The sequence below is a fragment of the Brassica napus genome, chromosome C6 (genome assembly GCF_020379485.1).
Source record: "Brassica napus cultivar Da-Ae chromosome C6, Da-Ae, whole genome shotgun sequence".
Taxonomy (NCBI): Eukaryota; Viridiplantae; Streptophyta; class Magnoliopsida; order Brassicales; family Brassicaceae; genus Brassica; species Brassica napus.
The window spans coordinates 23708859-23850564 of record NC_063449.1 but is presented as its reverse complement, the minus strand read 5'-3'; the positions used below and the strand labels follow the sequence as shown (position 1 = coordinate 23850564).

Sequence of the window (141706 nt, the reverse complement as noted above, 5' to 3'; positions counted from 1 at the left end):
TATTTTCGTCACCATCATCTTAAAAGAAAGGTCTTGAGAAAAATCAAATGCGTCTTTATCTCTTCAGTTTTATTTATTTATTTGAGAACTGATATTCAATTAAAACAAAGAGGTGTATAATATTACATCCCCAATGGGGCATATTCGATGGAGACTTCAAATAAAAATCCTAGTATTATAATAGCCCAGATTTTTATATCAACGAAACCAGTTGCCCATATTAGTATCCCATTGGATAGAATCACGAAGATGCCCATCAAAACCCAATCAAGTAGAGGCCCATCAAAACCCAATCAAGTAGAGGAAAAGTCAATTCTGGAAAATACATGCAGACTTTGGTTTTGTCGAAGATTGATGAAGATCCGAGAGATGGAGTGCACGAAAGAAATCATCTGCTAAATTGGCAAACCAGGAAGCATCAGGAGGTAAAGTACCAAACTTGCATCAACTAAGAGGAGAGATTAGGATTAGAATCCCGAAGACCTGATATTTTATTCCAGATAGTAGAGTCTATCAATCGCAAGACATGAGAAAATTAAGAACAAAGTCTCGAAATATTTCTCGATTAGATCGGAGACTGGTTATCTGGTGGGAATAAATCACTGGAAAACAGACTCTAGCTGATTATCAAGCAAATCTACAGCAACATTTGTTTCATAATCAAGCAGCTATCAACACAGAATAATCTGTTGCCGACAATCGAAAAAAGACTGTAGAAATCTACGGAATGATTTAGAAGGAAAAAGTGATGATCTTCACTGAATTGAACTCACTTATTTATAGGTGTAAATCCACAACAATTTGAGATAGGAGATGTATGGAATGAGACGTCTTGGATGAGTGGGTCGGTGATATTAATGAAAACATTAATTGTATTTAATAAATCTAACAGAGAACAGTAACGCCGCAGTTTTTTCTCAGCGAGAGGAAGAAGAAACATGTCATAACCTAAGTCAAATAATGTTTTTCGTACAGACCAACTTTAAAAATAATAGTCTTGCTGTATGGCCCATCCTAAGTCAAACTTCTTGGTTTTTTAGCAAGCCCAAATTAAACTTATCCCATTAATTGAAACACATCACTTTGGAGTTGACGGACACGTGTCGAGACTAGAACACTCGACTTAATGACGTGGCGCTGAGGTGTCTTCACAGAAGAGATACCAACATTTTTTTATATATATAGATAGATTTGTTTGATAATAATTTTTATTTGTACATAATATTATATTAAAATTTTATAACTTGATGCAGTTTGATGTAATTGTACTATTCATAATATTTATTTTTGTTAATTTATTATTAATTTTATGATATTTTATTTTCTTGAAAATTGAACTCTCGGAAATTTTATATTTGACTAAACTAATTAAGATAATACTATATTAAAAAATTGTTTTATATAATATATACAATATATTTCAGTTTGTGTTTTTATTTTCACCACAAAGAAACAACAACCATTGTAATTAGTTAATTTAAATTGATTTTAAATGCAGTGGTAGAATCTGTAAATAAAAATAAATACCAGAAAAATACTTAATTTATTGTAAATGCAATGACTAAATGTGTAAAAAAAATGAAGTATTTAATATGATATGCATGTTTTCAAATAATTCTCATTTATTATGTTATCCATGTTTCCAAACAGTACCAAAATGTACTTTAGTTTTAATAATATACTAGACCTTGACCGTGCGACCGCACATGTATTTAATTTTATGCTTTAATTTTTTGTTTGTACATAATGTTATATTTGTAAATGTAGTTGTATAAAATCGAGTAATTTTTTTTTTTTGTGTTTTAACGTAAAATGTATTACTAATATTGAGTATAGATCCAACATTTATATAATTAGATCCATGTCTAAGATATATGGCGAACAAATTTTTAAAATAAAAAGTATGATAAATAGACAATTATGAGTTAGTATGCTATTTTTAAATGGTACATTAGTTATAACATTTGTAAGAAAATAAAATGATTGTTAACTTCTATCTAATTTGGAACAAGTAAAAATTAAGATTTAAATCTGTAAGAAAATAAAATGAAAATTTAAATTTGATGTAACTAATAAAAAATTATAAATAAAAATTAAGTTTGTATTAAAGATAATTTTGGTTAGAGAGAATATAGGAAATAGTTTGATAGTTGATATTTATGGTCTAAATTTCGTATGAAAAGTGTCAATTATGGATATATTTTATACGTTAAATTTTCAGAAATTTTAAGTTGTTTAATCTGCAAGTCAAAGGGAAAGTCAAGGGGAAGGAATAATTGCTGTAACTAATTATGTGATTTAGTAACATGTAAGATATTATGTGATTTAGTAACTAATTATTGTTTTTGTGTGTTTTAGTTTCCAAATCTTATTGTTATAATAAATATTCCTTATTAGTTATGCAATTTTTATATGGAAATATAATAGGATCAAATATCGCAATTAAGTAGGTGTTATTTTTTGGATATATTTTATACATTAATTTTTGAAATTTAAACCTGACTGATCCGTAAGTTAACATTATGATTTTGGAAAAATCGATTTGTGTATACTGATTATCATTACATTTTATAGTTGTTAATATTATATATATAGGATATATTTCTATTGTTTGTATGAATTAATACAAAACTAAACATATAAATATTGTAGAATTGATGTTTGAGATTTTGTTTGTTTATAAAGGATAGAAAATCGATTTGTATAAGCTAAGAAGTGAGAAATGGAACCATTGATTCAGTAAGATGTGTATATAAATTGAGGTATTTAGGAATAATACTTATTGGTTGTTGAATATGATAATGGAGGCGTGGAATTTTAATGTTGTAACGTTTTTTAAATTAAAAATACATTAATTTAACTAATCCATTATTTGGAAGATATCAAGATCCTGAAAGAGAGTTTCACCCGATCAGAGTTTATCTATGTACCACGAACGCAAAATTCAAAGGCGGATAGTCTAGCATGCAGTGCTAGAAAGCAATCGTCTTTCGTCGTTCACATGGATGCAGATCACCCGGTTTGGTTTACATAGGCAGTATGAGTATGTATTGTTGATGACAAAAAAAAGAGCTAATGCATTAATTAAACTGTAAAGGACAAAATATCTTTAAATATAAGTTTAGTTAATATCTTAGTGGCATTGAAGTGTAAATAATTTGCAAAACTAAGGGATGATTTAAATTTGTATTCCTCTTTTAATAGATTAGATATAAATGTCCACTCCAAAGAATAATAGTTACTAGAATGGACAATGAAGTGGATTTGTGTTACCAAAAAAAAGAAGGGAAAATTGTTTTTTTAGAGCAAAAAAATGATAATTATGTCCCTTTAGACAAATCATGTATACTTTATGTCTCATTAGGCTAAGTATTTTCAAAATGACAATAATGCTCTTAAAATTGTAATTTTTAAATATAATAAATAATGGGTTCGATCAAGCGGGATCGATCGATCCGAAATTACAAGGTCGAACGGATCGATCGATCCTAATCATTATGAAGAAAAAAAAACGCGGAGCATATACTGATCGACATGGTCCATTTCACTCGATCGACAAAGGTCGATTTCATACAGATCGACCGATCTCGAATTATAGACCGATCGATCTCGTGCCCAGGTACGTATTCCAAATCGATTTCTTGGTTTTCTTCGGTTATATTCGGTTTGATTCCCACTTGATTTGAACCGACCAAACACGATTTCAACTCTTTAAACTCGATTTCTTTGAGATGAAACCCATAATTTCTCATCTCCTTCACGAACAAAGGGCGAGAAAATCAAAGTCTCAAGTTCATAAACCCTAACTCACTCAATTTCACACTGATTTGGTAGAAATAATGTGAAATTTTGTTAACAATCAATGGAATATAGAAGACGGCGTGAGAAGAATGTTACCACGTTTTTTTTTCGTTTTGTTTTTTTTTTAAATCGATTTTTTCAAAATATGAAAGTGAATATTCCCAAGTATTTTATTTCCATATTTTTAGGAACTGATTTTTTATCCGTAGAATACATCTAATCTGTAAAAATCGGTTTCTACAGGTTTTTAGAATTATAGTAATGTGTAGATTTTGATTTCTACATGTTTTAGATTTACAGTAAATCTGTAGAAGTTGGTTTCTACGTGTTTTAGATTTATATTAATGTGTAGATTTTGATTTCTAAAGATTTTAGATATGTAGGTTAAGCGCGGAGTGTGTATTCAAAATATTTTAAGAATACTCTTATTTACGTAGATCACGTATTCTAAACATTGTAGATTCAATAAAAAAATGGATTTCATTTTCTACTTCGTAGCTCTACTTCGTAGAATGCTATTTCTACTTTATTTAGAACAAAATCTGAAAATTATGATTTAAAAAACTACCACTAAGTTCATATAGGTATTTTATCAATAGTTACTATTTTTCTATTTTTTTTTTGTTTGTAAAACTATTTATTAAATTTACTTTCAAAAATATTAAAGGATATTATAGACAAAAATATTGCAAAATAGATATTAGTCTAAAATGAAATAGTTATCATTTTTTGCTTTAAAAAAACAATTTTCCCAAAAAAAAATGGGGCGGGTTTTGTTTTCTTGATGTTAAAATGGAGTAAACACCCAAAAAAATCAAAGAATTGAAAACCATTTCACTACGGCCCGGCGAGGTCCATTGGACACGAATGCTAATGGCATATGGAGTAATTAAAAGGTAGCTTGCGGGGTAGAACTGTGATGTAAAGTCCACAACATAATTGGTTTAATTGGTCTCACATCATATAACGGGACCCACTGTCTGTGCCATCGTCGGAAAGTTTCCGACGGAAACTAAACCTCCCCTAAAGGTGATTTCGTCGTACGGGTCAGCTCGGCTTGATTTTTCAAATCTGCGTGATTTGAGGAATCGAGTGGGGGGTGGATGAGTTTGGACCGGGCCCTCTTTTGATCTTCATTTGGTCTTGAATTTTAGCACGTAACCCAACCTTCTTCCACTAAAATTCTCAGTCTCTTAGTATATTTTTAGAATTTGCCATTATCCATCTATTTCTGAATTATATTTTCTGGTTTACTCAAATAAATATGAAGCACTAACATATAAGAATTTAGTATAGCAATTTCAGTAGTTAGTGGAGTTTTCGAATAAAATTATTATATAATGTGTTTGTTTCAAGCAAGCTCACACTTTGCTTCATATTTCATTACTTTCACAGACTTTCTCCTCTTTTTTATTGTTTCGCCTATTGTCAAGACATAAGAAGTGCCGAGAGGTGCTAGTGCACGTAACATAACAGACTAACAAAAAGAAGACTTTCTTAATAATGTTCAAATATCTATCTTTTATCAAAGACATGCATATTTATATTACACACATTGAAAGTTTATGATATGAAAATTATATCAACAGTTTATAATTAGATGATATCATTTACTGAGGTTTTTAGCCAGTCACGCCTATAATTTTAATTAGGTTTTATGATATTTTTCTTGTGAAATAACCTAAACGTAACTGGTTTAGGGTATCTTCAGAATATTGCATATAAATGCCGTCGATACTGGTGGGAATGAACGAAAAAAGGAAAGACACCTAGGGAGCTCTCTCATCAGTGTCTTAGCTGGCTCACTCCACTCCTATATGAAACATCGTTATCGTCCTTTGCAGTTTGCTCATATTTATTACTTTTCTTTCCTCAAAACAACAAATGAAAACTATCGTGGCACCACCAAATAAAGTTACTTTGAAATTAATGCATGTTTTTGTATTTATTCATCTAAGTGAAGATATAAATGAATGTTTCTTACTTCATCTTAATAAATGTTTTCAAGTTTACTTGGCCTTTTCTGGTAATATATTTGTTTCCCTATTATTGATATCCCATATATAATTGAAGATTTTTTTAAAAATTAAAACATTAATTTTGTGTTAATTAAAAAAAACCTACGTGGCACTTCTAATTGCCTTCTAAATCATATTTTTAAGAATTCTAGAGCACCTAATATAAATCATAGTTTAATATAACGTTGTCACATATTTCCATAACTATGTATCATATCAAAAGTCGTTTTTTTTGTCATACCCGTATTAAGACCAACGAGTACCTTATATATCAGTTCTTTGTGTATTATGAGTAAGGTTCTTGCCTGTTAAACGTTTCTTTCAAAAGCTGAACCTACACCAAAGATAAATGAAGAACAAATCACATGATTATTAAACAAATCAAAGAAGACTGTTGCGAATGTGACTCTTTTTGGATATAAATATATATTAAGTACAATCCGTCTAAATCCATTAAAAACCGAGGAGTAAACAAAAAAGGAATCGTACAAACTGTTCATTATTATTAGGTTCATCACATACGAGTTGAGTAAACTGGAATTTCTACATTAGTTGAATTTTTGTTATTCTACGTTGAAGACAACAATATAATTGGAACTCTATAAAATATACTCGAGTGGACATTCAATCTCCTATACAATATAACATATAGTAAGAACGAGTATGTATTTAACTAATCAAAAAATCCTTTTATATTGTATACAAAAAAAATATTTCAAAACCATATCAGTATAAAACATAATTAATATACGGTTTGTCTGTTATTAATGTTTGTTAAGTCATTTTAATTCAAAATGAACCAAACCATAATCAATCAAATACTTTTGGTGGTTTCGGTTAGAATGCATAAACTTTTTTATATCAGTGATTTACGCACAATATAGAATAATAGAATTTAGGTAAGTATAATTTATATTTTTCGCTATTAAAAGAAACAAATAAATACAGAATATTTATGTATATATCTAACTAGAAAGTCACCAAACGATCGTATATATCAAATATTTATGCTTGGTACACAATTCTTCATTAGGTAAATATGGAAATTTATATTGAAGACTAAATATGACTTCAGAACTAAGAAATGAATTGCCTAAATTTTTTTGGTAGTTAAGGAAAACGCTAATAATGTGCTTTTGTAATAGTTAATGATAATGAATGTATCACGTAAACATAACTATCAGTCTTATATAAACTAGACCTGAGTATTCGAGTCCCAATCGGATTTCGAATTTGTCCAATTGAGTTTCGATTTTTCGGGTTTATCAAAATTATCCCAATTCGGGTTAAATAGAAGTTTGGTTTGAGACCGGTTTGGGTTCTATCGAGTTCGAGCCGGAGTGTAACCGCTATATATTGACATAATTGTATTTTGAGCAACTGTAACTTATTTACTAAATGAAAGCAATATATTTATTTACCAGACACGAGTTCAAACAAAGCAGAATCTTAAATCCTAATAAGGTATAATATTAGTGTGTATAAGTTTCAATTGAATGGTTAACTTTTTCCAAATTATATTTTATTTTTAGATTAGTTATTAACCTCAACACTAACAATACCGAAGCCCCGTACCAAGATCTCAAAATTATATTTTATTTTTAGATTAGTTATTGGTACGGGGCTTCGGTATTGTTAGTGTTGAGGTTAATAACTAAAAAAATTATAATCTGTAATTTGTGCTAATTAAAAAGTGTGACTTTATAATTGGAATGAAATTTTGCTTACGTGGTGACTTTATAATCAATTGAAAATTTTATTGGTCCAAAATTAAATTGCTAGAGAATATGATATTATATAGTATGCCCATTATGGACCATTCATTTATCAAATTGAAATTTATTATATATTCTTTCTTTAAATAAAACCTACGGAATTACCTAATATGATTAAAATATATATGGAAATTAATGATTTTAAATAATAAAGATTTGATAAGAATCTGTATACTTTTATCATTTTTGTTTATTTCTTTATTATTAAAATAAATTACACAATTACATTAATCAAATAAAAAAACTAGATATTTTTGTATATGTTGTATTTTGAATTTTTTAAAACGAGTATAAATTACTAAAACTGTTAAAAGTCTCGCATAAACTTTTGTGATCAAGGTTTGATTTTTTTTTCTATATTAAGATATAATGATTATAAGACCATGTGAATAAATGATTTTTTTAATAGGTTTTTATGTTAATATATATATATATATATATTTCATATCATTTAAATTAAATTATACATCATATGAAAATACATATCATATGAAAATACATACTTTTTTTGTCATCAACTTATACAGACTCATACCGGCTAGGTAAACCAAACCGGGATATCTTGATCCATGTGAATGACGAAAGACATACTTATATTTTCATATTTTCATTAAACATATATTGAAAAGTTAATATTTTAATTTTGAAATCTTCATGGTTTTCTTAAATGATTATAAATTATTAAAACTACTAAACATCCCACATTGAAAAAAATCGTTGGTGTAAAATTTTGTAACACAAATATGCAAATAATCATAAAATTATATAAGTAGAAACCTCATTTAATAAATATCCATATTAAAAGTATACTATATATCTATATTAATATCATTTAAATTTAATTATATATCATATACCATAGATAAGATTGATTGTTTTGATTTATTTACCCTAAAATAATTGTGAATTAACAAAAATGATCGTTTGATCTATATGCACACGCTAATTTATTACATAATAGTAATTGATTTCTTAGTTATTTAGTATATATACTTATTATTTTATTATTTCAAAATATGTAGAAAACATAAAATAAGTAATAAATATAAAATATTTATTCTGCAAAAGGTGCAGATCTTAACCTATGTTTGTATCTCTTTAATAATTTTAAATCTTAAACATTTTCTAAATCTCATACCAAAACAAACAAACAAAATGAGAGTAAACTCCAAAATCAATATTTATATCGAGCAATAACCAAAATGAAAAAGAGACACAAAAAGAAAAAAATATTGAAGATACATAGGATTGGCACGTGAACGTAAACTTCTCACGACCATAATTAACTTTTAAATTTCTAAATCATGGTATAAAATTGAGCTGACATAGTTTCATTGTAACCAAATAGTAGACGTGGAATTCGTCGGCCTAAACGTTAAGAACGTTCTTATGCGATAAATGATTTTTTGACCTAAAACATTTTTTAAAATTGGATCAACTCATCTGTAAATAAATTATGTAATTAACAAAAAGTTAAAAAAAAATAAGGGCCAAACTATTAATTTGATCAACAATATAAATTTATTTTTCCATACAATATTTCTTAAATAATTTTCATATAAATTTAACATGCGCAAGGCGCAGGTCTTATCCTAGTTAAGAGGGTGTTATTGGTTTCTGCATTTTAATGGATTTGTAAATCCAAACTAAATGTAGTGTTATTGGTTCTATTATTTTAAAATTCACATTCAAATCCATAGTTATTGGTTTTATGATTTTAATATAAATTTTAGAATCATGTGTTATTCAATAATAAAGATTTGTGTATGGATTTAATTTGAAACTGGATTTGATTGGATTTGTAACTATTTTAAAGAGTAAAATACAAGTGATCAAATTTTGGGCTTAACCTTGTTATTTGGGTTGGATTTGTTTTATATTGTTTTTTTTCATTCTTTATAGTTTTGTGTCCCAACAAACATCGGTTGATGCATTACTTCAAATTTTATACATTGTTTTTTGTTCATGTTAAAAACATGCACTAAGCACATGTCCATACAAACATATTGTATAATGTATACGATAATGAAAAAGAGATAGCAACGAGAGATGTATTCCATATGAACGTATCCCCACCAATTGTGTGCGACCAGCTTTTGATGCTTAGCAAAATAAAAAGAGGCAAGAAAGATGATGAATGGTGGAGAAGATGAAGTCGTCGATAAGTTCCGAGAATACTCCTATGAGATTTCTGAAAAGATGACAAGTAAATTTGTTTTGTCAGAGATTTTTACTTTTGATCCGATCAAATTTCCGATAACATGGTGAATAGTTTGATCCGAATTTTCTGAGGAGATGCCGTGAAAAGTTTGTGACAATCCATGTTCTTGGAAGTTGCAGTCGGAGAACATAATGTTCTCTTGTAGTGCTTTATTTAGGTCTAGTTACAAATCCATTGATTTATAACAATTCATTTATTTGATTTTAAAATACTCGTATCAATAATTCTCAAATCTATTTATTTGATTTGAAAATCACTGGATTTATGGAAGATTTCTAAATATAAGAAGAATTTATAAATCCACTAAACTACCAGAACCAATAACCCCCACTTAGATATACTAGCGAATCATGTTTCATTTTCTTCTAGTAATCATAAATTGTGTAATTGGTAACCATCATAGAAAAATCAGGAATTATAATGCAAATTTGTAGAGAATTATAATGCAATTTTGTTCCTTCTTAATTTTGATAAAGAATCATCATTTCTCATCGTTTCTAAAATTTTATTCATATTCATTATTTTCCTATATATTCCTGATGTTTTTATGATGGTTATCGGAATTCTCTCCTAATCCAGAAATAACCATTGATAATACATTTTCAAGGCATAAATGTTTTTTTACTATACAAACAGAAATTGGAAACATGAGACAGTCCAACTAGAAAGAACCCACAAAGTAATATTTAGTTTAATCATGTAACTATATAAAATGTTAATTAAAGAAACTTTCAAATGAAGTAGTGTTCCAAAAAAAAAAACAAAAAAAAAACTTTCAAATGCACAGACGTTACATACTATAACAGATGATAAAGTAATGACGGTTACAAATTAGAATGGACTAAATAGTTTATTAGCGAAAAAAAGATATACATGTAATTTAGTGGTTTCTGTCATTACTCAAATTCAAACCTACATATTGCATGAAAAATAAACATATTCGGACCAGTTGATGAGTTGAAATGCTAAAATAGTGTTGTGGTAAACTTACTAACCTAATTATATATTAAGCGGTTTAATGTAAATAGGAAATCATAGTTTTTTTTTACAACAAATAGAAAATCATAGTTAGTCACCTCACATCTGATCAAAACATATTGCAGTTCTCTCCAGATGCAGTATACTTATGTCATAAACTGCACATTAGCTCACTGTGGAGTTAGCTGTTAGTCAAATCCAAAGTCATAATGCACAGAATCTAATACATTTGTAACACAATCTCTGAAACAAATGACACATCGAATGAATCTTTAATTACAATATCTTAATATAGGCTTCTCTTTTATCTTTAAGCTACTAGTACTACTTATGAAATATTTAAATGAGATTAAAAAAGAAAGTAATATTTCCAAGGCAGTGAGACATAAACACTGCAGGTTACTATCTCTTCATTTGCATCTTGCAGTGCTTGGTTTTCTGACTTACATAATTTTATAATCAGATAAAGATACCGTTTTAAAATCAAGAATACTATCAAATATTATATAAAAACCAAAATTTGATTCCAAAAAAACAACTTTTTACTTTTAAATTTTGTTTTTCCATCAACTGTCTTGTCTCATACCCTAATAAAAAAAATTTTCTTCTTTCTCTAGCAACTGCCTACAAAGAACAAAGAGGAGAAAAAACTTTTGGGTCACAAGCCAAGCACATAAGACATTTGTTGTGGTTGTCTTTGCTTATTAAGCCAGACTCTCAAGTCACAAAGAAGTGGAAGAAACTATCCCAAAAGCAACCAACACATTTCTCTCTCTCTTTCTCTGTCTCTCTTCCATGGACTTGCAACTGAAGCTATGGAGAAGTCAGCAGCAGAATGAGTCAGAAGAACAAAGCTCTGCAGCTAAGATATCAAACTTTTTCTTAGATCAGATTCGATCCCAAACTGCAAGTTCTGCTGCTGCTCTACCTCTCTTTGTCCCTGAACCCACCTTATCTCCCTCAGTCTCATGTTTCTCTCCTAACACGTCCTCTTCCAGGTTTCTCAGTAAGTGGTTCCTTCTTTTCAAAAGGGCAAAAGACTATTTCACTCAAATGTTGAAGTTATTAATGCTCATTCGTTTATCTGGGTTTTGTCTATCTTTTTAGAGATGGGAAACTTATTTAGCTTGGCACAATGGCAAGAACTTGAGCTACAAGCACTGATCTACAGATACATGTTGGCTGGTGCTTCTGTTCCTCAAGAGCTTCTCTTACCCATCCAGAAAAGTCTATTTCAATCTCCTTTGAATTTCCTTCACCATCCTCAGCAACAGAACTTCCCTCATCACCAACCTTGTGAGTCTCTCTCTCCCTCTTGTTTATGCTTCCTTGGAAAATATCTAAAAACTCTAACTTATAGACTCACTAAAGAATAAAGTCAATACATCTATCCGCAAAAGGCTACTTTGCAATACAGCGAGAACTTAACCTCCTTTGTAGAACATCTATGAGAAACAGAAAGAACAAAACAAGTTGGGTTTATTAAACATTCTTAATCATTGTCTTGAGTTAGATTTTTTTTTTTTGGTTGATAGTAAGTTAGAAGCAAACATGGTACTAATGAATATATACACACTGATATTAAAAAAACAGGGCATTGGGGAAGAGGAGCAATGGATCCTGAGCCAGGGAGGTGCAAGAGAACAGACGGGAAGAAATGGAGATGTTCTAGAGATGTAGTAGGCGGTCACAAGTATTGCGACCGCCACATCCACCGTGGTCGAAACCGTTCAAGAAAGCCTGTGGAAACTGCCAAACCCGCCACCGCAACCGCCGCATCTTCCTTTGTCTTAGGCGAGGATCTTGGTCATGGACCAAACAATCTCTTCTTCTCATCTGACTCTTCACATTCTTCAACTAAACATCTCCACCTTACTAGTCATCAAAGGTACACAAAAAAAACTCAGTTTAATTGAAGTCATTATACGCTTTGGTGGAGAATATTGAGATTTAAGACAAGTGTTTTGTTTTTCATAATAACGGAAGACTAATTACAAAGGAAAGCCCTACATGACAGTAGATAAATCTGTTGAAATTATTAAAACTCCCTGTTGTTTGGGATTTGAGAATAGTTATTGCACTGTGAAGTGATGCTGTGAGGAAGGGGTAATGTTGGCAATTGGGTGACAGAGATACTTATCATTATTTTGTGAAAAAATAATAAAAAACTTTCTTATTTTCCTTCTTTGTTGAGAGAGACAATGATAACACTTGGATTTGATAGAATCTATTTTTTTTACTAGTTGGGTGAGGCTTTTCAATCAGAGGAGTAGAAAGAGAGAGAGAGAGAGATGTATACTAGATAATGACATTGGTAAGACCTCACTGAAAGCTGACCAAACCTGCATAGAAGAAAAACAAAAGCTTTAAGATTCTGCAATCACTTCCCCTAAGACCACATTTCATAAAGAAGAAAAAACAACTCAAGTTATTGATTTATTTATCTAGCTCAATCCCGTTTGATAGTGGAAAATCATGTGCCATTAGTAGGACATGTTTATTGACTTAATCATACTTTATACTCTACTTAAACGGAGCAAAAAGTTTTGAATCTTTTTTTTTTTGACAATGTTCATGTCTTGTTCTAATTATAAAAGATGTGAGTTTTGTCTCTCACAGTTGTTCTTCAGGGATGAAACAAGAAAGTAACAAAAAGAGGCCATATGAAGCTCACAGTGGACTCATCAATGGAAGATCAGATGATGGTAACACCCTGAGGCCTTTCTTTGACGACTGGCCACGATCATCTGATTCTACCTCAAGTCCAATGAGCTCATCCAATTGTCATCTGTCCATCTCCATGCCCGGTAACACTTCATCAGACGTCTCTCTAAAACTTTCCACAGGCGATGAAGTAGAAGAAGCCAACAACAATGAGAGGGAGCAGCAACAAAACATGAATTGGTGGAGCAGTGGAGGGAATCACCACAACATGGGTGGACCATTGGCTGAAGCCTTGAGGTCAGCCTCTTCAACGTCAAGTGTTCTTCATCAAATGGGAATCTCAGCTCAAGTCTTTCATTGAAGAAAATGTTACACAACCCAAATCAAGTGATCCTCTTCTAAGCTTTCCTTTGAGACTGCAACTTTCTGCAGATGTCTTTCTCTGTGTTTCAGTGATGTTGTGAGTCCCTCTGCAGAAATATATGTAACAAAGTTTGAGACATGTATAAGCAATGGAACTTTATTTTTATAATCAAGACTAATATGATACTCTTCAAGTCCACTCTATGAGATATCCTTAATGCATTCAAAGCTGCTTATCAGTCTTTTAAGTTTTGAGTTACAATGTGAATGATTCAGGAACAGTCATTGAAGCTTATTATGTTACTCTCCACTAACAGAATTAGGCATCGGCATATAAACAGTTAAACGAAAACCGAACCGAGAACTAACTGAAAAACTAAAATATATGCATGGTTTTTATGTTTTTGAAATCGAAAATCGAACCAAAAACCGAATTCATACCTAAATGTGTAGAATACAGTTTTGCCTAAAACATTAATTCTTATCAGTTTTAAATTTACCAAATATTTCTAAAATCATTTTCTATATTTAATAAGAAGTCACTTAAATGACTTTTGCTTAGGTGTCAATCATGGAGAGAGTTTAAGAAAAATTGTTATAATTTGATTAGTTGAACTTTATAATTATTTTAATTAGATCTAAAATAAAAGATAAGCATAAAACTAATTAATACCACTTACCAAATAGCCAAAATGATATAACAAATAATAATTTATAGTAACTAATTGTCAAAATTATAGAAAATGTAGTAATGTTTGATTGTTTATTTGTATATTTATTTACTACATAAAATAATTACTAGAATCGATATAACGATTTCATATTCTTATATAATCCTTTTATATATTAAATGAGAAGTCACTTAAATGAATTTTGCTTAGGTGTCAATCATTGAGAGAGTTTAAGAAAAAATGTTATAATTTGATTGGTTGAACTTTTTAATTATTTTAATTAGATATAAAAGGTAAGTGAAGAACTAATTAATATCACTTACCAAATAGCCTAAATGATATTACAAATAATAATTTATGGTAACTAATTGTCAAAATTGTAGAAACTGTAGTAATGCTTGATTGTTTATTTGTATATTTATATACTACATAAAATAATTACTAGAATCGATATAACGATTTCACATTCTTATATAAAACATTATATTTGTATATAAAGAATGATATTAATTATTAATGTCTTATAATGTCCATATATGTCTTATAGGTCATTTATAAAACAATTAAAACATTTATAAAATTATTTATCATGGCTTACAAAATTATTTTATCTGAATTTTAAATTATTTATATGTGTTTATAAAAAATTTATAAAAATATAAAAAAAATTCTCCTATATATTAAACGAGAAGTCACTTACGTGATTTTTGTCGATCATTTGTGAAAGATTAAGAAAATTGTTATTATGATTTGTTTGGTCGATAAATTATATTACAAATAATTATTTATGAAACTAATTGTTGAAATTATATAAAGAATAATAATGTTTGATCAATTCTTTTTTATTTATTTATAAACTAAATAATAATATGAACGAAACTTTTTCTATTTTTTTAATTATTTTAATTAGATATAAAATAAAAAGTAAGTCTAAAAATAATTATTATAACTTGCCACATAATCTAAATGATATTACAAATAATAATTAATGGTAGCTAATTTTCAAAGTTATAGAAAGTGTAATAATGTTTGATCAACTCTTTTTATATTTATATACTACATAAAATAATGAATAGAAAATAATTTATAGAAATCAATATAATGATTTCATATTCATATAAAAATATATTCGTATCTATAATAATAATTAATCTCTTATAATAACCATATATGCTTCATAAATAATTAGATTTTGAAGATTGGATGGATTATATTTAATGAAAATGTGAGAAATTTGATTTTAAAAATGTTTACATTTAAGTCAGATAATATAGTGAATAAGTGGTAATGTTATGATTGAAAAGAATTCTAAGATGGATTTTTGTTTTATTGATTGTAAGTTTTGTATTATAATTTAAAAATAGAAATAAATATTTAGCAAAAAATATATAAAAAATTAGGAAAACATTAGCAAAATTTAATAAAAAGAACAAAATGATATTGAAAAAAATAAAAAAGACCGAAGAAGATGCATATTATGTCTTAGTGAAGTTAATTTGATAATTACATATATAATTCCACAAGCATTTGTTATTAATAAATATTCATCAGTTACTTTTACATCAAATTTATTGAAACTTTACGACTGTTTTTTTAACTATTTGAAGTTAAAAGTTATATTTAATGTTTCTAATTATTATTCAAAACTTATAACATTGTATACATAATATATATTTTTATACGACCTGAACGTGAAACTTCCCCTCGTCTATATCAAATCTCTCTATCTGACTTGCAACACTTTCATCAACCTTCAAACACCAACCAATCTGGAGGGTTATGCCGGGCATTTTCAATGGGAGAAGCAGCCTGAAAAAGATGCTCAACAATTCCAAATTTAAATACAGCTCGAACAACAACACACCATAAAGAAATCTGTATCGAGCAATTCAGAAACCAGATGTTATCAATCCCATGCTACTCTAGGATATGTTGTTGAAACCAAATATTTATCCCTACTAAGAACCAAATATGCATTTCGAAAATCTCTGTTATTAGATCGTAAGTCAAGATTCGTAACTCCGCATCTATCATCAACAATCGACTCCAAGTGAAGCAATAAATCCATAACGGAATCAATCGCGAAGATGATAGATCGATCGAAGCAATACACAGATAGTCTGAAATCGAGATCCGAGCAGATCTACGGCGGCTCAATCCGGCGGAATAACCAACCGAAGAGCAAGATGAATCAAGCTCGATCCGGCGGATTAACCGAAGAGCGAGATGTAAATGAGCTCCATCAGATTCAACAGAAGAAAGGATCGATGAACTGAGATTTGATCTCAGTTGCTCTGGTACCATTTTAGAATATATGATTTATCCAGAACAAACCGTTTGATATGAACCAAAACACTAAGGAGGGATTATTGGGAAATGAATTTGTGTAGAGTTTGTGAATTTTGAGAGTTGATAGATTTAAAAAAGTTATGTGGATTGTGAAAATTTATATATATTGACTTATGAAATTTGATCATAACTTTTTAAGATTGAGATAGATTTTCATGAATTTGTATTACCTCTTTTCTATCATTTTTTGTAAAATAAATATAGAATATATTTATTTTCTAAATCATATAGCATGATTATTTATTTTTTGCTTTCAAATTAAAAAAAAAAATAATACTGATACATACAAAATTGAACAATTTTCTTAAATAGCCATTTTAAAATATTTTATCACAAAAAGAATATTAAAAAAAAGAAAATGACCGAAAGAAGTTTCATTAAAAATATAAAAGACTATTTTACCCCTTACGGTATATATGTATAAGTAATAAAAAATAAAAAAATAAAAAGTTGTTTTTATATTTTCTTTTTAAATTCAAACATTTTTATAATTTTTATAAGATTTCTATTTTATAAAAAAAATATTTTTTTCAAATTTTCTTTTTGAAATTCGAAAATGTTTTTTGAAAATATTTTAAAAAATTTATATTTTAAAATTATTAAGATTTGTAAATGTAATTATTATTATTTATATTTAAAAAATATGTAATATTTTTAAAAATAATTTATGTAGAGTTTGTGAATTTTGAGAGTTGATAGATTTAAAAAAGTTATGTGGATTGTGAAAAGATATATAAATTGACTTATGAAATTTGATCATAACTTTTTAAGATTGATATAGATTTTCATGAATTTGTATTACCTCTTTTTTATCATTTTTTGTAAAATAAATATAGAATATATTTATTTTCTAAATCATATAGCATGATTATTTATTTTTTGCTTTCAAATTAAAAAAAAACAATACTGATACATACAAAATTGAACAATTATATATTCAAAATTGTAAACGTATATAAATTTAATGAATTATAGTTTTGAACATATAATTTAGATTTAAGGTGCAATAGATATTTGGTAAGAATAATCATTTTCTTTTCTAGTATTTTTATCACAAGGATTTTGAAAATCACATGGATACATATAATATTTTGAAAGTTGAGTCTTATGAGTAAAAATGAATAGAATTCATCTCCCAATAACACTAGATTTAGGTAGAATTAGAGAATCAATAATAACTAAACTTTTTGAATAACAAGAAATTTGAATGGATTTTGAAAATTCTTAAACCAATAATAATGGATTCTACTAAGATTTTTGAAATCCAAGAACCAATAACAATGGATTCTTAAAATTCACAAACTCTACACAAATTCATCTCCCAATAACCCCCCTAAACCAATATGTATTTTCTAATAAATGTCATTGTTATCTCTTATTTGAAACATAAATAAGAGATTAAAAAAAGTCTCTTATTTTCTTTAACTCCTTAGTTTTGAATTCTCTAATCCAGGATACTAATTGGATCATCTGATTCCTACCCTAACTATCCGATATCCAAAAGAACTAATACCTGAAATGCTCACAGATCTAGATTCACTACTGAACAGAAATTTCATCAAATTTTTTGTTTTGTTTTTTCAAGGGACGGGTCGTGTTTCTTTTTTAGGCCAAGCAAACACAATTTCGAAAACAGTGTTTTGATTTTAACGCAAATATATGTTAGTCCATTGTTTTATTTAGTTGACTCTCACTTTCGTTTCAATGTTTGTTTTTGATAGATGGAATTCTTTGACAACCCACCAGACTTCGGCGCCGCCTCCACCTTGGGGGGGAGTTGGTCCTTCGCCTTCATCGGGCTCTCGGGCTCTTCACAGTTGGCGGGGTGATTTACATTCTGATGGAAGGGCCGGCAGCAGACGACTCAGAAAGTCACCCCCATGGGGACATCGAGATGTTCGGTGCTGCTCCATAGTACTATGACGCCTATATAAAATATAATAAATTACTATTTATTTTATAGACAAAGAATCATATCAATATTAACATATGTTCTGTATTTAGATAATTATAATCTAAACAAATAAGTTATCATTTTATATTTTGGCTTTTCAGTTCTTTGTTATTAAGACCTAAAATGTTAGAAGTGTAGTTATAATTTTTTACATTTTTCCCAGAATAACGGTTGGCATGTCGTTGTGGACTTGTTTTATTGATGGTATGTTTTGTATTACCATTTAGAAAGAGAAATAAATATTTAGCAAAAAAATATGTAAAAAATTAGGAAAACATTAGCAAAAATGTAATAAAAAGAACTAAATGATATTGAAAAAAAATAAAAAAGACCGAAGAAAGATGCATAATATGTCTTGGTGAAGTTAATTTGATAATTACATATATAATTCCACAAGCATTTGTTATTAATAAATATTCATCAGTTATTTTTATAGAAACTTTACGACTGATTTTTAAACTATTTGAAGTTAAAAATTATATTTTAATGTTTCTAATTATTATTTAAAACTTATAACATTGTATACATAATATATATTTTATACGATATTTGTATCCGCGAATTTTCGAGCAACCACCTAGTACTAATTATAAACCGAATTATCCAAAAAAATGAATGATTGAAGTATTCTTTTTATCCAAAATATTTAGAATTATCATAAAGAACCGACTGCATGTAGTAAATGTAGTAATTTTGACTAGAGAAATCCGGTATAATCTAAACCGAGACAATTTCCAAAAAAAAAACACTTAAACCACTCCGAACCAGCTGATTTCCGGTTTAAAGTAAACAATCTGTCAGGTCAACCTTAAAATTAAACTCGCTGGCTCTTCTTCAAGTCTTCACCGTCTGAAATTTCGTGCTGAAAGTTTCATTTGTCTGATTGAAGGTTCCTTTAGGTACAAACAATCCTCAAAGTTCGTTCAGCTGCTTCGGAAGTTTGATTGAGCTGTTTGTGCAGATAATGAAGTATGTGAAGCCATTGAAGTTACTAATACTAGGTGATGCGTTGAAGACGACAAAAGTGTCAGTCCCTGGTCGGTTCCTAGGGTTAGATGTTGGTGATAAGTATGTCGGTTTAGCTGTTTCAGATCCTTCTAACATGATTGCTTCACCACTGAGGTACATTTTACCTTTTTAAGTTTTAGTCAAATTGTTCAATCAGATATTAGTTGAAATGTTTACTTCTCTCTTGTAGTGTTCTGCTCAGGAAGAAAACAAACATTGACTTGATGGCTACTGATTTCCAGAACCTGGTAGGTTGCTTGTTCTTGTGTTTTAGCTGTAGCCAGATTGTAAGTAGATGCTAAACAAGCATACAGTGTTAAGAAGTGTAGAAACCACCATTTATAAGCTGTTTAATCTTTTTTAGATGTTTTTAGTTTCTCCTTGAAACTTTACTATTAAGTTATATGATCCAACACTAGTTTCTTGACATTGTATATAATCTACCAACATTCAACAAGTAGACTTATGAATTCTGTTCGGGTACTGCCCTTTTACTCGTTGCAGGTCAAAGCATTTTCTGTATCGGGCTTAGTGGTTGGTTATCCATTTGGCAAACTGAACAATGTTGAAGACGTAAGTTTTTTTCCCCTCACTGAATTGCTAAGTATGTGTCCTCTTGACTAGCACTTATAACTAGAAAGTGGAGTTTTCAAATTGGAACAGGTTGTCACTGTGAATCTTTTCATTGAGGAACTTCGTAAAACCGAGAAACTCAAGGATGCGAAATACACATATTGGGACGAGCGGTTATCATCAAAGGTATATAGTTTATTCGGGCTTAGAAATCTTGCAAGTTATATCAAACATAAGTGTTAGCATATAATCACTTTACTTATAAGCTATAAGATCTCATGTAATACTGTTCCACAGACTGTTGAGCTGATGCTGAAGCCCTTGAAGCTGCATCCGGTTCAAGAGAAGACAATGTTGGACAAGTTTGCCGCTGTAGTTATCCTTCAGGTACGGTCACTCATTTCTGCATTGGTATGAGACTATTTGATGAGTCTGTCTTCTATTCGCCTCCTTTCTTGCTTGGAAACCACTTTTATATTTTGATTATTACTTGCAGGAGTACTTAGATTACGCAAACAGGTATGTGAACGGTGAGCCAGCAGAGTAAAAGGGAAACGTGTAATGACAAATTTGGCTTGATTGTAACATTTCTCTATAAGAGCTAGTTTTAGATATATGAATATTTTGATGTTTGTTTGCTTGTGACATTATCTTTTGTGTACAAAGATATCTTCCATTAAACAAAATAGTATTTTACCCTTAAGCATTAGAAAAATCATTCTTTAATAGTGCATCATGCGACATCTTAGCTCACTTTTAATTGAAATGACCTGAATAGAGAGTCTAATACGAAATTTAAAGGTAAGATCCATGTGGAGTGTTTCCTCTCCTCATTGCAAAGTTCCAACAGTCTTGTTGATTTCCTCCAGTTTCTTCATCCTTAATCTCTCGCTTTCAGCCAGTAGCTGCCAAACAAAGGTCACTAACACACTTTAGATCTGCTCTAAGAATATTCTACAAAGCTTCAAGTCTTTGAATATGGTTTGGACCATATTACCTCCATTAACATGGAAACAAGGTGAGTTTTCTCTTTGTTCTTTTCGTTGAAAGCTTCCAATGTCTCTTTGTATTCCTTCTCCTGGTCCACATCATTCTCTTCTGTTAAGCAGAACTACAAAGTTCACAAAACATTTTTAAAAAAATATTCTGAAAGAACCTTCTTCTGACAGCTTTGAGCCAAAGATTTGATATCTCGATTCGCCATGTCGATTTTCTTCCTCACCATTCCAACTTCTTTTCTCATTGGATCTCCCATTATCTCCAGTTCCTGTTTTTAGTTACAACATTATCAACTTCTTTATGTCACCATGTCTAAACCAAATAAAGGCTTTGATGTACTTACTTCCAATGTTTGAGTCAAGCATCTTGTAGCTTCCTCAGCAAAACCGAGCCTCTGTTGAACTTTTTCCTTAACAGTCATCTTCTTCCTCTCTATCTCTTCTTCTCTTGCTTGAAACCTAGACACAGTCACTTTCCACATCTCTTCTTCTTCGTTCTCCTCCATTGGAAGCTTACCGTTGATATTGCCTCCAGAACCTGCAGCAGGAGCAGCTCCCAAGTTCTTGCTACTCATTCTTGTCTTTCTTTCTTTGTTAATTACAACAAGTCTCTCATGTCTTTCCCAACATCTATTTATGGTTACTTTAAAAGTGTCTTTTGCTTTTGCTTCAATTCAATCTTCTGAAACGTAATTGCTTTGCTTTTACACCATTCCAAAATCAAACCAAGCAATCCCGCCAAAAGTAAAAGTTATAAAATCAATTTTGGTGGAGCCCAATCTGATGATCAAAGATGAGCTTTTCTTCAACAGTGATGCAATCTTTGTTGAGAAGGAAAATAACTTTAATTTATACATACTACTAGACTTTTGAGAACTTAAAAAGGATTTTATATGATACATTACAACAACGTTTACATCTGAATGCTTCTTCTACCAGAAAATTTTCTTGTCTTTTCTTAATGAACCTTGCTTAGCTTAGAACAACTCAAACTCAAGATGATCACCTATGGCTTTACATTCAAGATACCTATCATCATTGCCTCCAGGCGAACCTGGTCCACCTCCAAACTCATACAAATCAGGCAGCTCAGGCGGTATTGCGCACCGGATCAGAGCCCAGTTCAACCCTTCAAAGAAAGGATGTCTTTTGATCTCTGCTGAACCTTTCTCTGACCCGAACCGGTTCTCTGGTTCCTTAACCAGAAGCCCTCTGATCAAATCCTTCGCCTGGAAGCTCACCAGCGGGCTATCTGGAAACTTGACGTTCTGCAGGACAACATTAGCCAAAGTCTCGTCGTTGTTGTAACCTTTGAAAGGTGTTTTCCCGTACAAAAGCTCGTAAAGAAGAACCCCGAACGTCCACCAGTCAACCGCAGCGCCGTGTCCTTCTCCTTTGATGATCTCCGGAGCTAAGTACTCGTGTGTTCCCACAAAGGAGTTGGATCTCGCTTCTGTTGGCTCAGCCACGAGCTGAGGCAATGATCTCTTCAAGCGTTGTTGGATCCTCGAAGATTGATCAGCTCTTTTCGGTTTTCCACCTTGTTGTTGGTTTGAGGAGAGCCTTGGGCTGAAACACGAAACCTGGCAAGATGGTTCGGTGATGCAGAATGGTTGTATGCAGCTGGAGGTGTTGTATGGACCTGACACTCTCGCGGGATCGTTCCCTGGAGGAGAAGTTGACCTGAGAAGAGTAGGGTTCACTGCACAACGGAGTGAGAGGTCGAAGTCCGTAAGCATAATGTGTCCATCTTCACGGACTAGAATGTTCTCAGGCTTCAGATCTCGGTATATAACACCAAGCATGTGCAAATACTCCAATGCAAGTAGAATCTCCGCAACATAGAACCTGAAAACCAAATTTTAATCATCAGTTTTTAAGTAAGATCTAGATGGCGCGAGTGAAGAAGACAATCTTTTACCTTGCTGCAGGTTCAGGGAAACATCTGCCTAGCTGTTTCTGTCTAAGCACATGAAGATCTCCTCCGGGACAATACTCCATGACTAAGCAAGACAAGTTATCCGAAGTAAACTGCGCGTATAGTGTAGGAAGGAAAGGATGGTCCAACATTTTGAGTATATCACGTTCAGCTTGTGCCCTTGGACTCTTTTTCCTTCTTGCCAAGAACTCGTTGTCCATCACCTTTATGGCAAACAAGCAGTTTGTACCAATCAGCTCGGCGAGATAGACTGTTCCTATGTCTCCGCAACCGAGTTTCTTGAGAAGGTTGAAGCGTCGTAATCCTAAAGAGCCGTATTGCAACTTGACGTGCTTGATCGCTTCCCATCTCACATCCATCGACATGTGAGGCTTGTTCCCACAGCTAAACCTGCTTATATTGCTCCCTTCACTCATGCTTGTGCTCCAGCTGTAATCTCCAAGACTGTCTTTTGAGCTCAGGGAGAATTCGAATTTCTCACTTGAAGTTGGATTATTCTCTGCTTCCTTCTCATCTCTTGCGATGTTACCACTGTCTTTACTCGAGGTAACAGCTTGTTTCATGACGACGATCTCAGCTTCAGAGCCAGAGGAGTTCTCATCTGCTACTTGATTAGCTTCTTTACCAACGTTATTTGAAATAGAGCTCAAACTGTCTGAGCATAACTGAGGATCATGACTAGTGGTATAAGAGGGAGGAGGTGGGTTATCTATGCTGGTGCTCTTCAACGAAGAGTGACATCTTTGGCAGATGAGTTTCTTTGAAGTAGACTCTAAGGAAGTCTCGCTTTCTCCATCCTTCTTCGTTGTGTTAGTTACAGAAACGATCCCGATCTTTAACTTCTTTTTTACCAAAATCTTCTTCTTCGGCTGCTGCTTAGGACGTGGAATCATTCTTGTTACCTTGCGTACTGTTTTGCTCTTCTCTGTTCCTGAGCTAGCTGCGTTATCCAACTTCCCTTTCTGCTCCATATCCAGAGTGGAAGAGAGAGCTTTCTCTTCAAGCTCCCTCGCATTATCTATCTTACTAGAATCAGAAGGCAGTGATGTAACATGTTTGTCTATTTCTTTCACATCATCTTCAAGAGAGGTAACGTTTTCATCTAACTCTATCTCAGAATCTCCACTGTCAGAACTCAGACAAGACTTGTTGGATTGATGCAACGGCTTAATCTCCTGCATTTCATTTCCCAAACTGGTTCCAGCTTGAGATAGCTCATAGATGGTGTCAGAAGGCTCTTCAAACCGCGGAGGTACACACCTTGAAGAACTTGGTTTATCTTGTTCCGGCATTAAAGGCATCTCAACCAAGCTTGCTTTACCCTTGGACCTTCTACTAGATTCATTCGAAACCTGGATATACAAACTCTTGATCCTGTCTGCTTCCGAGACCCTCGGAGACGCAGCTGCTGATTTGGACAACCGTTTCTGAGCAGCCATCTCAGAGGCCTTGGAAATGCAACGGTCCCTCAGAGCCTGCTTCAAAGAGACTGAATCAGAGAGACCAAAAACTCTAGGGGACTGAGGCGTCCCCGGTTTCTTCATGGCGATTCTATTTGAAGGGCTTGTGGTCCTGCTTGGACCAGCACTCGCGCTTGTTGCAATGTTATGGAAAGAAGAGCTCAGTAGCCTGGTTGATGGTGGTTTCAAAGGTATAGATTGAAAAAGCTTATCAATGTCATACTCAAGAGAACCATGATACTCTCGCTGCTTCCCCTCCAAATCTTTGCTTGATGATCCCAAAACAGATTTACCATAATGTTTTGCTAATCTGACTTCATCCTTCTCTTCCACAATCTCACATGAACCCATTGCAACAGGCTTTTTGCACAGTATCTAAAACTCTGAGGAATCAAAGTTACGCATAGTCATTTATCTTCTTCTGTGATATGTTTCTAAACTTGTGCAACAATCAGAGGTACCTGAAAAAAGAACAAGACAAAGAAAAAAAACTTGTAAAGAACAGAACAGTCACAATGAAAGTGAGCAACTTCAATGTGTGTAGATTGATAAGAAATAAGAAAAAGAAGTAAACTTTAAAAAAGGAAGTGGAGAAGCCAAAAGATGAAGCAAACAGATCTACAAAAGGGCTGCAAATTAATAGGTTATAGGTCACAATCATGAAACCCTACACAACATAAGATTTTAAAGAAGACATTTTTTTATAAAAAAAAAAAGGCAGAGTCTTTGGAAAGTAAAGATTAGTTGAGTAATGGGAACAGAAACAATTATTTACACCAAAAAATCAAACCGCGTTAGAAGAAGAATGGTTGAAGTAAGTCTCAGATCTCATGAATTGAATATATTAGGAAACAAAGACTATAGTAGCTGAAGCAAGGAGTGATGAATCGATTTAATCCAATTAATTACAATAAATTAACAAGAAATATTCCACAAGCAAATCTCAAATGTGAAACAAAGATAAACCCAGAAAATTAAAACAAATTAATTACAAACGGAAACTGGACAAAGGCCAGTGAGAGAACAACACCACATAGAGAAAATGAAAGGTCAGAAAAAAAAGAAGGAAAAACCCACCAGAGAAACCTCCTGAATACGGTCCCCAAATCTCATGATAAAGCAATCAAAGAGAGTTACAGTAGAAGATAAAGTGCAAATGAAGAATAATGGTTTAGAAAAAAAAATCTAAAAGAAGAGGGATTACCCAGAAAGGAGGTAAGGCTCATGAGATACTTCAAAAATCGAGGAAAGTGTGAAGCTCAAATAAACCCTAAATGGCTTTAAGCTTGAAGAAGATCCAGAGAGAAGGATTTTAAAGTTTTTTTCTTTTTAATTTATGGGGCTTGGTGTAATTTTTTGTTTTTGGTGAATAGTGTTAAAGAGATGATCAAGTTGAAAAAAAAAACATGGTGGGCCCCATAGCATATATTTGCGAGTCTTTCATTTTATATGCGTCAGAAAATAATACTCCATTGCATACTTCAAGAGATATTTACACTATTAACATCAGAATATCTATATTCAAAATTTTACCTGGATTTTCAAAATAATTAAACATTAAATTTGAATCAACGTACAGTGTATATAGAAGGAAATAGAAGAACTTCTTCATTTGTAATTCACAAAACGAAATGAATTGCACTTGTCTAGCCATTATCTGATACTTATATATAGTCATGTCATAGAACAGTTACAGTTATAGAATTCACCGAAGAATTTTCTTGGATGATTCAGGCTTTGAAAGTTAAAAGCATTTCAAACGGGGCAGATTAAACAGATCATGCAGATCAAATAGGACAAGTACAGACCTAACAAGATAAGTGCAGATCATACGGGATAAATGCAAATCAAGCGGATTATGCAGGAAAGAAGCAGATCAAACCGGTCAAATAATTTATTATAACTTATGAATGACAAAATCAGTTCAAAACTATAGATTATATATTAAAACAACAAAAATCACACCTAGATATCTAAACAAATATCTTAGATGCTATAAGATCGGCTGAAATACATGTAAATGTTTTATAAGATACTTACTTCTTTTATTTTCTTTTTAGGTGATCAAGATTTTCTTGAGAGAACCGGTAGGTTACACTAATATTGAACTTTTGGTTAAATTTACCACCGGGAAACTCTCTACCAGTGGGTGTAAGATATTTGAAACGGTAATTAGTCATGAAAATTATTTGATCGTACAACTCAATAAATACATGTTCTCGGTTAAGATTTCATTTAAAATTGTCTTCTCTCAATAGATTTACAAAATTTCAATCATTTACCTATATATTAACTATTTTAAAACATAAAAAAAATATTAACTACTTACCCTTGTTGATATTTATGTAGGAAGATTTATATCTTCTAGGAAGAAAATGTTGTGTTTTGTCGGCGATTGAACGTCATGCTTATAATTTTTAAACAACACAAACAATATTAGTGTAAACTATATAGTTTGATCTAATCATTGTACATTATTTATAAAATCAGATAAATATATTTTAAAGTTAAGTGTTTGTAACAAAATTATTTATTATCAAAAAGAAGAAAAACAGATCAACACCACCAAATGTTAGCAGATGAGATTTGCATGCCGTTTTTTCCACAAAAAAGACAAAAATATTAAACTGTATGCAGATCTCCTGCTTAAACTGTTTTTGTAAATAGAAAAACGTGAATGGTGAATGTATCGCAGAAGAACTGCACTTGCCCAGCCCTTCCATTCATAACCTCAATAATTTACTTCCATAATCATGAGTCCATCTGACCAGAGTCAAAATGCCAAAAAGATTTCCCATCATTTTCTCAAATAGTGACTAGCAATGAATTTTATTTCCCACGCTAACACCACCCTGAGTGACCTCCCAAAGTTGTGTATAAAAAGATGCGAATATAAAAAAATGTAGAGCTATATTGTCAGAACAAGACAGGCACCCCAATGCGCAGATAATTTTCATAATGCTTTAAGACAACATTTGCGCTTTCTCTACTTTATTTGTGTGAATATACTTGATTTAGAAAAGCACTGTTTTTGTTTGCCTTTCAAATTCATAATATGACTTCAAACGGTAGGCTATAACAGTACTGAACATACAATTAAGAATGGCGCCTGTTACCAAATAGGGAAACACTGATGACTTAACGAAAGATATGCTCAAATTTAAGCAGACAGGAAAAATTAATATCAGCATAATGTGAGATTAAAAAAGAAAAATTATGTCTCGGTAAGACATTGAGTTATTTAAACTCCACCACCGTGTGTTTGCCCAAAAAGAGGTTGCGTCTTTTTATTTGTTTTCAGGTTATGAATTGATAAAACTATGATCGAGATGAATATAACACTTTAACTTTGCATCTAGCAAAAAGCCTAAATCATAGTTGGAACGTGGAGTTTGCAAATAATAGACTTCATAGGCCCTTGAGAACCATTGAGCCTAGGATTCCGCTTTTTGCGCCTTTAATCTCTCCCACCTTGCTTTTCTAATCCCAAAATTATATTTTTAAACATTAATTAACATGAATTAGATTTCTTGCTTATGGAAATATATTATGAGTTGACAAAAAATAGTCAAGAAAAACTATTTGACGCAGCGGAACCAAATTGTATATTTTGGAAGGAAAATATTCAAATCTGCCATCCTTAATCTTGCATAGCTGCAACACCCTAATGTGTGGGATCAAGCCAATATGAAAGATATATCGAATACTGCTTATATAATTAACTGTATGGTAAACTAATTAACTTCTAAATGGAAACGTGGTAAAGAATTAAAGGTAGATAAAATTATGTTAACTCGCAGGGATAGTGGAGAGAACAATATAGACACTATAAATTGAGATTTCACAAGCAAGTGTGACCACATTTATAAGTAATTTAAATGGGATATGAAATAACTTTGAACTATATAACTACTGATACTATATAGCATAGATGATTGCTCCATAGTCACAAGGATCTATGCATCTAAGATTTCAAAAACCACTTTGTGTGATCAAACTAGCCAAAAACCATCATTTATGATCGATCTCCTAACTCTAGATGTGATTTGAATTCCTAAAGAGCAATAAGTACAAGATCTAATAAAAGTTTTAGGGCTTGAATTATTTGCCGCTACTATCCGCAAACGCATCATCTGCGGGTGATAGCGATCTTTAGCGTTTTAAAACAATCACAAAAACGTCATATACTGTTTTACACCGTCTCAAACTTCTCAAAATCAAAAACTAATTTCATCTAGTATTTATGGTTGCAGATGGTGGTTGCAGGAAAATAAAACATTATTTTAAGTAAAAGTTATATAAATGTAAAATATGTTTTAATATTTTTAAATTTAGATAATATAAATACTAAGATATATTAGTATATATATATTAATTTATATTATAAAAGTTTAAAGCAAACTATTTACTATAATTGTTTCAACATTAATATACATATATACATATACAAACCCAGACATAAATTATAAAAGTTCAGTACTATGATTTTATAAATATAATTTTTATATATTTACTATTTTGTTATTGGATTTTAAAATTATCATTTTATAATAATTTTTTTAGTTTATTAAATATTTTTTATTAATTAACTTTTGCATATGTGGATAATTTTAAAATAATTTTTTTAGTTTATTAAATATTTTTTATTAATTAACTTTTGCATATGTGGATAAATTAGTCAAAAATAACTCGTAAACACAATAATTTTTAAACGTTGTGTCAATCATATGAAATGCTTAATATATTTTGAAAATCCACATTCGAAAACTTTCACATCCGCAAACTTCCGCAATCGCTGCGGCCACGGAAGTATTCATCATATTTACTCAATAGTTGTCACTCGCATAGATATCTCTATCTCAATCAAAATCACATAGGCATGCCTACCTAACAAGCATTTACATCAAATCAAACCATGAGAAATCCAGAGAAGAGTTTATTAGGATTTTGAAATACTTTTTTTTTTCTGCAACAGAATCTTTAAATATAATCATTCTCGAAATTTTGCATCATTTTGCATAATTTGATCGTTTTGTTTTTCTTGTTTCATTTCAAACATTTCACTTTATAGTTTCTATATAACTTTTTTATGGACCTGAGGTGTTCCAAGCCAAAGCCCCAGACTATGAAAAATTTGAAGTTTCTCTCCTATTATTCATCGTTGTGTTACATCAGATTATATAGGACAAGCCCTTACACATTTTTTTTTGACAAGCCGTTACACAATATCAGGAACATATATTATATACAAGATTGCAATCTATCTTAAACGAATAACAAAATATGTTATACTAGATGATAAATGGTTTTTGCAACACTACAATTTTTATCGATCGTAAAATTATGAATACAAATGTTGGTCTCTTAAATCTATCATCGTTGTTGAAGAGTTAACATATTACAGTTTATTTTAATTATTTTTAAGACTTCATATGCACAAAAATAAATTAAGTTTTGAGGCTTACACAAATCACCAAAACCAAATAGGCAACATCGACTGTAAAATTACGAAAGGAGATTATGTTTTTTGTTCTCGATTTGTTTACAGTTGACTCTAAATAAGTGATTTCATTTTTACCTCTATAAAGTTGTTCTTTTGTTCTCGTTTGTGTTTAATTAATATGAGTTTTGTTTCTTTTTAAACTTCTTTTATGGATGACAAAAAAAAATAAAATAAATAAACTTCTTTTATGAATTTGGTGAATTACATAAGTGTCAATTAAAAAAGATGGACATCTGTAAAAATTAGTTGCACTCCATACTTATCTAAGAATCAAAATTTTGAAAAAAATCATCGGAAAACTATTCACAGGTTAGTGTTCAAATCTAATATATCAAACTGTTATAGAATATAAGTGCAGACTCGAAATATAAATGTCTGTCTAGTATACATATTCACCAGTTCGGTTTAAAAATCATCTAATTCTAGAACAACAATACAAATTATTTATTTTATTAACCTACGCTTTTGAGGTTTAGTTACTTAAGATTATACTGATAATAAATATATATAATACTTTATCATTTTAATATATGTAAATTATGTATAAACTAATAAGTTTGATTTATTAAATGATAAACCAGAAAACTTATAATAAACAGTTCAAATCTCTTATTCTTACAATTATAATAGCTAGATAGGGTATTAGGAAGAATAAATATTAGACGAATGATCAAATATCTCATTCTTCGAACAAACTCAAAAAGAGGAGATTGAAATCTTGTCATGATATTTCATTAAAATCTTTATAGTAATAAAAATCAAGACTAAATTATTTAATCTGAATGAAATAATATATATATATATATAGTGTTTTCAACATTAAAAAACACTTCGATTTGAATAAATATATTTCTGAGATTGTCAGGATCAAATAACATATTAAAAACCACCGAAGTGGGGATCAATAAGTTAAAACAGGCTCGAAATTCCTTGTGTAACATTCCCGATAAGCTTTTAGTGAAAATTGTTGGAACTCGTTTTTGACAAAATGGTTTTAGATCATTTGTGGTACGTTTCCGAGCGAAAACGTTCGTTGGAATAACCGGGTGTTGTACACTATGAAGTAGTGTAACTACTTGTCAAAATAAGAGTTGTTGTGAATGAGAAATGGAGATCCAATGTGAGAGTTTTATAATTTATAAAACTTTAGATTTTGCTAAGTATAAAACCTAGCAAATGTCTCACAATGAATATTTGGGTTTGAATGTGGATTTATACTTAAATCTTATTCATGAAAATTTTATATGTTTGTCTTCATATAAAATCTAACCCATTAAAGAAAATGTTATTGGTATTTGATTTATTCAAATTTACAATATTTTTTTTTGACTGTTAACGTTATGAAAATGGTCAAAAAGAATCAATATTCTTTATGACATTTGACGTGATTCAATGCTCCACTTATGACTTAGTGTTGGACCCTTTTAGTTGATTATAAAAGGGAAGCAAGTCATATTCTCTAGAATACACATCCAATACATAAAAAAATCCACTTTCTTCTTTTTTTTTTTTTTTTGTGTCTGAGAGTATAACATAGAAATAGGTTCGACAGGCTTTGGTTCTGAAGTGCTGTGAGACTGAAGATATATGCAGTTGTATCCTGGGATTCTTAAACGTATCAAACCGGCACACTACGGACGTTTAAAGGATTAAGGAAAGAGATCTAATCTCGACTCTGCTTCAACCTAGTTCTTTTCCAAACTACGGTATTATATTGTTGTATTTTTTATTCATGTTATTTTTAAATTTTTGTTTTACATATCAAATTTGCCTATCTAATAAATTTGGTGCTTACAAAAATGTCAGGAACTGAAGTGTGGATGGTACGTGTAACATCTTGACTTGACCCATGGCTACCTTCTCTCAGAGTAATAGATTCTATATAACTTATGGTAGTTAAAATGTTTAATGACTTCATTATGTGACTAGGAGACTATGATTCAAATACTCTCCCTGCTTTTTAAGTTATCCTCTATGTATTAATCATGCAGTAACGTGACGTCACTAAGATATTATTATAATCTTTAGAAAAATAAATTGGTCCACACAAATATACATTATACTTTTTATTAAACTAATTATCAAATTGATTATTAGTGTACAAAAGAATATTTTCAATTATTTCCTTAAATAAAAGTTACCGAATTACCTAATATAGTTAACATATATATGACAATTAATGATTATGAATAATAAATATTTGATAACAATTTTTGTATCCTATTTTTTTTGTTTAATGTTATATTATTAAAACAACTACAACTTACTAAAAATGGTAAAAGTCTCACATTAAAAAATTTGTGATCAATAGTTTTATTTTTTTTGTTCAAACAAGATAAAAATGATCATAAATCATAAATAGATGAGACTTCATATTCATATACGATTTATGATCATTTGTATATTGCTTTAAAAAAAATTAAATCATTGATCACAAAATTTTCAATGTGAGACTTTCACCATTTTTAGTAAGTTATAGTCGTTTTAAAATATTCAAAATATAACAAATAATTCTTATATGTTATATTTTTAATATTGTTTAAAAAAATGAAGTCTCATTAACAGATTTTCATATTATATATATATATATATTAATATTGCTTAAATTAAATTATATACTATATAAAATATATAAAGATTAATTTCAAAATTTGCATTGAAAAATTATTGAGATCTTAATATTTTAATTTTGAAATTTGTATTGATAAATTTCATATTAAAAGTTTTGTGATTAACAGTTTAAATTTTTGTTACAGTAAATATAATAATGTTAATAAAATCATATGAGTAGGAAGTGTTAATAATAAATATTTATATTAAAATATACTATATATATATATATATATATCTATGTCAATATCACTAAATTTTTATTATATACCATATAAATTAAATAAAATGATTGTTTTGATTATTTATCAAAAACATGATTGTAAATAAACAAAATATATTGGTATTGATTTATGTGCTTACTCTAATGTATATACTTTTATGTATACAAATTATTTTTTAAATAGGTGATTTCTAATATGTTATTTGATCGTGACAATCTAAAAAATACACTTCTTCAAATCGAAGTGATTTTTAATATTAGAAGAAGTATATATATATATATAAAAATTATTCATTCCGATTAAATATTTTTGTCTTGATTTTTATTCCTAAATAATGAAATATCATGACAAGATTCCAATCACCCCTTTTTGATTTTGTTTGAAGAATGAGAGATTTGATCATTCGTCTACTATTTGTTTCTTCATAATATTCTATCTAACTATTATAATTGTAAGAATGAGATATTTGAACTATTTATTATAAGTTTTCTGATTTATCATTTAATAAATAAAAAGTCATTATTTTATACATAATTTACATATATTTGCATGGTAAAGTATTATATATATTTTTTATCATATAAGAGTAACTAAACCTCAAAAGCGTAGGTTAATTAAATAAGTAATTTGTTTTGTTGATCTACAATTAGATGATTTTTAGACCGAACTGGTGAACATATACTAGACAGACATTTATATTTCGAGTCTGCACTTATATTCTATAACAGCTTGATATATTAGATGTGAACACTAACCTGTGAATAGAGTTTGCCGATGATTTTCTTCAAAAATTTGATTTTGAGTTATGTATCTAGAGTGAAACTAATTTTTACAGATGTCCATCTTTTTAAATTTACACTTATGTAATTCACCAAATTCACAGAAGAAGTTATAAAAAAATAAACAAAACTCATATCAGTGAAACAAAAATGAGAAGGAAAACACAGTTTTATAGAAGTAGAAAATGAAATCACTTATGCAGAGTTAATAGTAAAAAATTCGAGAGTAGAAAACCTAATCTCATTTCGTCATTTTACTATTGATGTTGCATATTTGGTATTTGCAATTTGTGTCTATTTGCAATTTGTGTCAGCTGCAAATTTTTTTTTTATATGGATATAAAGTCTTAAAAATAATTAAAATGAGTTGTAACACATTAACCCTTCAACAATGATGATACATTTAAGAGACCAACATTTGTATTCGTCATTTTACAATCGATAAAGATTGTAGTGTTTCAAAATGTTAAAACCATTTAATGAACAAACATTAGTATAAAAACTCATTTTGCACATGCACTCTGTTATCTTCTAGTAGTTATTTATTATAGACGTCGAAAGGACTACGTTAAATCTCCCCAAGATCAGCGTGGACTTTAGTTTAGAAATTAGAATCACGATTTTTTTTTTTGAAAAGGAAAGAAAGAATATAGTGTATATTATGTATGAATGTTAAATTATTGCGTCGACGACAAACCAGAAACAACGGTGCAGAAGAACAAATGATTTCGAGTTATATTTATAAGTTGGATAATTAAACAAAACAATATCAATGGGAGCTATAAGATCTGAGAGAATCCGAGGAAGATGATATGTATAGAATAATAGAGGGAAAATCTAATTTGTTTTCCTTTTCACAAAAAAAAAGAGTCTAATTTGTTTTGGTTGAATAAAAAAGGAACAAGCTAGAGAATAAGGAAACCAGTATTGGTTTCACATGTTTGTGTCGACAGGCCATACCCCCCATGAAAGGCCTCCTTGGCGTTTTTGTCTTGGTATGCACCTAATCCACCCACCAAAACTCAATTTGGTTTTCCCCTCTATTGTGTTATACATATATCATCTTCCTTTGATTAAAACTTCATCTGCATCCGTCCCATGACAACTTCCTTTCTGGTTTTCATGATCGGTTGACGGTTACAATGTGTTAAAGACTTGCTTTTGGATGTGTTGGGTCAATCCTATCTTCTATATTTAGTTTTATGGTAGTTTGTGGTGGTCATTGTTGGGATGGATTTACATCCTCTCTCAATGCCCACTAGATCCTGCGCGGATATGAATTTTCAGTTTTTAAATATTTATTTTATTAAATGATGTATTTGTAATATTCGTTCATATTATATTCATTAAGTAAATATTTTTTTTGCATCTTAAACTATCTATTTTTTACGAATGTGTAATATCATATAAAATATAAAAAAAATGAGTATAAAGTTAATTAGATAATTTTTAAAACAGAAAATTTTCTTTCGTGTGCGATATCATATAAATAATGATCCACCCAGTTAACAAAAATCATGATTATTTTATGTGTAATTTTTTTATTTTGACCATTTTCTTAAAACTATATTAAATTTTACATATTTTAATTAGAATATTTTTAATATTTTTACCTTTTTATTTGAAATGCAACTCAAATAGCAAAATATTTAAAAAATATTTTTAGAATTTGTTTGAAAAATATGAAAATTATATTTTAAATTAAAATTATCCTAAAATATGATAAGTTGTGATGTAAACGAAAACTCTAATTATGTCAAAAATAATGACATTCAATGATAATAACAATTTTAATTGATTATTTTTTAAAAAATACATTTACAAAAATATTGTTTGAAAGAAAATTCATTTATCTTTCAAATATAAAATGAAAATATTATAATTAAATAATACAAAATATAAATAAAAACCATAAATTTAGCAAATGACAACTGAGTTATATTATGCTAAAAACATTTTTCTAACAATTTATCAAATGACAAATGAGTTATGAGCAAATAATACCATATAATTTTTAAAAACATAGTCATTCTTAATATTTTTTGAATAAATAATTATTTTTAAATTTAATCAGCTGAAAGTAATATTCGTACAATTGTGTGAGTCAAATTCTAGTTTTATTGATGCATGTTATATATTAGTGATGCATGTTTTAGGTAACATTTTAATGATGCACGTTTTTAAAAATCTTCATTATTAAAATTATGCACGTAAGGATAACTCATGAGTTTTTTTTGTTGATTAAATGACATTATGTCCAAATTTATTTAAAGATATTTCATTAAGGTAACTGAAAAAGACAAACAATAAAATAGGAAGTTTAAATTCATTTAAGCATATTTCATTAATGTAACTGAAAAGACAAGTAATAAATTAGACAATTTTATTCGTTTTATGATATTTCATAAATGCAACTGAAAAAGACAAGAAAAAAAAAGGAGTTTAATTAATGAAGTAAGGACATTTTCAAATGGGTATTTCTCTTTTAATAATATAGATTAGACAATAAATTAATCCTCTCTCAATGACTATTAGACAATAAATTAGGCTCATTTTAATATGAAGCCTTAGGTTTCATTGTATAAATAAAGAGACACCTCTCTTTAGAAAGTGATCATTCTCTCTTTCCCATTTAGATTTAGAACACATCCTATAAGGATTTTATACATTCTTTGATTTACTTTACACTAGAAATCATTCTTGTAATGCAATCTTTGATTAATAAAGTCTTTTGGATGTTCTTTTTCTCATTTGATTCTATGAAGATTTCTCCTAAACCTCAAGAATCTAATCTTTATCCTTAGATTCTTTATTGTATGATTCCAACAAACATCACCAACATAAACACCGTTTTTGGGTCAAACAGTTGGCGCTAGAAAGAGGAGGTCCAAGGAGAACTATCTTCAAAGCATATCAAACTTGGGAGAATCCAGATCTCTCTCTCGCGGTTACTCGTTACTCGGTGTTGATCGCTTTCTCGCATTCACTCGGATAGCTCTCTCGTAGTTATTCGGCGCAAATCGTTCTCTTGTAATCGCTCGGATCGATCTCTCTCGGTTACTCGGCACAGATCGCTCTCTCGTGGTTACTTGTCATGGATAGCTCTCTCGCAGTTACTCGGTACAGATCGTTCTCTCGCAGTCGTTGGATCGATCCCTCGCGGTCACTCGACTTGCTCTCTTGCAGTTATTCGGCACAAATCGCTCTCTTGCGGTTACTCGTCATGGATAGCTCTCTCGCAGTTACTCGGCGCAGATCATTCTCTCGCAGTCGCTCGGATCGATCTCTCGCAGTCGCTCGGATCGATCTCTCGCAATCGCTCGGATCGATCTCTCGCAGTCGCTCGGATCGATCTCTTGCGGTCACTCGACTCGCTCTCTTGCAGTTACTCGGCACAGAGCACTCTCTTGCGGTTACTCGTCATGGATAGCTCTCTCGCAGTTACTCATCGAAAATCGTTCTCTCGCAGTCGCTCGGATCGATCTCTCGCGGTCACTCGACTCGATCTCTCGCGGTCACTCGACTCGCTCTCTCGCAGTTACTCGGCTCGGATCTCTCTCTCGCAATCACTCGGATTGCTCGCAAGTCTCGAACATGACGTGATACCGCGAAGACACGTCCACCTGTGGCGTTTTGATTGTGATGGTTCATTCATGGCGGTACGTTCATGATGATGTCTATGGCGACTTGTTTTTGGCAATTTGTCGATTGACGCTTCATCCATGGCAACTTGCTCCGGTGGTTCAGAACACTGTCCTCACAGATCGTTCGCGCAACCATCCCGGAGTAAGAAGTTTGATCGAAATCAGAAGTATGTCGATGACAGCTCGCCCGAGACGGTCCGTCTATGACACTTCATCTATGGCAACCTAACCATGACGGCCCGTTCATGACAATCGTCTGCGGCATGAGTATGTGCCTAGTTCATTGTCTCATAAACCCTATTCGTAAAATTCGCAGAGATCAGTTTCATCTCTCTCTACGAACTTGGGGGGCTTACTGTTGGGGGTGGATTTACATCCTTCGTCAAGGGCCATTAAGACAATGAATTAGGCCCACTTTGTTAGGAAATCCTAGACACTTTTTTTTTCTATATATAAGGAGCTACCTCCTTCTTAGAAATGATTCTCTCTTTTTCGTTTAGACCTAGAACACATCCTATAAGGATTTTATACATTATTTGATTCACTTTACACTAGAATTCATTATTTTAATTCAATCTTTGATTAATAAAATCTAGTGGATTTTCTTTTTCTCATTTGATTCTATGAAGATTTTTCCTAAATCTCAAAAATATATAATCCTTATCTTTAGATTCTTTATTGAATGATTCCAACAAACAACACCGGCATAAATACCATTTTTGGATCAAACAGTCATCGTGTATGTATGATGAATCAATGTTGTTTTGTACAAATCATGAATGGATTTATTGTGAAAACGACTACCTAAATGAAAACTTCCATGCAACCAAAACCCTAGAGAATATTTGACTATCAAAACATGTAACATGTTTATTTCAAATGAAGGAAAATTAAACTTAATCATTGCTAACAAAGCTATGATACAAAAGCATTGATACCAAACTATTTAAATTTCAGAATAATTCGTTGAAGCATCAGATTTTGTTATGCATGCCATGGACGTCGAACTGAAAGTTTAGCCATAGAATGTTATTCACTCATCACATCAAGTAATATCAAATTCGTAGAAGGATTCAATACTAAAAGGTGCAAATGCTTTCCAAATGTTTTTAACTTTATGATTTCATAGGAAAATTTTGATAAACTGTTAGCTTTAGTTAGAAAATTAGAATATAAAAAATTGAAAAAATCTTATATAATTAATTTATTTTAACTAATAGTTACAAGAAAATAAGTTTATATCAAAAACTAAAATCTATATTTTAAACTAAAATTTACTAATAACACCCCTATGTTTTATTTGTTTAAACAGTATTTCAAATTAAATTATTATTCAATTCATGTAATTAACTATAAATATTATTTTAAAGAATATAATATAAAATTATATATATTGTATAATAATTATAAATAAAATAATGTATTATTCTATGAATCGCTTATACATTTACACGAACATATTGTTTTCATAGTATACTTGTTTTTTATAGCATATTACAAGTATTTTAAATATCATCCCGAACAATCAAAGCTTGGAAACGAATGCATCTCGACTGTTTTAGGCATGTTTGTGTGTGAGTTATGCACAATGACTATCATCACTAGCACTGTTTCTTAAATTAGTTATTCTGGGCTTTATATGTCAAGCAGACTAAAAACCCAATAAGTTGTAAACCCATGACACAAAAGTATTAACCTCACGACTTATCCAATAAACGTGGCACATTTGTGACTTTTCCACCAACTTAAATATAATTCATCATGACGGTTAGATATAATTCAATGGCGATTACGTTGCCACGTGTAAAATATTGATATTCATCGTCCAATCAACGGCCGAGTTTTGGTTACGTTATAGCCAATTAGACTTCACCTACATATTAGCCTTCTCTCTCTACAGCCAGCATTCTCGCACAAACCAACTTCAGCGACAACCTCTGACGATCGGATAAAATGGCGGAGAAGAGCTTCAAATACATCATCCTCGGCGGCGGAGTCTCGGCCGTGAGTGTTTCTCTCCCTCTTAATATGATGTAGCTCCGTTTCGATTCGTGTCGTACAGTTCTCGTAGTTAATTTTAATGTTAAAACTCCTTAAATCGTGAGTTTCAAACGTGACTGATTTGAGTTTGATCGTTGAGAGATAACATTACTAGTCACAAATTCGATTTTGAAATCGAAGTATCGCGTGTGGATAGATCCATTTCCGAGGAGGATCGTCCTCTTTTTTTTCCCATATGGAAAATTCTTTTAAGAAGGTTTTAGTTATAGTTGCACTTACAGAATCAAATTCAACTTTCAACTTTCAACTTTCAACTTTGTTGGGAGTGTAGGGATACGCAGCTAAGGAGTTTGCTAATCAAGGGGTTAAGCCAGGAGAATTGGCTGTTATCTCCAAAGAGGCCGTAAGCTTTCTCTCAGTTGTATTATTATGCAGGTTATCTTGTAATAATTCACTCGATTCTTCTTCTTTTTTTTCCCTCAGGTGGCTCCATATGAACGCCCTGCACTTAGCAAGGGGTATCTGTTTCCTGAAGGTAAGAACTTGAAATTTGCCTTTGGCGTATGCTTCTTGTTTCGAGAAGGCATTATCATCTTTACTTCTATTGCAGGGGCTGCTAGACTTCCAGGTTTCCATTGCTGTGTTGGCAGCGGTGGAGAAAAACTGCTTCCTGAATCCTACAAACAGAAAGGTAAAAGGGAATAATATTATGGTCCAAAATCATTGAGATTACACTTGTCTGCTAGCTTAATTGATTGTGCCAGTGGAACTAAATCGTGCTATCATTTTCATTATTGCTTTGCGTTTGCAGGGATTGAGTTGATACTGAGCACAGAAATAGTGAAAGCAGATCTCGCTGCCAAGACTCTTGTCAGTGCAGCTGGGGATGTCTTCAAATACGAGACTCTCATAATTGCAACTGGCTCTACTGTAAAGATCGATATCCTTGCATTTCTCGCATCCCCAAGCTTCCTTCCTATATATTCTCTATTGAGATGGGAAGAAAGTAACCCTTTTTTCATTTCTTTGCAGGTTCTCAGATTGACTGATTTTGGAGTAAAAGGTGCAGACTCTACGAACATCCTCTATCTGAGAGAGATTGATGATGCCGACAAAGTGGTTGAAGCAATTAAAGCAAAGAAAGGCGGGAAGGCTGTAGTTGTTGGTGGAGGTTACATTGGTCTTGAGCTTAGTTCAGCTTTGAGGATCAACGATTTTGATGTCACTATGGTTTTCCCTGAACCTTGGTGCAGTAAGTTGATTCATATCTCTTCGCAATTCAGCTATTCATTTATGTGTTACTTAGTTATACATAACAAAATAACAACATTCATGCAGTGCCCAGGCTTTTCACCGCTGATATTGCTGCTTTCTATGAGACATACTACACAAACAAGGGAGTGAAGATCATTAAGGGAACGGTGGCATCTGGTTTCACCGCTCATCCAAATGGAGAGGTAAACAGCAATCCAGTTTCAGTCTTCTCAGGTTTTATAGAAACTGAAATCGACTTTGGTTCCAAATATTCTGGTTTTAAGATTGTTGAAGAAATCAGATTATAATTAAACGCATTTTGCTTCAGTTTGGTTTACAAAGTTGTCTCGGTGCAAATGTCTTACTTATTCTGCTTCTCTAGGTGAATGAAGTACAACTCAAGGATGGGAGGTCACTAGAAGCCGACATTGTGATAGTCGGAGTTGGTGCGAAACCATTGACATCCTTATTCAAGGGACAGGTGGAGGAAGACAAAGGTGGAATTAAGGTATCTATCTGCTTTGTCTGCGTCTTTTCTTGTTCTCCCGTGCCATTCAGATTCTCATCTTTAGTTAAACCATTTCTCACAGACCGATGCCTTCTTCAAAACAAGTGTCCCTGATGTTTACGCTGTTGGTGACGTTGCTACTTTCCCCTTGAAAATGTATGGAGACATGAGAAGGGTCGAGCATGTTGACCATTCTCGCAAATCCGCAGAGCAAGCTGTTAAGGTAAAATGATGAATACAATATGGCTGCTACCACTGTTTCAAACGCCAATTTCTGCGTCTGCGCACAAAAAAAAAAAGGAAAACATCTTTGAGTTTTTCATAAATTCAGTGTAAACGCAAACGCTAAACTGAAAGAACATGGTTGGGTATCTGAAGAACCGTGTAATGAAACTATATATATGTGGCAGGCGATCAAAGCGGCTGAGGGAGGCGGAACGGTGGAGGAATACGACTATCTCCCATTCTTCTACTCGCGCTCCTTTGATCTCTCATGGCAGTTCTATGGAGACAACGTAGGAGACTCTGTCTTATTTGGAGACAGCAATCCATCAAACCCAAAACCAAGATTTGGAGCGTACTGGATCCAAGATGGTAAAGTGGTTGGAGCATTCATGGAAGGAGGTTGTGGTGACGAGAACAAAGCCTTGGCTAAAGTCGCCAAAGCTCGACCTGTTGCAGAGAGCCTTGACGAGCTGGCCAAACAAGGCATCTCCTTCGCTGCTAAGATTTGAGGAGAAAGATGGAAGTGAGAGTCTTTTTTTTTTCTGTGTCATGTTTGTACGTACATTTGCTGAAATAAGTTGTGTGTATTGTGATGCCTCTTTTAAGATCCGTTAAGAGTCTATGGCAGAGGAAACATGAACCGCATTCACATTTTAGATTTATGAATTGGTTTTTCTGCATTTCAGTATCTATGTTGGTTTTTGAATCCTTTTTCATTATGTTGATGGTTTGTAAAAAATAAAATTTACCACGTTACATGAGATTTAATCTATCTTGACAAATCTTCTAATCTCATAAGACAAATTTTACGTGTACAATGATCCAAATTATTTGAATTTGCATGTTTCAACTTCTCTGCCTTGATTGGTATTGCTGATGACAAAACAATAGCAATATGCTATAGAAATAATATGCTTTCATAAATGTCATTAATATAATAATTTGCAGAGCAGTTAATGATTCATATATAAAATTAGTATGATATATAAATATTTTTTTATTTCTGAGTAATCTATCTTTGACTAATCTTCAAATCTCATAAAACAAATCTTAAGTGTACAATAATCCAAGTTATTTGGAACCGCATGTTTCAACTTCTATACCCTTGATTGGTGTTTCAACATCTATACCCTTGGTATAGTTGATGACAAAACAATACCAGTATGTTTTAGAAGCAATATGCTTTATAAATGTAATTAATAGAATGATTTACAGAACTGTTAATGCTTCATATATAAAATTATCGTATAAAATTAGTATATGATATATATTTTTTTTTTAATTCTCAATAATCTATCTTGACAAATCTTCAAATCTCATAAGACAAATCTTCAAATTTCATAAATGTAATTAATAGAGTGATTTGCAGAGCAGTCAATGATTCATATATAAAATTAGTATATGATAGATAAATTTTTTTTTATTTCTGAATAATCTATCTTGACAAATCTTCAAATCTCACAAAACAAATCTTAGGTGCAAAATGATCCAAGTTATTTGGAACCCCATGTTTCAACTTCTATATGTATAACTTTGTACGTGTATTTTAACGAAACCTTATTGGACACATAAACGCTTCTATCAAATGGGATAATGTGAATTAATCATGGCAATGTCTCACATGGGATGAGCCAAACCGTTATTAATTAGCATAATGAGAGATATGCGGTTCACAACATAGCATAATAATATGTCATGAATCATATCTTTGTTAGGTAAGTAAATGGAAGACAGTGAAGGCTGCGAAGCACAACATAAAGTAATTCACCGGATTTCACCCCCTCATTTAATATCTCTTTTTGTAAAATAAGTATATGGTAAAATTTGTAATATCTCTTTTGATGAATAAACCGAATTTTACTTCTAAGTCCCCCCCACCCCCCGCCCCCCTATGATACAACAAATATGGTGGGACATTTATCACTTGCCCGACTGGTTTAAATGCAGCGGTTGCGGTTACGGATGCAGGAGTTTGCGGATGCAGGAGTTTGCGGATGCGGGTGGTTGCAGTTTCAAGCGTTATTAAGCGTTTTGTATGACTGGTACAATGTTTGAAAATTGTTGCGTTTACAGAATATTTGTGACTGGTTGATTATAAGATATTGCAGCGGTTTAATAATAAATTACCTATATTAACGTATTATAACATTATAAAAATATAAAAAACATACTATGTAATAAAATATAATAATTATAAATATAATATGATTAATACAAATATTATTTTTATTTATGAAAATTTTCAATTAGTTGAAAGTTATAATTTTAATAAAATTTGTTTTGAAAATTTATGTTAAAAATTTTTTTAAAATTTTTTATTTCGTTTTATATATGTGTATATCTTTATATATGTGTGTATATAAATGTTTAAAAATTAAAATAAAAATTTAGTTTAAATTTTTTATAAAACAAATTATGATATTGTTTGTGAATTTTAATTAATATATAAAATATGTATATTTTTTAACATTTTAATTAATATATAAAATATATATATTTTTTATTTATAATATTTCTATTTTATAATTTTAATTTTAAAATTTTAAAATATTTATGAAAAGAATTTTATATTTTTTTTTTCCACCCGCAACCGCAAACGCTAGCTGGAACCAGCTTTTGATTTTAAGAGGTTCGGAGCTGTTTGGAGCGATTTGTAGCGGTTTGTATGATTGTTTCGAAACGCTGTCAACCGCTACCAACCGCAAAAGCTGCGTTTGCGGGTCATAGCGGGAAAACCAGTCGGGTCCTTAAAGAGGGTACTATTCAACGTCCCAGAACCAAATCCAAATTTTAATTTAATTTGCTCACATATTTATCCGTCATGATCTAATGAACTGTGATCTGAACGGTTCTGTCATTTATCTTTGAAAGATTGTTATTCATGCTAATATATTTTCAAAGAAAGATGTGAACATTAATGGCGACTAAACAGTCATCCTTTAGCTTGGTTAAAAACTTTGGCCCTTGTTTGTGATTGACGGATTTAATGCACATATTTCATGCACAAATGGCCTTTTTAATAATTAGGTGGCCTCGCCGCACATTCACCTATGATCTTCTCAATTTTATTCTAAATCATAAGATATGTAAACAACAAAGCAATATTGTCCAGCTTTGTATATATGCAATCGAAGATGTTTCAGATGTGTTAGTGTCTAAATATGTTGACACCATCGTTCAATTAATGAAATCATTGCGATCAAAATAATTAAATGCATGCATAAGTTACAAAAAAAAAATAATAATAATGCATGCATATATATATATATATATATATATACATATATACCTTTTTCAAAATGTAAAATATATTACTCAACTAATAAATCAATATTTACATCATATTAATTTTTGTAAATGTAAAACCAAACTTAGAAAAATAGGAATCTCGACGTGGTGAATTACTTTATGCCCTTTAAACCATAGGCAAATGGGCAAATTAAGTAAAGGGGTTACAGTCAATAACTAACATCGTATTTTATATTGGAATGTTTTTCTCATGGTGAACTGATTAAATCCTTTTTTGAGCGTACTGACCGTGTATTACTAGCATCAGACTTATCAATACGGCTAATTAAACACAACTATTTGCTTTATGATAATTTCATGGTAGAAACGGTTTCTTTTCCATAAATTTTAGGCCAAATAACTTGTTAATAGCAACAACGAATGGGGAGTGTGCTTTACCGGAGGAGTTGCTGACAACTAGTCAAGTAGCAAACCAAACTGTATGATTCTTGAAACTAGTGCTAGGCATTCGGTTCGGATCGGTTCGATTTATTTGGTTGGGATGTTTAGGAACCGGACATTTTTCGAATCGGTTCGGATAATGTTCGGGTTTTTAATCTCTTATAAAACCCAAAATGGAATCGTATAATAAATAATTCGGGTTTAGTTCGGATTTAAAATCCAAAAAACTAAAAAAAATCGAATACCCGAGTTAAACCCGGAAAAAACCAAAAAATATTTGGGTAATTCTGATTGTTCGAATTTTTTTATTTATAAATTACATTTTATATATATTAAAATTAAAATAATGAATATTTATAATATATTCAAAATATTCGGTACCCGTTCGGTTCTCGGTTCGGTCCTGGTTTTTTTTGGATTTAGAAATATAGGAACCATTCGGGGTTTTGTAACTTTTGGTCCGGTTTTGGTTTTTTTGGTTCGGTTCTGGTTTGGTTTTTGGGTTTCGGATAATATATCCATGACTATTTGAAACCGGCAATTTATGTTCATATTCAAAATATATTAAATGTTTTTTCTCTCTCTCTTTGAGTCATGTTCTGCTGTCCTAGTTACACATGCTAACGGTCGTAATGAAATGAGCAATATGTCTTTTTAGTAATGTCATTTTTGTTAATTGGTTAATAATAAATTGTTGATACATGAATAATAGTGTGATTGTTTTGTGATATAAGAAACAGGATTGCACAAAAAAAGAAGATCAGGATTGTTTTTAAAGATGCGACAAGTGTGAAAACATGCTAGAATTTTTATATAAGCGATTTATATACAAATGAAAAATAGGGATACTATTATATCTAGTCAAGTTTTGTTTAGTATGGCCAATGTCTCACCAAAACACCATTTAGACTTTTTTTTTTATGAAACCTCTTGGACTATTTTCTTAACTAACTACACATTTTAAACATTCTTATTAAGAACCACATAAGTACATATATACACATTAAAAATAATACATGATATTTTTTTTTTTTTTTGTTAACCTGGGGGTATCCCAGGCCCATGGAGAGGCCCGGACTAATCTCCAAGGGGAAGTGCAACCCACGGATAGACCCTCTCTCCGGGTATTCAAATGGGCCCTAAAGCATAGGTCCATATCCGTGTTGGGTGACCAGGATAATTGTGACTTAGTTTCGCGCAGCAGGTGGATCGAACCTGAAACGTGTTGGCGTCACAGTCCCGTCTTCTTACCACTCGACCACAATCACCCGGTCAGAACTTAACAACTTTAGCAAGACGCGTTTCTCATTTTCATTTGACAGATTTTGTCGACTACGCTTTCTCCGAGTAAATCTCGTGGAATTCAAGTTCTTCCAAGTCCTACCAGTCATTTTTCCAAGCTATACGTAGTTGAAACAAATTAATATATCAATATGCTATTTTTTAATAAATTTGTATTATGCATTTTCGTTCACTACATTAATTCCTTTGGTGTACACTGCTTCAGTTATTTAAAGATAATGTTTTAGAACTATCACACATATTAAGAATATAATAAAAATTTAGAGTTAAATCAATTATTTATTTCTTCTATACAATTTCAAATAACTATCAACTAATAACATTTAATCAGTTAAAAAATTCAATTTATATTTTAAAAAATATATAGAACTTATTAAATATTAACTAATAAGTTCTACATTTAAAAAAAAAATATTAATTGAATTTTTAAATATTTTAAATATTTAGAAACCTATTTGTTTTTTGGAACAAGAAAACCTAAATATATATATTTAACGGAGGGGGTAATGCATGTATATGTAGACATAGCACAAAATTTATAGAGAAAGTATATCAGTGAATACTTTAACCAATAGTAATTGAAATAAATAAAATTTTAATTACTATTGGTTAAATAAATGTAATTAACCGTATGGCGTAGACATTAAGATAAAATACTTTTTTTTATATCCAAGCAAGGTGGCCTAGTGCTAGTTGAGCCATGATCTAGAGAAAACGAAGATACATCCTACTGAATGTAGTTCGTCTGAGTTCAATTTCTACGGAGAACTAAATCATTTTGCTTAAACTACTTATGGGTTTTGCTTTTCGTGATTAACTCATGGTAGACTTGTGGAGAACTATGTCAACGTGTTACGTGCTTACTGCTCACCTGCAAGACCAGTAGTACTCGGTACGGAGTCCTAACTTCAATTTTGAGAAATTGGTAAATGGATATCCAATAATTTTATTAGAAAAATTCTATATACATGTTCATAGGACTTTAGAGAAAGTAAGCTCTGTACACGTACGCGAGCAAATCAATGTGAATCACATGTAGCCACATGTAGCACACAGATAGAGAGAGAGATTTGTTTGTTAGTGAGTTGGTGAGTCGTCGTACGCAGAGGTCAGACGTAAGAAAGAAGTCCGATCTCGTGGACCACATGCTTCTTCACTATCCAACCAAACCAATATTTTTTTCTTTTTTCCTTGACATCCCGCTACTAATAACTCATGTTTAGAACTACGTTGACCGTTAGTATGGTGGTAATTCCAGACCTAGCGAATTACCGAAAAATCGGAAATTAAGCGGAGAGTATGCATAGTCTAATTTTTAATACGATTTAATATATTTATAATATATTTATGTAACAGACATGATAATAAAAGTCTTAATACATGCTTATATATAAATATATATGTGACAAGTGAATGTCGAAGCATCATAGTCCAGTGGCTTATCATGCATATGTTACTCTAGAAGATTGAGGGTTCAATTCTCCTACAATATATCTTTTTTTTTGGTTGCTACCCATTTAAGCTAGATCAAGTGGTGGTCAGACGAGCTGATTCTCATTCTCCGAGGAGCACCTCCGTCTAGTCGGGTCTGATCTATATAGGAAAAATATAGCCTATGGTCCTTGCTTCTTTGCTAACGAGTCCGCTCGACCATTCTTACTCTAAGGAATATGAGACAGTCCCACATCCTCGAAATCCTCGTGTAATCTCTAGTACACCTTAATTTCTGTCGCGAATGTTAGCCAATCTTCTGGGTTTGTAATCATGTCCACTAGGTCCGAGCAGTCTGTCCGCATCAAAATTATCCTCATGTCTCTCATACATTGTCTATCCTACCATGTATTTTTTTATCCGTGAGACTTTGAAAAAAAAAAGTAAAAGACATATTTGTCCCATATGGATTAAAAATGAGGAAGATAGGTCTTAAAGTCCCTAATAAATACAGGGACAAAGTCTCTTTAATTCTCACGCAAATGGGCCTTTGATTAAGAAGAGCCAAAAATTTGTCAATAAAGTCCAATTATTATACGGTTTAAATCAGTTATAATCCAATTTTTAAGCACCTAGTCAGTTTTTATCGAATTATCGGATTACCAATTTACTGAACCGATTAGGCTGAAATCGTTGTGGTTGGCTCCCCCCAAGCGTCTAGTCAGACGACTAATCCACTAGGCGCCCGCTTTTTCGAACATGGTGTAATAATAACCAATATATTATATACATTTTATGTATTATATACACACACTCCAATATTTTCGTATCACGATTAACTTTCTAGACGCCATAGAAGAATATGTAAAATAGTTCCATGTCGATTGATATATTTCTAGTTTAGGTGATATTTAATATATAGCCAGGATTGTAAATCACATGGGATTTAGCATAATGTTCAGTAACTAATGGTATACAGGTTTTTTTTTTGAAAAAAAAACTAATATTATACATGTTACAATATTAATACACCAACCTAACATCAAGTAAAATCCAAAAAAAATGTTACCAACTTGGAAGAGGTTTATTTTAAGGGGTTATTTGTGAAATAACCAAAAATTAATTAGTTTTTTTAGAGAGAGGGTAGAGAGAGATAGAAAGAGAAAGGGGGAAAGAGAATAAGAATTTGGTTAGTTCGTGAATTTTGTTTTTTTTCTTAGCTATTGAGTGCAATTTCTTAGCCAGCCTTAAAAAAAGGTTTAAAAAAAACTTGGAAGAGGTACTCTACTGACTATTCAAAGCACCGCTACTAAAACGAGAGAGAGAAAAAAATAATAGATTGAAGAGAAAAAAAATACAAAAATCAAAATATCTTATGCTGATAAAACAAATATTCATTATGTCTCATAAAGAATGTCATTTTAACATTTTTACACAAATTAAGAAAAATAAATGAAATATGATGATTATTTTATTAATTACATCTATTTAACCAACAATAATTTAGATAAATAATTTTTTATAAGATTATGTATTTTGCAATTAATATTAAAATTAAAATAAGTATAAATTGTGTTTAAATTCTAAAATAATATTTTTGTGTAGCAAAAAAATATCAAAATGGTAGTTTTATGAAATAGAAGAGTATAAGTTAAACATGGCGACGTTGAACCTTTCCAACCATTTTCTACTATATTTTTCTCTAAAATACAGAAGTCAAAATAACATTTTTATATATTTTGTTTTGAAAAATAGAAAAGTACAACATTATAGTGGCATGCAGTAGAATAAAACCCACATTTATAATACAATTTCTCTATTTAAAAAAATCAAACAGCGAAATAGTCGTATGAACCAACGCTAAAGTTTGTTTTGGGCTCGGTTTTTTCTAACATGGTTGATTTTATTCCTAATCAGTTTACCCGTACCTGATTAGGAATGCGATGAAGCTCATCATAACCAAGTGAACATGATGACCATTTTGATGATATATTCGAGCATTCTTTTCATTCAACAATTCATACATCCCGAAAATGTCAGGTGAATCAGAAATGGGTCATGCCATTCCTAGAAGTTTCTAGTGAGTGATAGCATGTTCACCAATTAAATCACATGGGTGTTGTTGGGTGGCGTATGGCGTATCAGTGTCCCTAAAAGATCTGGATTCGAATTCACGCCAACTCAAGTTTACCCATCTATATATGGCCATGCGACATGAGTATCTAATTCTCCTTGCGAGCAACCGGGTCTGGCTGGTGCCAGTGGTCAAGGTCCCAAAGAGACTAGTCGACTGAGTTCGCCCGCCGGATAAATGTTTCCAATTATATAAGCCCAAACAATGAAAAATATAGACATGCAAATAAAAGATGACCCAGTCATATTTTCACAAAAAAATGGTTGGAAACTTTCTCTCATCTTTTTATTATAATAATAATTATAATAATAGTTATTTATGTATTTATTAAAAAAAACTTTGTGAGTAACCAACATACTTTTGAGTTTTCCCTATTAGACTATCTACATTGGTCCAATTTTTTTTATCAACCTAACCATTGGTCCATTTATTCAACACTCTAGTTTTTTTACATTTCACATAATCTTTTTTTTCTTCCACTGAATTATTCAACACAATTTTTAATTTTTAATCTTTACAATAGTTTTGTTTAAAACTCAACAGTTTACTCTACCAATTTGTTTCATAATTTTTAATAACTTTATAACTACATATAAGCAAACAATGTTAATTCAAATTAAGTTAAAATAAAGAAAAGTTACATACAGTTTAATATTTGATATTCTCAACGAATTATTTTTCAAATAGTACAAAAAACTATTGTTGGGAATCATTTCACAAATAATTTTTTATACGTTCAAACCAAATAAAACAAATATATATATATATATATATAGAATATGAAAATGATTAATTTGACATAAAAATTATATATAAAATTTAATCTATTGTAAAATAATTGATGTCATATAATTTAGGTTAAAAATAATAATAATTGCTTTTAACCATAAGATGCCATGTATATTTATTATCTCCAGTTTTTACTCTTATAACCTGTTGAAAGTATTCAACAAGTTTTAATCCACCTCATCATTTCAAATTTATTTAACATGCGAGTACATGAATTTAACAGTTGAATAAGCCATTGTAAATGGTCTTAAAATGTGAAGCGCACTGTAGCAATTTTCGTGTCAAAAACACAGTATTTAGTAGGGACTTTCTTTGGTTGTGTCATATAAATAACATGAAAACAAAGGAACATACATAATGAATCCAAACATATAGACTATATTGTGAATCTGGAGGATGCTTGAATGTTGAAGCTGCAGAAGATATAATCTTAATGAATCTTCTATTATAGAAAAATAAACAATCGCCTATAATTTTATACTAGATCTAAGCCTGGCATGTTGCTAAAAAATATAAAAATCTAAGACCATCTCCAATGAGGGTTTTTAATATACATAATACGTATATTAAGAACTCCGATGGGGAAAACTCATATATAATATATACATATATATATATATATATATATAAATAACACATATATTAAGAATCCTAATAGGAAGAACCTCCGTTGGAAGTGTTCGAAGCCTGGCATTGTATGTTTTCGGATATAATTGTACTATGGAGGTCCTTGTCCTATTCAACCTCTTATTCTTTTGGATAACCCACTAAACAGCAAAAAAAAACTGAACGAGAATACTTTCCGACATTACTTTGTATGCCAGCAATATTCCGTATGCGCTGATCATATGTATTATACGAGGATTCTAGTTCAAAGGATTCGACTAATACAAATGCTGTATTGCTTTTATGACATTTTTTCATTAGCGCTGTCTTACAATATTAAGAAATAGGGAACGATGTCTTTAATTTTTTTATTCTATTTAGTACGCAGATTTTTGCTACAGCAGGAGACAATTATTTGATATTATATACTTATTAATAGATTATATGCTTATGTGTTAGAATTGAATTGCTACATGTATACATTTGATCTTATATTATAAATAACTTTCCAGGTTTTTATTTCTTTTTGCTTTGGAAGCATTTCGTTTTTTTAATAATCGATAGGTGATCCAGGCTTTAAGCCCGACTAATCCCCCGGATCAGGCGCAATGGTTGGTAATACCAAACACGATGTAAACCCGTCGTCCCAATAAAAATCGAATTTAGGGCACAATGAAACCAACTCCAAACACTGAATCACTAATTCAATCCACCGTTGGTAAAATGGAAGCATTTCTATAGGTTTTCATTTTTGTAAGTTATATATTTCATTTTAAATGATATTAACTCTCTAGCAAAAAACAACTCAATAGTATTCAACTCCATAAGATTTGTCAACATATTGATTGGCAGTAGAATTAAAATAGTGGAAAATATGCTATTTATTGCATTTATAAATTTGTGAATTGGATCACGATTCCGTCATTCCACTCGATTTATAACCACAAAAAGCAGTCATTTATATCTAAAAGTTAATTTTGTCAAGCTTAGGTTTTAGAGCATAATTTAGATACCTAAATGAATTGCTGGGAAGAAAAATATAACATACAGAAAAAAAGAATACACCACCATACATACACCAGCATATAGGAGCTTAAGGCCATCAGCATTGAGAGTTCTAATAGGGTTCATGGGTTCGGGTTCATAGGCCCGGAAGCCAAAAATAAATCAAAAATTGGGTTTATTTCCGCGACTCGCCTCTTAGTACTGACCCTGTATGAGCCCGGTTCATGCCAGGTGTCACCCACCCATTGGAGACGCGTTCGCGAGTTGACGAGGAGGAAAGCGGAGAGAAAGCATTTTCTCTCATTTCTGAAAAAAAGCTAGGGTTTCTCTCCGAAAGGCGATTTTGGTGCGACGCTGACCGTTCTTCACTTTTCTCTATCTAATCGACGACGGAGTGTCTCCTCTACGAGCACAGGTGAGTATCGAGTGGATTCACGGTTAAATCAAGCATTTTTGGTGTCGAAACCGATGTGAGGGACTCGAAATAGATTTTGTGGTTTCGAGTTTGGGTTCAAAATCGGAAAAGGGGGTTTCGATTTATGGTTGTAAAACCTCATGCGGGGTTCGATTTATCGATTTTTAGGGTTTGTTTATCTGGGATCTGAAATCGATTTGGGGGTTTTGAGTTATGGTTTTAAATCTGCATGTGGGTTCGATTTATGGGTCGTTTCATCATAATTTTTCGTGATTATGTCGTAATCTGTTTTATCTTTGTTGTTTAGATGGATCCCGTGGAAGATAGAAGAAATACAAAGAGGCAAGAGGAGTACTACAACAGGATGGGAAACGTGGCCGATTCAGAATATGGGATTCCCAGAAGGTGTCCCTGTGGTGGGAGAATCCGAGACGAGGTTCGCGTGAAGGAGGAGTACGACACTCTGCCTGGGAAACGCTTCTTCACATGCATCAACTACGAGGTAAGAGATACAATGCAGATGGGTTTGAAGAAGTATAAATTATGTTTTAGTGACGCGAGTCTAATGTGTTTATGTTGTCAACAAGGCTGATGGGTTTCATTACCGTCAGCCTTGGGTTATAGGTGTGCAGGAGGAGATCGAAAGTCTGCGTAGGCGGGTGGAGAAGGCTGAGCAGGTGATCAAGTTGGTGCCCAATCTCAATAAACATATCGACACAGTTGAGGTTAGTGAACTTTTTAAGAGTATCGAATAGGTAGTATAGAGATTTGTAAAGTTTGGTTATTTTTAAGTCCGTAACACGGTTTGTTTGTTTCCATCTGCAGGCAGAGGTTAACCGCCTCAGTTTGGTGGTTGATAACCTCACTGCTGAGATTTATTCTCTCACTGTGCAGGTCGCAAATCTGGAGAAGGCCTGCTTCGAATAAAAACCTTAAGGTAAACACTCAAGCTTAACTAAGCTTAACTGAACTGAAGTATTTAGCTTGCTCTGCTGAATGATGTGATGAATGCTGAACTAGAGGTGAACTGAACTAGGTAGAGTAGGTAACTGAACTAGAAAGTGAAGTGAACTAGGTAGACTAGGAACTGAAAAACATTAATTATCAGTTGGTTGGTTGCTCTGATGAATGTTGTGTTGAATGCTCTCTGTCTACTTCTTGTACTAGTTTTTTAAAACAGATTTGATGTGTAATGAATGCCGTTAGAGAACAACTTGTTGTGTAATTAACTTTAATGAATTTTGGTAGTTAGACTTACTTTAATTGCTCTCTCTTATCAAAGCACAATTGTAGTTTAAAAACATAGTTAGAAGTAAAAAATCTGAAAACCAAAACCACGTTTAAAACACCACCCCAAACCAAAATGGAACCGTTTTCTCTAGATTCTCCCGGGTTTATGAACCTTTTATCTTCCCAAACCAGTCAACCCATAGACGTAGGGTCCATAGGCGTAGGGTCTTCTACTGTTCCAAAACCGTTGGAAAGGAAAAAGTGGACAACACAAGAAGACATTGTTCTGATCAGTGCTTGGTTGAACACCAGCAAGGATCCGATAGTTAGTAACCAGCAGAAGTTAGGGTCATTGTGGAATAGAATAGCAGAGTATTTCAATTCAAGCCCTCAGCTGAGTGGCTTCGCTCCTAGAGAGTGGAGTCAGTGTAAGCAGAGGTGGGGAAGAGTTAATGAGCAGGTCTGTAAGTTTGTGGGAAGTTATGAGGCCGCATTGAAGGAACAAGCTAGTGGTCAAAATGAGAACGATGTCATGAAGTCTGCCCATGACATCTTCTTTAACGACTACCAGCTCAAGTTCACACTCGAGCATGCGTGGAGGGAACTGAGGTTTGATCAAAAATGGAGATCAAACTCTGTTTCCAGAGATGGTCTAAAGGAGAAAAGGAAGGAAGCTGCGGAAACAGAGCCTGAGTTGGAAGAGGTTAGGCCTCCTGGTATTAAGGCTTCCAAAGCTGCGAAAGGAAAGAAGCACGGGAATGAAGCAGTTCTTGATCAGATAGAGAGCATACTAGCTATGAAAACTATCATATCAAACCGGAAAATCCTTGATCGTCTCTTAGGCAAAAATGCAGATACACTTTCTGATCAAGAAAGGACACTCAAGAATAAACTGATATCTGAAATGCTTTGAGTTGGTCAGTCGGTTATTTTTTTGTGGTTTACAATGTGTTGTGTAGACTATTGTCTAGAGTGATATGTGATTTCTTGAGTGTTGTCTAGACTTTTTGTTTAACTTTATTGATTCGGCTCTGTTTTGTGTTGCAGGTCACGGGTTGCTTGACTTGTGGAGGTGGATGCTTGTACTTGTGTTGCAGGTCACGGGTTCACGCTTTCTCTGTTTCTTTTATGTACCTGTCTTTTAGCTTTATGTACCTGTCTTTTAGCTCTATGTATGTCGGGAGAGTCAAGCAGAAGTTCCCAGGTGCGAAGAAGAGAAAGTTTGAATGTCCATAATATGCTTGGCATTCGCACTGAAGTTCGAAATTCAGATAAACATGATCGTTTGAAAGCTGATCTCATCGAAAATATCTGGCAAATGTTTGGTAATGTAGATGATTGATCGTTGTATGTTCATGAATTCTCAGTGTATTGAATAAATTTCTTTTATAAATATATTGGTTAATGTAATCAATTCTTAATGTATTGAATATTTTAAAACTTATTATATTTTATTCATTTATTTTCAATATAGTGAAAAGATTTAAAAAAATATATATATAATATTATTTTATTTTTATGAACCCCTTCTGCAGGTTCACCAATGCAGGAACACAATCGATAGAGGTTCACAACTATTTATGGTCCTACCAAAAAAATAATAAAAAAACCTTATGAACCCCAAGAGGAAGTTCACCAATGCGGATGCCCTAAGAAACAGCCTTACGTGAAGACGGTAAACAATGTGAATCACATAAACACATGAACAGAGGGAGACTTTTTTGTGGTCGTACGAAGAAGTCAAGCATCAGCAGCGCCACATGCTTCTTATTTCTTCTTCACTCTTCAACCAAACAATTATATATCATTTCGTTTTCCCCAACATCCGTCAATAATCAATTATATTATAATTGACGCAGTAGAAGAACGCAATTAACAAAATATTTTCTCAAAAAAAAAAAGAACGTAACAAAATAGGCCCATGCATGCTTGGCGTCCATTATTTATATAATTCTCTGTTGGGTAGTAATATACTAATATCTAATGTATATATAGGATCATATATGATATATATCACATGTAATAGGAACACATGTTATTTGTTAGACGGGTTTGTTACAGTATCAGTACACCAAACTAACGCATTAACTAAAATCCAGAAATCTTAGAATAATTAAGAAGAACATATTAAATTAGCACCTCAGACAAGGTACTCTACCGACTATAACTTACCACAACCTCATATTTGACAGCAACGTCTAAACCACGACACTTTAAGTAATTAATTTGTAATAAAATTGGAATAATCAACCGATCGACGACGGGAATTAATCTCATCATTTTCCTCGTTAGTTATCTAGATTTGTTCCTACATGCCGATCATGGCAACTCGATGAAAAACCTACGTACCTTACATATTTTAGTTATTGGGACTATACGAGAAAAAAATAACACTCAAAACAAACCAAATATAACAACTTCTTCTTAATAACGATTTTAGCTAATTTTGTTACAAAATGAAACTCAATTCCCTTGAATGGCTTTAGTCAAAAAATCATTTGAATGGAAAATATTTTTTAAAATGTTAAAATGAATGAATGGGAACTACCATATAACCAAAGTCAACTTTGCCAACCTTCCCGAAAAAATCCAACATATACCATGTATGCCTCAAAATTAGTTTAGTTTCTGGTTGGTCAGTCATATATGTTAGACAATAAACAAAACATAAAATACATTTAGGCATACATTTAGACATACATGGTTACTCAAATATATTTGAACATTAACAAAACATAAAACAAGATATATTATAATATAAATTAACAAGTTCATGATGATGATCATGCATAATGAATTTCGTATTAATTTATAAGTACTTAGCTAAATGATCGTTTTCACAATGGTCTGATCGTTTATTATACTTTGAAAGTAAAGATTAGGCCTGAGACTTTTATCCGAGATCCGGATTCGATCCGAGATTCGATCCGGATCCGATCCAAAAATCCGGATATCCGGATGACCGAATCCGGATCTGGATAGTAAAATGTTGGATCCGTCAAAGCCGGATTCGGATCCGAATATTTACTTTTTTAGTCTGGATATCCGGATCCGTAAGTTTTATTAATAAATATTTTAAAAATAGTAATACTTATATATAAAAATTAATTCTATTTAATATATTTTCATTTTTATAATAGTATATATAAATTTTATGTAAATTTTGTAATATTATACATAGAAATAATTAAAAACATTATATATTTTTTTATTTTTAAATTATTGTTAATATTTTATATATATATTAATATTATTTTTTATTTATATTAAAAATCCAAATCCGGATCCCGATATCCGCCGGATATTACAATTTTTAGAAGGATATCCGACACCCGTATATCCGAGAACCCTGGATCCGGATAAGGATAGTAAAATTATGGATCCGACGGATAAAGATCCGGATCCAGATACCTTAAAATTGTCCGGATATCCGATCCGTTCCAGGCCTAGTAAAGATAAGTCTTGTGAAGATAATGAATGAAGACAACTGAATACTTTGTTTTTTATGAACGAATCAGTTGGTGAATGGCTAATACTGACAGTGACTGCTAAAAAGTTAAATAAAATTATATACGTTACACCCAAAAAAACTAATTAATTGTATTAACCTTTTTTTGGGTTATTTGTGAAATAACCAAAAAAAAAAATCAAAATTAGATTTTTTAGGAAGATGATAAAAAAAGATAAGAAGAGAAAAGGAGAGAGAAAGTGATTTTAGTTAGTTGATGAATTTAGCTTTTTTTTGGTTAGTGAGTGCAATTTAGGTTTTTCTTTTTCATTTCCACATGTGTGAGTATTTTTCATTTACATTTATTTATATTTACATGTTTGTTTCACCCGTGTTCTATCTCATGATTAAATACTCACCGAAGAGCAATTGTAAGATCAAGGGAATTGCAATTTTACAATAAATTTGATACCATTTTTCAAATTTACCATAAAACATAATTAGTTTTTTAATCACACATTTATTAATTCAGCTAAATCATTTATAAAAAAAATTATAATAATTTATAAAACATTTATAGAATTTTATAAACTCAATTCATCCACTAAATACTAAATTTTAAACAGTAATCATTAAAGTCAAAACCAAATATTATATAGTATTCTTGATTGAGTATATTTTAAAAAGTGTTAGTTAACCTATAATATTTAAGTAATTTTTCTATTTTTTTGGTAGTGTTTGAAATTGACAAGAACACAAAAGAAGAAAATGGAACCAAACATATACATGATGAAAATGTACGATGCTTGAAACTGCAGAAGAATAATACGAGAAAGTGAATGTAGATTCAAGCCTAGCAATGCATGTTTTTCTGGAGAAAAATTTATCATGTAATCTTTGATTCTGTACCAAGACCATTTAAAATTAACAAATCGTTTTCCACCCCACCAACATTTGAATAACCTTTTTAGAAATGGAACCATTAACATGAAACATTCTATTTTATCATAAATTAGTAATGTTCGATAGATGACCATGTTTTTTATGCAAGGAGGAATTCAACTAATTAAAACTAAGAAATAAAAGTCAAAACCTCTCTGAACGTTTTCCAATGCAATCAAAATGGCGAGTTCCTGGATGTTTTTCCGGTGAGAATCCGTCGTCTGTAGCTGCTGGCGAACCACCACCCCTTCATCCCACCCCTCCGGATCCCTTTGTCCCCTCATCTCCATTATCACCGTAAAATTTCCCAACCTTATCTGAAGCCAAAACCACCCCCAAACCCTCTCCTAACTACATATTTGGTACTGTTACGAGATCAACAATTGTTCCTTCTATGGCAAGTAAAGGGTCCAAATCTTCAACTGCAAGAGCATTCCAAGTTCCAACTGCTGTCTCAACTGCTCCTTATGTATGTGAGGTAGATGATACTTCCTCGATGTCAACTGGTTCCATAAAAACTACTATTCAAGGACCTTAGCTTGAGGAAAGTACTAGAAAATCCTTCTCAATAATCCCACCTAAACCTTCTTCCCCAATCCAAAATAACAAAGCCTCCTGCTCTCAACCATCAGTCACAAACCCTAATCCCACTATTCAGCTTGAATCGAACCAAACTCCTTCTCATAACCATTTAAACCATGCCACTGTCCCCTTCCAAACTTAGGCTGCTCCACCAACTCTGGTAGAGCGAATTCGACTTTCAGAGAATAAGACGATGCGACGTTTTGCTCCAGTGACCATGGTTCCTAATGGGAGGCCTCGAGTACTCATTTCGGACACTGTATTTCAAAAGGGAGCAGAGCTGCGTAAAGACTTTATCATTTGTTATTTCAATGGTAAGACCCCCCCCCCCCCCCCCCCCCCCTCAACCAAATACAAAGTGTTTTCAATCACATGAAAGAAAAAAAATTGGAAATACACAACAACCCACTAAACCAATCTGTTATTGTCCGAATTCAAAGTGATTACCTTAGACAAAAGATTTTGGACAAGTGGTACATTGGAGATTTGATGTTTCACACTGCCCAATGGTCCTCAGCTCACTCAAAGTCTACTCCACCATTGAAGGCTATCAAGATATGGGGTCACCTCACTGGAGTGCCTCTTGACCTACAACATGATGAAGGAATGAGTCTCGTTGCAGGGATAATTGGTGAACCAAAAGAAATGGATGATTTCACAAAGAACCTAGCGAGTCTCACCTTATATCATGTAAAGGTGGAGGTAGATCTTACAAAACAGCTCCCTTCTGTTGTTGAATTTGAAAGGGAAGATGGTGAGGTTGTAGAAGTCTCAGTTCACTATCTTGGGTTCCACCGACTTGCTCTCACTTTCAAGAGCTAGGTCATATTGTGAGAAACTGCCTACTGTACACTCCTCCTCTGTTGGATGCAGAAGCTGAAAGGAAAAAACAAGCTTTAAATCAAGGTGCATTGAAAAATAACAAGAAGTATCGGCATGTCTCTCACCCTAAAGAGATTCCTCTTGCTAAGTCGATGCCGTCTACTGCAACAGTACATGTTCCTCTTGTTGCGGGCTCTGTACAGAAACTGTTGCTATTGTGGTCCCACATGCCCCTCCATCTGGTTCCTTGCATGTCATGTCTGTAGTCCCTCTACCTTCTGTATCCCATCCCCTGCCTATTGTTCATGTCTATGTTTCAAACCGTCCCCTCTTGAACACCTTAGCTTCTAATCCCTTCATAACTCCTGAACCTGTCCCTAGACCTTCACTTAAAAGATCTCGTTCTTCGCCTACCCTTTCCCCACCCCTCTCCTCAAACACAAATCCTAACCTTTTCGCTCAATCTCTTGCTCTTTTAAATCTTGTCATTTCTCACAAAACTGATCTAAAAACATCTTCTGTTCCTCCTTTTCAGCTTGCTTTTCCTTCTGCTTCTCAGGACTCCTCCATTCTTTCGGAGGATCCTCCCCTTTTATCTTAATGAGTGTCAAGCTCATTTTTTGGAATGTTCGAGGCCTAAATGACCCGAACAAGCATAGATCCTTTGTATCTTGGCTAAATACTAATAAGCCACTTTTTGGAGCCCTCTGTCCTACCTGGAAATTCTACTTGAATCATAACTCTGATCCTGATGGTCGGATCATCCTAATCTGGGGAGACACTCTCAACGTCCAGATCCTCTCTCAAAGCTGTCAGTGCATCACATGTAAACTATGCTTCCCGAACCAACAATCTACTTACTACTCAGCTCTCTACGCTTCGAACTTAAGCTCTGATCTGGCTGATCTATGGAGAGAACTCATCCATCTCCAATCAACTCTTGATTTAGACAACAGCAGCTGGATCCTAGGAGGAGACCTAAATCAGATAATCCATCCAATGGAACATTCTGATCCTGATATCACTGTCCCTGACTATCTCATGTTTCAGCTGCGAGATTGTTTCACTCAACTGGGGCTCTTCGATCTTCGATTCATTGGTCCCACTTTCACTTGGATCAATTCTCATCCCTCATTCCCAATCCCTAAGAAATATGATAGACTGATGGTGAACAACTCATTTGTTGCTTCCTTCCCCCATGCCATATCCTCCTTCCTCCCTCCCTTTTTCTCAGACCACTCACCCTGTGTACTTGACCTAGCTTTTAGCCTTTCTTTAGCTGGTTCCAAACCCTACAAGTTCCAAAATTACCTCATCAAACACCCTGGTTTCATTCAGCTTCTACAAGATGCATGGATTCGTACTGGAAACGTGTGTCAAACTCTACCACAAATGTGTTGGAAGCTAAAACAAATCAAGAGTGCTCTAAACCTTTTAAGCAAAGATAATTACTCTAAAATTCAAGAGAGAGTGAGCGAAACTAACAGTTTGTTGCAAATTGCGCATGTCCAAGCTCTGCAAAACCCATATCATGCCATGTTCCAAGCTGAGAGAGACCTGCATCAAAAATGGAACTTCTTACGAGAGATCGAGGAGATGTTTTTCAGGCAAAAATCAAGGAACAATTAATTGAGAGAAGGGGACCTTAACACTACCCATTTCCAGCGAATCTGTCAAACAAGAGCTAGCTACAATGCAATACGAGCTTTCCTACTATGTGATGGCACTTGGGTGATTGATCCCCTTGCAATGAGTGAGCTTGCAGTCAACCACTTCAAGTTTTTGCTTGGGCTGCAGTACTACTTCCCAACTCTTCAGTTCACGGAGCCAAATTGGATTCAAGACCTTTCGTCCTTTGTATTTCCTGAGCACTGCAATCAACTGATGTTATCAATCCCTTCTGATGAGGAGATCAAAACCGTTTTCTTCAAACTAAGTCCTAACAAGGCTCCTGGTCCAGATGGCCTAACATCAGCGTTCTACAAAGCTTCGTGGGAAATTATTGGTCCTGAGGTTCTCTCAGCTATCAAGAACTTCTTTGCCACAAACTTCCTCCCTACTGCTGCAAATTCAACAATACTCTCATTAGTTCCAAAGTTCCCTGGTGCTACAAAGATACCTGATTTCAGACCAATTTCTTGCCTAAATACAGTCTACAAAGTCATATCTCGGCTTTTGGTCAAGAGGCTTAAGCCTATGTTATCAACGCTTATCCTGCCTAGCAAAACAACGTTTGTAAAAGGAAGGTTGATAGTTGAGAACACTACTCTAGCAGGCGAGCTTGTAAATGGTTACCATAAGAACAAGGGATCTAAAAGGATTACCATCAAGGTTGATATAGCAAAGGCCTTTGACACACTATCTTGGGAGTTCTTGTTTTCCTGCCTTGAAGGTCTTTAGTTCCCAAGTCGTTTCATCCGCCAGTCGAAAGCCTGCATTTGCACATCAAATTTTACAGTTGGTTATAATAGATCAATTCATGGTTACTTCAAAGAAAAGAGAGGGCTTAGGCAGGGAGACCCTCTCTCACCCTATCTATTTGTCATTGCGATGAATTGCTTGTCACATATGCTCAACAGAGCAGCGAGGAAAAATAGATTCAATAACCATTCAAACTGCTCCTCTATCAAACTTACTCAACTCTCATTCGTAGATGATCTTTTTATATTCATAGATAGTTCCATTACATCCGTCCAGCAGGTGCTACAAGTTCTGAAAGAGTTTGAGGACCGATCAGGCTTGCCTGTGAGTATGCAAAAAACAAGCTTTTATGCATCGAGAATGACTAAGGTAGAAACTAACCTGATACAAGCTTCAACTGGAATGACTCTAGGATCTCTCCCGTTTCGCTATTTGGGTGTTCCACTGAACTCCCGAAAGCTCTCTGTCACCAACTATGAACCACTGATCCATCAAGTCAAATCTCGGTTCTCTTCATGGTCAGTTAAGACTTTCTCCTTCTCTGGGCGGCTTCTCTTAATCAAAACAGTCATTGTAGGGATAACAACGTTCTGGTGCTATGTTTTCATCTTGCCCAAAGCGTGCATCAATCGAATAAACTCCCTCTGCAGCTTATTTCTGTGGAAGGGAAACATTGAAGGTCATAACTCAGCGAGGGTATCATGGGAAACTGTGGTATTGACAAAGAAACAAGGAGAATTGAGAATTAAGGATCTTCGAACCTAGAACAAAGCGTGCACTTTCCGCCTCCTTTGGCTTCTTTTCTTCAGGCCAGACTCAGTATGGGTGCAATGGTTCAAGGAGGCTATTCTGCAAGGCTCAGTGCATAACTACTGGATAACACCTCCGAAGCAATCATTTTCATGGCTTGTCAACAAGTTCCTCAAGATGAAGGATGTTGTGTTTCCACTCATTAAACTGCGACTGTAAAATGGAGAAACAACACGATTCTAGTCAGATAATTGGACACCATTTGGTGCTCTGAACACTTACTTATCAGGTACTACCTCAAGACGTGGGATCCCTTATCAAGCAACAGTCTCCTCTATCTACACTAACATATAATGGCGCTTACCACCAGCTCGTTTAGATGCGCAGATACAGTTGTACACCTACCTGACAACCATCCAACTGACTACAAGTCAAGACTATTTCGAATGGGAAATCAATGGACAGGTACACACGACTTACAAAACTGGTGTGGTATTTGATTATCTGTGTGCTCCGCGACTAGATGTTAGATGGCAAGCAGCTGTGTGGATTTCTAAAGCCATTCCTCGCCACAGTTTCCACACCTGGCTTCTTGTACAGAACAGACTACCGACTCGTGATAGACTAATCAGTTGGGGACTTCGTGTTGATGAGAGATGTCTGTTATGTAACTCAGGTCAAGAATCTCGGAATCATCTCTTCTTCTCATGTAACTATAGCTGTGATATGTGGCAAATTGTGGTGAGAAGACTGCAGATATTGTTGATTAGAGATTGGCAGGGAGTCCTGAATCAGATGATCTCCCTCCCCCCCTCCGCAACACCAGCGACTCCTTACTCGACTAGCATGGCAAGCGACCATGTACTGGCTCTGGAACGAGCATAGCACACGCCTCCATGCATCTACTTTTCGATCAGTGGATCAAGTTTTTAGACTAATGGACATGCAACTGATAAACAAGATTCAATCTTTCAGAGACACAAACCCGACCAGATCGTCTACGATGATGTTGAGTTGGATTCGATTTCAGTGAACGCCAACGTCACCACTCCAAAAACTTCAACGCTTCGTTTCTGATTCAACCATGTGGGCTTCATTTGGGTCCTAGAACTAAGGGTAATGGACCAAATTCCTTGATATGTACTATGGCTAAACAAACTAAAGTCTATGGGCTATAACATTTTCTGTTTTATTTAAGTTAAGAATGAAGCTTACAAAAAAAAGAAATTCAACTAATAATATTTTTTTTTCATCGGCGTAAACAAATTCTCTGATAAACAGATCTCTTTTAACCAACAAATGGACTAATCATCCATGAAAATGAAATAGAACAATTGACTACGTGCACCTCGTTCAAGAATATATTGAATATATGTCTTTGTGTTTTGAATCTAAGAAACATGTATTAACTAGACTGTTGCGAAGCTTTCCATGAGACATTGAATCTTCAAAGTATCTTTGAGCACTCTTTCGGTTATAGATCTTTACCAATTGAGAAACCATCTATTATAAATGACGCATGAAATTGACGTAAATTCTTTATATTCTCCATTTTCCCTGATAATATTTTTTAGTTTTTGCTTTTATGACTTACGGGAATTAATATTTTTCAGGAGTCCACTTGAAGCAATATTATTACTATAGTACAAAATCCGGAATTATTCATTGACACTGTTACACGAGTTAGTTATTTTGTTCCCTTATTAACTCATGGTAGACAGCTAGACATGTGTATTTATGACATTGCCAGCTGTATGTAAACAGTGTTACGAGTTAATTGTACCATTTTATCTGCATTTTGTTAAAATCATATTCTTTCCGTTTCTAAATAAACGTCATTTTGACATTTTCTACGAAGACTAAAAAAATAGCAGAAATATATGTAAATTATTATTAATTATATTCCTCTAATCAATAGTATTTGAGATAAATAAAATTATTTAGAAAATCAATGTAGTTTTCAATTAATTTTCAGCTGAAAGTAAATATAATTTGCAGCTGAAAGTAAATATAGTTTACATTGAAATTGTAAAGTTACACTTTTTGTAACAAAAAAAGTTAAAATAACACTTATTATGAAACTTAATTTCATATGGATCAACTTTTGAACTAATTATTTTTTTGAAGCACAATGGCATAGTGGTTAAAATTTAAATGTTTCTCCATTAGATTTAAAGTTCGATTCCCAAAGAATTCAGTTTTTGCAGATTATATGATGTAAGTTTATCGGAGATTTCAGAGAAATGCAGATATAATCGTTTGTTGCGATCATGTAATGTATAAAAAGTCTGTCCATTAAAGATGTCTTACAAGTAAAATGGTCTCTCGATCTAAATGTTACGGAAAGAGTTTCATCGTGAATTTGCCAGTGCAGTTGTTCATCAATATCACTTATATTACGGCTGTTTATCATGATTCGTAGTAGAAATTATATAATGATATACTCAGTGTTAAAAAAAAAATATCAAGTTTTAAATGTAAGTTGTCAAGAAACATTACTACAAATACTTTTTACCCCCAAAAAATCACTACAGCTACACAATTTCAAGGGCTTAAAACATAACAAAAATATTAGGTTTTAGTGAATGATATTGGTTTCATTCTTTTCACAAAATCGATGATATATTAAATAGTCACAGTCAACGGTGCCAAATATTTCACAATCTTACCGGTCTATTTCTCACAAGAAAATTGGAAATAAGTATTTTGACAAAATATAATAAAAGATTTTTTTCCATCACAAAAAATGATAAAAGATAGAAAATTAAAAAAAAATATAATTAAGATAAAAGAAATGGTCCTCGGGGACCGGGGTTAGAGGCGAGCCACTTATTTTTATATAAATAAATACACAGAACACACACTGATAGCAGAGAAACACAAGTCTTCCCTTTGGATCTTCTCTAAGTTCCATTTCTTGTTCAGACATTAAAGATCGAAGTAAGTTTGGTCTGATTTTCTCAGAAGAGAAGAAGATGCAGGTCGTCGCCAAGTTTGATTTCCAGTCTCCGCCGTTCTCTCACGCCGCCGGAGAGATCCTCATTTCTCCGGTAGACCGCAGAGCAGAATCTTTCGCTAACTTCACCGAGGCCCTTGAAGGCGCGTGTCCTGACTCGCCTTCTAGCTTGGCGGCGGTGAAAGTGCAGAAGGTTTACAGGAGTTATCGCACGCGCCGGAGACTAGCGGACTCTGTGGTTGTCGCCGAAGAGCTCTGGTAATAATCTTTACTAAAGTTTTAAATAGATGGAGGGGATTAGTTTGAATGATTAATGTTAGTTAATGATTTAATAAAGGTGGCAAGCGATGGATTATGCGAGATTAAATCATAGTACGATCTCATTCTTTGATTACTCAAGACCTGAAACTGCAGTTTCCAGGTGGAATCGTGTGAGCTTGAATGCTTCTAAGGTATGTCTGGTGCCTTATTCTTTTGGTCTTAATAATATCAAAAAGTTCTGAAATAAATATTATCGTAAGAAAAATTATCTGAAAATGTCTCAGCGTTGAGAGTCGTATCTGATTTTTGTTTTATTTTTGAAAAAGTAGAGTCGTATCTGATTTCCAATTAAAAAAATATCTGTGTAGATATATATATATATATATATGTCCAGATGATTTTTTTTTCAAATAAGTATTATTGTAAACCAAGTTCAAAAAGTATTATTGTAAGAAAACAAAAAAATATATGTCAAGATGAAAATTCTCAAATAAGTATTATTGTAGGCAAAATATCAAGTATATATATGTCGAGATGAAATTTTTCTCAACCAAATATTATTGCAAGAAAAATATTTTTAAAAAACGTAAAGATAAAATTTCCCAAATAAATGTATTATTGTAAGAAAATATTAAAAAATATATATATATATATATATATGTCAAGATGAAAATTTACAAAAAAAATATTATTGTAAGAAAAATAATCCAGTTGGTTTAAGGGTTTTTGTAATCTTGTGGTTAGGTGGGGAAGGGTCTGTCCATAGTCGACAAAGCTGAGAAATTGGCCTTTCAGCATTGGATTGAAGCTGTAATTACTTTTATCTTCTTTTTGTTTGTTGTTAATATTTAGATTAATTGATTTTTTGGTGTAACAAGAAGACTAAACAACATGAAACTTTTATAATCAGATTGATCCTAGGCACCGGTATGGACACAACCTGCATTTGTACTATGAAGTGTGGTGCAAAGCTGATGCTGGTCAGCCATTTTTCTACTGGTATGTTAACACCTTTAAACTAAACTAGATTTAGCACTTTTAAAGCGGAGACTATTCTTTTGTTGACAATATATCTATTTAACAAAAAACTGTAATTTTTGTTTTCCGGTTTATATAAACCATTTGTTTTCGTTTTTGTAAACCATTTATTGATTTTGTTTTTCGGTTCTAACATATACAATCAAAATCCACCATGACTATCTAAGGTTCATTTTGTTTTCTTGATCACAAGAAAACAAATCTTATCTGAATGTGAAAAATCGGTTTCTTGCAGGTTGGATGTTGGAGAAGGGAAAGATCTGGATCTGGTAGAATGTCCAAGGTCGAAGCTTAAGCAGCAATGCATCAGATATCTTGGACCTGTACGTGCCATACTTTTCTTGTCAATTATTTATTTAACATATTTTGGCTATTTCTCATGTGAATCTTTTCTCATTATCAGCAAGAGAGGGAAGAGTATGAGTATGAGATCATTGAAGGGAAGATTGTTCACAAGTTAACCGGACAGTTTCTACACACCATGCACGGATCTGAGGGGACAAAGTGGATCTTTGTTATGAGTACTTTCAAGAAACTATATGCCGGTCTGGTAGGTCTTCTTGAAAACCTGTTTATCCTTGTATAACTTGATAATTGTAATTGAAGAAGATTGTTAATAGTTTTTGGTTTATGTCTACTTCAGAAGAAGAAAGGAAGGTTCCATCACTCAAGCTTTTTGGCCGGAGGAGCAACACTAGCCGCAGGGAGGGTGGTTGTTGACAATGGAGTTCTCAAGGTAATTTTACCAAGTCTGCAACTTAAGTTATGTCTGCGGCAGAGCCTGTCGTGGACATAGACAAATGACACATTGGCCTATGGCTTTCAAATTTTAAAAGATAATTTATATAGACATATGCCTCCAAAATTGTTAAAAAAAAGTTTTTTATTAAGATCCTTATTAAATTGCTTATATCCCCCGAAATCTCTGGCCTTGTGTATCTTTGTTATGTTTTTGTAATTGATATGTCTCCGTTGTCTTCTTGCATTTCTTTCAGACAATCTCTGCATACAGTGGTCATTACAAGCCATCAGATGATAGCCTTGACATATTTCTCTCGTTTCTCAGAGAGAACGCAGTGAATCTAGACGGTGTTGAGGTAAACTCTTGTTCTACTCAACCTTACACGAATCAAATCTTGATTACCAAATGATATGAGAAGAGACTACTTGAGAGCTAATAATATAGTTACTTTTGTCTGTGTAGGTGCACAAAGCTAGTGAAGATTCCGACAGCTACGATGATTACTTTAAACCCAATGGAGATGGGACCAAGTCTTTAAAGAAAGAGGAGCCAACGCCATCCAACGCAGAGGCTGAAACTGATGAAAACGGCAACGGAACACTTGAGGAGATCAAACGGAGTAGTTACCAGAGAACCCTTTCAGGTGGGCTTGAAAGCCCAAAAGCTGACGTTCCACAGAAAGCAATCTTACAAAGGATCAACTCCAAGAAACAGTCGAAATCTTTACAGTTGGGTCATCAGTTAATGCTGAAATGGTCGACAGGAGCTGGTCCAAGGATCGGTTGTGCAGCTGATTATCCTGTTCAGCTCAGAACACAGGCTTTGGAGTTTGTTAACTTGTCTCCTAGAAACCGGAGCAGCGCACTGTCTCCGACCGGGAGGATTGATGTCTGAGATCATATGTTTTCCTTGTTCTTAGCAGTTTAATCGTAATCTTATGTGACTTGGTTAAAGTGCGAGTTCTATCTATCTAAAGTTTTTGTTGTTTTTTCTTTTCACCTGGATGATGTGATGCAGAAGGAAAAGAATGAGATGTGTTTTGTGTAAAAGCTTTTCTTTTCACTCATAAATGATATCTACCTACTAGCATCAGATTCATTAATTTTAGACTCGGCCACAGTTTGACAGTTTCAGAGGTTCAGGTTACTACAGAACAAACCGCAAGAGTTTTATTGCATGTAAACAATTACTATTGACATGGATGCTACTAGCACAACTCAAAGAAATGAGTTATTGCATTCATAATGGACATAAATGATTATAGTAAGTGTCTGCCATTTATTAATGAAACTAGGTAATAACCGGTCTTGCCCGAAATGTGATTATTAGTTTTGTTATTTTTAATAAAAAGACATCAAATCTGTTTAATCTGGATATTTGTTCGATTTTAAGTTTTTTTTTATTTTTAATCTTCTAAAATATAACTATTATTTTAAATTAATATTCATTTTAGTTTATTCAGTTAAAATGTTTGATTTTTTGGTTTTTTCCGGTAAAAACCAAAAATAAATATTATTTGTTTATTTTCATGTTATGAATTTTAGATAGTCGTCATGTCGAACCAATAATTTCATATTATAGTTTCTAAACATATAATAGTTTAAGAAAAAGAAAAGAAAATTATTAAGATAAATCATTTCACTACAATTTGGTCAATGGTGAAAGAAACATTAAGAAAAAATATTTCAACTTTCAAAAAAATTAGATACTTCAGTTGTGGTGAATACTTAGTTACAAAGTACTCACATCAAAGTGCACATGTATGTGTATGTAAAAAGTATATAAAAATAGTTGACAAATATATAAAGATATTGTTAATTAATATTAAATGACATTTTTGTTTAAAAAATACATGAAAGATAAAATTAAAATTAATTTAAAATAAAAAGGGCCTTGACATTAGTCATTTTTTCATATAAAGAAAATAAAATTGTATCCGTAAATAGGGGTGGACACAGATCGAATATCTGGGTATTTGGAAGCATTCGTGTCGACTCGATCTTTAGCTACCTAGATATTCGGTGACTCGGATATCAGAAATGTTTTAGAATTTTAAAGAATATCTGATTTGATCCGTAAAAAATAAAATTTTAAAAATAATTGAAATTTTTAATAATAACATTTTATTACAAAAATAAAACATTATTTAACTTTTTAAATTCTAGTACCTAATATAATAAATTTAGTTCATAAAAATATTGTAAACTGATATAAAGTATAATATATAACGTATATATATATAATTATTTACATATATGTATATATATGCATATAACAGATCGAATTAGATATTTGTTCTTAAAAATATTAGTATTTTTGATTTGCTTCTTTTTTGGATATTGTATTTTAGTATTTGATTTGTTTCATAGAGTTACGGATATCCAAATTTTTTGGTTCAATTCAAAACGGATAACGAATCGAATAAAAATTTATGAATATTTTGCTTAACTTTATCCTTAAACAATAAAAAATATATATATATAGTTTGGCTTTTGATTCGTTGTCTATTTTTATTCGACACTAAAAATCCAGAGTTTTATAAACATGTATGTGAGTTTTAGATTAAAAGAAAACGCAAAGTACGTAGTGTGAACACATTTATGAATATAGTGTGAACGCGTTAACATACTTATTATCAAATCATTGTGAAGCTGTCACGTGTCTATTATAGTGTGAATGCATTTATCACGGTGTTTCTCATATATAAGGGATTTTAGTTTGGTATATGGGAATGTCCGGTACAAATCGGTTTACCACATTGGATTATAAAAAAAAATGGACGAGGATTCACAAAGCATATACTATTGTATGATAGATTTCTTATGACCTTTTTAGACCATATAAGCATATACTATTGCATGAAAGACCATTAAAACTGTATCTATCAAAGCTGAAGGAGATATACAGAGACCAAGTAAACATTACCCAAAGCTATTGGGCTTAGAAAACAGTCAACCCAATAGAGAATGTAAAACTAGGCTCAATAAAAAGCCCAATGGATTTATCAGCACCAACTGGCGACGTCTCCGTCTGACCGTCCTCCTGTAATAAGATCACCGGAGACGCCGTAGAACAGTCAGAACCACGAGATAGAGGACATTATGGCTTGTGAGACGGAATCGGAAGCTGGCCTGCTCCCATGTTTGCCAGCTAGAGAGCTACCACTATCCTCATCCTTGTTATCAAAGTCAGTCCATCTTCTACTCTCGATCTTGACCTCGAACGATCTCCCTTCATGGTTGGCCTTTGATCATTTCAAGTTTTAGTGTGAAAGGCATTGCCTTGGCTTCTTGTTTGGTGATTGATTGATAGTAATGGAAGTTGTGAGTTTTCTGCTGAAGAATATGTCATTTTAGATACGCTCACTTGCTTAACTTATCAATGTTATCATCTTTAGTGATCATAACACAACGCATTGATCCTATCGATGATCATCGAGGTTGCCTGCTGATCAATGATGATGCACTGTGATATTTATATCCTCTCGTTGAACACTGTAGTTGATGTTGAGCGTCACGCCAGAGATTTCATGGAAGTTGCAGCTTTATTTTATTGGATTGAAGCGAGAAGATCACGATCCCGCAAGTGCTGAAAGTCTCAGGAAGGTTAGTTTCTGGTTCACCTTCAGACCCAACAATGTGAAACTCCCAAAACACATTTTTTCTTGTCAGTTTCTGGTCTGCTCTGTTCCTAACAGAAGATTGCAGTAATGGAGGACAAGCTTAACACCAAGGAGGAGCTCACAAAGAAGCACACAAGGTTTATCCAAGAATCACATATTCAAGTGAAAGAACAGATTGAGAAACAGAGTGGAGGAGCTGGAATAAGTATAAACATCAAGCAAAGTCTCAATAGTAAATAAACGTAACTCAACTACTTATTTATTTCTTATTATACATTGCAAGAGTAATGCAGAGAAAGAGGGATTCCATATGCAAATCCACATCCCTTACAACAAGTGCAGATGCACTTAGTTATTTCTTGTGTGGCTTTTCTCAGAGTCTTATACATTCATTTACATAGAAACATAGAAGAAGCTTCCTACAGATAAGAGAGAGTCTCTTGGTTTTGTGTTGATAACTTCACTCATATATCCATATGCGGACCACGTGGATTGGGTTGGCTTTCCAAAGGCATGTACTGTGCCATGATCCCTCTTATTTCCGCATCCATGTATCTCTGCACCATTGTTTTCTTTTTTGTTACTTCAAACATCTTATCTACATGGCAAAAACTCCATAATATATGTATTATGGTAAAGAGAGTAGCATAACATACCCTGATCCTGTATTTGTAGGCGGCATATCCGGAAAGACCTGCAACACCCACTGCGATTATAAGAAACCACAAAAAGCTCCAGCTGAGCTTTGTCGTTCCAACTTTGTTTGAACCTTTCACATTCAAAAGCAGAAACATAAAGTTTGATTAATGACTCCACATTAATTATGGGCATTATATGAGCAAAGGAAGAGATATCTTTTGTTTACCAATGCAAGTGTCGTGTTCACGCATGTAGAGCAAACCATTCTTGCAGCTGCATTCATAACTTCCCCATGTATTTTTACATTTACACTCTGGGCACTGGCAAACCTTTTTTTCTTTGCACTCGTCCACATCTAACACATTCAATCAAATACAATACAGTTACCATCTTGAATTCTCCAAAACATCTTAGTGTATATATTAGGACTATGCACATATACGCCACTTTACGGATGTATATGTTTACAAATTGTACTTGGTAACACTCAATTAAACCGCATGATTACAGATGCTAGTAAATATTCCTTAACAAAGTACCTTCACAGCTCTTTACTCCATCGCCCTTGAACCCAAGTGGGCATTTGCAACCATTTGAATGATCATCCTGAAATATCCATTTAAAAAAAAAAAAGAAAAAAAGTTTCACTCTAGGTTAAGAAGACGATTGTTCAAGAACTAGATATTAATATAGAAGACGAAATACTTACTACGCAAGCAGAGTAAGTGTAGCTGCCTCTGGTTTCTCTCCAGCATCCTCCATTGTTGATGCCACAATGCAAAGCTCCAGAGGCTGCCAAGTGAAACAACGTTGAGAGCATCGGATACAAGAAAATTATCATGAAAAATTATAGTGAGAGGACTTTTGTTTTACGAAAAAGGGTAGAACGGCATTTAAAGCAACTTAGAACATTGCTCCACTTGTCCACTCAGTTATATGGGTTAAATTTCCTTCAACTTTAAAGCAAAATACTTGTGGAATAGAATAACAATGCCAGAGGATATGCCATTATTTTGCATCCCGTTCCAACACAAAATATGTCAAGCTGCCTACAGGGAGATAAAACTGATATACCTTTGCAGTGAGTGTAGCCGTCACCAGAAAATTTAACACCTTGAACAGTAGGGCATTCACACAGTCTTCCCCTAAAAGTATCCTAAAATGCAGATTCAGATCAAATCTAATGAGTCTTAGTTGCACACCAAAACCAAAATTTAAAAAGAGAAAAAAAAACTAGCAAGCCCAAATGTTACCCGGCATGCAGTTATGTTGGCAGCTTTGTCTTGCCAGCATCCACCGTTGTTTTCCAAACATTCATTAGTGTTTAAATCTGCAAAAACCAGGAAACGTATCTCAAAACATGTAAAACACTAAGGAGAACTACAAATGCAAGAAGTCACCAAAACTTTAATGTCTGTATATCAAGAGAGAATGTGATATCTGAAAATGACAAAGAGAGTTGTGAAAGTCAGTGGAGAATATAGGACCGGACCTTCGGTTAGACATATAGCTGGTTCTGTTGACTCTTCAAAACCTGAACACATAGCTTTCAGCACTGCCCCTTTTTCCAATTTACCTAATCCCATGAAAAAATATTTGAGTTAGCAAAGAAAACGTGAGATGCTGCAGAAAAAGGCAACTCTGACAGGTCAGTTGTTCTCTAATACCTCTGTATTGTCTGTTGTTCACGACAAGAGTTGGGAGTATAGTCACGTCTCCACGGGCACCTTTGCCAATCTGAAACAAACTCATTTCGTGAATATCACAAAACGGAATTGAGAGCTTCAAAACAACAAGATCTAGAAGAGAAGAGTTGCAAACGACAAACCTGGGACTCCTGCTCTGCTTTAAGAACTGGGTTCTCGACATCTGCGTCAGGGTCTCCGATACACTTGTCCACCTTCTTGAGATCAATGTCTGAATGCATACAACAGAACGAGCATTCAGAGATTAGCCAGCTGATAGTCACAATGAAATGCACAAAACACGAAAGTAACAAAAGATCCTTTGCTCATATATTAGGCTTCAACAGCCTTACAAGGTAAGGTAAGCTGATTGAGTGATTGCTATCAGTCTGTTTGTTTCTCTATATTTGATATAAAGATGTATTTACTATATACTTGCGCTTGATGAAATGATATCACAGCAGGGTAATGAAGCATTATACTCACCAAGTGACTTGATAATTTCGTCTGCGCACTCCTTGGTGTACTTCTTATCCTTCATCGGACACCGGATGGCGAAGTCAGTCACATAGTCCCACCAGACCCACGGCTTACCGGTCTCGTTCATGACTCTATAGACGCAAGCCTGGCGTAGATTCTGAACGACAACATCTTTCCCATCATACCCTTTAGTAAAATCCTGCTCAGGATCAGGCGCACAGTATCTTCCATGGTTGATACACTGAGACTTGCACTGTTTACTCAGCGTAAAAGCCTCAGGGCAGTACCAGGTGATGTAGTGCGGCGTGAACTGAGTATGCCCTCCTTTCTCAAGAATCTGAGCAGCTCCTTTGAAATTCTTGAGAAACTCAATCTGAGTATCGCACTTCTTCCCACACTGGTCGTTGCTGTTGGTCCAGAGCTCGTATTCCACACGCTCATCGGGATGAGGAACAGACTCAGTCCAGTCCAGCTTCATGTTCACCATGTCCCCACCGGAGAGAGCAGACTTTATACTGTCTCCCAAAGACTTGGTGATGAGAGCTGAAGGAATGGTAATGTTTTGAAGATAATCCGCATCTGACTTATCCTCTTCAGGTGTATCCATAGTGATCAATGGCTCAGCTTTGTTGTCAGCTACAAGAATCGCTGCTGCTCCAGCTTGTTGAGCTATCCATGCTTTCAAAGTAAAGAAACAGTCTGTGTTCACAAAAACAAACTCACATTCAGTTCCAAAATACAAATCTTTTCCACAAACTATAACCAAAAATTGAATCTTTTCCAGAAAACATAACCAAAAACTGAATATTATTCAAAATACTATAACCAGAGTTTGAATCTTTCCAGAAAAATATAACCAAAAAATTGAACTTTTTCCACATATTATAATCAAAAAACGAATTTTTTCCACATACTATAACCAAAATTGATTTTTTTTCATATACTATTACTAAAATTGAATATTTTCCGCATACTATAACCAAAAACTGAGTCTTTTCCACATACTAAACCCAAAAACTGAACCTTTCCAAAATACTATAACCAAAAACTGAATCTTTTCCACATATTATAACCAAACAATGATATATCTTCCTCACACCATAATCAAAAATTGAATCTTTTCCACATACTATAACCAAAAACTGAATCTTTTTCACATACTAAAACCAAAAACTAAATCATTCCCACATACTATGAACCTAATTGAGCAAAGGGTAAGATGGAACCTCCACGATCGATGAGGACAAAAGTGGGTAAGCCCCCAGGCTTAGATTTGAAGGAGATGTCGAAATCGTTGTAGCTTTTACAAGCTTTCTGATTCGATTTGGGATAGGCAACGGTGCCGACTAAAGTACCACCGTACTGAGGAACTCCGAAGTTCCCAATGGCACACTCGTAAATGCCTTTGATGGAGTCGGGTGATGTGACTTTGAGGTTGTTCTTCTCCACGACGAATCTACAGAGCGCTGGACTCAGGATCAGAAGAAACGAGAGGGTGAAGAACCTTAGCTTCTCCCGACTCATGATTGGGGAACGGATTCGAGGTAGAGATTGAGATCTGAAACCCTAGATTGCAGAGAAGATTGAGAACGAAGATCTCGTGAAATGGAGGAGGATGCTTTATTGATTGGTCAAGTAAGTGAACAGTGTTTGTTTGATTCAGGAGGAGAGAGATAGAGAGGCTTATGAGTTAAGGAAGAGAAGGAAGGTTTATCTATTGTTATTATAATTTCTATTGTTACGACTTATTACGATTAGAGATAATAGATACATGAATCTTATGAGTTAACTAAATTGAAAAAGGAATTTTAATGGAATTGTTCTTCTTTGTCGTCTCCGTAAATTTATGTTTATTTCGGTCAAGATTTTTCAAATGATAAATCAATAAAAGTTTTGGACTGTTACAAAATAAATAAATGGTTAAGAATTGTAAACGGGAGACACGTGCGTATGTGTTGTTATCCAAAGCTGATACCGGAAAAGAAAAAATCTTCAGTACAGACTCGAGAGTTTTGAAAAAATCACTAACCAAAAAAAATCTTCAAACAGAAAACAAGTGCATTATTAAACAGAAATTGCATTCACTAACCCAAAAAAAAAATCCAAATTTGTTGTGAAACTAGAGAATGAAATCTATGTTTCTGTGTATTAACCATAACATATAGAACCCTTTATATATAAAGAATTACACCGTCTTAGAATAATGGAAAGAGTACAAATCATAAACATAAGTAAATAAGGAAATAGTAGAAGCTGGCCGCCGGCTCTCTCTCTCTAGGCGCATGGGCTGATACCGGATCGAGCCGGTTATGGACATCCATTATATGGTTCATAACATTCCCCCTTGGATGTTATAACCATTCAGAGTTTGTAATACGCTTTGGATATTGCCTTATTAAAACCTTATCAGGAAAACCCAGTGGGACAAAACAATGATGAAGAAAAAAGAGTACAACACGTATTACTCCCCCTGATGTGAACCTCACTGAAGGTCTTTCAGTCGACGCATACCAATTTGATGCGTGAGCTTCCTGAATGTGCAAGTCAGAAGTGATTTGGTGAACATGTCGGCTGAGTTGTCGTTGGAACGCACTTGAACCACTTGGACCTCTCCAGCTTTCTGCAACTCGTGTGTGAAGAAGAACTTGGGCAAAATGTGATTCGTCCTGTCTCCTTTGATGTAGCCGTCTTTGAGCTGAGCAATGCATGTTGCATTGTCCTCATACATCACGGCCGGTGGGTCCTTGCTCTCGCTCATCCCACAATCTGATCGGATATGTTGGGTCATCGACCTCAACCAGACACACTCGCAGCTGGCTTCATGTATAGCCAATATTTCCGAGTGATTAGATGAAGTGGCCGCGATCGTCTGCTTCATGGAACGCCATGATATGGTTGTACCTCCACGTGTAAAGACATAGCATGTCTGTGATCGAGCATTGTGTGGATCTTATAGATAACCTGCATCAGCAAAACCAACTAAACCTTCTTTGTTTTGGTTAGTATAAAATAGACCCAAGTCTTTCGTTCCTTGCAGGCAACGAAGAACATGTTTAATCCCGTTCCAATGCCTTTGGGTCGGACAAGAGTTAAACCTAGATAGTAGGTTCACGACAAAGCATATATCAGGCCGTGTGTGACTTGTCAAATACATTAAAGCTCCTATGGCACTGATATATGGCACTTCGGGACCAAGGACATCTTCATCGTCCATCTTGGGACGGAAGGGATCAATATCCAGGCCGAGGGACCTCACGACCATGGGGCTGGATAAAGGGTGTGAGTTGGCCATGTTGAATCTCTTGAGTACTTTTTTGTATATGCCATTTGATGCACAAGGATTCCATCTTTAATGTACTCAAAATGTAATCCCAAACAGAATTTCATTTTTCCTAGATCTTTCATTTCGAATTCTTTCTTAAGATATTCAACTGTTTGGGAAATCTATCCAGAGGTTCCTAGGATATTCAGATCACCAACATACACTGCTATGATCACAAATCCTTTATTTTCGAAATTTTTTATGAAAATGCATGGACTGATCGGGTCGTTCTTATAGCCCTCTTTTACTAGGTACTCACTTAGTCTATTGTACCACATTCGACCTGATTGTTTCAGTCCATAAACAGATTTATTCAACTTTATACAATGTTGTTCTCTAGAACTCTCTTTGTTTTTCAGTTTAATACCCTCTGGGACTTCCATATAAATCTCATTATCCAGTGGACCATATAAGTATGCAGTTACTACATCCATTAACCGCAAGTCTAAGTTTTTTCTTATAGCCAGACTTATCAGGAATCTAAAAGTAGTAGCATCCACCACTGGGGAATATGTTTCGTCATGGTCTCTGTGAGAATCCTTGTGCAACAAGCCGTGCTTTATATCTTACGACTTCACCATGTTCATTTTTTTTCCTCACAAAGACCCATTTGTATCCAACTGGTTTTACATCAAATGGTGTTCGAATTATAGGGCCGAAAACACATCTCTTCTTTAAAGAGTTTAACTCCATGTACATAGCTTCTTTCCATTTGATCCAATCTGATCGTTGAGTGCACTCATAAATAGACGTGGGTTCATGATCCTCATTTAAATCCATAAGTTCAAGTGCGACCTTGTATGCAAATATATCATCAATGTCGACATTCTTTCTGTTCCATTGTATCCCAGACAAGACATAATTTATTGAGATCTCATTATTATTAGGACCTTCAATACCTTGAATCTTCGTGTCCCAAGAATCAGTATTAGATACATCAGGGCCGGGCGCATCTAAGCATTCATGATCGACCGCGATCGCTATTAGGGTTTTGGGATCGGCCGTGGCTAAGTCCCGGGATTTAGGAACGGCCGCAGTCGCGTCTAGGGTTTTAACAACCTCAGTTTAATTCTCTGCACCTTTCTTAGATTTTCGAGGGTTCTTATCTTTGGAACCTATTGGTCTACCACGTTTCAAACATTGTCTAGACTCTGTAGCAACTTGATTGTGTCCCTCTTGAACATCAATTCTAATTGGTGCATTAGCAGCTGGTATATATGACTTAGTCACTCTTTTCGGGTCAGCAAAGGAATCTGGCAATTGATTAGCTAGCTTTTGTAAATGTATTATCTTTTGGATTTCTAAATCACATTCCTGAGTCCGAGGATCTTGCCAAGATAAGGATGTTTGATTCCATGTAATATCTTTTACCAGCTTGTTGCTATTTTCCCCTAATGTTGGATGTTCGGATTCATTAAAATGCAATCCGCATACCTGGCCTTAAATAAATCATCCGTAGTTGGCTCAAGGTATTTTATAATCGTGGGAGAATTATATCCAACATATATCCCCATCCTCCTTTGAGGTCCCATCTTTGTTCTCTTTGGTGGAGCAATTGGAACATAAACGGCACAGCCGAATGTCTTAAGATGGGATATGTCTGGCTCATGACCCGTAATAACACCGTTCTCTGGTGATCATATCTCGATTTCAACTCTGTCCAAAGGTCTAGAGGATTCTTAATAGTCAAATACTGATCTTTGAGACTCTCAATAAGATGATGGCGTATAATTAATATCGCACTGTATCTATCTTTCTCACTTGCATTATTATCCTCGGTGATACATTCACCGATTCTCTTGAATTTTAAGATGATCTTAGTATCAAGTGTCCATTGCAAGTAATTATCTCCAGAGAGATTTAGGGCAGCAAAATTCAAGTTGTTGATTTTTGACATCTGAAATCATATGTTATATAATTTAGTTTTTAAAAGTGTGTTCATGCAATCAATATATTCAAGCTTAGCATTCAGTCTCTATATGTACATTCGATCAGGTTGATATGATGCAATCAGTTCTAACGGATATGAAATGTACAAACAAGCCGCACAGCTATGACAAAGAACAAGCCGCACGGCTACTGGATGTAATCAATTCGTATTATGCATTCAGTTCATTCGTGATTGCAATCCTAGCATAGGCGGTTTCTATATGATCTTAATGCAATATTTTCATACATCTTAGTAATCGGTTTCTAAGTGATCAAGCAATCAAGCAATATTCATTCAATATGTATGCATGATGCAACCAAAACCACACGGCTACAAGATATGATCAATCCTAGCGTTTGATTTATAAGCGTAATTGTAATTCAATCAATCAAGCAATATATTCAATCAATCAAATTTGATTTAGGGTTTTTAACAATGTTGAAAACGTGTGAATAACTAGCAATGCGATTTCAATTTCAAAATGGATCAAGCAATCAAACTAGTATTCGATTTTAATTGAAACTATCAAGGCTAGCAATCGATTTCTATTTTAAAGTATTTAGGGTTTTGATCAAACAACCAATACGATTTCAAATTCAATTCATACAATCAATTTCAATTATGAATTTAGCAATCCTAGCATATGGATTTCTATGTGATCATATTCAAATTAGGGTTGTGATCATATTCAAATTCAATCAAGTTCGATTTTATTCCAAGACATTAGGGTTTCGAATTTCAATCTATCAAAACTAGCAATATGATTTTAATTAATCAAGGTTAGCATACTATATCCAAACATACAATCATTCAAACAATCAATTTCGATTTCAAAGATTAATTATGGTTTGGATAAAATCGATTATGCATTAGCTTTAGGGTTTTAATTGATTTCATGCATTCATGCAATAAGCATGTATGCAGCTAGGGTAATATATATTAGGGTTTCGATTTAGATCATTAGATCAATGGGGTTTAGGGAATCAAACTTATGATTATGAGCTTCGATTTACTCATTGGAGTTTTGAGATTCATAACCATTAAGGTTTCGATTTTAATTGATCAAACAATCAATCTCGATTAGGGTTTGGATCTACTACCTTATGGTTTTGATTTGATTATTGGATCATTAGGGTTTGATTAAAGATTTTGATTCATAACATGTAATATATGATTAGGGTTTTATGGTTTCAATTCATATCAAGCAACCAAATTCGATTATGGGTTCTCTTTAAGGTTTCGAATTACCTTAACCTCAAGTACGGTTGAATGGACCACCGAGGAGAGAAGAACCGCGAGCTGAACACGAACGGATTGCTTGCTGTCCTTTCTGGTATCGGGAACGCGAGCTGGACGTTGAGTTGATCGGATCACGAGCTGATGTTGTCGCGAGTTGGATCGTTGGATGCAAGCTGCCCTTCGGGAACGCGAGCAGGCTGAAATCGTCTTAGGTCAGGACATGAACAGGTTGAATCTTGGATCGGGAAGGTTCGCGATCGGTAAGGGTGTTCGCCGAGAAGATTAGGGTTCAAGCCGGCTAGGGTTTTAGGGTTTATCGATTTGGATTTTAGCTTAGGGTTTTAGATTCTATCGTGTTGATAATGTGTTGTGAAACTAGAGAATGGAATCTGTGTTTCTGTATATTAATCATAACATATGGAGCCCTTGATATATAGGGAATTACACCGTCATAGAATAATGGAAAGAGTACAAATCATAAACATAAGTAAATAAGGAAATAGTAGAAGCTGGCCGCCGGCTCTCTCTCTCTAGGCGCATGGGCTGATACCGGACCGGGCCGGTTATGGACATCCATCATATGGTTTATAACAAAATTCACCAGCTAACCAAAATCACATCTTTCTTCTCCTCTCTCTACCTATCTATCTATCTATTATTATAAAGTAGTGTTTGCTTCACTCTAATGAAGCCACGTCAGATTCCAGCTAGATAAGTCGTCTCCTGACGTTGCGACACATGTTCAGATTTAAAACTCACCGTCTCATTAACTCGATGTCTCATTAACGCGATGTGTTTGTAATTATTGGGCTACGTTTGTTTTTTATGTTGGCTTAAGATATTACTCAAGCAAGACATCCAGATAACGAGAAACCCGAATCTTCTTCATCTGTGTCCTATCAAAATTTAGGGTTCTTCGTGCTCTTCGATCCTGGACAACGACGATCTTCTGATATGTTCTCCCACATCAACAATGGTGTTTCGAGAACTTGAGATGCTCAAATCGACGTGAAGAATCTCTCAATAGGATTTCAATCGCGTAGTTTAATATTCCTTATTTTATGGATTGTTAGAGCCTGTGATATTGATTTTCTCATAGTATTGTGTTGTTAAAGTTTTGTACAGTTTCTCTGAATATTTAAGTAGTTACTGGAGATTGATGCATTTTTGGTCCGACATGAGACCCACTTAACGAAATTACAGAATCATCGAGGCAGTCATGGAATCTGCTGCACAAGGTATTATATCCAATATTGTAATCGAGGCAGTCGTCAGTCTCGAGATTGATGCATTTCTCTGAATACCTTTTTGTACTAAGCTTTCTTATATCCAATTTTTTTTACGGTTCGGTATATTATATTTACCGTTCGGTGTTAGTTTCCAACATATTCAGACTTGAAGGGTGGATGGATAAGAAGGTTTTTAATCCTTGATGCTGTGGGAGGAAGGCTCCATCAGGAGGAAAGATTGTTGAGAAAGGCCGTAGAGAGGATGATGAAATAACAGAGAATTACCAGCACATTGACCTGCTAGGAAACATGGTTAGAATGCTGAAGGTAGAAACAAACTTGCAGGTTTAGTGTCTGTTTCTTATGTGTTATTACCAAGCTTATACTCATGAATTAGAGATGATGTTTTCAAGAGTAGAAGAAAAAAAGAAAGGAAAACTTCAAAGGTTAAAGGTAAAACCCCATCTTTTCATGTTTCCAACCACTTACGTTTGATAATAATTTGATTCAAAGGTTTCTTTGTTTGGATATATTTGAATTAATGGCAAGAAGAGTAGAAGACCATGCCAAGTGGACCACCAAGATACTTCATACACGACATTGTTGATGAGGAGGTTGATGTGTTTGCCATCGGTGAGGGTGTATTGCTTCTAGAGGTCGGAACCAGTCCTAGAGATGTTGATACAGCAAGCTGATAGAGCATTATTAATAATAATGTATCCGAAATTCTATTTATAAACATTGAAAGTTTTGGGATGAGATCATTGTTTCCTTACACATGGAAAACCTTTTTTGGTTCCTCGGCTAGGAAATGAGTTTGTTCAAACAGAGATGAAACGAGTGATGACAACAGCTTCAATGTGCACTCCTCATATAGCCACAATGCGACCTGAAATGAACCGGGTATGCTATATAAACCAAACCTTTAGCCAAACCCGATATTTTGTGCATTTGTTCTAAATAGAGTTTCTTGGGTAGCAGGTGCAGATGTTGCATGGAGAAGACCGTCCAGCTGAACTGCAGCATAAGACATGTCAAAGAGCACCGGTGATTGTGAACGCGTGCTATCTTCTGGAACTCATCCGCCACAGGCAACTCCTAATGGAGTGCGTAGAAAAAATCAATTAAAACTTAATGTCTAATAACCAATGTGCTTATGCCCGCCTTAGTTTCCTTAACTGCGTTTTGCTTATTATTATTCTCCATTGGTTGCTTCTGTTATGTCTTTAGCCAATCGGTGAATATCACCAAGATGTGTTTCTAAGTTGTTTTACTGATCTTTGTTTAGTTCAACCCCAAAGATGTCGTCAATGTTTTTAAAAGTCAATTTTAGATTTACCCGAAGCGTACGTAAAAGCCATGTAAACGAAGAAAGTCAAAATAAAATGAAGCATTAAATAGACCTTCTTATCAATAAGCTCTGCTTCTTTATGGTCCTGTTATGGTCCTGTTAAATTTTTTTCGTTCTTTACTTTTCTTTGTGTTCGTTCTTCTTAGGGAAATATAATATTAATTTTGCTCTGTACATGGTTTAAGTATAAAACATTGTTGCAACTATGAATTCTGAAAACACTATCTTACGAGTAAATTAGTAAAACTTTTGTGGCTGGTAGTGTGTCCCACTGAAACAAATTATCATATACTATAAACCCAAAAAAAAAATCTTAAGATATGGTCATTGCTTTTGATTACGCTCAGTAATATTTTTGGATCATACTGTTAAACCAACAATATATTGTAAATTTCCCTAAACAAAATGAATAATTTAAAATTATTTTATAATTATCCAGCTACTTATATTTTTATAATAGATTATAATATATTTTTTATATAAACTTAATAGATTATAATATGGGTAATTCTTTCAAATATTCTTTGTTTAAGTTTTTGTCACAAAAATAGACCTCGAGAAAAAAAATGACTAAAATAGCCTATTTTTATTTTGAAATTTTTATTTTTATTTTCTATTTTTTAAAATTTGAAACTCTAACCCCAAAACTCCACCCATTAACTCTAAAGCCTAAATTTAGATTAGTTAACCCAAAGGTAAAAATATATTTTTACCATTTAATAAAATTTATTTTGTTCATTTTCTTCATTGAAAGCTATTTTTGTAACAAAAACTTAAAAAATGCTATCCTAGAGAATTTTTCTTATAATATTTATATGGTAATAAATATCCTAAATATATAATTAAAATTAAAATTAAAACAAAAAACTCGGGCGTAGCCCGGGCCGACCCTAGTCAATCTAAAAATTAAGGTGGCAATCTATTTTCCTTAAAAAGTATCATATAACACCGCATACACACATTTGTTTGACCCCGTTGAAGTTTTATTTCCCCTCACACATTTGTTTGACCCCGTTGAAGTTTTATTTCCCCTTAAATTGAAAGTTCGAATTCTATATATCTCCAAATCCAAAAATTCTTACTCTATTTTTCCTTTTTTTTTGTGCAACCATACTCTATTTTTCCATATCGTTGAATTTAATGGTTTACCTGGCTAAAGCAGTATGGAACCGAAGTAAACCCATTTTAAACATAAGCAAACCCAGTTGAAAACCCGATTTATGACTAGAAAACATTATCTTCACCTGACCCTTGTCTTTAAGACCCCAATTCCAAAAGCTTGTAGAGCAACGAACCCTAACAAAAGAGTTGAATTGGGGAAATCGATTTGTGGGAGAGATAAGAGAAATTGAAAGATGAGTGATGTTTCTGGAGCTTTTGGGTCGTCAATGGAGCGTTCAAGGAGAAGGGTCGTCGGTATCCCAAAATAGTGATGTTGATGTCAAAATCTGACAGAAATCTGTATCATCGTTGCTACATGTGTTCTCTCTTTCTAGGGTTTGAGTGTTGATGAAAAGAACTGGGGATCTAGGTTTTTTGTATTTGGGTTAAACCCTTAAAATTTGGGTTATAATCGTGTTTAAATCAGGTTTTAATCGTATTTTAAAGGGATCTTCTCGGTTTAATCATGGTTTTGGTTGGGCAACGTTGGGTTACGGTTTAACAATAAACTAGATTCTGCGCGGATATGAATTTTCAGTTTTTAATTATTTATTTTATTAAATGATGTATTTGTAAAATTCATTTATATTATATTCATTAAGTAAAATATTTTTTTTTGCATCTTAAACTATCTATTTTTTTTACGAAGGTGTGATATCATATAAAAAAATATATAAAAAAATGAGTATACAAAGTTAATTAGATAATTGTAAAAACATAAATTTTTCTTTCGTTTGCGATATCATATAAATAATGATCCGTCCAGTTAACAAAAATCATGATTTTTTTTATGTGTAATTTTTTTTTTTTTGACCATTTCCTTAAAACTATATTAAATTTTACATATTTTAATTAGAATATTTTTAATATCTTTACCTTTTTATTTGAAATGCAACTCAATATTTTTAAAAATTATAACAAAATATTTAATAAATATTTTTAGAATTTGTTTGAAAAATATGAAAATTACATTTTAAATTAAAATTATCCTAAAATATTATAAGTTTTGATGTAAACGAAAACTCAAATTATGTCAAAAATAATTATATTCAATGATAATAACCTTTTAAAAATTAATTATATTTAAAAAATACATTTACAAAAATATTGTTTGAAAGAAAATTCATTTCTCTTTCAAATATAAAATGAAAATATTATAATTAAATAATAAAAAATATAAATAAAAACCATAAATTTAGCAAATGACAACTGAGTTATATTATGCTTAAATTTTATTTCTAACAATTTAGCAAATGACAATTGAGTTATGAGCAAATAATACCATATAATTTTTAAAAACATAGCCATTCTTAAATATTTTTTGAACAAATAAATATTTTTTAATTTAATCAACTGAAATAATATCCGTACAATTGTGTGAGTCAAATTCTAGTTTTATTGATGCATGTTATATATTAGTGTTGTATGTTTTAGGTAACATTTTAATGATGCACGTTTTTTAAAATCTCCATTATTAAAATTATGCACGTAAGGATAATTCATGAGTTTTTTTTGTTGATTAAATGACAGTATGTCTAAATTTATTTAAAGATATTTCATTAAAGTAAGTGAAAAAAACAAACAATAAAATATGAAGTTTAAATTCATTTAAGCATATTTCATTAATGTAACTGAAAAAACAAGTAATAAATTAGGCAGTTTTATTCGTTTTAGGATATTTCATAAATGCAACTCAAAAAGTCAAGTTAAAAAATAGGGAGTTTAATTAATGATGTAAGAACATTTTCAAATAGTTACTTCTCTTTTAATAATATAGATAGTAAAGCGGCTTTAATCCAAGTCTATGTGTGTTTCGGTGTATAACTTCGACGATATGGGTAAAAAAGCAAGAAAAAACCTCTCAGGCCCATTTCCCTATGCACGCCGCTTTGATGGATCTCATCGGCTTCAACTCCGCCGTTCAACCTTCCTCCTCCTGAAGCAGATCTTCTCTTCCGCCATGCTCCTGATGATGACTGCTCCTGCCCCGTCGCGTTTCAGGCCTCCTCCCGACCCACCACCGTGTAAGCTTTTTTGGTTTGAATCTCTCTCTCCCACCATTCCGCCGGACCCACCAGACCCTCCCGGCGCTTCCTCTGTTCTCGCTCTGTTTCGTTTCCTCAACGCTGCCGCCAGCCTTTCATCCCATGCGTTTCCCAAAATCCAAGATCTGGAATCTCATTCGCCAATTTTGACGAGTAAGATGAGAGGCGGAGACACTCATCACTTGTCTGTTGGTGTCTCATCTTTCGTCTCAGGGCGTCTATGTACTGCTGGATGCAGTTTGTTATACCACCGGCGCACAGTGTTGTCTCCTTTTCGATCATGTCCTGATGTTCTCTTCCAGATTTGCCTCTGCGCTTCACTCTCGGTTCATTATTCTGTTGAATGGTATGAAACATGGGTTGTATGGGAGGCACTGGATATGTGGCTCCTGGTCTTAATTTGTGATGTTCCGATGGAGTCTTTCTCCTTAGGTTCTACTTTTGTGCTCGTTAGTAGCATCTATATGGCCTCATTGCCAATCTCTACTGCAGTATGCAGTTTGTTTCTTGTGTTCAATCTGGCTCTTTGTGCTATGTTAGTGTGTGTTTCTTCTTGGTGGCAGATTGAAGAAACACTATCTATGATATTCCTTCTGTTGAAGCCGGTTGAGACGAGTACTTTTCTCTTGGGTGTCTCCTGTCTGGAGCAGTCTATTTTCCCAATATTTCCTCATATATGGAGCGAATTGGATGAACAAGCATTGCTGGTATTGCAAGGATTTTCCTCCCAGCTAGTGCATTTCCCTGCCTTTGAGGCAGTGATTGTGACCCTTTGGGTTACAATGGATGCAATTTGTCAAAAAGCCTATGAAATTGTTGTTATGTATTTTTTATGGCCTTCTTTTGTAAATTGTTTTCTTAAGCTATCTCTCTATTATTCAGTCAGTTTGTTTGTCTGTTTGGCTTGCTATGGCCTTGTTGTATACTCCTGTAATGGAGTTTAAACTCGTTTCAGTATAATGGAAGTATGGATTGATCAAAAAAAACTTCGACGATATGGGAAAATAGAGTACGGACTTTTGGATTTGGGGCAAATAAAATTTGAACTTTCAATTTGGGAGAAAAAGAACGGAGTCAAAAGTTTGTGTGTATGTGATGATATATGATATTTCTCAGGGGCAAAATAGATCGTCACCCCCTAAAAATTTAATTTTTTTTGTTATTTTACAAATAACCCCATTATTAAATGCCTAATTAGGAGTGAAAAAAAAATTAGGGCCGGTCACAAGCATACCCAAGTGAAACATTTGTATATGACTCCAAACTTTTTGAATAAGTGAACAGACATAGACCCTCAAATATATATATAAAAAATTAATAGACTGCCTCCAAAATCACTTCAAACTCTCGGATTCTCAGGACCGGCCTGACAAAAATCAAACCTGAAAATCTGAATGGAACCAATCAGAAATAATCTGGGTTGAACTAACCAACATAAACATCTAAATAGATCTTTTTGTTTTATGGTATTTTAGGGGTTTTAAATTTTATAAACCCGAATAAAATATGAAAAACCTAAATTTTGTTAAAAATCTAAAAAAAGTTTTTTTTTTGTACTAAATCAGCATTCAATCTCGAATAATTACTCAAAATACTCAAATATTTCAATAGTACCTAAGATAAGTATCCACTACATTAATAATTAAGTCAATATTAGTTTAGGGAGTTATTGGAACAAAAACTTTTGTGGAGATTGATGATCATACAAGTTGACGAAATTTTAAAAGTTAAATAGATGTAACAAACTTTGACATATATTTTTATATAGATTTCCATTAGATTTAGAGTGTTATTGATTTCTATAGAATTTTATTGATTTAACATATTACAGCTCATTTTAATTATTTTTAAGACTTCTTATGCACAAAAAAAAAATTAAGTTTTGCGGCTGACACAAATAACGAAAACCAGATAGGCAACATCGATTGTAAAATGACGAAAGAGGATTAGGTTTTCTGCTCTCGATTTGTTTACTATTGACTCTCCATAAATGATTTCATTTTCTACCTCTATAATATTTTACTTTCGTTCTTATTTCTGTTTCATTGATATGAGTTTTGTTTCCTTTTTAACTTCTTACGTGAATTCGGTGAATTACATAAGTGTCAATTTAAAAAGATAGATGTCTGCAAAATTAGTTCCACTCCAGATGCATATCTAAGAATTAAAATTTTGAAGAAAATCACCAGCAAACTCTATTCACAGGTTAGAGTTCAAATCAATTATATCAAGCTGTTATAGAATATAAGTGAAGACTCGAAATATAAATGTATGTCTAGTATATATTCACCATTTCGGTCTAAAAATTAGCCAATTCTAGAACAACAAAACAAATTACTTATTTTATTAACCTACCCATTTGAGATTTAGTTACTTAAGAATATACCAATAAAAACAAAATATATATATATATATAATATTTTACCATTCTATTATATGTAAACTATGTATAAACTAAGAACTGTTTGATTTACTAAATGATAAACCAGAAAACTTAAAATAAATAGTTCAAATCTCTCATTCTTACAATTATAATAGCTAGATAGGGTATTAGGGAGAAGCAAATATTAGACAAATAATCAAATATCTCATTTTTCGAGCAAACTCAAAAGGAGGTGATTGAAATCTTGTCATCATATTTCGTTAAAAGCTTTTTTGAAATAAAAATCAAGACTAACTTATTTAATTTGAATGAAGCAATATATAGTGTTTCCAATATTAAAAATCACTTCGATTTGAAGAAGTGTATTTTTGGGATTGTCAGGATCAAATAACATATTAGAAACTACCTATTTAAAAATAATTTGTATACATAAAAGCATGACATAACAGTATATACATTAGAGTACGCACATAAATCAAAACCAATGCTTTTTGTTTATTTACAATCATGGTAAATAAATCAAAACAATCACTTATTTACTTTATATGGTATCTAATTAAACTTTAATGATATTGACATATATATATATATATATAATATTTTAATATAAATATTTATTATCGAGATTTCCTACTCATATGATTTTATTAACATTTGTATATTTGTTGTAACAAAAATTTAAACCGTTAATCACAAAATTTATAATGTGAGAATTTTTTTTCAATACTAATTTCAAAATTAAAATATTAAGATCTCAATAATTTTTTAATGCAAATTTTGAAATTAACATATTTATATATTTTTATATAGTATATAATTTAATTTAAATGATATATATATATATATATATATATATATATATATATATATATATAATATGAATATTTATTAATGAGACTTCATATTTATACGATTTATGTTCATTTGTATCTTGCTTGAACAAAAAAAAATTAACCATTGATCACTAAATTTTCAGTGTGATACTTTTATCATTTTTTGTAATTTATAGTCGTTATAAAAATTCAAAATATAACATATAAGAAAAACTCTATTTTTAATACATGCTTAATGTTATTGTTTAATTTTTTTTTAATAATATAAAATTAAACAAAAAAGAGATATAATACAAAAATTGTTATCAATATGTATTATTCATAATCATTAATGGTCATATATATGTTAATTGTATTAGTTAATTTTGTAGCTTTTATTTAAGGAAAGAATTGAGAATATTATTTTGTACGTTACTAATCAATTTGATAGTTAGTTTAATAAAAAGTATAATATATATTTATATAGACCAATTTATTTTTCTTATGATTCTAAGAATCATTCTAGTGAAGACACGTGGCTATGAAAACATGTTGTAATGCTCCATGATTAATATATAGGAGATTTTAATAGAATTGCTAAATCAATGATAAGTAAACTTTTTCAATGACAAAAGATTTGAATGAAATTTAAAATTCTTCATCCCAAAACAAAAGATTTTACTAAGATTTTAAAAATTCATAAACCAATGATAATGAAATCTCTAAATTTTATAATTCCTGTAGAATTCCTCTACCAATAACCCTTCCCTTAACGCATATCTTGTATTTTATCAAATATTGAAATGCATTTGATGTTAGATTACGTAGTTGCTTCTGAAATTTTACGACTGTTTTTTTTTTTTAAGTTTAAATAATATTTTTACGTATTTATAGAATATTAGTTGTTAATATTAATTTATTTATGTTTTCTTTATCTTAACAAATCATTTTTAAATCACTTCATCAAGTCTTTGTTAGTATAAATTTACAAATTTTGTGAACTAAAGTATATACTTTTGAATAAAATTGGATAATCACAACCCGAGATAAAGTCAAATCCAAATTTAGAAACGTTCAACCAGGCTTGCAATGTGGTACTATATACCAACCAAATCCAAAGAAACCTAAACTATATCCAAACTAAAAGGTATGCATAGTCTTAAAGTCATATCAGTTATAATAGCACATAGCCTAATGGAATTTTTGCTCTTTAGTGTATGAGTCGATATCGCTTTGCCGGCCATGTTCATGAAAGTATTTGATTTATTAATGTAAATATAACTGATATGACTTAACTATGTATACCCTTTACAAGTTTGCTGAAAACATAGAAGACGGAAAAGCCTAAAACTACCATAAGCTAGAGACAAAATAAAATTAAAGTAGCCTTATAGCCAGAGCCGGCTCAAGAGGGAGAGCCAGCAGTGCAATGGTCCATGGCTCATCCCAAAATCAAACAAAGTTAACTATAGAAAGGGTCTAATTTATTTTTGGTTTTCTAGTAAGGGTCCTAAAATATTATTTTTAATCATTTATAATGAATTAAAAAAATTTATCCCGGGGGCAGTCAATGTTTAAGCCGACCCTGCTTATAGCAGTTCCAACAGCAGTTTCTAAACAGAGTTGTTAGAGTACCTTTCAACAAAAATAAAAGAAATTAGCAGAGGGACAATGTAGTATCTCATATGAGACATTTAGAGTACCTTTCAGCATACCCATTTGCCATATGTTTCAGTATAATTGGTTGAATTATTCAAAAGAAAATAAAATTTAATAAAATTTAAAAATTATCTTAAAATATTAATAACCCGCTGAGAACATCTTTTAGGAGATGATACCGTTAAGGGTGATCTTAGGAATTACGGCTACCACCCCTTCTCAAAACCTATTTTCCTTTCTCTTTATTTGTTGTCTACGCTTCCTAAACTTTTTGGGTTGGTTTAATAGTCTTCAGACTCTTCACTAATCTATCTTTCTATCATTTACATTCCATTCAACCACCATGGTATACAAACAAATCATAACTCAGTTATAACTTACTTTCTTATAAGGCATTTTTAATTTTGTTGTATTTAAGAATGTATAGGGAGTTTCTGTTTAGGTATTTCTTGCTTTTGTCTTAGGAGGATCCAACAATGGTTAAGCTTGTAGGAGGACTGATGGATGTCTGATTATCAGACTCTGATATGTATACTTACACTTTCATGAGTAAGTTACCACACCGGTTATATATATCAACATATTTCTATTATTGTAGAACTGTTGTGAATAGAGAGAAAGAAGAAATCGGTTATTCTTATTATTCCAAAGGTCACGATACAATATATAGGGATACAACATTAGAGATTCAGAATCCTCTAAAACATGGGTTTATGGGCCTAATGGACATCCACATAATAGTTCATAACAAGAACATAAAAGTTACTTAAATTGTTGAATCATAAAAATATGCTGGAGCTAAATTAAAAACATTGGCTTTGATTTTTATTTTATTTTGAATTACTGAACTTTTGTTGCTAAACAATATTGGAAGATGAAAGAAAGCTGCAAGCAAAACTCTAAAGAAAAACGAAATGAGTGACTTGACGAGTTGTATAAACAAACCTGAGACATCCACATATCAATTCAGTATTTAAATAATTCATCACATCTTGTTCACCTACATCTTCACCTTAAATCCTTTGAAAAGAAGATGAAAATCTTTGATCTCTTTCTTAGCTTCAGTATCTTCTTCCTCTCTCCATTTGTATCTCAAGCATATAATCATGATTCGAATTACACCCGCCCACCGCCTGGTGCAGACTTCATCGTCTCTCACGGCCATCCAAACTTCTATCCTCAACAGGTTTATTTAAGTGTCTTAGTACCTGTTAAAATTTCATTACCTGAGTTTGAGATGCGTACTCCATAAGACAATGTATTGTTGTAACAATCTTATATTTAGGAACAGATGGAGTAATTGATCGTTGACACCCACAGAAAAAATTTAATACATATTACTTAATCTTGACTAAAAATTATTTAGGTGCACGTATCATTGGCGGGTAAGGATCACATGAGAGTAACATACATAACAGAAGACATGAACGTTGCATCGATGGTGGAATACGGTAAAAGCTCAAAAAAGTACGACAGAAAAACAACCGGAGAATCCACTTCTTATAGATTCTTCTTCTACAGCTCCGGCAAGATCCACCATATCAAGATTGGTCCTCTTCAGCCAAGCACCACTTACTATTACCGTTGTGGTGGCCATGGTAAAGAGTATTCTTTCAGAACTCCTCCGTCCACTTTTCCGGTCGAGTTTGCCGTTGCTGGTAAGTAGCCCCATCATTAACTCTCTTTTCTTCAGTTATCGCATTTTCATGTCATTTATTTTTATCGGAAAGTCTAAATTCCTATAAGTTCAAGGCTACATCGAGAGATGGTAACTTTACATTTTAAACATGTTTTGACAAAAATGGTTTTAGCTGCAAAAGTTCTCTGATAGGACAAACGGTTAAAAACAGAACCAATAAAGTTGGTTTGTTCAATCATGTCACTAGCCGGGTAACTTAGTCCGGCTGTTAAATTTTAGTTATTTTTTAAGAAATAAAAATAGGATTAGATATACTAGATTTACTGTCGTTAACCACATTTGTCCTAAAAGACATAACCAAAATTGAAGTAGAACATATACGACATTAGCCCACCGGAAGTTTTCCATGTGTAACCATATATATTTAAAACTTTATGCTTATTAAAAGATATTAAAACTGGACTTCTGTGACAAAAAAAAAAAACTGGACTATATATGTTTATGCAATAACGCGCAAACCGTGCAGGACGTTACTTGTATTCCACTTTTTATACATGTCCACAACTTTCCCGTTGGAGTTAAAGTATACGCCAAATCCCAAGCTTTAAAGTTATACATGACTTATCTTTTGTTTTTGGCTGCCCGTTATCAATATTTTTAGGGGTTTCGAAATGGATTATACGTGCATGAATTGCCTCTGGTTCCAAAATTTAGTATTGTGGTTTAGTTGAGATTTGTTTCCAACGATCATATATATAATCAATGATTTACATAATTTTGATTCCTAATGTATGGCTGCCTCATACAATAATTGTAACTTTACTCATTCACTTAGATGTACTATAATAATCTATTAATCATTAAATTAGTTTAGTTAACTCATTCGTATACATATAAATTTTATATCAGTTATTAACAAAAAATCATTTGCATATCAAACATATTAAGAACTATTTTGAGATGCATCATATCAAATAGTTTGATTCATTTTGTTCTCAACACCATACATTATGTGGACTTGAATACAAGTGGTTACGCAACAAAAAGTAACAAAAACCACAACCTCAAATCATTTATTATAGATAATACATCTTTTGAGTTGAATTCAACTCATGAAACACACCATCAATGATAGCTTGGATAGAGATTGATCTATTTTTGACATATTTGGTTAATATATGCTTGGTTCTGGTTCATGCATGTTAAAAACCGGGTTTCTAGCTAGTGTACTTACGTAAGACAAGTTTTTGTTCTGAAATTCAAGGTGACCTTGGGCAAACTGATTGGACGGTGAAAACATTAGATCAGATTACAAAACGGGACTTCGATGTCTTCCTACTTCCCGGTGATCTCTCCTACGCAGACAACCACCAGCCACTATGGGACTCTTTTGGCCGTCTCCTGGAGAACCTGGCTAGCACTCGCCCATGGATGGTCACCGAGGGAAACCACGAGATCGAGTCTGCCCGGATCATTGAAGAACATATAAGCTTTAAAGCATACAATGCCCGATGGCTTATGCCTCACGCTGAAAGCCTCTCTCACTCCAACCTTTACTACTCTTTTGATGCAGCCGGTGTCCACATTGTTATGATTGGTTCTTACACCCACTATGACTCCCACTCTGATCAGTACCGGTGGCTCCGTGAAGATTTAAGAAAGGTAACTTGTACATTATATATACTTGGAAAATACATGTTTCATATATATATGGGTCTAATTAAGTTCTCACTATTTGTTAACAACAGTTCAAATAGTCAATGCAAAACTCACATAATTGCTACATATTCCGGGAATTTGTTTGGATATAATCTCCATTAAAATAAATGTTTCGACTATTTCTTTAGTTCTTGAAATTAGATTATTATTTTTGTGCGAGGGAGATTGACCGTAAAAGAACGCCGTGGTTGGTGGCGGTGATGCACACGCCATGGTACAGTACAAACAAGGCGCATGAAGGTGAAGGGGAGAAAATGAGAAAGGCCATGGAGGGTTTACTTTATCGTGCTCAAGTCGACATTGTTTTTGCCGGCCACATTCATACCTACGAACGTTTCGTAAGTACCATCTTTGTTAACCTTTTCCTCAATTGAAATACAATTCTAATGCAACGAAATTTATAAATCACATAATTCTGCAAACTTAACGGCTAAAATCAGATGAATTTGTCAATTGCCATGCCACATGTTTTAAGTTAAATCAACTTGTACGTACGTAATGAATTTATTTGTTACTTGAAATGATTATTTACTTAGTTATGTATATTTAAATACTATTTAACAAGATTTTTTCACTCTATTGATTCCAAATTATGACTGATGCAAGAGGCCGGTATACAACCACAAGGCCGACCCATGTGGACCAATGCACATAACCATCGGTGACGGTGGCAATCGAGAAGGGCTGGCATATAAGTATGTCATGTCCCATTATTCATTTACTATTTTTTCGGGCCAAAATGCAGTGGTTTATGTTTCTTTTAAAAAGTTGGTTAACTGAACTGAATAAACAAAAAATTTACAGGTTTAATAACCCTCGTTCACCGTTGTCGGCATTCCGTGAATCGAGTTTTGGACATGGGAGATTGAGAGTTATAGACAAGAAACGAGCACACTGGTCGTGGCATAGAAACAACGATAACTTCTCAGTTATTGCGGATGAAGTATGGTTCGAAAGCTCTACGTCATCATCACATTGTATTCTTAATCACTTTAGAAATGAACTCTAAATCCCCTTACCTTAAAACATTACTCTTTTAAGGAAAAAAAAAAAACATCAAACATTACTCTTCTCTTCTTTACGTGGCTTCGTACTTGGTAAAATAATCTTAATTTTCGGTTAGCTCGCAGCTCATAACATAGAATTCTTTAGATCCTGTCGAATTCAAATTTTGAACATTAAATTACGTTTCAACTTAGGTTGTTTGTTAGCTCACAGCTCCATATGTGAAAATAAGTTCCGTTTCAACATAACTTTTTTATTTTCAACATAACATGTTGTTCACATATGGAGCTATCACATAATAGTAGCAATGGTTGGTCACAAACTCGTAATTTCTGAGAGGTTTAAAGTCAAAACTATAATTTTATATATGAAAGAAAATATTATAACTATTTTCAACCATTTTTACAAAATACTATATATATATAATTAATTGTACGTGTCAATATTCTCATATCGTTTCATGATAATAAATTTATCACAGGCAATGAAGAACTCCCTCCATCCTTTATATGTAGGATTGGTGACTTAAAGGTTATACATTTTTAAAATCTTTAAAAGTGTATTTGGGAATTTGACCGTACGTTAGTATACAGTGAAACCTCTATAAATTAGTGAAATTTCTATAAATTAATAATATTAGGACTACACCAAAACTATAATTTTTTTATTAATTTATAGAGATATTAATTTATCGATATACTAATTAAATCAAAAAATCAATTTAAAACTATAAAATTATATTATTTTATAGAGATTTATAGTGTATATTAATTTATAAAGTATTAATTTAAAGGGATTATATTGTATTAAAAACATTAAGGCTAGGAGTCTTCTTTTGTTTGACTAGTGACAACATTCTTACCAATGTAATGCTCATTGGAGGTGGGGAATCATATACCCTAGACTATATTTGCGAAATAATTTATACACATATTTTCAATAAAATTATTTTCGCTGAAAAAAGATGAAATGACATTTAAAATAGATGACATGGTTTTAGAAAATAGTGTTATGATATCATATTAATTGTGAGATGTAAAATTTCCTTATAAAAATTTAAATTTTTTTGCAGAGATTTTAAATATGGTAATAAAAATAACTCATATATCATCATTAATGTCAATTTTTCATAATAAATATTTATTTATGGTAAATTATTAAATATATTAATAATTCATATATCACAATTAAAATAATAATATATATGTATATATGTATCTCACATTAATAAAAATAAACTAAATAAAGTAACACTAATCAAAAAAAAATTTGATAGTTAAATATTTAAACATTATTTAAATTTATCTGTTCATCTTCATCATTTAAATTAACAAAAAGATTTTTCAATTTAACTAAAATAAACAAAATCTTAAATTTATTAGAATTTATATTTATATGTAAATATATATATATATATATATATATATTTAAAATTAGATGGGAAGATATATATATATATATTTAAAATAAATAATTATTAAACACAATAATATAATTAAAACTATTTTTATAAAATCTAATTTTATCTTTATTAAAAATTAAATCAAATCAAATTTAAATAATTATACCAAATCAAAAAAATAAGATTACAAAAATAAATTTATGATTTTTTATAGCTATTGAAGTTAAAATATAAATTAATAATGTTGAAATATAAATCAAAATAATCAATGTTATGTTAAAAAATATTATTTTTGCGTATAGCGCATGAAAACCCCTAGTAGCCTATAAGACATTCCACATCCACATAGCACTAATGTTAGAATCTATAACATTTAGGCTTTGTAAGATTATCATATTTTAGTTCAAAGACTTAAAATTATGGAGTAATAAAATTTATATATTTTTTGTCTAAATAATTTTCTACACGCAAAAGCCACACTTTGCCGGAGAGAAAAGCCAACGCGAATAATCTTATTTCTTTAAGGGGAAAAGAAAATTAATTGGGAAGATGAGGAAAACGTCACGTGACACGTGTCCTTCGTAGTACATATCTTTTACATAATGACACATCATGAACGGCTGAGATCAATCTAACACCATTTCTGGGGGAGACAAACGCGTTCAAATGATGGTTTAAAAGTCAACGCATCGAACGGCGGCGATCAAATCTTCTGAAGCTTCGCCGCTTTGACGAGTGGGTTCGCCTTGGCGATCTCTTCGCGACCGGCCGATTTGAAATCGAAGGTGCATCCATGGACCTCCGGGTACCTGTGAGCCCCGCAAAAAGTCGTTCCGCACCGGCACTTGAACCCAGTCAACCCGACCCGTTTCCTACACGTCGTGCACCGATTCGGCCGTTTCTGCTGCTGCTCCGGCGGCGGAGTCACCGTCTTCGGAACGTTCTTCGCCGTTACCTCCAGTTCAGCTGATGGGTTTCGAACGAGAGGCTGGATCATTGGAGAAGAGATGGAAATGGTCTCCGATGATGGAGGAGATACGTCGGAGAGAGAGGATTCAACGGTGGATTGCATAGAACCGATCTCTGACGACGGAGGAGATACGGCGGAGAGAGAGGATTCGACGGTGGATTTCATGGAAGCTTGCTGTTGCTTAAGGCAGAGATCGCCGTAGCAGTTGGAGCATAGATTCATGGTGGCGGAGCTGCCGAGGAAGCCGCAGTTGTTAGCACAGAGACGGTGGCCTTCCGGCGTCTGACATCGATGCTCTTCCGCCATAGAGAATTTCGAGGCTTTAAACCGAAAACCTGGGGAGAGAAAAAACAATAGATTCAATAAAAGTTAACGAATCTGCAGAATTAAAAAGAGAGAACATGACACGAACAGGAATCTGGTCACCGAGAGAAACAGAACAAAAGAAAAAAAACAGAAAGATCGGTAATAAAAAAGCGAAGAAAATTTTCCTCCGCTTTCTCGGCAACCAAACAGAGATGAAAAGGAAAAGAATGAGATGGAAAGTTTATAAAAGAGCGAGAAGACAGAGAAGAGGTGAGAGAAATAAGGAGAGGAGGAGAGAGGTTATGTTTACCTGTTCTTGAGAGAAGAAGAAGAAGAAGAGAGATGATTCACTGACTTTTTTTCTTTACCAATTAACGATGAAATCGGGAAGGGAGAAGAAAGAGAAAGAAGATGGAAACAGAGACGACGCTGCTGAAAAATCGAATATTTGTACACGTAACCCACTAAACCACGATCAAATTTTATACTAGTGATTAAATGTCGTCATGGTGGTGTCACTTGTTTGATACATATACTATTTTAATTTAATGTTACAGAAGCAGTTAATTACCTCTCTTTTTTTCTTACCAGCAAAAGGATATGAATCATAAGTAATTAAAAGTTGCTAAAAAAATGATAAGTAATTAAAGTAGAGTAAATACAGGAACTGTTAAAAAAGACAGCCTAAAATGATTATATTTCTCAGAACTGTTAAAATAACGTATTTACCTTGTCAAATAATATTCATAGTAAAATAATTAATTTTATTTAACTTGATTGTAGAATATTAAATGAGATTAAGAAGAAAAAAATTCAGCTAAATTTTTTTTTAAAAGACCTTTCAGCTAAATTTTTTTATCGTTGATAGTGTCAAGCAAAAGTAAAAACTCGTTAGATGGGTCAGTCAAACTTTACACCGTGTGGATTAGTCGGAAAAGGAAAAACGTACCGTGTTGATACAATAAAGAGCCACTTGGGATCTCTTCTTTAGGTCAACTTGGGATCTAATCTACCACTCGTTTCTAATTATTAGATTTTTTAAAACGAAACATTTGGAATGGACGGTCCAATTAACCTTATACTACATTTGTTCTAAAACCTCTAAAGTAATTGATCAGTTTGATGGGGAAATTATGTACGCAAACCGTTTAGGATTAAATTATCTAAGTTGTTAGGAATGTGTATTCGTAAGAGCGACAATAATTTGTCTTTACGATTTAATGTTAACCAGGTGATCCATCCCGGGCCGGCTTAATATATACAAGGGCCCTTGGGAATTTTTTTTTTTTAAGGCCCTATATGTTGTAAATTGAGAGTTTTAGAAACCGAATATTTCTGTGTTATTATTAATGATAAAAGGAGTTCCTTTATATAAAGATTACAAGATAAAGATAAATGGAAAGTATCCTAAACCTAAACTTACTAGAATTAGGAAAACTACTAATACATAATAATGAAAAGATTACATCTACTAGGAAAAGGAAAGAGTTTCCTTTTCTCCAAGCTTTATGGCCGTCTTTCTCTCTCCTGAAGTCGGCTCTCTCTCTCCTCTCTCTAGGCTTCGGCCATCTCTCCATCTTCTAAGTATTGGGCCGGTCTCGGACCGAGCCTGGTTAATGGCAATCCACTCCATGATTTATAACACTCCCCCTTGGATGCCATAACCATACAAGATCTGTAGTACGCTTCATGTTGCCTCATTAAAACCATATCAGGAAAACCCAGTGGGACAAAACCATGATGAAAGAAAAAGAGTACAACACGCACTACTCCCCCTGATGTGAACCTCAATGTAGGTTCTACATTCTACGCATCTTGGTGCGTGATATTTCCTGTATGTATAGGATGTGAGTAATCGGCCAGTATCATTACTGAACCGTAATTAGACCACTTCGACTTCTTAGGTCGTTTCTCATGTCCTTTGACATTGAGTGTCCCGGTAAAGCATGTGTGCTAAATAATGTGAATCATATTGTTCTCGGGGATCACTATTGGGTCTTTGCAAATCGTGTTTGCATGTGTCCATAGTCTAGACGTGATCGTCTACTGTTAACTCTTTACTTTGGTCGGACGAAATAAGTACTTATGAACAATGTACTAGACATAGTTATCGTGAACCTATGTCTCGATCTGGCCGATCCATGTCTGGGTCATAAACCTCGTCTATACATGTCCACTACTTGTCTCATGAGTGTTCAAGATCAATAATCATTGCTGTGAGTTTATAATCTCTTATTATGGCTCTGCGGCCGAACACTCTCATGGATGTGGACATCGATTTCTTTGCCTTTAGGCAGTACCATATCTATCTCGGACATCGTAGTCCTTTATCCATCTCTTGATGGTGTCTCATGACCTCTGTTGCTGTGGATTATATCACACACTGAAATATATATTATTAGGTCATAGATCTCGGCTCTCACAAGCTTATGGACTACAATACATTTGTATCCGGTTGATCTTTTGTCTCTACTGGCCCGTGATCAAGAAGAAGGGCCAGACGTCTTTTAGTCTTAAAAGCCGGACGCGTCTAGTAGAAGAGTCAGACGTTCTTTGCTGAAGAGTCGGACGCCCTTAGATGGACAGAGTCGAACATCTTTATTTTTGAAGGGTAGGGGTCGGACGCTTTTGGTCGGACACCCACATAGATTTATTCTATGCCTATTAACCTCTTTTAGGTTTAGTATAATCACAAGGAATTTCAAATATATGGACTGTATTGGATTGTCTTTTATACAACTCCAAAATCAATGAACATGCGTGATCAATTTCTTTTTCATACTATATGCAGTTGCTTTAGGTTTCAGTCCATGAATCAACTTAGGAACGAAGTTGTTCTTTCATCTTATCCAGTGATCCATATGCTGCTTACTACATCATTATATTTAATTTCTTTCTTATTTCATCTTATCCAGTGATCCATATGCTGCTTACTACATCATTGTATTTAATTTCTTTCTTATGACCAGACCATTTTCAATTTCGAAAATCTGTAGCAGCATCCACCACATAGGAGTTTGTCTCCTTCTAATCTGCTCCTTTGATCTCTGTGAGTACCTTGTGTAACAAGCTATAATCTAATGATGTTAAGTAGGAAGACATGAACACCTTTACATCATGTACATCTCTCACGGTTTCTTTACTTCTCACAAGATCAATCTATTTCACTGGTTGATCAGATGGTGTTTCTGTATATGTATATGGCCAATACGCCCATCTCTCTTTTAGATACTTTGAACCTCCACGTTTTATCTTTCAATATAATCTTTTATGATCTTTATGATTGTATGAGTACTCTTTCGTGGGTTCATGATCTTCGTTCATCTCTTTATGTTCAAGTGCTATAACTTTATGTATCTTTATACAAATGTGTGTGTGTTGACACTTTCATGTGGTTCCATTATGTTCCAGACATGATCTATAGATTTGAGATCTTATTATCCAGGACATTTATTACCTAGTAGCTTGGCGTCCCAAGACTACATGGTTTGGTACCTTAGATGTGTAGCTGCGCAGCCTTTTCTCAATGTCTGGTATGGTTTCTCTTATAATCTCGGATCTGTATTCTATGCACCATTTTTCTATCCGAGATTCCTTTATCTTATGGAACACTTGGTCTATCTCGTATAGACTCTATAGCAACTTGACTATGTCTCTTCTAGGACATTCATTTGGTGCTAAGCTGGTTGTCATTTCTCGGGTCAGTGTCTGGCATTTCGATTAGCTTCTCAATTAGCTAGCTTTATATAATCTTTCTTTGGACGTCTTAAATCATAATGTATAGTCCGAGGATCTTTGCCAAGACAGTGATGGTAAAAACCATTCGTACTTTTAACATTCTTTATCCAGCTTATAATCTTTCTCCTTTAATATTCGGATTCATTTGTTTCATACGATCCGTACTTGGCCACTATTTGATCACCCATGTTTTGGCTCTCGGTCCTTTTGATTTCGTGGAGAAGATCTTATTCTTATATATTCCCAATCCTCTTCTGAGGTTCCATCTTAGACGGCACATGTATGTATGTGGTGGTTTATTCAAAATCTCTTAAGATGGTGTATGTCTGGTTTTATGACTCGTATTCAATCTGAGATGGGAATATCTATGCTCACTTAGATGGCCTGATGCATATTATCATTTTTATACATGTCAATTCATAATGTCACCAAGCTTATAGACTTTAGAATCTTAGTCTTATAGATAATGGCTTACATGGCCGGACCTTTTATAGGTAATGGAACGTGTGCGGCCAAGCCTGCACTATGCGGCCAAGTCACGACCAAGTCACGGCCGAGCCGTTTATGCTCTCTTTAGCCGGGTAATGGCCTCTTTGGTTTGGCCGTTTGTATCATGGCCTCTACGGCCGAGGAATGGTCCTTTATGGCCGAGTAATGATCGAGCCATATAACATGGTCTTAGACCATAGTGGTACACGAACTTGTAGTATTGATCATGGGTTTATCCTCTCTCCCCCTCATGACCATACTATAAGGTCGTGGTGCTTGGGACAATTAAGCCTAATGAGTTTCCCTTTGTGTACATGTTTCACAACGTGAGATCTTTTACGGGATAACTCTGTGCTTTTTCAATATTTGCATCAAGTTTAGACTTTAGGATGACTAATCCTATCATGCCATATAGTGTAAAATTTCATGGTGTTATCTCAATATGGTTACCACATCTCTTGCCTCTTTATCATACTGATCTGTAGCATAGTTTTGATCAGTAGAGATCATAGGTATAGTCTAGACCACTTTCTTTCAAGGTCTTAGGCGTTTTTCTTCTTAAAGTCTAAAGGAACTTGTTTCCTTCCTTACCCATTGTTTCTACTTGGAAACCATAGATTATAACTTCAATGGGTCACATGTTCTTTTGGGTGTGTATAGTGCCTTTTAAGGCAGTGCCTTAGCCATAGTTTCTTTACTATGCTTACTATATCCATTCATGATTTCTTATTTGGTTTTATGCCCTTTAGGCAACTCTTTATCAAATAAAACATTCATATGTTCAAGTAAGACCAGACAAGATAATGAATTCGAAATCAATTCTATTATATATATAAAATCGTGAACCATCAAGTAGGTTAAAAGCAAATCACAAGGACTTTAAAATAAAATGTCGAGATCCCTCTTAGTTAAATAGATAAGCCGGCCTGTCCATCTATTGCATTGGACACGACCGCCTTGGATTCATCTTGATCCATTTCCTCAGGATATTTCATCTCACTGCTTTTCTTTAGTACCTTGTCATTTTCAATCACCGTTAGGCAAGAGATCAGGTCATTGTAAGTGGTAGAACCTCTTTCTATGTTGATATGTTTTGACAACAAATCTTCTGGATGGAATGTGGAGTATGTCTTGAATAGACAATCATTATCTGTTACCTCTTCTCCACATAATCTCAGTTGGTACACGACCCTGGACAAGGTAAAGTGAAACTCGGCCACTGTCTCAAAGTCTTGAAATCTGAGACTCATCCATTCATGTTTGACCTTTGGTAATAATACCATAGTGTATCTGGATTTTAATTATGTCCAAAGATCACGAGGATTCTCAATATGTAGATACTGATTTCCCAGTTCCTTAGTGAGATGATGGCGCATTATTGTAATGACTCTTAACTTTTCACTTCTAGTTGCATAATCACCCTGAATGATACTCCTCCCGAGTCCTCTTGATTTCAGGGTAACTGAAGTGTTCATTGCCAATTCTAGATAATTTTCTCCAGAGAGATTTAGAATGGCATAATCCATGGGGTTAAATCTCGGCATCTGAAATCTTATTATCAATCAATTCTTGATTTAGAATTCTTGCAACCAATTCAAATAATCAGTGCATATGATTTCATAAGTCTCTCTATGATACTTTGGACCACACGGTCATGTATTGTGATGCTTAGGCCTTACGGCTTTGCATTGTGATGCTTATACCTCACGGCCATTATAAGATACAACGATCTTAAGGATCGGATCATGATGCAATATGGTTTATATAACCATCCGGATACTAGGCCACACGGTCACTTTGATATACACTAAGCCACACGGCTTTTAATCAATCAAGGGCACAAGGCCGCAAGTGTGAGCAATGTATTAGGCCACACGACCATATACAAAACAGAATCTAGATGCATTCAATCCTATTTCTTAGTTGCATATCTATTAGGTTTTAGAATTAAATAATCTAGCAACCTAACTCTCATTCAATATGTAAATTCTTTAAATCAATCTTTCAAGCTTTAAGTAATGAGAGATTTAAGGTTTCAATGCCTTTAGAAATATCAATCAAGATTAAGGGTTTCAAGGTCATTAGGAATTTTAAAATTCGAGATTAGGGTTTTAGTTTAAACAAGATTCAGATTCAAGTTTTAAAACAATCCTAATCATAGCTCTAGGCGATCAATCAAATACTCATGTTTCAAATCAAAATTAAAAACCGATTTTCCAAAATTAGGGTTTTAGGGGATTTCGAAAACTTTGATCTTTGATCAAGGGGATTTGATTTGAGATTCAAAAACCTTTAAGGTTCTGATTTTAATTGATCAATGTATCAATCTCGTTCTTAGGTTTAGATCAAACTTATAGAGCTTCGATTTACTCATAGGGGATTGATCTATTTAACCTATGGCTTTTAGTTGTAGAGATTATCTTTTAGGGTTTCAATCTTTACAAAACAACCAGGTTCGATTCTTGTTTTCAGATTTTGAATTACCTTTGTTTTGCAGATTGTAGAAACCGGACCTCCAAGATGAACGGATGAACCTCGGACGCGAGCTGCGACGCGGACGCGAGCTGTCTACTTCCTATCGGGTCTCGAGTCGAGACGGACGCTTGCAGTCGGGGTCGCGAGATGAGGTTGAGATGAACGCGTGCAGTCGGGGTCGCGAGATGAGGCTGAGACGAACGCGTGCAGTCAGGGTCGCGTTGCCGAGAGCTATCGCGAGCTTGTTTCGTCTCGCGGACGGTTGCGTCTGGTCGGGGATTTGGTCTGAGCTGGACGCAAGCTGAGCTGAGGCTGAGGACGTTGATCACGGACAGGGAACGTCTGAAGCTGAGCTTGATCGTAGTTGAGCTTGATCGGAGTTTGCAAGCCGGAACGCAAGCAAGAACAATTTAGGGTTCTTCGGGATTAGGGTTCCAAAAGACCAAGACGGAGCCGCATATTGTTTCTGCGAGTGTGGGCGCGTTTGAGATCTGATCGACGAACGGTTTGCGCTGATGGATTCGTCTCGTCAAGAGCTTCAATTTGATATGTGGAGCGTCGTCTGGTTCCTCAGGGTTTGAGAGATAGATTGATCTTAAGTTGCGCATGATTTAGGGTTTATGTGTGACGGATTTTAGGTTAGGTTTTGTCTCAGGGTTTTGGAGTCTATCGTGCTGATAACGTGTTGTAAATAGAGAGTTTAGAGACTGAATATTTCTGTGTTATTATTAATGATCAAAGAGGTTCCTTTATATAATGATTACAAGATGAAGATAAATGGAAAGTATACAAAACCTAAACTTACTAGGATTAGGAAAAGTACTAATACATAATAATGTAAATATTACATCTACTAGGAAAAGGAAAGGGTTTCCTTCTCTCCAAGCTTTGTGGCCGCCTTTCTCTCTCTTGAAGTTGGCTCTCTCTCTCTTCTCTCTAGGCTTCGGCCATCTCTCCATATTCTAGGTTTTGGGCCGGTCTCGGACCGAACCTGGTTAATGGCAATCCACACCATGATTTATAACACTATAGTAAGTTTAATTTTTTAACTTGGTAAAAATTCCCTGAAATTTTGACTCGAGCATCAAACATATATATATTCTCTTTGATAATTTAACTAGAAAAATTCGTGATACAACGTTTTAATACTGTTCAAATCTAAATCAGATATGCTAATGAAAATAATTAGGGCCCCTAATATTGTAAGATTTGAACCGGATCCGGAGCGGTCGCACCCCCCGCACTCCCTATTGAGCCGGCACTGGATCCATCCACGCTGTAATGTCCCGACCGTCTATGGATAATGGACCATCTATTCGCGCTCATTCGGTCCGTAAACTCCGTTCCGTCTAACAGACGGTGCAAAAGACTCAGAATCATTGTTTACTTTTCCCCGAAAACCTCATTCGCACAGTCGACTACGTTTTCCGGAAGCAACTTTACGCGACTCGATAGGTGGGATTGTACCCAACCGATGCTGTCAATTCGGTTTATTCGCGGGTTGAAGAAACATAGCAAGTCATACTTTTGTTTATTGTTCTTATTAAATTTTAATTATGTGTTTGGTTGTATGTGTTATTTTATGTGGTTTCTTATGTAATTATGGATCTATATAATAAAACATTTAAAAACGAGGCGGTCTCGCAAATCTCCTATTTATTAATCGAGAAATATTTTAACTTATTTTTGTATCAACATGTCATCACTAAATTCTTAAAATCATTAGAGAAATAGGTTGGTTCATCTAATTATATAACAAGTTTTTTATTAAAATAACTATAAAATCATTATTAATATTTTTTTATTATTTTCTTAAATAAAGATTACAGAATTGGCTAATGTAGCTAAAGTATATATGACAATTAATGATTTTGAATAATAAAAATTTGATAAAAATTAGTGTATCTTTTATCATATTTGTTTAATTTTAAACTATTAAAATAAATTAAACAACCACATTAACCATATAATAAAAATTATATTTTATGTATATGCTATATTTTAAATTTTTGAAAATAACTATAAATTACTAAAATTGTTATATATCGCTTTAAATTAAACTATATACCATATAAAATAGATAAATACTTTAATTTCGAAATTTACTTTGAATAATTTTTTTGATTAAAGCTTTGAACAAACATTGACAACTTATTTTTTTTTAAATTATAAATTACTAAAACTATTAATCCCTCATGAAAATTTTGTTAACAGTAATTTAAGGTTTTTGCTATAAAAAATACAAATAATAAAAAAATCATATGAGTAGAAAGCATTATTTAATAGACATTAATATTAAAAGTATACTATATATGTTAATATCATTTAAATTCAATTATATATCCTATCAAATAAAAAATATTGTTTGGATTAATAAAATTGATTTATATGTTCGTATTAATTTAATTATATATGTAATAGTTAATGACTTTTAATTATTTAATATATATTTATTATTTTATAAGATGTGAAAATATATAATACATAAAATAATTTATATATATAATATTTATCATGCGCAAGGTGCAGATATTATACGTAAATAAAAGATAATCAATTGGTTATACAACGGTGATTTTTTGTATTGTTATATATAGCCTTGATCAGCGGCGGACTGGTTCAATTTTGTATGTAACTATACCATAAATTGAACCCTTTAAACTTCCAATCTTTCATGTCGATGCCATGTTGCTACGTTTTGATTTGAGTAAGTCTCCTTGGTTCTGGTACGGTAATTCCAAAGTCCAAAGGCTTGGATCGTTTAAAACCTCTGCTCTATCATCACATCTCATCATATTCAGCGTGTCTACTAAGGTGAACTCGGTTTCAAAGTCAAAATTGTCAATCGATTCTGCCACTGTTGCACATCAGCCAAAGGTCCAATTCATACACCTATCTCTGCTTGTCATTGTTTGTTTGGGGAAGTCGATGCTCGCCATCACTACCAACGAGCCAATAACTGTCACGATGAGCCTCTTCTTTTTGGGTATGGCATCCTTTGCTCTTCCGGATGAGGTCTCTAGAACCGGAGTTTATGGTTCAACTCTCTCTGACCAAGCTACTCTAATGAAGTCTCTGACTTCGGCTGCTCAAGCTCCGACAATGGCAACCATGCTGTTTGTTTCACTGTTAAATTCACCAATGGAATCGGAGAAGAAAAGAATTTCAACTGCCTCACCATCTCGCTTATCGATCTTTTTGCTACTCGGATGTATTGAGATTCACATAGTCTCCCGAGGCAATATAGACGGTTGTAGAGCTGATTTCTTTCGTTTGACGGGTGCGCTAGCCTCAGTTGGTTTCCCACTCCTCTTCAAACCCCTTTCACTAGGGTATTTCAACGTCTTTTCAGACTATCTAAAGCTCTTTCGAGCTGTGGTTTCAAGGATTCAAGTGAAGATTATCCGCGGATCTCTCTACTTCGAGCTAGTCTCTCCTTGTAACATTTCTATCTTAGGTTTTATTGTTTCCGTGTTATTGTTGTTCATCTTACCGTCGAGCATACCTCCGGTTATAAATGTTGTAACGCCTTAAGTTTGAATTAATAAAATTTGTGACAAAAAAAAAAAAAAAACTTCCAATCTTTCGTTGTGGACCAACAAATTGTATGTAGGAAAATTGGCACTTGCCAGTTTGTAACTAACTTTGAGAAATCATCTCATAGCCAATTATAGCGACATATCTTTACATCACGGCTTCTTAAAATCGTCGCTATACATCTCTAATCAATAACACTTGCGTGGAAACTATCCAATTACCTAAAACGAATTGTTTTTTATCAACCCGAAAACATTTAAAACGATATAATGTGTGTCTCATTTGCAAAATACCAGTATATCAGTGTCCATTTTATGATTCAGTTCAGTTTTAACTTCTAATATTTGCAAAATACTACTAATTGTGTTTCGGTTCAGTTTAACTTCTAAAAATCAACATAATAATTTATTCTAGAAATATTTTTTTTTGAATTTATTCCATGAAAAAGTTTAAAAGAAGCCGTAGAAGATGATAATACAAGAAAATGTAGTCCCGTTTACAAAACGTTAAATTTGTAGTCATTTCTTTCCTTCTTACAGTTATGGGCAAACGAACGAGTTATAGAATAAGAATAAGTACCTTACTGTTTATACGATGTTTCACGTTCTACTACACTTCTAATCCATTATCCATGATTATTTTTTCTAGGTCTGGAGCTCCAAAAGTCCAAATTCCAAACATTATTCTTGCACAAAATGATTTTGTATTCCTAAGAAATTTAAACTTAAACCATGGTTGAGTGTAGTATTAACTATACCAATTTTGAGCAAACCGAGAAATGAAAAAAAAAAAATTAAAAATGGTTCAAAACGTTTGAAAATTGAATAATGAAGGAAGGATGATGGTTCGAACCAATATTTAACATCATTGCGAATCTTTAGAGGTCGATGGCCTTCTCTACTACAATGACAAAATTAGCCTTTTATTACAAAAAGTACTCTTGGGACTAGTTCCCTTTTAACGAATTTTCCTACGGTTTGGAGGATGGATACGATGAAGAGGGCTTGGGGAAGGATCTTTTGCAACTACGAAAATATCCCTGGAGATCAATTTCGAAAGAAAAGCAAGCCAAGCAAGAAACCCACTCTCTCTTCTCTTAATAATCATTCACATGACGCAATATGCACACATCTCTCTACTCGAGGCCGCCATCTATGCATAGACACAACGCAAATGTATGATTGTTGTGTCAGAAGAGAGATAAAGAACCTTCTCTCTCTAGCTTTTGGGGATCTATATAACAGACAGTGTCTCCCTTTGTTCTCTTTGTCCCTCTGCCTTCCACACACACAGTTTTGTCTCTCTTTCTCTCTCTCTCTTTTCGTTTACTCTGCGTCTCAACACTCCTTCCCAGAAGGTATAACCTTTTCTCTATCTCTCTTCAGCATCTTCTAGAAGATTTACCAACCTTCCCAGAAGCTGTACCACAAGATGGGTTCTTCTCTATATGCTCTGTTATCTTCTTCGTTACTCTATTCTACTTTTTCTTTGCTTTGTTTCTTCTACTCAGCCTCTTCTTTGTTGTTCTGTTTTATATTCTTGCTCTGTTTCTGTTCCTTTTGCGAACATATACGTTAAGTCGAGAAACTATGTAGTAACATCATACCTAGAAGCAAGCAACATGGCGACAAATCAGTTATCTCCTCTTCTTATTTAAAGTTTTTTATATCTTTTTATTACCCTAACTGATGAAAAGTTCTAATCTATATCTTTTTCTTTGAAACAGAGGCAATCGAAAGAACAAAAAAATGTCAGATTTCTTTATTCTTTTTAACACATTTGTTTTCTTCTCTTTGTTCTCACTGTGGAATTTCAAAACTGATTTTATTTATTTTGTTATAAATTGTATTTTATATTATCATATGATCTTTGTTTTGTAGCTTGCTCTGTGTTTTTCTCTCTTGGTTGCGTTTCAAAAATAATCATTACTTTCTGTCAATACAAATAAAAGCAGCGAAGTGAAGGCATTTATAATTACTGCATATCATCATGATTACTTGTTTTTATCTCTCTTTTCTTTATCTTTTTTCATCCATACCAATTTATAATCATGCTCTTCCCTCTTTGATCATTGTTTTCTTTAAAAGAAGAAAGAAATTAACATTTTTGGACGAATACAAAATAAATGCGACGAAAAATCTTCCCTAGTGTAGCTCACATCCGACGTGTGAAGCTGCACAACCCATGTGTGATGTAATGATTTAATGTGAACAATAATCATAACACAGGCTAGCTTTGATTTTATTATTATTACTCTCTTTTGTCTTATCTTTACAATAATTTTTTTTTGGTTTCTTGAAGAAAGAAAGCCAGCAATGGAGAGGCTAAACTCGAAGCTATACGTGGAGAACTGTTACATAATGAGAGAGAATGAGAGGCTAAGGAAGAAAGCTGAGCTTCTGAATCAAGAGAACCAACAGCTTTTGTTTCAACTCAAACAGAAACTCTCCAAAACTAAGAACCCTAGTGGATCAAACAATGACAAGAATCTTTGTCCATCAAGCTCTGCTTCTGGACAATCCTGAATTAAAATCAAGAAATGTTAGAGCAGATATTTGGAATTGGTAGAAGAAAAGATCCAATCTTCCTAGGTTTTGTTGTTGTTGTTGTTGGTTATTTGGTGTAATGCAAGGAAGATAGTATATCTAGTAGGTTGTTATGAATAGAAGATTCTCTCTTGTGTCTCTATATTAGTCTTATCAGTCATATTTTACATTTGTTTCCATTTTCTATGTTAATTGAAGATCTCTTTTGCTTTCCTCTGTGGGGTTTGGGTTTTAGTATATGGTTGATTATTGGACCAACATTGTACCTTTGCGCTACTTAATATTTTGCCAAGTCTACATCTATCCATTAATTTATCAAATATAATGGAACAATTCTTTTAAAGGTTATAACAACTCAAGTGAACCACAACAAATACCCAAATAAGATATTTAACGAATTTGTCCATACGACTTTACCAAGCCTTTGGAAGTTAAGATGTTTGGACTGATGCAATAATTTATCAAACTGATTTTACATTTCAGTAAGCAGCTCACTCTGCTCGGTGGCAGACCCGTGAGTGAATTAGACTGGTTTCAAAAACAATTAAAGAGGTCGCAGGTGGTCATCGAACCCAAGTTATGTGGGATCTTAGGCCGTGTTCGTTTACATGTCGTGCGACCTGCGACCTGCGACATGCGACCTGCGACTGATCGCAGGTCGCAGGTTGTTGTTCGTTTTGCTGTCGCGTAACATGCGATCTGCGATTGGTCGCAAGTCGCAAGTCGCAGGTTGTTGTTCGTTTTGATGTCGCGCGACTGATCGCGCGACCAGTCGCGGGTTCCCATTTAAGTCGCCCGAAAAAACAGCGACTAAGAATTAAGAAAATTTTGATCGCGCGACTGGTCGCAGGTCACAGATCGCAGGCCGCGTGACACGTAAACGAACATAGTTTTAGTCGCAGGTCGCAGGTTTAGTCGCAAGTCGCAAGTCACGCGACACGTAAACAAACGTAATCTTAATCGCAGGTCGCGCTACGCGTATAAACATTTCTTCTTCTAAGGAGGATATTGTGCTTGATGATTTTTTTGGAATTTATGACATAAGTTTATTTTGTAACTTTACACAATTATTTGGATGAAATTACTTTAGATTTCTTGTTTATATAATAAGAACAATTGTTTTGGTTACTGTTTTATTTCTGTCTTGTTACTTTCTGTTTTTGATTATTGTATTTTAAAACATAATTTTGATTAAGTATTATTTTCTGTTTATGGTTTTTCTTCAATTTTTTTGTCAATTTCTATTGATTTGAGTTTAGTGATCAAAAAGGAAAAATAGTTTAAATTGACAAAAAAAAATTGTTGATTTTGGTTTGGTGAAAAGTGAAAAACAATATCATAAATGAATTTTATTATTTTACTCTTATGAATATTTCCTAATTATTTTAGAAAATTATGTATTTTTGTTATATTTTGGATTATATTATATATTTTCAATTGTGTCTTCTTGCTTACCTGAACCTCTTGTTGAATTATGTTCAAGGCGTGGTTAGCTAACACCTATACAAGATAAAGCATCTAAGTAGTGTATTTCCATATATATTGAGAAGCTGCATGGGAGATCCGAAAGAAGAAAAGACAAAACCAAACTAGTCATAACGCTTTCTGTTGAAAGATGAGCTCATTGAACACAGCATAAGTAAAATATATAATTGTTGTTGTGTGACTACTTCTGAAGCAATATATGTTTATTGAAACACACAAACTTTCACACTCTTTTATTGTTTGTCTTATTTGTGAATTAGAACAACAACAATAAACCATGAGTATAAAATAGTCTCAAATATATATAGTAAACATAGGGGAAGATACATCGTTACAGAGACAGAGGTGCTAAGGAATGTAGTGGGTTTTAGAAATGAGGTGGAAATAGATTTCAAGGGTGAGTCTATCTCCCACGATAGACGAGTAGTTATAGAGGAGGTTTCTTTTTTGTTTCCAATACTTAACACGTGTTTCAAATAAGAATAAATATGTAACTGCCCCATCAATTATCTTTAACGAATAACTCCCAGAAGTGAAGGTAGAACTAAACTTCAACATGTTTACATTTTCAAAACTAAAAAGTTTTCGGTGATATTTTGACATAAATTAATAAACTAAATAAAATGCATATAATCTATTGTTACAACATAATCCCAAATGGAATGAATGATGCATATACATATTCATAATACGAAATTGAAAAAGCTAATGAGAGTTTTCCGAGACCCACCCGGCGGAGACAATTCCCTCGTCAAGGGGCTTGAGACAACCACATGATCTGGCCACCGATTCAAAGAGTTTCTCAATCTCAGGAGCACACCTGATGAAGCCATGTTTCCAGAAGCCATACCTTGGATTCTTTATGAGCTCTATGAACGTTATCAGGAGTCCCCATGGATGCGGCCTGTTCACAATTAGCCTTTCCAGCAACACTCTTGTTATCTGCTCCTGTATGACCACCTGGTCAGACTCCAAGAAGAGATAGAGCATGATGAAGGAGAAGTAATGAGTGTGGTTGTTTGGATATCGAAGCTGATTGGCGATTGCATTTAGGAACAGATACCGCCCTTCTGTGTCAAGCTCCACACTTAAATACTTGAACATATGCAAGGCCACCACATTTTGAGCCCCTGTCTCACCCGCCTGTTGTAGCTGCTGAATAGCCTGTAAGAAGAATATACATTTATTTTCCTTTTAGTAAAAACTAAGGCTGCATTCCAGTATTAGTAATGTCAGAACCATACCTGCATTCCAGTATATAACACCAGCGAGTTGATCAATGGTACATTGTAACGAGTTCCAGCTGAACTAGCCTCGCTGGACGAGACAAGTAGCTTCAGCTTCAACTCACTTAGGAAAGTTGTATCATGTTGCCTCGACTGCAGCAAAATAATATAATGGTATATTTAATCCTGCCAAAGGGAGAAATCATAATTCAAATGAAGAATCAGATGATCTATTACAGTGAGATACTCTTCCACGTCATTCTTCATTTGATTTGCTTTTAGCGCAGCATCAACCTCAGATAGAATACACGGAGCTTCTACTATCTCAGGCAGCAAATCAATCTGCAGTTAACAAGATATATATCAGCTTTACAAATAAATAATGAACATATGCTGCAGCACTATCAATCAAATCTTAAACCTTTAAATTTGGGGTAGATGGGTCTGGAAGCCTCATGTTCCGTGGAAAAGAACTTAGTATAATATTTCGCATTTGTACGCAACTTGAAGGAATCACATCACAGAAAGTAAAATGATAATCGCAGAGGAACTCTGGGAAGTCATGAAGCAGCACCAGCAACACTCTCAGCGTCCCTTTATATAGGATATGAACCTGCATACAAACCACTTTTAAGTTACCATCCTCAGTGTTTTACTGCATATGCATTACAAAGAAAGAAGAAAGCTACAAACCGGTCCTCCGAGTTCCGCATTTCTCAAAAATGGCTCAAGAAACTGGAGTAAGTCTACCAGCAGGCGTTGAACATATGGCCAACCTTTCTGTCCATTTACTGTAAGTAGCTTGGGCAAGAAACTTCTGTGGCTGACCAGCTCTAACCATGCAAAGCTGAAAAAAAAAATAATATAAAACACACAATTTGATCAACCAAAGAAAAGAAGATACATATGTTAACCACATGAATCTCATTCGACGACACAGGAATTTCCACTTTTAATGAAAAAGCGTTCTGTTCTAACCTGAAAGCGGGAATCTTCAGAGGCTGCAATGCGTGGAATGCATTAGCAAAAGCTGTTAGAACCTGAAATAAACGATGGATGTTAGTGATAGCAATAAATAGCAACTACTTCAAAGGAAAAGAAAACGCACGCACGCACCTGAAAGTTTGCACCATCAGTCACAGGATCCAGGGAACATAAGTCCAGCAGCCAGTTGATGAACAATCTAAAATATGGTCTTGGACTGAGTGATGCCTTTTTATCTTCTGCGTCCTTTTGAATAGATCTCACAGTGACAGCCATGATCTGCAACCAGTAATTAATATCAAACCCACTCACTTTTTCCACCAATAATACTAAAAGTCGAATTTATTTTAAGTTAAGGTGTCCCCCTAACCTCCGAAAGAAGAAAAAACTTGCTGCTAGACTCTTGTTCAGGGAAATACTGAATAAATACAAAACAAAAGAAAACAACTTAGCCGGCAATGAATCTTGGGCTTACTCATCCGCGCTGCCCGACATAAAAAAAACTCATGAGCACTTACCTTCAAGATCGAAAAAACAAGCTTTGCAAAAATATCGATGATAAGGAATGATGGACTCTGAGCTTGCTGAGGAGATTGCACAGCACCAGAGCTAATTTCTTCAGAAGATATACAATGAGCAACAGAAAGTTCCTAAACAGAACAATCAAATAAATAATTAGGTCTTTCAAAATTTTAAAAAAAGTAGATGCTAAGAAAACTTAAAAGGTTAAAATCACCAGAAGAATTCGGAAAAAACTCTCTGTTGTATCGTCTCCCTTAAGTAGTCCAGTCTGATACAAATGCAAGACATATTCTGAACAAGCGGTTTCATTTGCACCCGAAACTTCGCAGACTTGATACCAGTTTTTAAAAAGCGTGGACACCTGCCGAACCATCCCAAGAAAAGAAGAAGATGAAAAACACATACAAGAGATGTTTGTATCAAACATAGAACTGAAGAGATAAGTAAACACATATATCTATATTTAATGGAGAAAATAGCATTATCGTGGAAATTATATTTCATATACACACATCACAACCGTTATGAAGAAAAACATGAAAATTTAGTGATGATAGTAGCTACACAGAAACACAAATCGTTATTTATAGCCTGCAACTTGATTGTGCTGGGGCAAACATTTCAGCTTTTGATTTACTCTTTTGCAAGTGAAAATTTTTAGGTTTATGCAATTCCCAATTTCAAGAAAAAATGCAAAATTCTTCAAGCTAGTAACATGCAGAAAAATTACCCGTTTCCGGAAATCCGTAGAACCTGATTCCACATATTCAAAGCTGGTATTATCTTCTGTGTTAGCGATGGTATTGCATACAACCTGATAACAGAGCCAACATGGCAAATGAATTTACAGAGTGATTACAAGCAACATGGGTAATGAAATCATTTCAAACCTTTTCATCCTTTGATTGCATATCATTGATCTCGTTTTCAGTTGCACTATCACTGAGACCACTTGTGTTAGTAACCGGATTTCGTATGATGTCAATGAGTTGTTGCAACGAGACAGGAGATCCAGATTTTGCCGCAAGCTACAGCCAAACAAGGAAAACAAATGCGCAAGGTCACCATGTGATAACGCCAATTTCTTAAACATGCAAAATATAACATCCAGACAAAATGTTAACCTAAACACGATCACGATCTGTCAGTTTAGCAAAAAAAGGTTTTTTTTTTAACATAATCCCAAGTTGTGTTTTGACACACCTATTAATTGTCATTATTTAGAAGAGGTCTTATTAATCGTAGAACTGAAAAAGAATATGCAAGAATGCAATAGCAACCGCCGGATAAAGTTAAAATTGTAACCTTGGCCAGTGCATCAACAAGGCTATGTAGCTCTGAAATGACACTCGACTTCTCAGTGACCAGGCATTGGAGTAGAGAAATAGAAAAGTCAGTGGCGCTCTCTGCACAGCAAACAAATAATTAGCAACTTTCATTTACAACTTTTTTGAAAATACAATCACACAAATATTTGTTGTTCAGCATACTGTTTCTCCCTCCATCAAGATGCTTCGCCATGTGGACATTGTACTCCGCTAGGTTAAGCAACTCGCGTTGGATAAGACCAATAGTAATATCTTTGTTGAGCTTCCGTTCCTCGTCTGAATAAATCACCTGTGTCCATAAGTTTCAAGAAAGTTACATAAGCATAACTGGAAATCCCAGAAAAAATTCTCATAAGTTTCAAGAAAGTTCACGTCATATATTTTATCAGTAGCTCCACTATGGGAGATAATCTACTACTTATATGATTTGATATGCCAGGAAATACAGGCATATTTGGAGAAATATCAGAAGCAACTGAAATTAAAGCACATATGAAGTATGAAGTAAAGTAAATGAATACTTGGATCTTGAACAAGTCGTTGACATACCCAACTAGTGAGCTCTTTAACAACACGCTTGCAAACATCACGAATAGCCACAAGAATTGCTAGGTTAGCACTGATGTGAAGGTTACTTGATGCATTCTCATAAAGAGCCTTGAAAGCTTTTTGAGCAACAGCTAACGCTGCTTCATCTCTGCTTATACATCTGAGGATGATTTCAGGAACCTCAGAAACTACAGCCTGGAAAATCAATGAGATCATTATTTAATTTGACATCAGATGAAACCACAATAACCATTTGCATAAATTAAAAAAGGTTTAAAACATTAACTCATGATTCCATTACTTCTAGGTGAGCATAAATGGAAAACGATACTTCACTACAACCACTTAGGCACTAGGAAATCAAGTACCTGAATTTCATCATCTCCTGCATTATTAGCCACTAAGTTCTCCATCTGAAACAGGTTAAAGAAGTCAATCACATGCGATATAGAGACCCCAAAATTGGTTTTCAAAAAACATAATTGCTATTGTACTAACCTCCTGAGTAACAATATGATACTTGTCCAATGCATCTCTCGTGGACAGAGAAGGCTGTGGAGTATTATTTCCAATAAGACGCTCCATGGTAGCAGATGAAGTCAACGTTTGCAATGATGATCCAGTTTCCTTGTGTATAAATAGAAAGCACAACTTAGTAATTCAATATTAACCCAAGGAGTCAAAAACTGAAAAAAAAAAGACAGTACTCTCACTTTCATAGCGGCCTCGGAGGACTCAACCAGGCTCAATTCAGAGGTCGAAAGGGATTTAGAGAATTGAAGACCGGCTGCTGGATCAACTTGTGAGCTTTGGATAGAGGCAAGATGAAAATGTCAACATATCAGCTGTGCAGAACGAGAGAAGAAATGTAAACAGTTTTATCCATATGCGACAGCAAAGCACCTTAAAAGTGAAATTGGAGAGGATTGAAAACCCTCCATAGAAGTATCTGATGCCCGGTAGGCCATATCCGTCCGATCATTTCCAGCACTAGACTCGAAGTCCGAAGCATTTTTTCCTGATACTGGACCATAACCATTACCAAGCCCAACATCGCCGGATGAGCTTGAAGCAACGGATAAACCGTGTGAAGTTTGGGCTGACTGCTTTTGCCAAGAAAGTTGAACAAAGTCCTAAAAATGTACATGTATCGCTTAGTTATACAAATACAAAATATAACATAGGCAACTAACAGTTCAAAACAGTACCTCATAAACGCGCTGTTGAGAAAGGGACAATTGTCCCGGTTTTGGGCTGAGGGACTCAGGTATAAAACTGCCAGAATTTTGCGTTCGCATGTTTGGATCAAAAAAGGAGGACCCAACACCATCTCTATGCTTTCTCCGCAACGATAATTGCTGGGCAATGTCCGCATCAATATTTTGTATTGCCTGTACGGGCACGGACATAAATATATGACTAAACTTTAAAAGGGAGGCTCATCCATAGACAAAGAAGTAACAAGAAGGCTTTCTCCTCAGTAAAGGGAAGTGCCTGCACTCTATTCCGTTTATTTTAAAAATAAAATAAGCTAAAAGATGGAACAGAAAATCGGGATCTAATATCTAACACAAACCTTCTCTGTAGCCGCCTGCTCAATGGCAGCACAACCCAAATCAAGGTTGTCATTGGTGACAAGTTGAACAATTTGTTCAAGAGCTTCATTATTAATATTCGGACCCTGTAGCGAATTACGTAGATGACCCGAAATTGAAGTGCGCAGGGGTTCCTACAAATACCAGAGAATGCACAAAAATCAGAAAGGAAAAACAGAGCTGGTTGAATATTATAGCATAAGAATCAAAGCCTCATAAGCAGGAAAAACCTTGCACGTCACATGAGCCAAACTCCCAGCTAAACTAGCAACCATCAAGTGAGCTGCATTATATATACGTGTCTCATCTGGTTCCGAGGCATAATCCTGGAGTTCAAGAAGAAAATGAAGGTACGATAAATATACAGGATTAAAACCAGGAGATTGTTTGCTTTAGAAAACAAGAGATGCAACAAACTATACACGCAATACTGCAAAACTGATCTAGAAACTGACGCTTGTGATAGATGGGAAGCAAATAATTTTAGCTGTGGAGTGAAGATGATGGAAAACGAATGGGGATAAGGAAAGTATTCGAAACAAGAAGCTAAAAGAAAGGCAGGCAAGTTCAGATTGCCTTACCTTGAGCACAAGCTCTTTTGTTGTCTGGCAAGCAATACAAACACTTCGCTGAACAACACCAGACACAATCTCCTTGATGGCTCTGTCCATGGCAAGTGGTACCACTCTGACAATGAACAAAAGTTTAGAATGTCAAATAAAATACCTTCAATGCACTACATACATAATGATTTCACCAGTAGGAGACCATTAGTCACAAACCTCTGAAATGGAAAGTGCTTACTAAATCCGCTTAATTTCTGATTGATAACAACAAGATTTCCAATGTTCGGAAGTGCTGCTGACAGCTGCTGACCATCATATCAATAGTTGAAGCAGTTTGAACCAATAACTTTGAATCTTTGATCGACATTCATAGAATGATAATCATACCTGGCTAACAGAAAAGGGAGGAGTCGACTGGAACGGTCCTTGTGGGGACGAGAGCTGATCAGACAAGCCTAGAGTTACAACTTTTTCGTCTTCCACCGAAGTATTAGTATAAGCACGTTGAGGGGCTACATACTGAAAAGAAAAGGCAAGGAGCTAAATATTTTTCATAACTAAAGACTGACACTATAGGTCAATAACAAAAAGTAACCTGTGACAATAACTGCGAGGGAGCGTCTGTATTAGATGAATTTGCAACATCAAGAAGTAGATCTATTTGCTTAAGAGGAGAAATTGTTTTAGGCTCCGAGATCATCTGGGACTGAGATATATGTGCTACTCCAAGATCTTTGTTACTAAAATCAGGATTCCCATCTATTTCTCTCTTCCGATCCTTTAGAAGGGAAGTTGGCGCTACTTCTTTCAAATCAACACCAAGGTTCTTGAATAGAACCTGAACAGAAAGAAGAGAATAAGACGCTGAATACACGCAGAAAAAAGATGTAAAACAACTCGTTGCTTCTCAAGAGGAACAATCGTCTTTCTAAATTCACTACTAAAACAGATACCTCTATGTCAAACTTCAGATTCATTTTTAGGTTTGGCATCGAATAAATCTCAGCAAGCAACCCGAGTATAGCCATTGTCCAAGGATTGGGAGGCTGATACGCAATACTGTTTTGGCATGGCTCCAGAACCTGCAGTAACCGAAAATTAGAATTCAGGACATCAACCCTGTAACAGCTAGGAAAAATAGTCAACCATCACCAACCTTCGAAGTGAATGGAATGACTGCTATCATCAACCCTTTTTCATACGCCTGCAAATGGAGAAGAGAAACAAACTTCATTATCTACAAATAACAAGTTTGAAGGAAATAGAAGCAAGAACCTCCACAATCAAGGATTTTGGATCAATTTCTCGCGCCCTTAAAACATAATTCCTTCCAATCGTTAACTTTCCAAGCCAGCTGCCTAAATTTTTAAGCAGAGATCGCTCTTCAGAACTTGACTTTATGAGCTCTGAACCCAACAGAACCTGCACAACCAAAGAATGTAAGGAAGTGAAAAAATTGCTAAACAGAAATAACACCCATCACAACAAATCATTACCTTGCAATTTTCGTATGTATTTTGGAGTATCTCCTTAAACAACAGCTTGGAATCAACTTTGTCCAAGAACTTCAAGTACAAATCGTGAAAATTGGGCTCGATGCTCGCTCTATCAGGAATTTAACACACGCAGGAAAACAATAAGAAGAGCACACAGGAAACCTCACATAAACTGCAAACATAAAAGACAACCATCCGTACCTTTTCATAACCATATACTGTGCGAACCAAGGATAGTATTGTTGAGATAAAATCTCAGCGAACTCTTTCCCTTTAGATTCAATGTTAGCTATAGAGATATTATTGATTATGAAAGATATTTTGTCCTGGACATCTGAAGGTGGAGCCTGAAAAGAAAGACTTATTCTTATTATTCATACTAGATAGTAGACAGCTGGCATGCTGACAATTCATTATGCAATGTAACCAAAAGCGAATAATTCAAAATGTATGCACAGCTAACTAGATGCACAGCATAGAAGGTACCTCTATTGCGTTTTCCCTTCTCTCTGCTGCTGCAACCAGGGTTTCTATGTTCAAAGCAGAGCCAAACCCTGTGATAATCGAGTATTAAAATTATTTCTTCTCTCCATAGGAACACAACTATATTTTCTATCATATTTTTAAAAGAATAGTTATAAAATTAAGTCGACTAGAGATTACTCGTTGATGTGGCTCCACGAGCTGGACGAACAAAACCAGCTGAGGTCAATGAAGAAGTCGAAATGCCAGGATTCTGCAAGGATTACTAGTAAGATTACAAACTCCTCAACCCACCTATAAGAAAACAGAAGAGAAGGCAATCACCTTAGGAATGACAGAAACATCAGCAGAACTGCTAGATGACGAGGGCAGAAGTGGCTTTGTTTCGATAGATGGCACACTTGGCACTTTGCTGCGGTCATCAATATGCACTTCATTTTTCTGTTGAGGCTGTACAGGAGAAGGAAGTTGGAGTGGAGACTGGCCAATTCCAGAAACACTAAACTGACAATATTTAAAAAAAAAACAGAAACAATGTGTTAATTTCCTTTTCGCCTTAGTTCTGGAAGTCAATTTACGGTCAAGAAAGATATTGAGACAACGAGAAGTTTATAGTATCTATATAACTGCTGCAGAGCTGACCTAAACATTTTCATGAGAATGGAAATAGAAAAGATAAAGCATTTCTTCCCGTTTTCAATAGATAACTCTAGCGATTTTTAAAATACCTAAGAACGGCAAGACAAGTACTGACAAGAAGATATCAAAATAGACCTTCAGGCGCGTAGACAGTCAAAAGAAAACTTTTATATCAACATTATACTTTTATATCAACATTATACCTCGCCATTTCCAGGGAGAGACTGTGAAGGACCAGGGTGCGAAAACGAAGCATCTGATTCCAAATTACCAGATGATATCCTTGAAAGTGCTTGTTCAATAACAGCGACTAACTCGGGATGAGTACTACGCAGATGAGATATTTGCAAAATATGGTTGCAGTACTGAGGCAATTCAACAAGACGATTCACGAACTGTTCCAGGGCTTTGCTTCCAAACAGAAACATCTGCAGGAATCAGGAAAGAAAGAAGATGACAGATCTCTTACAGTGAAAAAAAAGGCCGGCAGACAGAATAAATTCACAACAAAATCCATACTTTAGAATCTGCAGGCTTACGCAAAGAATCCAAGACTAGACGCAGTGCCATCCCCAGTGTGATGGAACTAACAAGCTGGTGCTTAATAACAGAACCTGAAATTTGTACAGGTCGAAACAGAATCGAAGAAGAGATGCTCAAATAACATATCACTGGTAATTTTCAAATTCAAGAAATTATTCTGAAACATCATCATTTTGCATAACAAACTTGGCAAGTGGTTGCCCTGGTTGAGGACTAGACACAATAGCATGAACAAACTAAATTACGGCATCCTCCCACTACATAAAGTAAAACATCCTATAGAAGACCCACTCACCAAAGAGGACGGAAGCTATTTTCAACTGCCTCTCGGGATACTTGGGGAAAAAACGATACTCCTCGAACAGATTAGCAATCATGCATTCAAAAATTGATTTTTCCCTGTCAAACATAAAATCATGATTTTCTTTTTGAATGTGAAGCTGGCAAACTTGACATGATAAATTAAATATCAACAATGTATAGTTTGCCATTATCAAACCTTTGAACCAAAGACTCCTTGTATCGAGATAGCATTTGAACCATTGCATCAACACTCAACTGACCGGAAAACATTTGATGGAAATAAGCGTTGGCTTCCTCCTCAACATCTTCTCCGTATGGACTGGGAACTGAGGAATCTTTAGCCTCCCCATTCTGCAGTTTCGAATTACAATCCAAGATTGCTGAATTGACCTTTTCCATCTCTTCGACTAGTTGAGATGAAGTAATCACATTATCATGAGCTTTCAAAACCTGGAATAATGTTCGAACAAATTAATCCCAATAGACATGAAGCAACAGACTAGCCAAATAAAGGATCCTAACTAACTTTCAAAAGCAAAGTCGTTGCATCCAAATGAAGATCTGATAAAGGATCCGAAGGATGAAAATGCTTGGAAGTAAAATCCTCTGATTCGCTAAAATGCACATACTTGACAAATTTGAGACACTCCTGAAGATGGAAAAACATTAATTTTAAATGTTAGATACGATCCTCATCCCTAAAAATATTACAGTAATAGAACTTTAACTGTGAGAAAATATGTTACCTCAGCAAAGAGGTCCTTATACACATACAGACAGTTTGGCAACCAGTTCTCAATGTCCAAAAAGCCTCTCAGTGAGGCAAGGACTGCCAATCTGATGCTGAATGAGACTGGAACTGATTCTAAAACAACAGAGAAAATCTGAAATGAAATTAAAACCACAATGATTAGTTCATAGGTACAGAGAATCTAATGTAAGGAACAAATCATATGTAACTGTCACAAATTTTTAATACAACATTGTCACCTTAAGCTCATGGAAGATTTCAATTATTCTGAGTATGCCGTCTGATTTAAGATTTTGGGCATTTAAAATCCCCCACAGAACGAGCTCAGCATTCTGATGCCAGAGCTTGAGAATGAAACCACTATCCTGGGAATTCGTTATTAGCACTGGAAGAATAGCAGATACCACCTCTCGCTGGATGAGATTATAGGCGGTCTACAACAAAGGGTTATCATACTTAGCCAAACGAAAAAAGTCAAGGTTACGAGCATACAACACCAAACACCAGTCAAGGAAAGTTACTTTGACGTGAGTCATTCCAAGAAGCAATGTTTTAGGACAATGTGTGAGTGGATACTGGAGCATCGAACTAACTAAAACAGTATGACCTCTCTCGGCCAGTTGGCAGAGTACATCTAAGAGATCAAGAGAGAGCCATGCTTGATTGGAAACTCCTAATTGTTGATCATGGCTGTGCATGATATTATCAATATATGCCTGGAAAACAGAAGGTCAGAATAGTGGCAGTATCAAGAACGAACAGCTCACAGACGTGTGGTATCTCACCAGCTTCCTTGGAGAATGCGTAAAGGTAAATACTTCTGGTGGAGCTGCTATTGCATGCTTAAGAAAGGATAATTGACCTTCCATATTGTTCCAGACAGAAGCACATACAGCATCAAGAGGAAATGGGTCCTGCAATAATCAGTTTAACACGCTCAAACAACACTACAACAGTGGAAGTGGCCAGTCAAATTAGAGAGTATGAGAACACACCTTGCAAGCAGTTTTATATAGTCGCATGAAAAACGAGAAAGACTCCATATTAGCGATGTCAAATCCACTATGGTCGAGATTCTCGATTACTTTCCTCCAGCTTGTGCCAGGAGCCTGCTTTAGCAGAAAAACTTAAAAGCATGAACCAAATAAAAATGAACCAGTAACCTACATGATTCATTAAATCCATTGATAAAAAAAAAGATGATTATGCACACTAGTCACAAAAGGATTAATATAAATACTGAAAGGAAGTCTTGAAGATATAAACGATATTGATTTAACAGAGTATAAACTAGGGTTTAAGATGACTTACAAGCTGCTTGATTGTTTCAATCAAGATATCAACATTCCACGACGTTGGCGTGGGCAGATCAGTTGGAATGCAGCAACCAACGGCCAGACTGAATGTTGAAAAGGTGGTGTGATTATCTTCAAGATCAGCAGAGGTACGAGCCACATGACCAAGAATTCTTGAGATAGTAGCCTCTCTTAGGGGTGCGAAACTAGACAAGAGCTGTTTGCATTGTTGGGCATCAGCAGTGAAACCACAGCCTAATTCTCCAATGAGATCTCCAACAGCAATTTCCTTATCGATTTCAGTGAGGATAGCATCATAGTCGTTCTCAGCAGAATCAATGCTCCTACATCACAAGAGAAAAGCTTAGAGTCTTACAATCTGAACAAATGGACCGGAAAAGAGATAAGAGAGGAAAGCCACACACCTGTGTTGAGAAAGGAGAGGCGTAAGTGCAAAAGACAAGTCATCTCTAGGTTGAGAGGAAGACAGAAGCTGTAGGAAGGACTCCAAATGCCCGGAGAGGTCTTCGGATGTCTGGAGAAACAAAACAACGTTCTGAATTTGCTCAGTTGACTCAATCTGGCCATTGTTAGCACAGAGTTGCTCAATCTCCGCCAATAATAAGTTTCGTCCTGCAAAAAAAAAAACGATCATTAAGGAGGAGAATGGGAAGAATAAAGCTCAAAATGATATCTTATTTTACCACTAGTCTTAGCATGAGAAGTTTCAAAATCGACCAGGGCCAGAGCAAAGGTAATCTTATCAGAGACTGAAAAGCCCAATGCAGTTGCCAAATCATGAACGAATTCTGGAGTGACGTCAGCATCTTGGAGTGCGTGAGAAAGCAGGGTTCCGAGATTAGACAATTTGAGGACACGTTTGAAGACCAAGGCTAACAGCTTCTCAAGCTGCAGCGTATTAGGGTGGCTTCTCCGGACGGTGAAGCAATCTACGCACGTCTTGAGCACTGGGATGCTTGCCTCAACACCATAATCAACCAACTGCCAAAAATGAACAAGCAAAGCAAAACGAAACTCAAAAGGGCATTTCTCCTAGGGATTGAACTTTGCTGATCTGAGAGCACGGCGTAGGGACTCGACCAAATACAGAGGATATAATCTAAATTATAATTATAAGAAAATAAGAAGCAGACAGCCACTTGAAAGCAACAGAGAGGCTACCTGACAGATCTCTTGGGCGATTGAGTCGACATCGGAATCATTAAAGTGCTCGAGTAAGAACCGGGTATGGCCGGCGACCTTGGACGGAGTCATCGACATGGCGATCCGAGAGGGGTGGGGGAGCTAGGGATTCACAAGCAAGATCTTTTCAGAGATTTTGATCGTCCAATTTCTGGGTTATGGGGGCTTCTTCCCCGATAATGCCACCTATATTTATGCCTCTGACCGCCTTTCTTAAGCCCATTTCCTTTATCATAATGGGCCCTTCCTTAACAACCATCTAATCTTAATCTATTAAAACGAAGCAAGACTAACCTTAAACTTGCACCATATTTACAACTTAATGCCACTGAAATAATTAAATGAACCTATTTTTAAGTAATTTTTGTCTTTTTCAAAATTAATTAAGTAATAATTACTCCTAATTCTATGCTTTCCATGTCTTTTTCAAAATTAATAAAACATTTCCTAAATTAAATTCACAATCAATTCAATATAAAACTTTTAACTTATCTATGTAATATTAATATTATAAACATTAATGAATATCAATAATATATACAAAATATTTATGTAACAATATAAGTTAAATTTTGTCTCATTCTCCCCCACAATTCACGTTACTCTTCTTTTTTTCTTGAACAAATTCTTCTTCTTACCAATATAAATATATTACATGCACCATTATAATTATTTACAAATTTACCATGTATATAAAATAATTTATTAGACATTCTCATAAAATTTTGATCCAAAATAAAATAAAATAAATCATTTGTATAGATACACGGATCATATTCTAAAAATGGTGGTAATACAATTGACGGTTTACAAGATAAAAACAATAAAAAAAATATAAACTATAAAATTATTATGCTTATAAATCTTATTAAATAATTATTTAACACACGTAAAATTTTAAAATACATATTATCACTTAGAAAAAATAAATATTTATTTACAAAAATAAAAGCAAACATCCGCAAGGTCGTGGTTTAAATGTACACAAATTTAAACTCATTTATAATTTCTTATCAGTTACATCAAATTTTTATTTTCAATTTTTTTTCTTACAAATTTAAATCTTAATTTGTATATTTTCCAAATTTGATAGAAGTTTAACAATCATTTTATTTTCTTACAAATATTATAGCTAATGATTCATTTATAAATAGCATGCTAATTCACAATTGTCTATTTTCGTACTTTTTATTTAAAAAATTTGTTCGTTATATATTTAAGACATGGATCTTATTATATAAATGTTAGATTTTTTATATAATACCTAATATTGTTGATACATTTTACGCTAAAATGCTAAAATATAAAATTAAGTACAAATATAACATTTACATTTACAAATATGACTACATTAACAAATATATCATTAAATACAAACACATATTAAATACTCGCGCGGTCGCGCGGGTCAAGTTTTAGTTTTACTTAGGATTGAGGGCTGCCTATACGCGTTCGGTTTGGATATGTTAAAGTATATTGATCTGGAGATGGGATGATTGGTTGCGGCCGTAGATACTCAGGACATTCGAAATTTAGTTTAGAGTTATATATGTCAACCAATCAAATTTTTTTTTCTTTATAAACTCTCAGCAAAATAATCTCTATAAAAGCAAAATATGGTTGTAGAGAGTTTTATTTCCAAAAAAAAATAGTGTTTTACAAAGTTATAGAAAAATAATCTACGGCAAATAAACCTACAGATTAAATTCTACAACCAAAAATATAAATCTACAGTTCATTCCAGTCACTCCCTTGGTTTCTGTTCGGATCTTTTCGGATTCAAATAACCAGTTCAAATTATTTTGAAATATTTTAAATTTTTCAAAATCTAAAATAAAATAAGATAGAAGATATAAATTTATATAAAGTATACTTAAATACCTAAATGTAACAAAAATTGATTTGGCTTGAATATTTGGATGAAAAATCAATATAATATTTCAAATATTTTGACTCAACAAAAGTATATATAGCAAAAAATATTATCAATTAATAAAATGAAACTATGATATTTTATTAATTTATATAGTTATAAATTTATAGAATTTTTATATAATTTTGAATTACGTTTTATGTAAAAATAAGAAGAAAATTTATTTAAAGGTATATATATTGATTAAAATACAAAATTTAATTATTTTTATTAAATTATTTGATGTATAAAAATGTATTCATGAAATTTAAATAAATTTAGGTGTAAATGACAAAATAACATCAAAATATTTTGAACTGGTTAGAAAAATTAAAGATAAATTTCATTGTGGATCTTAAAACTCACACTCAGTATTTGATAATGATTGTTTGTAAAGATTATGGAAGAAAATAATGTGGACAACGATATCTTTAAAACACAACGATATAATCAGATTCCGGTTGACTAAAATGGACTTTTATTGATAAAGTTTTGATGAATACAATGGTGAAATGAGATCGAAATATAACTTAAGGATAACTAAGATTGAATACAAAGTATGAGAGTGAGAATGAGAGAGAGTTTAAGATCGAGGTCGATATGTTTTGTATAAGTCGCTAGGGTTTCATGTGTCCTTTTGCTTCATCGCTTCTCTCGTCTTATAGGCTATAGCTACCGAGCCTCCAAAATTTCCTCCTAGATATTCGGGATCACGGCTTTGACGTGTTGACTTCGTCTTCTCCTTGATATTGGGTCGGACTTCTCTTAACCGATCCCGTTGTTATCTTTGGCCCAATCATTGATTGACCGAAATCAGGCCCAACATTCACTATGAATAAAAAAATACAATATTTTTATTTATATTTTTATAAATTTTATTTAAAATTATTATTAATTTATATTTATATGGGACCTTATGTTTTTATAAGGTTTTTCAAAAACTCATTATCTTATTATATTTTCGATTTTTTTATTGCATGGCCTCAACTTAAACCTAGAAAACTTTATTAATCTATTGTTTTTTTAAATTATCTAGTATTATATTCTAATTTTATATTGTATCTTCTACTCCTTCATCTTCTTATTAATTGGGTTATATTCAAATAATATGATCATCATCATTTTTATTTTAAATTTTTAACGAATACATAGAAAGCTTAGGATCAAATGGGTACTGAATCTTTCAGATCGCGCATGTAACAGTAGCCTCTTGGTCGTACACTCTAAGATGAAATGTTTACTTTGTGCAGCTTCATGTGTGAGAGACATGAAGATCTCCTCGATCATTTTCGAGACCAACTATTCAAATCTAGTTGATATGACTACACACCTGATGAAATGGCCAACATTTACTTCAGAGATTAATGAGTTTTGGAATCTATAGGATAACTTTAAGAATGTGAGCCCGCTTCATATTTCCCGGAGCAGAAATGGATGGGCGGACTCATTAGCGAAAGAGGCTAAACCAGAGACATTATTTTCTCCCATATAGATCAGACACATTCAGATTGTGGTGCCCCCTTGGAGAAATGTCTTGTCTGGCCAAAACTTGGTCTAGTTAAATGGGCAGTTGACAAACAAAAATAACATTCAACCTTGAGTTAGAGCATGATTAATGGAGGTTATTAGGGTGAAGTTCTTAGCGGAATATAAGAAACCGTCTCTTAACTTTTAACTAAAAAAGCTCTTAAAGCCGGTTCTTAGTTTTTTTAGTTAAAAGTTAAGAGACGGTTTCTTATATTCCGCTAAGAACTTCACCCTAATAACCCCCATTAATCATACTCTTACTCTCTTATAAAATCAGATCCAAGTGTTACTTGGTCACCATCAATCCTTAGGTTATGTCATAGTCTTCCCCACTTTTTCTCAAAACCGTAGGCATATGATCAATGAATCCATGAATAAAGACAACAACTTTTTTTGGAATTATCATCCTTTATTATCTTTAAAGCATAAAGACATTTCCATAAATTTATCATTTTCTTGTTATAATGTAGAAATGTGACTCTGATACACCTCATCCAGCTCAAAATCTCTTTCCCAAATGGCTCTTCCATGTCGCATGGTTCATAGGACATTGAGTGAAACATTTGCAAACGACTTCATCAAGACATAGACTTACTTCTCAAGTTCATATTTTTACAGTTCATAATATCTTGTTAAAAGGGCTCCTCCATTTCGCATCATGGCACAATGACTAGCACACTTGCATCAGCAACTATGTCACTAACTTCATCAATGCAAGACAATTAAAATCTACAAGCTCATTCTTGCATTTTCAATTTCCTCATTTTAGTTTTGTTTGCCACTTAAGGAAAACCACTCTTTTTCACTGACCATGTTTTCATACATAGAATACTTCATTATATATGTTTTCCCCAAATGACATATATATGCACTATCCATATTAGGACGTCAATCACACCACGAGATATACTCTTCTCTCCCCCCCCCCAGCCCACAAGATATGTATTATGATGTCACCATTTCTCCTTTTAATTGATTACACACTAAGCTAAATCACGACTTAGGTGTCAAAATTTACTTCAAAGACATATCATGTGTTTATTCTTTTTGTAATTGTGATACAACCTCTGCATCAATTTAATAGAATACTTATGATTATTGCACCGCATCTCTCGACATGTTGAGTTCTTGACTCACAACATGTGTCTTCATTGAGTCCTTCTTGTCTTTATAGAGTGCATGATGCACTCATTACTACAATATTTGGGTGATTCCCTCATCGTCTGATCATAAACAGCTTTTTGGAGCGAGATCTGTTTCCAAGTACAATGCAGCATTGGGAATTATCTGAGACTGAAGAGTTTCCAAACTGGGTATACAAAACAGGAAAGCTAAGCTGCCACAAGTCGTTAAGAAGAATGTGGTCAAGTTTTTTGGCGATGTGACTCTTCCTAATTTTTCCACAAAACATACAAGTTTCATCTTATAGATAGATTGAAAAAAAAGAAGCAGGCATGTCTTATTAACCCAATCATATTTTTTTGACCCAGCCATCATATTACTATCCAAACCCACGAGCAGTAAAATGTATTCATTTACGATGTTCTCATATCTAGTGGGGGATGATCTAGAATATTTTCCTAGTGAGGGAATAAATAATTTTAAAATAAAATTTATTTATTGAAAGTATATATTATTAAAATTTAAAATAGGAATTATTATATATAATATTTTTAAAAAGTACAGATACTGGTTTAAAATTGATTTCTCCAATATAAAATATGTGATCACTTTTGAATTCCTTAAAAGTAAATATACAATAAAATATTTATTCAGTAGATAGTTAAAAAATGATAAAAACAAGATATGGTAAAAAAAAATATCAGAGATTCATATACTGTATTTGTCGAAGTCATAAAGGTAATGATTGCTAGATTATGGAGTTTTTTTTGCCATAGAATATTACCATTAAACATCAAAAGCACAAGAGTTCAATACATACCATCATCACATCCTTTACTAGGATGGAATGATCAACAAACTATGATAACGAAAAACCTTAAGAAAACACTACGCTGTCTAGGAACCATAGCCATATGCCAGACAAACCTGAGACGATCTAACAATATTAAAAGGGGAATATGAAGTCCTTTCAGCTATGCCACGTCGGATCGGAAAATCAAGCCAATCAGATAGTTTGAAATTGACACGTCACATCTTCTTTGTCGACATTGAATTTCAAGTAGCCAAATGTTTTGGGCTTATCTAATTTGGTTTTGGCCCATTCTAAATTCACCTTACTCCATCGTCTCCAACTCTTCTCCTTCGTCACTATCGTTTCCACTCTCTCCAAATCTCCTTTACTTTGCAATAATCACCCACTCTGAATCATTGATTCCTGCTCTTGACACCTTTATTCATACTAGATGTAACCTTCCACGTCCCTATTTTTTTTCCTCCTATTAACACTTCTTAAAAAGGCCGATATATTGCCTCAAACAATTTAGCAGCAACAAGCGCTTCCAAACGGGCTTCTGCACTTCACTTTCATCGTTCTTATACGAGAAATCCATAAAACCACATTAGTCAATGGGTATGAAATGGACATGCTTATTGGGTTTAGAACCGCTTCTCATGGACGACAGGTATGTAATATTATTTCTAATGATATTATTAGCTTCCCCAGATTCTAATTCAATAATCCCTGCAATTCATGGCAAAGGAAATGTCCATATCAACGGGGAAGGCACTGGCGGCTCTGTTCTTCAGTGATGTCACCCCTGGATTGGGATAGTCCGAGATGCGATTCCGTCTACTTCATTTCTGGGCAGCAGTGACCAATCGGAGAAGATTATGAGAATCCATTTGTAGGTTCAGATTTCTCATTCACGCCACTTTCAGTATGTTACTCTAAGCCTTTCAGAAATAGTGAATCAAGTCTCTCTGCTTGATCTATGTAGAGACTCATTCTTTATTTATGATATATGGAGAAGACTTATGTATGTCTTTGTTTCCTTTCCTCAAAGCACCGACTATGGTAGTGTAATAAATTTCTTAGTGTGTGTTTGTTTGATCATTCTTATGCAGTATACATTTGAATTATTTTATGTTTACTATACGCTGATGTTTTCAAATTCTTTCTTTCATTTTGACTGCAGAAAAAACCCCACAACACCCAAGTTAGCTTTACTTTGAAAGGTTTGGGTTTCTTTCCCTTCTATTGTTTATATATGCTTACTTTTTGTAGACACTGAAGACAATCAAATGGCTGTCTCCTTGGCTAGGATGATATTTGTTCCGTGCAACCATTCAGTCATACCAATGTTATAGATCGTACTCCAATTTTCGTAAGCCAATATGCTATGGATAGGTAATAATGGCATCTTAATGGCCTTTGGAAATTTCAGTCTGACATTTTAGACGTTCAAGCTTATACTTTTCTGAACACAGCCTTGCTGTGGATGTTCTGCATTTGGTTCAAAAGAAACGTAAAGAAGGCCAAGAAGTTAGGCGAGTATAACAGCTGGGTTGGAGAGTAATCGAAGAAGACTATGAGAAGCCACTTCCAGCAAGTTAATCAAAGCCTCTTTCATGTCTCCCTGCTGCATCTATGTGGAATCTCAATCTTTAGTTACGCCGTAGGTGATGCATGGAGAAGACTATGTCTGTCTTGGTTTCCTTTTTGGAGAAAAAATCAAGATTCAAGAGTGGCTTATATATTCGATGTTTCACGTTTTCCTCCAAGCACTGAGTACAGCAAGTGTAACAGATTGCTTAGTGCACATTCTTTTTCTTATACTCTCATAGAAGATATCTCAAACTCATCGTCTTTGGAGCATACAATTATATCAAAATCTGGTGGTGGACAACTAGATCTGCTTATCTTTGATACATCATTTAAGGTTAACACAAATCATCCTTATGCATTTATAAATTTGTATGTCTTATGTTTCAAACACTCTGCTGATGTTTTCAGATTCTTTCTTTGACTGTGACTGTAGACAGGATCACTCAAACTCACTTACGTTTCCCACATGTTAGTTAAATTTGAAAGATCGTTTTTTCTTCATTTCATGATTTATATATGCTTATTTTTTGTTTTGTGTAGATACTAGAGACAGTCAAACGTCTGTGTGCTAAAAGAGGTCTTTTAGTCAGAATGACGCACGAGTTTGATCACCACAAGGACAACGAGTTTCTTGAAGAATGGTCTAAAAGGTACCGAACTTTGAAAACCATCACCAACTGTCTTAATAAACCATACGCAGAGTAATAATCTTATTTGTTTGCTGCAGATAATTTTGAGTCTCTTCGGGATAGTTTACTGAATTTGAACGACCTCTCTTGGTTTTGTTTTTCTTCGGAAGGAGGAAGGAGCGAGCAAAATTGCACCAGTCTGCTGGTAACCTTGCTACAGGAGACTACACTGGTTCATTCAGATTTCGTGATCGGATTCATCTCGGTTAATCCTGCATGCGTCTTGGAAATTGGAGATGTGTATCTGTCTATGATTCATGCTAGGCCTGCTGTTCAAATGTTGAAAGGTGGTGACACACTTGGTCAACAGTACAACACTCCACACTCTGAGTCTCTCGCTCCTAGCCTTAACATTCGTAGTTAGTATCTTGTGCGGTGTCTCTGGAAAGTATCGGTTTTATGTATGCTTCTTGACCTTCTCTAGAAAGTTTTGATTTTAGGTACCTTTCCTTTTGTGTGGCGTTCCAGTCTTCGTAAAGACTATCTATGTTCTCTCAAATGCCAATACATCATAACACCACCTACCACTGTGTGGTTCAAGCCATTACATCAAAAAGCTTACTTCAATGATCGAATGAGAATAAAAGATTCCCATCAGTTTTTTTTTTGTGTGTTTATGGCTGTCTATAAAAATTGTTATTCATCATCATCAAACAATGATGGTGATCATGCTTATTACTATTACAAGCAGACAATATAGTTTCTGAAAAACCTATTATTATTGTTCTAAACCTTGCTTAATAATAAATATACGTGTTGTAGTAAAATTTACGCATCTTAAAGATTAGTTGTATTTAACTTCATTCCTGTGCTTTTTCAAAAAAAATAAAAACTTCATTCATGTTTTATATAAAGTAATTTATGATATTCTCTGATTTATGTATGTTATAAGATGTACTCGAATTTAATCATCTATGTATGTAATAAAATAGATATGAACTACAATGGATTTTATAGTGATTTTATTTGCTTAATAGAAAAATTGTTAAAATAAAAATATTGATAAAATAGAGGGCAGTATTTTATAGTAAATTTCTTAAGTAAAATAATTAGTTTTTATCTATATAATTCAAACATTATCATATAATATTTCTTATACAATAATAAGAACTAAACTTATAGACATTATTAAAAATATTATAATAATTTAAGGGAAAAATTAATATACAAAAATAGTATTACAGCATTCCACGTAAGAATTAAGCAAAAATTCAACACAAATAAAAAGAAGAAAAATTCCAACCTACTTATATTATCTTTATTTTTTAGTGGTGTTACTATAATGAATTTTTGGTTACATAAATGTAACAAGATTTTAAAATTGGGTAAATGATAACATTCACACAAAATTTAAAATAAAAATTTAACAATTTAAAAGTAGATCTAGTAGAAATAAAGACTAGACCTTAAACTTAAAAGACACAATCCTTCACATCGTATCACCCAATGTAGCATTAAAACCGCCAATGAAGCCGCACCATCAGAAATAACCAAAGAAGCCCGAAGTTAGCATAAGATCATTTAAGTATCATTAAAAAGAAATATTGGGGGCAGCTGCCCCCTCCGTATGTCACGTAGCTCCGCCCTCTACCAAAACTTTATTTGTTATTAAACAATGCTAACAATCAAGATTTCATATACATACATCACATAATGAAAATGATCTTAAAAATTGACTATATAGAGATCTCTGAATCACAAACCAAGAAATTTCAGAAACCCGCACATCACGCTTTGACCATTAGCAGGTCATAACCATGTCTAAAGATAGGAACTATGACTAAATTTTGAAGAACTCGTGTACTATTTATGCCAATGAGAATACTCCGTACAACAAGAAATTCAATTAGCTAAGAAAACAACAATAGAACAAGAGAGTTTCTTAATAGTAATAAAAAAGATGAAGAAACTCTCTTGTTTAATTATATTTCTTAGCCTTGCCTCAAGTTCTCTCGCTGTCGACCCGTCGAATCAGCCAATTTACGAAAGCTTTCTCAAGTGTTTCAGCAACCAAACATGTACAGCTCCAAATAAGCTATGCGACGTTGTTTTGCCACAGAGCAGTGCCAGTTTCACCCCGACGCTGCGTGCCTACATCCGAAACGCGCGTTACAACACTTCCACATCCCCCAAACCTTTGATCGTAATCGCGGCGCGTTCGGAGGCCCACGTCCAGGCCACCGTCCTCTGTACCAAATCTCTCAACTTCCAGCTCAAGACTCGTAGCGGCGGCCACGACTACGATGGCGTTTCCTACATATCTAACCGCCCTTACTTCGTCCTCGACATGTCGTATCTCCGTAACATCACGGTCGATATGGCCGACGGCGGCGGCTCTGCATGGGTCGGAGCCGGCGCTACTCTGGGCGAGGTTTATTACAGCATTTGGCAGAAAAGCAAATCTCATGGTTTTCCCGCCGGAGTCTGTCCCACCGTCGGCGCTGGAGGTCACATTAGCGGCGGAGGCTACGGAAACATGATCAGAAAATACGGACTCTCCGTTGATTACGTCACCGACGCCAAGATCGTGGACGTGAACGGGAGGATTCTTGATAGGAAATCGATGGGAGAGGATCTTTTCTGGGCGATTGGAGGCGGGGGAGGTGCGAGCTTCGGTGTGATCTTAGCCTTCAAGATAAAACTCGTTGCTGTTCCTCCGACAGTGACTGTGTTCAGAGTGGAGAAAACGCTAGAGGAAAATGCACTAGACATGGTCCATAAATGGCAGTTTGTTGCTCCCAAGACAAGCCCGGATCTGTTCATGAGGCTACTCTTGCAACCCAAGACGATGAACACAACTCAGACGGTTCGAGCGTCGGTGGTGGCCTTGTTCTTGGGGAGACAGAGCGACCTCTTGTCTCTGCTGGGCAAAGAATTCCCGGAGCTTGGTCTGAGGACGGAGAACTGCACGGAGATGACGTGGATACAGTCGGTGATGTGGTGGGCCAACAGCGATAACGCCACGCTGATTAAACCCGAGATTCTGCTGGATAGAGAGCCTGATTCAGCGTCTTTCTTGAAAAGGAAATCGGATTACGTGGAGACAGAGATCAGCAAAGAAGGTCTAGGTTTCCTGTTTACCAAGTTGATGGAGACTGGGAAACTAGGGCTCGTCTTCAATCCCTATGGAGGGATAATGTGCCAAGTGCCTACCACGAAGACCCCCTTCCCTCACAGGAAAAGGCTATTCAAGGTGCAGCACTCGATGAACTGGAAAGATGCGGGGATAGAAGCGGAGAACAGTTTCATGGAAAAGACCAGAAGCTTCTACAGCTACATGGCTCCTTTCGTCACCAAGAATCCTAGGCACACGTATCTCAACTACAGGGATCTTGAGATAGGGACCAACAGTCATGGCCCAAACAGTTATAGAGAAGCAGAGGTTTACGGGAGAAAGTACTTCGGAGAGAATTTTGATCGGTTGGTCAAAGTAAAAACAGCAGTGGATCCAGAAAACTTCTTCAGGGATGAGCAGAGTGTACCTACCTTGCCCACTAAGCCATCCATGAGATAGTTTCGAGAGCAGAAGAAGTGGAGGGATCTTTCTCTTCTCTTCATTTTTCGGCTTTTACATCCCTAGGAAGAAATAAATGTTTCCTAGCTAAGAATATAAATACATGTTTACGACCAACCAAGTCAGGCATTTGTAAGAAATACAAGAATTGATTTTATATATTACAACAATAATAACATATACAAATCGCCTGCTTAAATTAGTAAGATCAACAACATGGCCAGGATCACGTTGATACTTTACCTTCTTTTTTTTTAAAAGACCAAGGATAAGTCTACTCAGCAGCTACCCTAATGGATTATTATGTTTTCTACAAAATCGAATGATCAACACAAATGTTCCTGGAACATACATACAGTAGTTTATCTCATCATCTCTACCGACCCGGCTCACAATCCTAGTTGTGGTGGGTGGGACATCGTGTGTGAGAGTTCTCTGAGTCAACTAATTTCAATCTGAATCTGCGAATTGTAGGATTAGTTTTGGAACTTGGATGTGCTCAACTTGTATTCTTCATATGATTCAGTCCCAAGTTGGACTTTTGCTGGAATTCTAGGTTTGTTTTTTAACAGAGCTTTCAAAAATTTGTACCGCCTTTAAGAAAAAGGTTTGATGATGAGTTTATGCGTACAAATTGTTAGAGCATATGCAGAAGTTCACACTTTTCCCAAAAAAAAAAGTTTAAATATTCTCTTTTTTGTGAACTCATCCTGCCTGAACCTGGTTCATCACTGTATCGCGGACCCCACGCTACGTGGTGGCCCGCGATTGGTCTGCTTAATTTTTTTTTTTTTTTAAATCAAACGAAAAAAGTAAAAAAATAATAATAAAAAATTAAAGTTATGAACCCCACTCAAGGTTTATTGATGCAGATGCCCTTAAAGCTTCCATAAAAGCCAAACTAAGCAATAAAGTACCTCGTAACCCGTTCCCGGAATATTTTTAATTTTGAAGAAAATAGAACGCGAGAGGTTTTATTCTACAAGGAGCTTATTTTTCTAAGTGTGGAGACACTCGCTCCTTGTAAAATAAAACCTCTCGCGTTCTATTTTCTAAGTTTGGAGACGCTTGTATTCATGAAGATTTGAAAAATAAATGTATTTTTAACTAAGTGTCAGATTTTTAGTGAGTTCATGGAAATATTCAAAATGGGTTGAGCGATGGTAAACCGATCATGGAACTATCAGAGCATACATACGGAGAAATTAAGACCGCGAGACCAATTAAAGATGTTCAGCTGTTGGATAATGCGGGTTCCAAGTAAGGAAAGTTTGACTAGCTATAATTGCGGGATAATACAAAAGGAATGTCGGATCTGCAGGAATCATCCAAGGAAAGAATCAAAAATATCAAATCAAGCCATTGATGGTGAGTGATCTTTGACCAAGCCAAATAAGGAAACTGGCATTAAGTGTTCGGCTTGGTGAGAAAGCTTAAGAAATCTTATATAAGGACCCCTTGAGCTCTCATTTTTTCACACAATTCAGAAAGCAAGATTAGAGAGAAGTTAGAGAGCAGAAACTAGTTGGTAAAGAGAGAAGTCCGAGAAGAGGGATTCAGCAAGGAGGAGCTAAGAAGTTCATCGCTTGAAAATGCTAGGTAGTTCTGAGTCTTCGAATCCTTGAGATTCAGCTAAGGTGATGATGTGATTTGTGGCAGTCCAATAAGAATTGTTTGTCTGGTTTGATTCAGTATGATCATGTTTATGCTTGGATAGAATCCGTTTATGGAAAGTTTGTTCATCGTGTTCATAGGAAAATGTATGATAGAATTCATTTAAGGAAAGTTTGTTCATTGTGTTCTTAAGAAATGCATGCTAGAATTGATGGATTGATAATAGAATTATGCTAGGATGTTTATGTGAGAAATGAATGTTTGATCTTGAGAATCTAAGTCATGAAATTATAATGCGTTAAAGAAAGTATAATCGAATTGAGTTATTTAAGGGAACCGGTTAAGAGGATGTAAGGGACATTCGGGACGAAGGTTTGGCTACGACCGTAAAGGACCGACGGGTCATACGGGTAGTAGGTTTGGCTACGGTCGCATGGCTTCAACAGCAGGTTTGGCTACGGCCGCAGATATGGCTTCGGCCACAGGTTTGGCTACGGCCGCATGTTTGGCTTCGACCGCATGTTTGGTTTCGGCCGCAGGTTTGGCTTCGGCTGCAGGTTTGGTTTCGGCCGCAGTTTTGGCTTCGGCTGCAGGTTTGGTTTCGGCCGCAGGTTTGGCTTCGACCGTAGGTTTGGGGCGTTTGGCTTCGGTCGCATGTTTGGCTTCGGCCGCAAATTTGGCTACGGCCGCAGGTTTGGCTACGGCCGCATGATCATGGACCTTCAGATCGAACGGTTAAGGAATGTTAATGTAATGAAAATGATGGAACCAGTTAAGTAAAAGAATGATAGAACCGGATGCTAGGGTGTTAGTATTGATTGAGTGTTTGATTATTGGACTGTGGTGGGCAGTATTGAGCGTCTTCACTAAGTAATTTTGTATACTCTTTCCTCCTTTGCGATGCAGGTAAGGTTGATTGTGTGGACCGGAGTGCGAGGCTATAAAGACTATCGGGGCTAGGATGTATGAACTTGGGTAATGTTCAGAAGTTTTGCAAAAGATATTTTTATTATAAACTACATGATTTTAAGTATTTAGTCTCGTGTTTTAATTTATAAAATTGCAGTATTTTTTATGTTCATGATCTTTTACTTAGACATTTTCAAGTGTTTTCAAAGATTTCCGGATTGGAGTGTTATGCCTAATCTTCTAAAAATTGAAGCTCTTTAGGTGGTGTGTATATATTTATACACACATACCATAAGCAGATGCTGCTGCTTGGTACTGAATCTTGTTTGCCTTTTCTCAGGAGGTGGATGCCACTGCTTGGCTGGCTGGTCCTGAAGGGATGGATGGATTGTTTATTCTCTGCTTAGTCTAATGGAGTCGATGAGGCCCCATGAGTTTTGTTCAAGTAACTATTACTATTTGTGATGTTCGTTTTTTTTGTTTCCTTAGGTTGGTGCAAACAAGTGATTATGCTATTGTCTTTGACACCGCTCCAACTGGAAATATTCTCCCTTTCTTACAGTGAGCTGGTTTGTTTTGCGGATAAGTCGTATGTTTGGCATGGAGGATGCTCTGTTGGAAGGTTGATCAATCTTCCAATCAATGTACTATGTTCACCACTGTTGCTGGGGTAAATAAATCACAGTGAACATAAATTAGTTAATTTGACTCAAAATACAACGGTGGTCCTCTATAAATTAAGGGTTGAAATCACAATAAGCATGCTATGTTCTCCTACTAATATATGAAGGCTTTGTTTACACCGACCACTTTTTCTACATAATAACAATAACTAATCTAAAAAGATCCCACTCACTCAAGAATAATTAGGTAAAGTTAATTATATTCTCGAATCCCGATCCCTTCAAAACATTTTGATAACTTTGTTTTATCTAAAACAGTATACTAACTACAATACCATTTGAAACAGAAGCCCGACTAATAATTTCACGTATTTGACAATCCCTTGCTAGAGATATTTGTTAAGAGTTTTGTTGGGAAAAGATGTGAACTGTGTAATAAAAGGGTGAACAATAAGGAACATTTTTACAAATAAATAAAATATTATTAATAAAATAAAATAAGGGAATAAAGGAATAATAGACAGGGAGAGGAGAGGAGAGAGTGGTTTCTTAATCCGGGCCATGCAGCAGAAGCAGGAGCAGCACATGCTCCATTTCTCTAACTCATCGACTTTTTTCTCAACGTTGGTTGATTCTCTAAGATCATCCATCAATACATGTCTTTTCATGTTTACAATATATGCGTGGGAATATCGCGTTCTCTCCTGATATTTTTTTAGTTTGGATGATACTGACACATGTTGATGCTCTCCTTTCAAAATTTTAAATCTATGGTTTCGTTTTATTTCTACCAACGATAATATATTCTTCGGAATAAAATATTATCTTAGCATCTATAGGGTACTGTTCTTCATGTTGCCAAAAAAAAAGGTACTGTTCTTCTAGATTAAGTGGGAGTTCTTAGTAATTTATTTCTTTATTCTTCAAATATAACAGATTCGTTTTTACTAACATTTTCTTACATAAAATCTCATA

At 33.9% G+C, this 141706-nt stretch overlaps 15 protein-coding genes and 2 long non-coding RNA genes across 32 annotated transcripts; 10 read left to right on the top strand and 7 right to left on the bottom strand.

The window, feature by feature from the left end:
• The first annotated feature begins 11346 nt into the window (after nt 1-11346).
• LOC106345451 (growth-regulating factor 4) lies at nt 11347-14019 on the top strand. Its single transcript, XM_013784657.3, has 4 exons — nt 11347-11799; nt 11901-12089; nt 12387-12681; nt 13413-14019. Exons 1-4 carry the CDS (start codon nt 11589-11591, stop codon nt 13816-13818), a joined length of 1101 nt encoding a protein of 366 aa, XP_013640111.2. The 5' UTR covers nt 11347-11588; the 3' UTR covers nt 13819-14019.
• A 5576-nt stretch (nt 14020-19595) lies between these two features.
• Nucleotides 19596-21101, top strand: LOC106452430 (putative pre-16S rRNA nuclease). 2 transcript variants are annotated; one of them, XM_013894541.3, is made up of 7 exons: nt 19596-19693; nt 19756-19916; nt 19993-20050; nt 20307-20375; nt 20466-20561; nt 20673-20762; nt 20872-21101. In XM_013894541.3, the coding sequence occupies exons 2-7, from the start codon at nt 19759-19761 to the stop codon at nt 20920-20922; spliced, it is 522 nt and encodes a 173-aa protein (XP_013749995.1). In that variant the 5' UTR covers nt 19596-19693; nt 19756-19758; the 3' UTR covers nt 20923-21101. The 2 variants fall into 2 exon arrangements, with proteins under 2 accessions (XP_013749995.1, XP_022560232.1); XM_022704511.2 differs by having other exon boundaries at nt 19596-19916.
• Nucleotides 21047-22018, bottom strand: BNAC06G14220D. The gene is made up of 4 exons (XM_013894543.3): nt 21718-22018; nt 21532-21642; nt 21373-21453; nt 21047-21280 (listed from the first exon to the last, which is right to left on the bottom strand). The coding sequence occupies exons 1-4, from the start codon at nt 21946-21948 to the stop codon at nt 21206-21208; spliced, it is 498 nt and encodes a 165-aa protein (XP_013749997.1). The 5' UTR covers nt 21949-22018; the 3' UTR covers nt 21047-21205.
• Nucleotides 22019-22247: 229 nt separating this feature from the next.
• Nucleotides 22248-26138, bottom strand: LOC111197778 (serine/threonine-protein kinase KIPK1). Of its 2 annotated transcripts, none has more exons than XM_022704510.2 (3): nt 25850-26138; nt 23295-25233; nt 22248-23221 (listed from the first exon to the last, which is right to left on the bottom strand). In XM_022704510.2, the coding sequence occupies exons 2-3, from the start codon at nt 25121-25123 to the stop codon at nt 22351-22353; spliced, it is 2700 nt and encodes an 899-aa protein (XP_022560231.1). In that variant the 5' UTR covers nt 25124-25233; nt 25850-26138; the 3' UTR covers nt 22248-22350. The 2 variants fall into 2 exon arrangements, with proteins under 2 accessions (XP_022560231.1, XP_022560230.1); XM_022704509.2 differs by having other exon boundaries at nt 25977-26138.
• A 13145-nt stretch (nt 26139-39283) lies between these two features.
• On the top strand, nt 39284-42200 carry LOC106452428 (monodehydroascorbate reductase 1, peroxisomal). 2 transcript variants are annotated; one of them, XM_013894538.3, is made up of 10 exons: nt 39285-39536; nt 39865-39936; nt 40017-40068; nt 40144-40224; nt 40345-40463; nt 40566-40785; nt 40872-40990; nt 41170-41295; nt 41378-41518; nt 41706-42200. In XM_013894538.3, the coding sequence occupies exons 1-10, from the start codon at nt 39486-39488 to the stop codon at nt 42027-42029; spliced, it is 1305 nt and encodes a 434-aa protein (XP_013749992.1). In that variant the 5' UTR covers nt 39285-39485; the 3' UTR covers nt 42030-42200. The 2 variants fall into 2 exon arrangements, with proteins under 2 accessions (XP_048616990.1, XP_013749992.1); XM_048761033.1 differs by having other exon boundaries at nt 39284-39536; nt 40017-40224.
• A 10500-nt stretch (nt 42201-52700) lies between these two features.
• Nucleotides 52701-56026, top strand: LOC106345450 (glutathione S-transferase T3-like). 2 transcript variants are annotated; one of them, XM_048761031.1, is made up of 3 exons: nt 52701-53394; nt 53480-53617; nt 53718-56026. In XM_048761031.1, the coding sequence occupies exon 3, from the start codon at nt 54256-54258 to the stop codon at nt 55033-55035; it is 780 nt and encodes a 259-aa protein (XP_048616988.1). In that variant the 5' UTR covers nt 52701-53394; nt 53480-53617; nt 53718-54255; the 3' UTR covers nt 55036-56026. Both variants share the same exon structure in this region, with proteins under 2 accessions (XP_048616988.1, XP_048616989.1).
• Nucleotides 56027-58396: 2370 nt separating this feature from the next.
• Nucleotides 58397-65682, bottom strand: LOC111207042. Of its 5 annotated transcripts, none has more exons than XR_002659245.2 (12): nt 63568-65682; nt 63384-63492; nt 63099-63300; nt 62719-62994; nt 62447-62628; nt 62241-62348; nt 61561-61978; nt 61402-61473; nt 60042-61208; nt 59775-59970; nt 59542-59682; nt 58397-59351 (listed from the first exon to the last, which is right to left on the bottom strand). It is a non-coding gene; the product is annotated as an uncharacterized LOC111207042 (long non-coding RNA). The 5 variants fall into 5 exon arrangements; XR_007325171.1 differs by having other exon boundaries at nt 61572-61978; XR_007325172.1 differs by having other exon boundaries at nt 61561-61975.
• Nucleotides 65683-65914: 232 nt separating this feature from the next.
• Nucleotides 65915-69133, top strand: LOC111207190 (IQ domain-containing protein IQM3). Of its 2 annotated transcripts, XM_022704968.2 has the most exons (9): nt 65915-66301; nt 66381-66495; nt 67049-67114; nt 67215-67303; nt 67578-67665; nt 67746-67892; nt 67986-68078; nt 68338-68439; nt 68547-69133. In XM_022704968.2, exons 1-9 carry the CDS (start codon nt 66063-66065, stop codon nt 68976-68978), a joined length of 1371 nt encoding a protein of 456 aa, XP_022560689.1. In that variant the 5' UTR covers nt 65915-66062; the 3' UTR covers nt 68979-69133. The 2 variants fall into 2 exon arrangements, with proteins under 2 accessions (XP_022560689.1, XP_048616987.1); XM_048761030.1 differs by lacking the exon at nt 67049-67114 and having other exon boundaries at nt 65934-66301.
• A 1456-nt stretch (nt 69134-70589) lies between these two features.
• On the top strand, nt 70590-72136 carry LOC106452425. 2 transcript variants are annotated; one of them, XR_001289796.3, is made up of 3 exons: nt 70602-71322; nt 71585-71689; nt 71792-72136. It is a non-coding gene; the product is annotated as an uncharacterized LOC106452425 (long non-coding RNA). The 2 variants fall into 2 exon arrangements; XR_007325174.1 differs by having other exon boundaries at nt 70590-71689.
• LOC106452424 (vacuolar-sorting receptor 1-like) lies at nt 71937-76252 on the bottom strand. Its single transcript, XM_013894535.3, has 12 exons — nt 75737-76252; nt 74517-75209; nt 74174-74262; nt 74013-74082; nt 73838-73921; nt 73599-73675; nt 73420-73501; nt 73055-73137; nt 72885-72951; nt 72572-72700; nt 72363-72475; nt 71937-72263 (listed from the first exon to the last, which is right to left on the bottom strand). The coding sequence occupies exons 1-12, from the start codon at nt 76032-76034 to the stop codon at nt 72171-72173; spliced, it is 1878 nt and encodes a 625-aa protein (XP_013749989.2). The 5' UTR covers nt 76035-76252; the 3' UTR covers nt 71937-72170.
• Nucleotides 76253-76992: 740 nt separating this feature from the next.
• LOC125588417 lies at nt 76993-77298 on the bottom strand. Its single transcript, XM_048759751.1, has one exon. It carries the CDS (start codon nt 77296-77298, stop codon nt 76993-76995), a length of 306 nt encoding a protein of 101 aa, XP_048615708.1.
• Nucleotides 77299-92462: 15164 nt separating this feature from the next.
• On the top strand, nt 92463-97028 carry LOC106345449 (purple acid phosphatase 21-like). Its single transcript, XM_013784655.3, has 6 exons — nt 92463-92827; nt 93008-93299; nt 94545-94942; nt 95164-95337; nt 95606-95694; nt 95804-97028. The coding sequence occupies exons 1-6, from the start codon at nt 92675-92677 to the stop codon at nt 96006-96008; spliced, it is 1311 nt and encodes a 436-aa protein (XP_013640109.3). The 5' UTR covers nt 92463-92674; the 3' UTR covers nt 96009-97028.
• An 865-nt stretch (nt 97029-97893) lies between these two features.
• On the bottom strand, nt 97894-99196 carry LOC106452422 (zinc finger A20 and AN1 domain-containing stress-associated protein 6-like). Of its 2 annotated transcripts, none has more exons than XM_013894533.2 (2): nt 98993-99196; nt 97894-98711 (listed from the first exon to the last, which is right to left on the bottom strand). In XM_013894533.2, the coding sequence occupies exon 2, from the start codon at nt 98680-98682 to the stop codon at nt 98110-98112; it is 573 nt and encodes a 190-aa protein (XP_013749987.1). In that variant the 5' UTR covers nt 98683-98711; nt 98993-99196; the 3' UTR covers nt 97894-98109. The 2 variants fall into 2 exon arrangements, with proteins under 2 accessions (XP_013749987.1, XP_013749988.1); XM_013894534.3 differs by lacking the exon at nt 98993-99196 and adding an exon at nt 98789-98986.
• Nucleotides 99197-109662: 10466 nt separating this feature from the next.
• On the top strand, nt 109663-111680 carry LOC106345448. The gene is made up of 2 exons (XM_013784653.3): nt 109663-110278; nt 111223-111680. The coding sequence occupies exons 1-2, from the start codon at nt 109906-109908 to the stop codon at nt 111444-111446; spliced, it is 597 nt and encodes a 198-aa protein (XP_013640107.1). The 5' UTR covers nt 109663-109905; the 3' UTR covers nt 111447-111680.
• Nucleotides 111681-113485: 1805 nt separating this feature from the next.
• LOC106452420 (CCR4-NOT transcription complex subunit 1) lies at nt 113486-126656 on the bottom strand. Of its 2 annotated transcripts, none has more exons than XM_013894530.3 (48): nt 126415-126656; nt 125937-126234; nt 125658-125865; nt 125249-125576; nt 124933-125049; nt 124723-124851; nt 124459-124653; nt 124177-124371; nt 123933-124070; nt 123713-123835; nt 123383-123636; nt 123179-123282; nt 122860-122954; nt 122544-122768; nt 122026-122205; nt 121882-121954; nt 121705-121772; nt 121420-121565; nt 121219-121327; nt 120998-121144; nt 120879-120926; nt 120676-120804; nt 120318-120560; nt 120110-120241; nt 119939-120024; nt 119738-119843; nt 119387-119482; nt 119138-119290; nt 118770-118952; nt 118465-118694; nt 118275-118368; nt 118060-118188; nt 117930-117974; nt 117562-117756; nt 117175-117301; nt 116990-117090; nt 116575-116712; nt 116415-116498; nt 115899-116045; nt 115681-115812; nt 115533-115580; nt 115295-115441; nt 115157-115218; nt 114872-115025; nt 114600-114791; nt 114416-114520; nt 114197-114331; nt 113486-114116 (listed from the first exon to the last, which is right to left on the bottom strand). In XM_013894530.3, the coding sequence occupies exons 1-48, from the start codon at nt 126511-126513 to the stop codon at nt 113658-113660; spliced, it is 7131 nt and encodes a 2376-aa protein (XP_013749984.1). In that variant the 5' UTR covers nt 126514-126656; the 3' UTR covers nt 113486-113657. The 2 variants fall into 2 exon arrangements, with proteins under 2 accessions (XP_013749984.1, XP_013749986.1); XM_013894532.3 differs by having other exon boundaries at nt 124933-125046.
• Nucleotides 126657-131791: 5135 nt separating this feature from the next.
• On the top strand, nt 131792-134668 carry LOC106454130. Of its 4 annotated transcripts, XM_048761026.1 has the most exons (5): nt 131792-132851; nt 132973-133012; nt 133222-133716; nt 133923-134032; nt 134182-134668. In XM_048761026.1, exons 3-5 carry the CDS (start codon nt 133366-133368, stop codon nt 134279-134281), a joined length of 561 nt encoding a protein of 186 aa, XP_048616983.1. In that variant the 5' UTR covers nt 131792-132851; nt 132973-133012; nt 133222-133365; the 3' UTR covers nt 134282-134668. The 4 variants fall into 4 exon arrangements, with proteins under 4 accessions (XP_048616983.1, XP_048616985.1, XP_048616986.1 ...); XM_048761028.1 differs by having other exon boundaries at nt 131792-133012; XM_048761029.1 differs by lacking the exons at nt 131792-132851; nt 132973-133012 and adding an exon at nt 133141-133184 and having other exon boundaries at nt 133265-133716.
• A 1256-nt stretch (nt 134669-135924) lies between these two features.
• On the top strand, nt 135925-137765 carry LOC106454129 (berberine bridge enzyme-like 1). The gene has a single exon (XM_022704595.2). The coding sequence runs from the start codon at nt 135972-135974 to the stop codon at nt 137583-137585; it is 1614 nt and encodes a 537-aa protein (XP_022560316.1). The 5' UTR covers nt 135925-135971; the 3' UTR covers nt 137586-137765.
• Nucleotides 137766-141706: the final 3941 nt, after the last annotated feature.

What these genes read in the sequence shown, in the direction of transcription:
- LOC106345448 (XM_013784653.3), top strand. Translation starts at nt 109,906, where the DNA reads ATGGATACGATGAAGAGGGCTTGGGGAAGGATCTTTTGCAACTACGAA. An exon ending in TCAACACTCCTTCCCAGAAG is followed by an intron (nt 110,279 to 111,222) that starts GTATAACCTTTT and finishes GGTTTCTTGAAG; the next exon opens with AAAGAAAGCCAGCAATGGAG.
- LOC106345449 (XM_013784655.3), top strand. Translation starts at nt 92,675, where the DNA reads ATGAAAATCTTTGATCTCTTTCTTAGCTTCAGTATCTTCTTCCTCTCT. An exon ending in GGTCGAGTTTGCCGTTGCTG is followed by an intron (nt 93,300 to 94,544) that starts GTAAGTAGCCCC and finishes CTGAAATTCAAG; the next exon opens with GTGACCTTGGGCAAACTGAT. An exon ending in TCCGTGAAGATTTAAGAAAG is followed by an intron (nt 94,943 to 95,163) that starts GTAACTTGTACA and finishes TGTGCGAGGGAG; the next exon opens with ATTGACCGTAAAAGAACGCC.
- LOC106452422 (XM_013894533.2), bottom strand. Translation starts at nt 98,682, where the DNA reads ATGGCGGAAGAGCATCGATGTCAGACGCCGGAAGGCCACCGTCTCTGT.
- LOC106452424 (XM_013894535.3), bottom strand. Translation starts at nt 76,034, where the DNA reads ATGAGTCGGGAGAAGCTAAGGTTCTTCACCCTCTCGTTTCTTCTGATC. An exon ending in AGCTATATGTCTAACCGAAG is followed by an intron (nt 73,676 to 73,837) that starts GTCCGGTCCTAT and finishes TGGTTTTTGCAG; the next exon opens with ATTTAAACACTAATGAATGT. An exon ending in TGGAGTAAAGAGCTGTGAAG is followed by an intron (nt 72,701 to 72,884) that starts GTACTTTGTTAA and finishes TGAATGTGTTAG; the next exon opens with ATGTGGACGAGTGCAAAGAA.
- LOC106454130 (XM_048761026.1), top strand. Translation starts at nt 133,366, where the DNA reads ATGAGAAGCCACTTCCAGCAAGTTAATCAAAGCCTCTTTCATGTCTCC. An exon ending in TCTTTGATACATCATTTAAG is followed by an intron (nt 133,717 to 133,922) that starts GTTAACACAAAT and finishes TGTTTTGTGTAG; the next exon opens with ATACTAGAGACAGTCAAACG. An exon ending in CTTGAAGAATGGTCTAAAAG is followed by an intron (nt 134,033 to 134,181) that starts GTACCGAACTTT and finishes TTTCTTCGGAAG; the next exon opens with GAGGAAGGAGCGAGCAAAAT.
- LOC106452428 (XM_048761033.1), top strand. Translation starts at nt 39,486, where the DNA reads ATGGCGGAGAAGAGCTTCAAATACATCATCCTCGGCGGCGGAGTCTCG. An exon ending in TCGGCGGCGGAGTCTCGGCC is followed by an intron (nt 39,537 to 39,864) that starts GTGAGTGTTTCT and finishes TTGGGAGTGTAG; the next exon opens with GGATACGCAGCTAAGGAGTT. An exon ending in AAGACAAAGGTGGAATTAAG is followed by an intron (nt 41,296 to 41,377) that starts GTATCTATCTGC and finishes CATTTCTCACAG; the next exon opens with ACCGATGCCTTCTTCAAAAC.
- LOC106452430 (XM_013894541.3), top strand. Translation starts at nt 19,759, where the DNA reads ATGAAGTATGTGAAGCCATTGAAGTTACTAATACTAGGTGATGCGTTG. An exon ending in ATGATTGCTTCACCACTGAG is followed by an intron (nt 19,917 to 19,992) that starts GTACATTTTACC and finishes TCTCTCTTGTAG; the next exon opens with TGTTCTGCTCAGGAAGAAAA. An exon ending in CCGCTGTAGTTATCCTTCAG is followed by an intron (nt 20,763 to 20,871) that starts GTACGGTCACTC and finishes TATTACTTGCAG; the next exon opens with GAGTACTTAGATTACGCAAA.
- BNAC06G14220D (XM_013894543.3), bottom strand. Translation starts at nt 21,948, where the DNA reads ATGAGTAGCAAGAACTTGGGAGCTGCTCCTGCTGCAGGTTCTGGAGGC. An exon ending in GCTTGACTCAAACATTGGAA is followed by an intron (nt 21,643 to 21,717) that starts GTAAGTACATCA and finishes AACTAAAAACAG; the next exon opens with GAACTGGAGATAATGGGAGA. An exon ending in CTCAAAGCTGTCAGAAGAAG is followed by an intron (nt 21,454 to 21,531) that starts GTTCTTTCAGAA and finishes GATGTGGACCAG; the next exon opens with GAGAAGGAATACAAAGAGAC.
- LOC106452420 (XM_013894530.3), bottom strand. Translation starts at nt 126,513, where the DNA reads ATGTCGATGACTCCGTCCAAGGTCGCCGGCCATACCCGGTTCTTACTC. An exon ending in ATCTGAAGTTTGACATAGAG is followed by an intron (nt 120,561 to 120,675) that starts GTATCTGTTTTA and finishes CTTTCTGTTCAG; the next exon opens with GTTCTATTCAAGAACCTTGG. An exon ending in TCTCCAATTTCACTTTTAAG is followed by an intron (nt 118,369 to 118,464) that starts GTGCTTTGCTGT and finishes CTCTATCCAAAG; the next exon opens with CTCACAAGTTGATCCAGCAG.
- LOC111197778 (XM_022704510.2), bottom strand. Translation starts at nt 25,123, where the DNA reads ATGGGTTCATGTGAGATTGTGGAAGAGAAGGATGAAGTCAGATTAGCA. An exon ending in TTCCCTGAACCTGCAGCAAG is followed by an intron (nt 23,222 to 23,294) that starts GTAAAAGATTGT and finishes TTTGGTTTTCAG; the next exon opens with GTTCTATGTTGCGGAGATTC.
- LOC125588417 (XM_048759751.1), bottom strand. Translation starts at nt 77,298, where the DNA reads ATGACCCAACATATCCGATCAGATTGTGGGATGAGCGAGAGCAAGGAC.
- LOC106454129 (XM_022704595.2), top strand. Translation starts at nt 135,972, where the DNA reads ATGAAGAAACTCTCTTGTTTAATTATATTTCTTAGCCTTGCCTCAAGT.
- LOC106345450 (XM_048761031.1), top strand. Translation starts at nt 54,256, where the DNA reads ATGGAACCGTTTTCTCTAGATTCTCCCGGGTTTATGAACCTTTTATCT.
- LOC111207190 (XM_022704968.2), top strand. Translation starts at nt 66,063, where the DNA reads ATGCAGGTCGTCGCCAAGTTTGATTTCCAGTCTCCGCCGTTCTCTCAC. An exon ending in GGTCAGCCATTTTTCTACTG is followed by an intron (nt 67,304 to 67,577) that starts GTATGTTAACAC and finishes GGTTTCTTGCAG; the next exon opens with GTTGGATGTTGGAGAAGGGA. An exon ending in AGAAACTATATGCCGGTCTG is followed by an intron (nt 67,893 to 67,985) that starts GTAGGTCTTCTT and finishes TGTCTACTTCAG; the next exon opens with AAGAAGAAAGGAAGGTTCCA.
- LOC106345451 (XM_013784657.3), top strand. Translation starts at nt 11,589, where the DNA reads ATGGACTTGCAACTGAAGCTATGGAGAAGTCAGCAGCAGAATGAGTCA. An exon ending in CTTCCCTCATCACCAACCTT is followed by an intron (nt 12,090 to 12,386) that starts GTGAGTCTCTCT and finishes TTAAAAAAACAG; the next exon opens with GGCATTGGGGAAGAGGAGCA. An exon ending in CACCTTACTAGTCATCAAAG is followed by an intron (nt 12,682 to 13,412) that starts GTACACAAAAAA and finishes TGTCTCTCACAG; the next exon opens with TTGTTCTTCAGGGATGAAAC.